At 39.2% G+C, this 116,179-nt stretch overlaps 8 protein-coding genes across 11 annotated transcripts in view; 4 read left to right on the top strand and 4 right to left on the bottom strand.

Annotated features, from left to right (window-relative positions):
- Positions 1–7,466: 7,466 nt before the first annotated feature.
- rnf208 (ring finger protein 208) lies at positions 7,467–15,208 on the top strand. Its single transcript, XM_026296662.2, has 2 exons — positions 7,467–8,125; positions 13,040–15,208. Exon 2 carries the CDS (start codon positions 14,072–14,074, stop codon positions 14,843–14,845), a length of 774 nt encoding a protein of 257 aa, XP_026152447.1. The 5' UTR covers positions 7,467–8,125; positions 13,040–14,071; the 3' UTR covers positions 14,846–15,208.
- A 569-nt stretch (positions 15,209–15,777) lies between these two features.
- LOC113124797 (uncharacterized) lies at positions 15,778–23,001 on the bottom strand. The gene is made up of 8 exons (XM_026297907.1): positions 22,845–23,001; positions 19,794–19,922; positions 18,554–19,461; positions 17,157–17,297; positions 16,790–16,964; positions 16,612–16,694; positions 16,378–16,460; positions 15,778–16,077 (listed from the first exon to the last, which is right to left on the bottom strand). The coding sequence occupies exons 3-8, from the start codon at positions 19,190–19,192 to the stop codon at positions 15,990–15,992; spliced, it is 1,209 nt and encodes a 402-aa protein (XP_026153692.1). The 5' UTR covers positions 19,193–19,461; positions 19,794–19,922; positions 22,845–23,001; the 3' UTR covers positions 15,778–15,989.
- cimip2b (ciliary microtubule inner protein 2B) lies at positions 20,755–24,260 on the top strand. 3 transcript variants are annotated; one of them, XM_026297909.1, is made up of 6 exons: positions 20,755–20,853; positions 21,319–21,527; positions 22,021–22,175; positions 22,602–22,725; positions 23,377–23,589; positions 23,704–24,260. In XM_026297909.1, the coding sequence occupies exons 1-6, from the start codon at positions 20,789–20,791 to the stop codon at positions 23,796–23,798; spliced, it is 861 nt and encodes a 286-aa protein (XP_026153694.1). In that variant the 5' UTR covers positions 20,755–20,788; the 3' UTR covers positions 23,799–24,260. The 3 variants fall into 3 exon arrangements, with proteins under 3 accessions (XP_026153694.1, XP_026153695.1, XP_026153693.1); XM_026297910.1 differs by having other exon boundaries at positions 20,759–20,883; positions 23,377–23,556; XM_026297908.1 differs by having other exon boundaries at positions 20,759–20,883.
- Positions 24,261–24,981: 721 nt separating this feature from the next.
- Positions 24,982–30,855, bottom strand: LOC113124726 (iporin). Its single transcript, XM_026297800.1, has 9 exons — positions 29,506–30,855; positions 29,098–29,377; positions 27,988–28,953; positions 26,943–27,019; positions 26,622–26,796; positions 26,363–26,468; positions 26,190–26,236; positions 25,233–25,875; positions 24,982–25,093 (listed from the first exon to the last, which is right to left on the bottom strand). The coding sequence occupies exons 1-9, from the start codon at positions 30,853–30,855 to the stop codon at positions 24,982–24,984; spliced, it is 3,756 nt and encodes a 1,251-aa protein (XP_026153585.1).
- Positions 30,856–34,922: 4,067 nt separating this feature from the next.
- On the bottom strand, positions 34,923–36,622 carry LOC113124935 (liver-expressed antimicrobial peptide 2). Its single transcript, XM_026298120.1, has 3 exons — positions 35,892–36,622; positions 35,628–35,767; positions 34,923–35,308 (listed from the first exon to the last, which is right to left on the bottom strand). The coding sequence occupies exons 1-3, from the start codon at positions 35,955–35,957 to the stop codon at positions 35,275–35,277; spliced, it is 240 nt and encodes a 79-aa protein (XP_026153905.1). The 5' UTR covers positions 35,958–36,622; the 3' UTR covers positions 34,923–35,274.
- Positions 36,623–36,813: 191 nt separating this feature from the next.
- scarb2c (scavenger receptor class B, member 2c) lies at positions 36,814–45,950 on the bottom strand. Its single transcript, XM_026298119.1, has 12 exons — positions 45,738–45,950; positions 44,281–44,438; positions 43,096–43,240; positions 42,748–42,939; positions 42,507–42,598; positions 41,279–41,398; positions 40,770–40,948; positions 40,455–40,573; positions 39,212–39,285; positions 38,679–38,730; positions 38,351–38,503; positions 36,814–38,186 (listed from the first exon to the last, which is right to left on the bottom strand). The coding sequence occupies exons 1-12, from the start codon at positions 45,858–45,860 to the stop codon at positions 38,148–38,150; spliced, it is 1,446 nt and encodes a 481-aa protein (XP_026153904.1). The 5' UTR covers positions 45,861–45,950; the 3' UTR covers positions 36,814–38,147.
- Positions 45,951–47,937: 1,987 nt separating this feature from the next.
- rai14 (retinoic acid induced 14) lies at positions 47,938–81,125 on the top strand. Of its 2 annotated transcripts, XM_026297466.1 has the most exons (21): positions 47,941–48,508; positions 50,002–50,083; positions 64,136–64,266; positions 65,895–65,983; positions 66,277–66,341; positions 67,571–67,628; positions 67,903–67,973; positions 70,757–70,863; positions 70,999–71,183; positions 71,472–71,497; positions 71,848–71,934; positions 72,166–72,249; positions 72,964–73,101; positions 73,676–73,777; positions 74,524–75,249; positions 75,438–75,910; positions 77,280–77,448; positions 78,195–78,362; positions 78,565–78,723; positions 78,882–78,947; positions 79,309–81,125. In XM_026297466.1, exons 2-21 carry the CDS (start codon positions 50,048–50,050, stop codon positions 79,393–79,395), a joined length of 3,027 nt encoding a protein of 1,008 aa, XP_026153251.1. In that variant the 5' UTR covers positions 47,941–48,508; positions 50,002–50,047; the 3' UTR covers positions 79,396–81,125. The 2 variants fall into 2 exon arrangements, with proteins under 2 accessions (XP_026153252.1, XP_026153251.1); XM_026297467.1 differs by lacking the exon at positions 71,848–71,934 and having other exon boundaries at positions 47,938–48,508.
- Positions 81,126–107,380: 26,255 nt separating this feature from the next.
- Positions 107,381–116,179, top strand: part of fgf10a (fibroblast growth factor 10a) — a 16,291-nt gene continuing 7,492 nt past the window's right edge. The window contains exon 1 of the mRNA XM_026297766.1: positions 107,381–109,006. Within this exon, the coding sequence (XP_026153551.1) occupies positions 108,553–109,006 (454 nt within the window). The 5' untranslated portion in view covers positions 107,381–108,552. The remainder of the gene's footprint in view (positions 109,007–116,179) is intronic.

Raw genomic sequence — 116,179 nt, 5'->3', positions numbered from 1 at the left:
TCATTCAGCCAAAGCCTTTGTTGTTATGTGTGCTCAAAGTGTGTGCTGTCACTTCTCAAATCTATGTACCTGCTGTATGTTGCTTTAGGTGTTAATGAATAAAAAGATCTCAGGGAAGTAGAACTGAGACTCTTTACTTCCCTCTAGTGGTGAACCACTGTTTTTGCTGAAAATGTATGAACACATACTGCAGCTGTAAAATGTAATGTCTGCTTTCACAACACATTAAATTTTTGGTAAAATCTTATGGAAGTAATTCAAAGCCAAATCTTTTGAATGAGCACAAATCCAATTTTGAGAACTACTCATATATATGAGCCATATATATGAGCCATATCAGGCTCATTAGATATCTGAAAGTAGCATTACACTAAATAGTGACCATGAATTTCATAATGTTTGGAATAATTTTCATTGTAATTTGTAAAACTAATAAGATTTTTTTTTTTTTTTTCCTGACAAACCTAATGTGGTTATGATAACTTAGTATCAAAACGTTTCAGTTTCCAGGATAATACGAAGAAATCTATCTCCATCTGGTGACTTTTTAAAAAAACAGCACTGTCTCAGCTTTTCATGTAAAAGTAGAAGGAGGTGTTTTAACATGATGACCCTTTATTTCCATATCAAATCGAACATGTGATGTTCTGCTCTCACTTCGACTTTACAGTCTGAGGCGTCTGATGGACAAAAGTAACCACGAGCAGCTTTGAATTTTGCGAGCATGTTGCTCGCTCAGATCATCTCACGATTACGTTCTCCCTCGCACTCAAATGTGACTCTGCTCACTCAAATCTGTGCTCGCTCTCAAATGCTGATGCAAGCTGAGTATCTCTCGAAATTGGGTTTGTGCTCTCTCAAAAGATTTGGCTTTGAATTACTTCCATAAAATCTGCTCTGACTGGCGTGAATTGGACTTTGTTTTAAGTATGTGGCTAATAAATGCTGAGTACACATGATGACTTCTTAATTTACCACAATACTTGTGAGAAAGTGCCATTATGGCATTTGTTATCTCTTATCACTAATTCTGGGCTTACTGATCACAGTGAACAGTTCTATTAACCTTGGAAAATGTGCCGCCTTTTATGATTTCTGCCTTGAAACTGTATGTGTTGATCTCTGAAATCTTATCACCTTTACTGCTGCCTAATTGTGCACTAGTATACAACATGATATCTGCCTGAATTGTCCATCTGGCAGTGATTCTGCTGACGTACGTGCTGTCTAACAAACCACACTCAAAGGTCAGCACTGACTGGCATTGTGTTGGACATTTTTGTTTTAGCACTGTGTGCCAGTCATCTTAGTGTGATGAGTCATGAAGCGACCAGACAACACTCAAGTCCACAAAGCTAAGCCTCACACTCTGCAGCCTCAGGTTCCAAAACCCTGTTCACAGCCCCCTTGACCTCTGTTTGGCCCAATGAATTTCTTATTATCTCTGTCTCAAATAGGCAAAATAGGCATTTCCAGTGCTAAGATAATAAAGTGTTTATGACCCGGATGATCAAGTCTGCAGAAAACACAGAGGTGATAGGATCAGATTGGCATTCTGCCCTCCCTGAGGTGCCAGAGGAGTTGCCCTGCAGCTGCTGTATTTTATCTGTATCTGTATCTTTCTAATGATAATTAAAATTTGGCTGATGCTCTTTCAACTGTAAGAAGTGTGTGTGTATTTTTGCTGTACTAAAAAGGCCTGCACTCATTTGAGTAGACTTGGTAACTAGCTCATCTGTGTTTTGTCAAGCCAATGAAAAGACAGGTCAGTGTGTGATATAATCTGTAGCTGACATATGTTGTCTGTTGGTTTTGACTGGATATGAGGGTCATTTCTAATTGTGTGGTTTGAGAAATTCAGTAGTCCAGTTTCAAGAGGGCAAATAAATACTAAAATATCAAGATTAGGACCTAAATCACTAAACACTAGTGTTTGCCTTCGTTTTCAGCTGAAAAAAAAAATGGTATTGGGGTTTATTTACTCTTTAACAATCTTGGTTGCTGCACCTGCATGCTGATATTTTGCCTGTAAATAGATTCAATTGACCTAAATCCACCATGAGTCTGTTAATGAGTTTGATTTTTGAGTGTAGTCTTTGTGCTCAGTTACAAAAAATGACAAAGGGAGATGACAATTTTGAAAGTACAGTTTGATTCTGGATGTCTTCATGTAAATGTCTGTGTAGGTAAATGTCTTTACACTGGGCAGACGTCCTGTACTTTATCAGTGATTTATGCTTGTGAGCAAGGAGTTAAAGTTGAATTCCTGAGTTGTCAGGGTAAACAGTTTTTTGTTTTATTTTGTTTTGTTTTGTTTTTTAGAACGGAACTGATCAGTAGAACTAGAACACATTTCCACACTAGCCTTTGCAAAGGTAAGATGCCTGTACAGCTGGGGAAAAAAACAGTTCCTTAAAATTAATTTTCTCAGTTTAGCAGAACTGTAATGTGATGGGGAAGAAGGAAATGTTGCTCTCTCAAGTAATTACTTTTTTAAATTCCAGATAACGTTGCAGTAAGCTGTGTATCTTTTGCTATAAAGGAAAAGAAAACACACATTTTATCTCTGCACAACAGTTTTAATTAAAAAATGCTGCTTTATTTGCTGCTTTTGTACAAAATCAGCTGCTTTTGTAGTTTATTTCTGCATTGACTTAAAGCGTCTTTGAACTCCAACTTACTTTTACACTTGCCATTAAATGTGATATCTCAGTTCTTCTATCATGCTGCAGAAAAATCTAACTATGACTGTTACTGCTGTAAATAAAAGGAGAACGCTGGAGAGATATCAGCCACCTGAGGAAAACATCTCTTCTGCATCAGGCGTCATAGAATGTCACATTTTCATTCGTGACAAACCACAGGACAGAGAAACAGAGGAGGGTAAAAAGAGCAAGAGAAGCCATGATGGACCACAGTGATGTCTGTGAGTTGGTCCAGGAGGACCAGAATGAACAGCACCAACAGGAAGAACTGATGGAGAAGGAAGAGAAGAAGAGAGCAATCCAATTACTTCTCAGACAGTGGGAGAGGAGAATGCAGAAGGAGCAAAGGAGGAAGAACAAAAACCTGAAAATAATGACAAAAATATTTGTCAGTGAGTGGTTCATGAGACTACAGCAGAGAGAGAGAGAAGAAATAAATAGAAAAGAGGAGGAGAAAAGAAGAAAGGAGAGGAAAAGAGAAGGCAAACTCAGGAACTGGCTGATACATGCATGGGGGAATGAGATGAAAAGTGAAAACCAGAAAAGCCAGAAGGAGGTGAAGGAAAGAGAGGAGCTGGTGGAGAAGGAAAAGAAAAAGAAGCGACAGAAAGAAAGACAGACGAAAAGGGAGAAAGAATTACAAATGTTTGAAAAAAAGATGAATGAGAACCAGGAGGAGGTGGATGATGGAGCAGAAAAGGAAGAAACAGAAAGAGAGAAACGAGAGAAAAGAACAGAAGGCGAAAAAACAACAAAAGAAAGGCGAGGAAAGAAAGGAAAGCGAGAAAAAGGAGAAAGAAAGACAGAAGGAGGTGTAGAAGAGGGAAAGAGCAAAAACGGAAAAGGAGAAGTAGAAGAGGAAAAAGGATCAGAAATAAATGAAGAAGGAAGAGAGGAAGAGAAAGCAGGGATGACACATGAGAAGGCAAAAAAACAAAAGGAAAGAACAAAAGTTGAACAGAAAGGAAAGGAAATAAGGGATAAGGAAAGAGAAGAAAGAAGAAAACAGAGAAGAGAGGCATGTGAGAGAAAAAAACAGAAAGAGGAGGAGAAAAAACGTCAGGAGAAGGATAAACAGCAAATGCTGAAGATGAATGAAGAACTAAGAAATAAACTGGAGCCAAAGCTTGGTCTGGTCACAAATAAATAAATATAAAATACATAATAAAAAATAAATAATAAATACACAAATTTGGTGGCTTGAGAGAAAGAAGCAGAAACTTGACGACGCCTTCGATGAGACCTTTCAGTTAGAGATCTTGGCTGACTATTGTAAGAAAATCAACTTACAGTTTCATGCATCCTAGATACACAGTCACTTTAAATGTGTATTATAATGTCTGAGAGATTAGACTCTGTGCTCTTCGGTTTTAATGTAAAAAATTAATTCATATAATTTACATGTGTGGCTTTGCTCAGTACGTCTGTGTACGGTAATACTGAGGTCAAGGGTCAGCCAGACAATAAAAGGGTCAGCCAGACAATAAAAAGTAAATAAATAGTAGAATAACATTGTGCAGGATACATGAAAATTAAAGATGACTCGCTAGGAAACTGCTTTTTGTGGATCAAGTCCAGCCCTGTTGGACAATCTGCATGTCACTCACAGTTTAGTTCATTCATTCTCTTTAGCTGTCCAGGCCTGAAACTAATATACAGTCCAACCCTGTTTAGGAGCAGCTGTGGTTCCCAGAACCCAATGAAATATTATCATTTAGCATGGCTTATAAGAAACTAATTGACCAAATAGCATGACATTCAAAGAGTACACACCTCATTCTGAAATATACTTAATGGGGCTATGGGGAAGAACCCTCAATCCCATATGTACTGATTCTGCACTGATCAGAACATCTATTTAAAAATCCCAATTTAGTTCGTATGTCCTGTCTAAAAACACATGGAAAACTCCAGCCCAGCAATGAGATGTAGTGACCAACAGCTAATTAGTTAACTTTAGTTAGTTTAATATAGAAATAAAAAAATATAAAACTTGCTCTAGGGACCCCTGTAGGATTATCAGTTTTTCCTCCTCCCTGGCTGAGCTTCGAACCAGAAATGGTGAAGCTGGTCCTCAAAACCACTGTGTGTGAGAAGACTGACTCATATCTCAGTGAGTCTGTCCTTACTGTATTCAATAAATCCCTGATTGTCCATCCCTGGCTGATCATTATTACTGTTATTACGCTTTTTTCACACCCAACAAACTCTTTCTTCTCTCTCAGTATTTAAAAAAAACAAAAACCTCTCTCCAACTATGTGAAACTCCCACTCAAGACCAACTGGGGGCCATGCTGACTGCAGCTTTCTATCCAATAAAGAGAAGTGTATATGTGAAGGTGAATCAGACTTCAATATCTGTGTTCTGAAGCAGTGTTTATTTTTTGTGGAGTTAGTTGGAAGGAAATCAGGGAGCTGTTTGGGTGGGACACCTGTGCAGAGAAATATCGGGGGGAAATATGGTGGAAGTTAGTACACCATACTTCCTCCTCAGTGAAACTCCTCTCTGCCATGACAAAAATGCTGTAGCACAGACAGCCATGTGCCAACCAACCATCTCACTGATTTCCCTGATACTAACCACACAAAAAAAGACAATTAGGCAATTTGTTTGTATCACCTGTTACCAAATATTTGTCTGAGTCACCTGGGTGGCACATTGGAACAGTGGTTAGCACTGTTGCCACACAGAGGGAGGCTCTAGTTCTTTCTCTGTGTAAATATTGCATGATCTCTACGTGTCGTCGTGGGTTTACTCCAGGTGCTCCGGGTTCTAAATTCAAATAATAAAAACCTTGTACCAAATATATGTGCTTCTTGTGGTTTTGTCATAAATCTAATGTTTATGCATATGCTTTACGTTTGAGTAAATAATACAAGGATGCTACAAACAAGCTTAATAAATAAATAATTAAACATGAATGTTTTAAATAAAAATGTATTAAGTTAAGACTTTTGACTTTAAAATTTCACTGCTTTGATGGCACTAAATACGACTGCAGGGCTTGTCTCCATGTTGTGTTGCACTTTAAAATATTGTTTGAGCTCCTAAAGGTAGTAATAACATGAGTGTTAAATTGTTCATTGTTCTCTTTGAATAAAAGCACTGCTGAATTTTTTTTTACAACAAAGGTTATAACCCAAACAACATTTCACACTTGAAAAACATGAGAAAACATAAGGACACAAAGAGCTGGACACATTGGCCCCCTAGTGGCAAAGCAGACTCATTACACAGTACGAGACATCATACTATACATTAAAATGGCTTCAGGCTTTCTACTACAACAGCTGGTTGGGCTATGGTTAGATAACTGGTTAGAATTTAACCTGAAACATTTCACAGAAAACTCAGGTCCACCAGTCCAAAAATCACTGACATTACTGCGATGATAGGGAGTTGGACTTGCAGTAGCATCTTTTATATTGAGCTTGATGAAAGTGTCTATTCTGTGCATCTATTGTGTTTCTTCACACACCCACTAACTGAGCAAAACCACGTGGCTCATGTCTAAACAATGCAGCGTCACTGGGATGAGAACTTCAATTTACAACCCCCAGAAATACGTTACTTCCTCTATTTAGCAACCACTTAGCACAAATTCATAATGCACATATGTATAGCATGATAGAAAAAAAATGCATTCCAAATAACCTGAGTTTGAGGAAGTTGCATTGCACAAGAGATGTGTTGAGCACATACTGTAGCTCTTTCCCAAACCTTTAAAGCCTGAGAAGTCAGAAAAGAATAAATCTCCTTCAAACAGGGCCTTTTTGGTGTTTAGATTCCCAGTTATACCCTGTGACTCATTGCCTTACTGCCTGTCATTACATTATGCATTCAATACTCATATTATGTAAGAATAACCCTCTTACATTGACTGAAAAAAAATCACATCATGCCTTTTTTCTGCTTTGATCTGAGGGTTATTTATTGGATAACATGAAGGCTTGAGCAGATACAAAACTTATTAAAATCCTCATTATGCAACATCACTGCATGTGCAGCTCTGCGGTGGGAGCTTAGGATGCAGCTTGTGAGTGAATTTAACGAAACTCAGCAACGTCAAATTTAGCAGTCAGGTCTTCAGATGATAAAAAGTCTAAAAGAGTGATGAGTACATCTGACACCTCTCTGCTTTGTTCTGACTGCTTTTGACTGGTATGCTTTGATGCTCTGCTCAATTTCTGCAAACATCATTTACATATTATGCACCTGTGTCTCCTAAGCATCCAGTGAGCAGCTTAATACAAACTGAATTCTGCAAGTGAACTCTGTAAATTAGATCTTTTTGCACCTGTATTTCCTGTGTCCCTGGCTAGTGCACTTATACTCGTATGTGTGTGTGAATTAACATTCCATATACTGTATTATGAATCATTTCTCATTGTGCGACGCCTCCATAATTCAGATGGTTATGTGTAAAAATGTGTGTTTATATGTGTGTATGCCTGCGAATATTTGTGTTTATACGCGAGCTCCTCATTGGCTGAAATATTTTCTCTGGCAACTAGAAAACGTGATCCTGCCTGCAGAGGCACTGCAGTGTGTGATGCAGCTTGAGAGAACGATTGAGAGAGAAACAGAGAGAGAGAGAGAGAAACAGTGAGAGAGAGAGAGAAACAGAGAGAGAGAGAGAGAGAGAGAGGAGGGGGTAGGCAGGCTAAACAAACCACATGCATAAGGAGGGAGAGAGAAGAACAGAGAGAGAGTGTGTGTGTGTGTGTGTGTGCATGTATGTGTGTAAACACTGCGCATGTGTGACTGTGAGACGCACTCACTGAGGCAGACGGAGGAGGAGAAAGAGGAGCAATGAACGGCAGCTGATTCAAGAGGAGAGGTGACAGTAGAGGAGAGGGGAAGAAGGAGAAGATAAGGTTTGCCTGAAGACCAGAAGGAAGAAGGCAGAGAAGGGGAAGTGCGTGCAGAAAAAAACCACAGCACAGGAGCTCAGGTGACTGCACAGAATAAGCTGAATAGTTTCAGAGGCTCGAGAGTGAGAGAAATAGTGGGATGGAGAAAAAGATACCAGAGGGACACGCTCAGCCACAGCTCATCAGTGAAGAAGGAAGGGTGAGAGAGTGAAGAACAAAAAGTACCAGAGAGGAGAGGAGAAGAGGAATGAGGGATGCGGAGCTTGATGAAAAAGCAGCCCAAGACATGACGCATCCACCTTGCAATAGCTTCCTCCATCTCACATCTCCTCCATATGTTCATGCCTTCCCTGCTGCTTGTTATTCATCCTTCTAGAAACAAATGGACAAGAGAGAACACCCTCCCTCTGGTGAGACGTCCCCCAAACAAAGAGACTGAGCGGCTTGGTTTATCTCCACAGAGCAGCATCAGCAACGTCGACGGCAAAAACTGTAACAGGAGAGAGGAGGCCCGGGAGAATGGGAACAAATGCGTAGGCAGACAGGTGAGAATGGAAAAGGCTTTATATTCACTCTGTGGAGAAGATGCCAAGGCTTTGTTTTCTGTGTGTTAGTCTTCATATTCCACATCTGTGTTATTGGCATGTTCCAGATGTGTGAGATCAGTGAGGTGTGGCTCCTCTCATTTATTAATGTTCTTCTCTATGTGTGTGTGAGAATATAACAGACAGAGCTGGTCTTTGCTCCTTGTTTTGTTACACTGAGTGGAGATTTACATGGCTGTTGCATCATGGACATCCATTTTGCAGACACACGCACACCCAGATACATGAATGGAGCATATATGCCCACACACCCCTACACACCTACTTATTTACACAGACCACAAACAAGGATTGGAATGTGTGAATAAACTGTAATGATGTGTGAGATCGGGCGTAGGTGGCATCTTGTGGGTGTCATGTCTCCAGCATTTATGACATTTGACAGACTTCAGCACAGACAGACAGCGGGGGCAGGAGGAGAAAGGGGGGAGGGTGTAGGTTATAGGGACAGTGTTGGAACGGTCTGTTCTGTAGTTGTCAGCACCACTAAGGCATTTCCATATTGGCCATACATTGGTGCTGCAGTGAGACTGCTGGGCACACCATGCTGCGATTGCATAACTGCTGCTCCTGAACGCACCCCTCCCACATGTGAAACAGCACACTAAAGCTGCTCCATCTGACATGGTCCGAATATTTTGGCCACCTCACTGATGAGTCCCTCATGCGTTCACACGACATCAACAATGCTGAGACAGCCTCCTTAAGAGAGAAATCAATCACCTTAATCAATCAAGCCGCTGTTGTTGCTGAAGAGCTGGGCATTCACTGAACCTTTACCTCATAAATCTTCCATGAGGTCTGTGTCCGGCAGAGCGATGCTGGTTATTGCGTTTGTGTTTCTGCCTGTGTGCAGCTCTGCCATGTTGCTGTGGGAGCTACATAGAGAAGAACAAAGAGCACTTGGCTGTAACGAACTGTGAGGCAAAATGGCTGATGTCTGCCATGAATGACAGCGGGCTGAATTATTAAAAACACCTCCCCAGATACTCACTAAGCACTTTCTGCCCAGGCGAAAATACAAACACCAGACTGCAATTATACAGTAGCCCATGGAAAAATCGCACGTAATAACAGCTTGATAGATTGATTGTATATTTAAGAACCAGCCCTCAGAGCCAAACATCTCATCTGAATCTGAATTGTGGGCAAAATATCTAGATGGATTTAGATCTCTTAATTACATTAGCCTGACAACATGTGAATGAAATGCATTCCTTTATTCAGAAACTGTTTGTATACAAAACATAACAACTAAAAACACTGCCACTGTAAGCTGTATGTACTGTTTCTGTAACATACTCATATGAATATGCATCTGTCCACCACGCATTTATACAACAATACACTTAAAAATCCTAAAATATGAGTAAATCCTCCCACACTGAAATGATTCACAATATTTAACTGGATCCCTGGTTTCCAGTGAGGAGCTACAATGTTCAACATAGTATTTCTGAGGATTTGTCCACAGATCACACTAAGATCATAACCTGTTACGTAATCACAAAACAACACAACATCCCACTCAGGTCCACATAGAGATGCTGTGACGCCTTTTACCAGCCAAGGCATGAATGTGGATATGCATCTCTAAATAGCTGACATACCTGACATACCACGTGTATGTGGCATAGGGCCACAAAGAACCGGACCCTCTGACCTGTCCAGGCTGACAGACTGCTCAAATAGATGGATGGATGTACAGCTAGGGGGAGAGACAGACAGATTTTCATTGAGAGAAAAGAAAGAGAGAGACAGGCAGGGACACAGACTGGTCCGCTGTGACTCATTCAGAACATGGTGCCCTTCTCTCCGATCTGCACAGGTGGGATCTATTCAGTGTGATCACGAGGACTTTGACAGAGCGGTGTGTGTGTGTCTGTGTGTGTGAAAGAGATGCAGGAACATAGTGGGAGTATGTGAAGACAGGAATGTTCCATGCATGTGGTGTTTTCCTATCTCTTCAGGTGTAGGTTCGGTCAAACACATTTTAAAATATTCCAACTGTATCTGCTTGTTATCTGTTTGTTTGTGTGTCCGCTGGAATGTAAAGGGTGGTGCCGTGTACATGATGGGGAGTCATCTGAGGGTGAGACTGTTCTAGGATATGTGTGTGCGTGTGTGTGTGTGTGTGTGTGTGTGTGTGTGTGTGTGTGAGAGAGAGAGAGAGAGAGAGACTTTCTACTGAGAGCAGCACTGTGTGTTTAATGGTATGAGGAATTTACTGCTGAGGCAGAGTCCTCTGACATGTCTGTGGTCAGCTCTCCTCTTCCTCCTCTTGCTTGTGATGATGAGGTCAAATGCCTGCCATGATTTCATTAGTGTAATAATTCCTCTGCAGGGAAACGATCCAGAGATATGTACACACAAAGCACACAGGCGCACACAAGCCCTCAATGTCAAGACTGTGGGTGAGCTGCAGCAGTTTGCTCAGCATTACTATAGTGCCTGGGTCGGAGATGAGCCCCTTACATAACCGGGGGGGGGGGGGGGCTCTGTCGATTAGGAGGAGGCTGCGCCAAAGCTGTCCCATCGACAGGCAGCCTGCATCAGTTATCAGTCCTTTTCATAGCACTGTCACCAAATTAGAGGGTAATTTTAGCTGCTTCATCTCCCCCAGGCTCAAAGGCTCCTCAGGCAGTCTGGTTGCATTATCAACTTGACCCTTATCAGACAGAAGTATTTTCACAAGCTGTTTATAGCCACAAAACACGTCTGGGCATAAAATATCTGGGAGAGGTAGAGCTAAGATGCAAACAATAGTCCAATGATGCTGATTGGGATATTTAAGGCTAAGAAAAGAAAAGAAAATATTGTTCTTTGACATTTTTATGTATTTTTTCACATAATTCTTTAAATTTGATTGTCCAAAACAACAAATCTTGTTGTTTTGTTTGAATAGAGATCAAATATAATATAAGCATAAGTTATTTTTATTAGCACAAATGTTTTTCTATAAAAATGCCACAGACACACTGTACTTGAGTAAAATGAATGATTTAAATGTATTTTGTTCTTAAACACTAACAAAATAAGTTACTAAACATTTAGTTCTACATTGTTTCGTCTCACACAGCGTCACACATCGTATTGTATATACTTCTGCATTTATGTCATGATTTTTAAAGATTTTTACATTTTGCTTTGGTGGTTAAAGTGATAATGTGATCATGTACATGAGTTTCTCAGAAATATCTTGCATTAAGCATCACCCTCTAAAGATCTCACCTCAAGGTAATTAGATGACCATAACATGATATTTTGGTGCTAGCATCCCCATGTGTGAATGCATTCTGTGTGCAGGGCGATGAGTAAGGAACAGAGTATTTATTTTGGGAAAGGTGTTGGAGGGATACTTTTGGTGAGATTGGGAGTGATGCTGGGTAGCAGCTCCGTTAGTGTGACTGTACAAATATGTCAACAGAGTCACTGACACAAGATGAAGGGGAGAAAGAAATGTCTGCCTGCTTGCCCAATATGGCTCACTGTATCATGTGACCGTAATGGGCTAAAGCGCTTCCGCTTGTTAGGTGCAGTACATCGCTCTGGTTTGGTGTGAATCTTCAGCAGAGGTTGGGGGCAGGAAACCACTGAGAGGCACAGAGATAAACAAACCATAAATAGAAATGAGGACCAGTGCTGTGCTCCCTCTCTCTCTCTCTCTCACTCTTTCTCTCTCTCTCTCTCTTCCTCACCATGTAGGTCACCTCCTCTGCACACTGTTTTTTTTTTTTCCTCTAATGACTCATCACCATTGACAGCTGTGCAGAGAATGAGCGATGTGTCATCCTGCTTTCTCTGCTGTTTGGCAGCTACAGTTCTGGTCAAGCTAAAAACTCTTTTTCATAAACCCACACAGAAAATGACACAAACCCTCCATGCGGGCTGGAACCTGTTCCTACCCATGTTAGACTCTGACGCAACTCACAAGATGGTGACTGTTGACAGGAAGCAGGAAGGATGACAAAAATGTCTCAATGCTCTGAAAAGACAGTTTAACAAGATAAGGTCAACTATAAACTTATTACATGGACAAGACTATCATGACTTCAGTGCTAAAACATAACAGATACTCATCACTTGCTTAAATTTTGACAGTAGTAGTGCTGAAACCAATACATGAATAATCGATATGATAATGACTTTTGGTAATTAATCAAATTTTAAAAAGCCTTTTCTTACCCCACGTTATTAACTGCATACCTTTGGCTTATTTTACTGCTAAAAAAAAGACTTCATTACAAGACATAGCCTCTGGAAGCTGGAATTTGTCCTTATTTCCTGTAATTTTCCAGACAAGATAATCCCTCAGTTAACGTAAATGTCCTAAGAGGAATATTTAAGTGTTCTGAGTTGGTCCACTCATCACAGACCGGCAGTGGGTGTGCTTTGTAATTCTTAAATACACCATCAATCGACATAATCTTCTGGCTAAGTGGCACGCTGATTATGTTTAGCCAAAATAAAGGCGGACTCTTTATATGCTGCATCCCAGATCAAGTGGCAACATGATAATTACCCCACACTTTAAAGAAACACTTGGGCTGAGGCCAGGATGTAAAAGCAAATGGGACAAAATGGTTTTTGATGGCATCTTCCTTGACATGAAATGTCAAATATTCAAAAATTATACATAGAAATATAACATTTCTTGTAGGCATGTGAACTTCCTATTTATTGCTATCTCACACACATTTTCACGTGCATGTAAAAAACCAAAATAAAACTGCACTTACTACATTATTCATTTCTAAAAATAAAAATCATGCTCCAATAAAAAGAAACTGATCATATAAAAGGCCATTAACATGAAATTCATGTATTTTTTGTCTCCCTTTTTGTTCCTAACAGATGGCCCAAAGGAATCACATCATAATTCTGAGTCAGTGAAAAAGAGAGACAAGCACAGAGGCATTCTTCAGACTGATACCACTCCTGCTCATTTGGGAAAACTGTCTGGAAGTAAAGAAAAACTTTCACTCCCATCTCTGAGGAATTCAGGAGCCTTGGAGCTTGAAGGAGTCATTCCAAGCAGCTTTCTGGATCTGCATTTAACGACACCTCCCAAAAGAGACCTCCTCCCTCCTCCTTATCAACAAGCTACAGAACCAAGAGGGTCACACAGGGTCACCTGACCACACTGGACCAAGAGTGGACTGGAGGTTATTCTTTCCTTCTCACGCACTCCAGTCGGTGTGTAACACGCCCACAGCCAAAAACAGGAAGTCAGGCGAGGAACACATGTTTAAGGCTAGTTTGAGAAGGCAAGAGTTTCTCTTGGCAGACCACAGGATTTATTTTTAAGACAATACCTCTTGGACCTTTTCTAAACTGCGTGTACTCAGTGCCCCCACTCCATGAATGCAGAAATCCCCTTAACCTAATCTGTACGTATATCTGTGAGCATCTGTGTGTATAGATTATTTATTGGTGTTATCACTGGGCGAGAACATATCTTTGTGCTGAAGTACTAACTGTCCTTGTGTGTGAATATACATTTCTGAAAATAGCCATCAAAGACAGCACAGAAACATCAGCATAAGTACAACAAAAAACTACCTTTAAGTAGTCAACACTGGTCAGATACTGTAAGCTGGACTGTTTTATCATCTGTACATATCAGCTGTGACAGAATAAGAGCTGCAGATTGTGGTGCTACGGCTGAGCTCCTCCATCTGTCTTCGCCTTAAGACTCAGGCTGACGGTAGCGCACATCAGGGGGGGATCTCTGAGGGAAACATGGATGCAACCATCCGTCCCCATGTCCCCTCAAATGGCTGACTTCAGAGAAAAAGCTCAATCTTTTTCCCACTGAATCAGGCAGGGGTATCCAGCGCTGATTAGTCACAGTCCCTCTCTATAAGACCTCCAAAAAACGTGCGAATGTCCTGCCTCAGGCGTCAGCCCGTCACTATCCCCATGGACACCGTCAAGATCATCCAGTCGGAGAAGTTCCCCAGAGAGTGCCCTGTGCCCGTCACCCAGCCACGCTATGCCCCACCACCCAGAGTGGCGTGGGACGGTGGAGGTGAAGGTGAAATCATTGTCAACCAGGCCTGCAGTGACTTGACTTTGGACATTGCAGGGTCTCCCCGGCCGATGGTGTCCCCCCCGCCCCCCGTGATGCGCAGGGAGCAGAGCTTCCTGGCGCAGCGCAAAACCAGTGCCAACGAAATCTGCTACCACCAGTTCCACTACAACATGGAAGACGTCATAGTCAACCAGTACGTGCTGCGCTCCTCCTCCACCTCCTCCTCCACTTCTTCTTCCTCCTCGGGACCCGTCATGCCCTGTGAGCCCCTGGACTGTCCCACCTGTGGTCACACCTACAACTTTGCTGGCAAGCGTCCACGTATCCTCTCCTGCCTGCACTCAGTGTGTGAGGAGTGCCTGCAGATCCTCTACGAGTCCTGTCCCAAGTACAAGTTCATCTCCTGCCCTACGTGCCGGCGTGAGACGGTGCTGTTCACTGACTATGGCCTGGCTGCTCTGGCCATCAACACCAGCATCCTGAGCCGTTTGCCCTCTGACCCCAACGGGCCCGTGCAGTGGGGCGGAGACGCCGACCGCAGCTGCTACCAGACTGTGCGCCAGTACTGCCAGTCAGCCTGCACCTGCCAGATCACCAACCCCTTGTCCTCCTGTGGCATCATGTAGACAAGCGGGGACACTGCAGGCGTGACTCAGTGCTGCCCCCCACCCCCATCACCGCCACTCTCTTCGTCTATAAGCTAAACCCTTTCTGCCAATCGCCCTTCTCAGAGACATACAGTGAATAAATCCCTCCACAGATGTTATCTCTATATATTTAATAGCACAGATGGATGCTGTGTGGGACTGATGAACGCTGGTGGTTCAGTAAATAGTAAATAAATGTATTTTATGTATGGACTGAAATCCTATTCACCCTCTCTCGTTTGGTTGGACGTGTTTGTCATTGACATCTCTTTACATGGGAATGCCAGGGGAGGTCTGTCCCCCCAACCTAGGTGAATAAAGATTAAAGAAATGATAAAAGTACCTCTGTGTGGCCTACACTTATCTGCCAACACTAGATTACCATTTCTTATTTCTTAGTTTTATTATTAAACTAAATCCCTTAAATTGTTTGCCTAAAGTATTTCTGCAGAATTGATAATTGGGTAATTGATGGTTTTGTGATTTGTTTTCTATATAGTATAAGGAGGTTTAAATTATCTCTTATTTACAGCTTATTTTTTCAATTAAGAGGAAAATTCAGAAATTTGTACTTTCATGTACAGGGGATGCTTTTTACTGTATTTTGTTAAATCTGAAGAGGGTTAAACCCAGAACAGCTATTTTATAAACCAATATTTGCTTTCATAACAGAATGAATTGATTTTTTGGGGGGGGGGGGTTGAATTATTAATCAGACAAAAACAAGCTATTTAAAGTTTCCTTTAGGTTTCCAATATTTTCCAACATTTTTAGAGTCATTGGATGCAGCCACCGTTTGAGACAGATCTGACTGTCAGGGTTAAAATATATTTTCATATTCAAATTAACACGTTTTTTCTATCAAGCTTTGCATTGGTCTGGATTATAAATACCATGTTGGGAAAAATAAATTATACATTTATTTTGTTTACTGTCACCGTAAAATTTCACAATATATTATTAGAAATAATGAAGTGTACAGTGGGAAATGTAGATATTTGGCAGATTGGTACATCATAAGTGCTGAATAGGGAGTCAGTTTGAAAGCAGTGAAAGAAAGGTGTAGTCTTTCTCAGAACTGAAATTAAAATGTGCAAACATCATGACAAATACTGCAGTCCATTTATTCTGGCACGGCATTCTTTCTCCTCCTGAACAGCTGGTTCAGCCGTTGTTGGCCTGAGGTTTTCTCAGATGACTGCATCTGTTGGCTGTGCAGATAAAACATTTATCAGACAGAGCTGAAGCGAGACACTGGATAACTGGAGGCGGTTTGTAAGCTAAGTTTCATGAAAAAGTACAAAATGTCTAAGAGGAACAGATGCACAGACTGAAAATGAACTCTCCCAAAGCCTCTGCATCGACTGTGCATTAAGTCTGGACCACTGCGTCAGTGTGGCTGGCTGCCATTTTGAAGCAGCACGCATATTTCCTCACATTTACTCAGTGCAGCATGCATTAATATGAGTAATAATGACCTTTCAGAGGTGGTTTTAAACGCAATAATTTACCTCATTGCAGACTCTTTTCTCAAAGACCAAAATCTTAACTTCCAGTACTTGTAAGGTCTATTTCTTTTTTCCTTTTTAGACTCCTGAGGAAGAGAAAAGAAAAGAAATGTCTTATTTTTAAAAAGCTCAGTGTTGTACAATATAATGACGTATGGAATGTGTTCTTGATCTGGTATTATGATTGTTTTACAATATGAAGATGCAAATTATGTGTTGTATTTGTATGTAAAGTACCTGCTTCTCTTGGTTTTCGTTTGCCTTGTCTAGCAGGCCATCTGTAATCAGGTGCTGCCCTCTGCAGTGCACATTCAGCTTTCCTACACCAAACACACACATATTACTTTATGAACAAAATACCACAAACATGACTAAGGTGAGATTGAAATCAATAGAAAACAGACAGATAACTCACTTAGATGCTGTGTTGCAATACTTGTGTCTGACAGTGATCTCTGACGACAATTTCTTTGAGAGTTGTCCTTCTCACACTGAGGTTTAGTGATACTGAACTCTGCATTTTCAAGCTTTTGACAAGAAGACCGGTCCCCCTGAGACCCCGTAGAGTCACTGTGAAAGGTGTGGGGAGCCTGAAAGAAAAGCAAGTCGTGAGGACAATGTGGTCATGGCTTAATTCTGATGTGCCCTCAGGCTTCAAGAAGACTTGTCATCACCTGGTCGACAAGGCCGTGTGATGTTTATAAACCTGACACAGCGTGAAAACTGTGACAACCTTTTAATTGCTTTGCAAATACAGGATACATGAATGTCTTCTGGCTCACCTGCATGTCCTCATGTCCCCACAGGCCATTCCTCTCCATCTGTAACGCTCGGTTGTCCATCTGTTGTCTGGCAATTTCTTCTAACATCTGGCACACCTGTTCCAGGTAGCGGAGCCCAGGACTCAGGTCTTTCCTCTCTTCCTGCACAGAGCAAAGAAAAAAACAATGCATGGTTAATGTTTGAGAAATCAGAAATTACATTGTAATTTTTATGATGCCCTGACTCATCCTATAGTGGCTTAATATCATGTTTACCTTTCAACAATCATTAGATGAATAAGCATAAAACTGGACACACATATACAGTCTCATCAGTTTGTCCATCAAAAAATTAAAATTCAAATCAAAATGTTTTTTTCAATGAATCATTGTGACTGTGTACTAAATACTCTTATTCTATGCACTGGAATATCCTAATATAGATTTCTTTAAAATATTAGTGTTGAAAGAGTAACTTCATTCAACTCTAAAGAGAACAAAACAGAATTACAGCTGGGCTAAGTAATTCATCTAAGACCACATATTTATTAAGCAGAGATAGTGTATATGAGCTTAGCATTTGTACTATCAGGGTTAGTTACAATAGTGTTAATATTAATGGTTACATCAAGTTACACGATATGAAGCTATTTTTTTTTCATGAACCTTGAAATGACCTATGAAAAGAACAATGAAATATATGAGGCCTTTCATACAAAGACAATAAACAATGTGCACACACCCAAGAACTAAAAAAAAAAAAGCCCTGAAGAAACTTACTCTATTAAATACAAACAGTACAATTAATCCAGGTGTTTCAACACTACTTGCTGTGCATGAACTGTTTTTCAGAGCACACCCACTTGTGTGCAAATGCGAAGAGGAATGTCTCCAATGTTGTTTTCGTTGGTCAAAATCAAATTTGAAATCTAGGCAAATGTTTTCCTGTGTGGTTAAAAACACATCTGTCACATTTCTGAAAAACAGAGTCCTCAACTTCCTCCCTGTCTGCATCCAATTCCTCTCATGTTTATGGTCGCAGGCACCCGGGCAGACTGGTTTATAATCCCTCGTACCGCAGGCAGGCTCGTGAGAGGTTACACGCATGAAAAAGATCCTCTTTGAGTAATGAGACGCCTGTCCTACTTTAAGTTACAGAGCAAATTTGTCGAATGCGAGTTGTAACCTTTAAACTACAGTATGAGGAGACTTCTACACTTCAGAGAATTTCTTTCAAGCTTTCAATTTGCATTTACAAAGCAGTGCTGTGCAAGATGACACACCTTACTGTGGCTAACTTAGGCAAAGGTAAAACTGAGAGGACAAATCTAACTAACAGAAATAAGACACGTTTGTATCTCTACACATGATTAAACATTTGAACACAGTTTTTTTTTGCGCCATAAACACCACCTCACCTCTGATCTCTGCTTGTCAAAGCTCACTGATGTCGACTGTCTACGCATTTCTGACATCTGCCTGGCGGGCACAGATGATTTGACTGTCCTATGTGCACCCAAACTTGGTGACCTTTGAACTCTCACTATTTCCGATATGTGCCGTCTGGGTTGCAAAGATGCTCGAGATTGTCGCCTGAGCGCATCCTCCAGGGGCCCTGAGTTGCCCTTTACACATTTAGAGCCAGTCCTCTTTAGTGCTTGCTCTACTTTGAGATGCAACATGTTGGCGTCCTCCTGAGCACTGCTGGGACAGTGGAGTGGGGATGAAGAGGAGGAAGAGGAAGGCATGGGAGAGGGGAGAACAGGTGACTGTGATGTTGAGGCTGGAGTGAGTCGGTCTCCTTCTCTTTGTGGTATAAATGCATCTGTTTCTGCATTATCTGCTGAAACCAAGCAGGAAGTCGCAGGGGAGGATGTGTCCGAGCCAGCTGTCTCCACTCCAGAGTCCACTGAGTCAAAGTACAAGTTTGGCCTTGTGTCGGAGGAAAATACAGGAGAGTCTTCATCGTTATTTCCAATCACGTCTAAGTCAGAACTCTGGCTTCCTTCAGTTACCCAGGCCTCCATAAAGTTTCCGAAGCTCCTGTAGAGATTCATCTCCAAAGGTTTTTCCCTCCACTACGGAACTGCCAGAAAATATGCACCAGTTTAGAAACGCACCCAGTGATTAACTGAGGTGAGCCGGTGATGTAAAATTGAAAACAGCTCCTGTGATCTGCCTCGGTTCCTTCACCACGCCTCTTCCCATTATTTGGCCTGTCACCATGTAGAGCTGCATGTTAATACCTGCTCCTTCCTGTCACTACATACTAGGAAAACAGTGACTCATTTGCAAAGCTATTGAAATGTTAGATTTGCCTTCATGCCTGTAAGAAATTCAAAACAAAACCAAAATAGGTCAGGACATAGTCATGCAGATTCAAAGAACATCAGTTATACAGTAATTTAAGAAACAGATATGCTGTAAAAAGAGTAAACACAAAAAAATGCGGATAGATATTCAAGATAAAACAACAAATCCAAGACCTGCCATTCACTCCTCAAATGTTTTTACATTAAAGTATCCTATGACTATGAGAGCACATGAAATTGGTAATATGATATGTGAAAACAATCCTCAGTATTATGATATGTGTGTGAAAAGGAGAAGTGAAAAGAAGAGGCTGAAACGGTAAACGTGTCCATCGTTTCTACATACCAAGATCTATCTGAGACTGGAGGAATGTGTAGAATGGGCGCTCCTGTGTGCTGATACCATCTACATTCCCCAGGTGAGAACAGAGACAGCAAAGGTCATCTGATCGAACACACAGGCTCATTCACTGTCCTGGAAACATGAAAGAAAAGCAAGTCATGCAGACCCAGAGCAGAGTCTGCCCATGTTTACACCTGCTGTTGAGTTCATTTAACATAGTACCTCACATCAAGAACATACAGTAGCTACTGTACTATCATCATACGTGGTCATTTAGGGGTGAATGAAGGTTTTTTCAAAATTTATGTGAGTTACTACTACTTATGAGCCAAAAATGGATTCTGCCAGTGTGAAGAGAGCACTGTATTTATGCCTCTGTACACAAAAGTGTGAACAAAAATATGCATTTAAGGTATATGAGCAAGTTTTGGTAAATAATGTTTTTAAGTTCAGATGTTTTTAAGTTAAGATGTTTACTAGTTTGCTTATTTGTATTCATTCCTTATGCTTTTTGTATGTGTTTTTAATTAGTATTATACTTTAACTTGACCTCTGTATTTCTAAAATCCTGCAACTTTAATACATATTTCACTTCTTGTGAATAATGGTTTAAGAAATAACAATAGAAGGTCCCCAGGGGTCGTCGCTGAGCACTGTCTATTTGTGTGAGGACAACGTCATGATCATCTTATTCTTTTATGGATTTTAGAAAAAAATGACCTGAGATCTGATAAGTGTGATTTTTACGAAGGAAATGTCTGCTTTAAAAAAAAAAAAATAGTGTGATTGTTGTGTAATTTAACAGACTCCCACAAACTGTCAATTGCCTTACTAGGTTATAAAGTTTTGTACAAAGTAGCAGCATGTGCGTCCTTGGAGAAAAAAAAAAAAACCTTTGGTGCACTTGTCGTGAGCTCCATCGGTGTGTTTGTGTTTGACTCTCTGTGGCAACCAGCAGCAAACACCGGGGGAAGGAGGCCTGCTGCAGCAGCCACAGTATGGAGGAATATGCCCCTACATTTAGCAAACTTCTGCTGACACCTGATCCACATTATATACCGGGGTACGTACCTACTTCAACAGATGAGAATTGGTAAGAAATGCTGTAATTTCATATAAACAAAAATATCTAACTATAATTGATTGATTACTGCAATATTGCTGCAGTTCACATTAGGAGATGCAAAATGGACATTGTGTCAGACCTGTAAAAACACTGTTGCTGTTATTTATTAACTTAAAGTTGTGTCAAAGTGATGTTAATAATATTTTATTTTCTTTTAAGCAGTATTTGCTGTTGTTTCTGCTGCACAGCATTATAATCTGTACAAAGGTGTTTCTGTAAGTAACTTGTACTTAACGAGTATGGACAAGTTTGGTTCATATAAATTAGTCACAAAAAGTAACAAAATATAATTACCACACTAACTGTGCCCTCAAAAGTTAGCATCTAGCCTCTAAATTAGAGGCTGTGTGTTATTCTCTGTTAAAATATATGTATATTTATATATGACTGTGTTTTTTACAGGTATGCAGGGTACTGCCCACAGTTGAAGTTCAATGTGGGGAAGTCCTACGGCCGGCTCACAGCCGAGCTGCTGACCAGTCCTGATGTGAAACACTCCGATCATCTGGTCCTCCACGCAGGTCGCACCTACTCCACAGAGTCTGACCCTGGTCTGACACTGAGAGGCATCCCTGACAGTAACTTGAAGATAATGATACCAGGATACACAGGTAGGTATCACACACTAACACATGGGGTCAACAAGGTAACTGAACACCTTGCAGAAAATTATTTATATAGGGCACAAACAAATGCTGTACACTTCAGTAGCAAATACAAATACAATACAAAACGAAATGCCACTTAAGATGGTGTATCAATTATAAATGCAGCCTGTCAATAAACACTTAAATATGAGAGTAAATCTATGTCTAACTGTTAAAGTGTTAAGTACAGATAATCAGTGACTACATACATCGAACAGCTGAATAGAAGGACTCATGCTGAAGATAGCAGAGATATGATAAACATAATACACAGACATCAAATCTGCTCATTGATATACAGTACAATGCAGTAATATAATCACATTTGTAGTTAAGTGTGCTAAGTGTTCTTCAAACCCTGTGGAAATATAAACAAACAAAACTAAACCTATTTTTATGTCAAGGCAGCACTACACATTCACATGAAACGGCCCATTAGTGTTTGTTTCTGTTTCAGGCTTCGTTCCAAAAAGTCAGAACTACTTTGCCTGCAGCTACTCTGAAACATGTCGCAAAGCACTGACTGAGTTTTACCAGGAAAGGCGTGCGAAGCTCCAGCAGCAGTCAGCAGACCTGCCAGTCATTGTCAACCACACCAACCAACAGTTTGAAGTAACCGCGTCTCTTTCTCTCTCTCTCTTTTTCCACACACATGCTCTGGCTCTACCCCTCTTTCTCTCACTCTATCTCTCCACCCCCCCACACACACAGAGATATTAGTGAGCATGGCACCTCTGAAAGGTTTACCTGTTTAATTATCCATGGTGAAGCTCTAGTGTCAGTGCACTGTAATGTATTCCAACTAACAACAACCGATGGGTGGAACTGGACAAATGTCTCATGTATCCAAACACAGATTCACCAGCTGTGTCTCACTGCAGTTCACAGTAATTCACCAATAACCTGGAACAATTTTACATCCACTCGCAGAAAGTTCCTGATGTTACATGGTTGGCATCTGACCATTGTGTAGGGATTAGTAAGTTTATATCATATGAGTCACACGTTTTTATGGTTTTCTGTTATTTTGTGGCCCAGAGACCAAAACCCCCTGTGACAACAATCTCCAACAAAGTGATCTACAAGCCTTTGAAGTCCTTCACCCCTGCTGGAAATCCATATTTCATGGAAGATGATAATCCACACAAGTACTTTATCTCAGGTACAACAAGGGAACAGTTGCTACCTGCAGTAAGCTTGCAATGAGCTTTTAGCTCTGGTTTTGGTCTCTACCAATGCTTGAAGGAGATATTTCACAATCTTTACAAGATAGTTACTTACTGCGTCTCGGTGGCGTTTGGTGCCACGAAGGTGGTGCAAAGTAGATCTTTTTTTGAAGCTTCGCACTGTAATCAGCTGCCTACAGTCAAAAGGACACTAGAGAGAGCAGTGACAATTAAAAGTAAAATTGCAGGTTGTGAAACTGAAACAATGAGCTCCTAAAACATGTAGTATTGCTAAGAGGAACTGCAGAGTTGTGTCTCTTCTCTTGTCATATGAGTAACATACAAGCAATCATGTGCTCCACTGTTCATGTAAAAATACTTAATATAATTGCTTTAAATCTGTAAATCTGTGTTAATTAACTTTGGGGCAATTGAAATGTTGTTGCCTTTTTATGGTTAACATTTTAATAGACTATTAGTAGTAAACACATTCATCAAACACAGCGCAACATGATGCCAGTGGCATCATGTGTCTGGTAACTTGTAAATGTAAAGAGAAAAATATCAGGGTCTTTTATTTTAGATGTTTGAATTTATCAAACCATGCATACCAAAAAAACAGCTCACTGAGTGATGACTTTTTGCAGGATTTACAGGGCATGTGCCAAAGTCTCGCTTCCTAATTGGCAAAGGTTACCCCATCACCACAAACCAGGCACTGATCCAGTTTCAAAAGCAGCAGCAGAAGGATGCCATGTTCCATGACATCGCAGGGAGGAGGGACAGTACAACATGTCCCATGCCCACTATCTACCCATCAAACAGAGGTGTGGTGCCATCGTTTACAGGACACATCCCAGGTCTGTGCCAGTGTTACCAGCACATTTCCCAACACAAAACCCTGGGATCAGATAAATGATTAATGTTCATTAAAATTGATCACTTGATCAGACATACTCTACACCATCCCACAGGATACCGGTTCATGTATGGACATACCTTTGGTCAACTTTCCCAGAATGCACTGGAAAAAAGTGGCATCAAGAGGACCCTTCAGGAAACATCATAGAACCATCATATTCCACAAAGACCATTACTAAAATGATGATTCAAATCCAATAACTTATTAGGAACAACCATTTCTGCCGGATTGAAAAAATATAAATTAAAATAGAATGAAATTAATTAAAAATAGAAAACAGGCCAAGATGTTCAGTCTTTATTGACAGTTCGATTGTCATGGGGCATTAGCATTCAGGTTGAGAAAATGAGGCTGGGAGGAATCATTTCACAGACTTCACATTATTGCAGTACTTTTTAAAAAAATCTCTATTTAACAAATATGGGGTACATTTTTTAAAATGATTTTCCCATTATCTAACTACCTCTATCAAAATATACCTGACGCACATGTAATACCTGGAACAGCCACAAGATGGCTTAATATTTGTGCGACTTCACTGGAAGACATACCATCGTATACCAAACAAGTCCACTTTTCTTTTTTTTTATTCTTTCAAACTGTTTCCAAAACCTAACACTACAGCTGTAAAAATGTTAACAGGAAATAAAGAGATTTAGTAGAGACTGGAGCACCTATGTCTGTCAACTCATGCACCTACATTAATTCCATGCTGGAGATCTGACTCTAAAAAAAAAATGTTACTGAAAATAGACATCACTGGTAATGTACTACAACAGGCTGGTGTGGGATATTTGGCACTAAGTGTGTATTGCTTGATTTTTTTTCATCTTTCAATGGTGGATCTATGGAGAGACTGACAGTGACATATGAGAAATGGATCATTTTGCACATCATAAATACCCAACAGTCTACAACAGCTCAAGATTCACATTTTATGACTGATGTTTGCCTATGGAAAATGCAAAGGAGAGTAACAGGTAACAGAAACACCTATGTAATGTTTATTCCAGAGTGCAAATGCAAAAAAAAATTGGCCCTAATTTATAAAGATATTTAAGATCAGAATCTGCTGTGGAAGTAATCCAGCCTGTTCTGATTGTTTTACCCTACAGTGTTTTCCTGCTACAAATGTTTCCTGGACACTCAAATTCAGTAACTCATTCATAGCTGGTGCAACACGTAGCTTGATCAATAGGGGCCGTTCCCAACACTGTTATTGATCATTTCATGTGTTTTCTGACCAGATTCTGTATGTATTCTCATGCAGTTAAGACTTTGTGTTATTATAGTAAGTAGCTTCTACTCTGTTCTCCACAGTAGTAGTCATTCAGTAGTCACTGTTTTTGTCAGTCTGACCTCCTGCTAGCTTCATTGACCTGATGGACTGAGCCAACAATCCAAGCTGGGATCTGTCCAAATGAAGCCACTCTGATGGTCGCCTGAAAGCAATAACAAAGAGTTAGTGTCACTCTTTTGTCAATCAAAAAAAAAAAGTAATAAAAAGCAGCCCAAAGCAGATTGAAGTACTATGAAAATCAAACTCTTTACTTTTTCTCATTGCTCACAGCTGGTTCTTACCTTCTGGTTTGTGCTCCAGCGTGACTCTGAGAAACTGTCTCTGCTCTGGTGACATTAGCAGCTGCTCCGAACAGTTTGGCCCAGCGCAGACCACCCTGACAAGGCTTCTTTGCCTGGACATAAGTTGACTCATTTGAGGTCTCATTTTCTTTCTCTCTGCTCTTCTCCTCTTGCCTGCTGTCCATACTAATATGAGACCAAGTATTTGCATAATTGTGGCTACAGTCCTCCCCTTCAGGCATACCTGCCGTAAGGTGGATAGGAGCTAACAGTGGACTCCTGGTGGGCTGCATGCCCCCACATTGCTGTTTGATGTGACTTGAATTCAGAGGACTGAGTGACTCGTCATGATACAGACCTGTCTGGTGCGAAATCTTAGTTTGCTGACCACTCTTGCTGCTGACCGTATTTCCTTCGGCTTGCAGTTGTGGCCAGCTGGTCACTAGGAGGGATGAGCATGGTAGAGGTGGAGAAATACCCTGCTGCTCAGGGCGTAACAGTCTGGGCTCCAGGAGTAAGTTGAGATTAAAGGGCAGCACAGAGAGCGGCTGCAGCAAAAGCAACAGCTCCTGAAACAAGGGCTGACACCGACCCAGTGACATGGACAGGAAGCCCCAAGAATGGTAATAAGTTGTAACCACATCTGTGGGTGTGAACACACAAGATCTAAAGATACACAATTTGATGCTTTTTTGTCAGACTAACACAAACTCATTTTTCTGACACCAAACATCAATAACATAAACCAAGGCACAGTACTAGACTAATTGCATTGGATAAATTAAAAATTAGATTGATATATGTGCCAAATGGACTTTCTGGAGATAAACCTATTCAAAAAGAGTTAGTATTATCAATGTAGTTGTTATGACAGCCTGAAAAACAGCCTACAGTGCCATCCCAAGAGCCATACTGCTAGTGTGGCAAAGAAGTACAGCAAATTGACAGTGAACTCACCTTTTTGGCTGTGGAGGTGACTGAGCCAGAATTCCAAAGCTCTCAAGCTAAACAAAAATAAACAACCAACAAACAGTAAATGTGTTTCTGAGCAGTAATATCATTTGCTGCTTTTTTTTTTATTATTATTTTAAATAATCGCTGGTATTATCTAAGGTCTTTTTAGTACTTACTTGAGCAAACCCATAATGAAGGCTCTCAGTCTCATGCAGTGGCTAGTGAGCTGCGGACACTGTCTTATTTTGGAAACCAGGCTGTGGAGGACCCTGGTGGATGGACCTGTACCAGTGTTAGACAAAGCAAGAGTTCAACAAGGACTCTGAAACAAACAATGCTGCTCCACCTTTACACCAAGCCAAAACCAATCAATTTGTTTGACAAATTGATCCAGAGAGACTCACAGTCACTAAGTAACGCTATAGTTACTTATACCCATCCTAGTAGAGACTTCCACCACGCTCCAGGAGTGGTTACGCCGCTGCCCAACGATAAGATCCAGTTTGTGATCCCTAAGACCGTCCTCTAAAATATTCTGGATAGTTGGGCACAAATGTTCCAGGACCAGACCACCGATTGTGGGACTCCAAGAACTGTTACCCAGACGTACCTGTGCCAAAAGGAATAAATATAATACTGTAATAATTTCTGCTGACACAAGTTATCTGACCCAGAACAGAGAATGTAAGTAATATCAGCCTGGTACCTCTCCACTGTGACACATTGCTTAAGGTGTTTAGCTTTTCTAATTCATACCTTTTCTTCAGGGTCTCTGCTGCTGCCAAAATGAGCCATGATCAAATCCACTGCCCTGCTCACAGACCTCAGCAAACCTAGAAACAACATAATTAAACATGATCAAAAACCTCCATCTTGTGTCATCGTTGTGTGTTACAGAGAGCTGAAAGTCTTATTTTCCTTTGATAACTATTAATGCAGCAATATAATTTCTACAACATTCTTAACACTAGTTTATCCATTTTGGAAACAGGCTGAAATTATGTTACAGGACCAGCAGGTTTTTGTTTTTACTTGTTTTAAATAAGCAAGACCTGAAAGGTTCCATAATACATGAAAATCACTTCCCTAAATTTTCACCTAACTGGGTCAATGCATAGGAATGTGAGAGAATGCTTTCAGGATTCATTATCATATTGTGGAAATGCAAATTTGAATGAGATGAAAGATAAAAGTCAGATTTCCATTTCAGCTGTCATCCCCACTGACTTTGCTTTTCTCCCTGTCTCTATTTCCTTATCTCAACCCTCTCCAAAATGTCACAGTAAATTCTTTATGCATGTTGATGCTGCCTGCAGTGCCGCACCACACTGGCTCTTCACGTCTGCTCCAAATGTCTCCATCTTTGATTATCCATTGCAAAAGGTTCATATTTATATAATTACATTTGCCACAAACACCCCACATGGTACAGTACCACTGAAACCAAATGATTAAGTACATTAAAGGTATATCATCACATCCTTTCCCTTCTGTTGAAGCTTGCAGTCAGACACACACACAAACTACTAGGCTACAGAGGAAAAGGCTCAGCCAATCCTGCGCAGGGAGAGTTAAAAATAGGTCATGTTTGAGAGGAAGCCCCTTCAGGGTATTGAAGGCACTGCTGCAGCACAGTTTTTATTGCTGCTCTCAAAGGCTCCTCATCACAGACCAGTCCAATGAAGGAGGAATCCAGTCATTCCTGTTTACTGAGTCACTTTTTCCTCCATTCAGATTCCAGCATGTGTCACACACTGTGTTTTATACAAACAGATGTAGTAAACGAATCACTGGACCTTACCTCTCCTCTGAAGATGGCTGATAGACATCGATTCATACAATGTATCGGGCGAGAGGCAGAACTCTGTGGGCGGCCTGTCACTCAGGATCAGAGATTCACTGTGCTGACTCTGGCTCTGCTTCCCACTGAGCCCAGTAGAGTCCTGCATTTTCTGTGGATGCAGCCCAGAAGCAGCCAGGGACAGGAGAGAACTCAAAGAGGAGAGAGGAGCTGCTGAGGAGAGGGCAGCTGTAAAACTAGCATGAAAAAAGCCAGATTCAGCTGCAGGTGCAGCTTGGTATAGTGAGGACTTATTTTCTGGTTGTAATGAGGCATTTGGGTGATGGGTGTCAGTGGTTACAGGTAAAGTGGGTGGTGAATGAGAGAATATTGGATGGTAGGATGTGTAGGTCTGGGATTGATGGGGACTTTTGGGCTCTGTTTTGGCATAACTCTGCTCAGGGGTGAGGTTAATAAGGTCATGGTAAGTAGGAATTTTAACAAGGTTGGATTGATTTGTGGATGAGATCAGATTTAAAAAAGTTTTGTCTTGAACCAGTCCATGCTTTGGGCTGGTGTGAAATGGTTCCAGACTGCTTTTTGATGTACATGGAGTTTGGCAACCTTGGCTTCTGCTGGACTGGCTCCATGTGTGTCTGCGGCTGAAGCACTCAGGGCTCGGAGTGCAGGTGGAACAGGTATCAGAGCTCGAAGGAGCTTCCAGAAAAATGGGGCATTGGCTGCCCCTTGGTGATGGCTCAAGATGAAAAAAGCACTGACTCCTCTTGCCCTTAAACTTGAAGCCTGGTTGGGAGCTATGACACTTACTGCTCTTTTGATTTACATATTGCTCCAGCAGACAGCTAAGTTCCTGAGCCTGGGACTGGGCTTTGCCTGTGGGAATTAGAATGAAGGGCTGAATGGGCAGTGAAGTTGGCCTCTGGGCTTTACTGTAGCGCACGGTTGAATTTTCCAATGAACATGCACCTAGGAAGAGAGAAAGGATTATATAGGAAGAAAAGACAGAATTGATGTTAGATTCACTTTACACTAAACAAAAACTGTTCCATTTTTTTCTTGTGTTGTACCTTCGCAACATTAAAAAGAAAAACCTCTCCACCTTTGGCTTACCCTCCTCAGTAGAGTTGGTATCGCTCTGCTCCTGTTCCAGGGTCACAGATGGCTGTGTGGATGCAGTCCTTGTGTCTTGGCTTTTACTGCTATGTGGGCTACACTGGCTGGGACACAGCAAGAGGTTCTGGATGCTGTCTGTATGTTTCTTCCTGCAGAAGGGTTTGTCAGCGGAGGTGGTGGCAACCTGGTAATCATAGGACTGATACTGGGAGCAGTCAAACCTAGTGTTGCACTGTTGTGAGCAGAAGCTGCTTTCTGTCTGCTGATCATTTTTCTCCTGATGGTGACACAAGAAAAAGTGGTAAAAAGAGGTCTTCAATAAACAGAAGAAACAAAAAAATATGCAGACTTCATGTTTTAAAGTCAAATTCTTCTAAGAGAAGAGTTATTTTGTTTCTACATTACCTTCTTGACCTCTTTGTGTTCTCCTTCTTTCTTATGATGAATGAAGAGGTGCTCAGGGGGAGGGAAGGGGCTGCTCCTGCTCTGACCCTCTGGACAGCTGGTCAGACTGGACCAGGCTGGGCTGGGTGACTGGGAGGAGAGGTCACAAGTCACAAGCTTGTAGTACTTTTGGTTGGTCCCCATGGTGAGTGGGGCCTGGCTTTGGAGACAGGCAGTAAGGTCGGACATCTCCAGAGAGGAGGAGAGACCCGGGGGAAGCGGCTCCAGCGAGTAAAGATTGCGGTTAGAGTCAAGGCCCTGAGGAGACCAGGGAGAAGAAGCAGGAGCCATGTCAGCCTCCTCTTTTGGTAGAGTGGAAACTGCCATGTTGTCATGTTGGAGGTCCTCGGTCAGAGTGTGGGGAAAAGGTTGGAGGTTGAGAAACACAGATCCCTCTGATGACTGAGAGGGAGGAACTGCTGGACTGCTGAGGTCAAGAGGTGTGGCAGGGTTATTGCTTTTGTTGTAGATAGTGCAGAAGTTAACCAGCACGCCATCAGAGCTGTTACAGGAGGAGTCACTGACATTCTCTGCGTGACTGTTGGACAGTGGCTCTGGGGAACATTTGTGTTGGCTGTGGATGCAGCAGGACATGTTATCCTTCAGTCTGTCTGAGTCCTGCTCTCCACAAGCCATCACTGTAATGCCGGATCTGTTCACATGAAAGCACTGGCAGTCAGTGTGCAGTGAGTCCAGCTGGTTATCCTGGTTAGAGAGCCACTCTTGGTCACTCTCACTGAGCAACATGGTCATTTGGTTTCCCCACTCACGGTCCATGTCCCCATGGGACAGTGTAAAATTTCTGGTACCATTACTTAATGACCAACTGGAATTTCCATGCAATACAAAAGATGAATCCTCATGATATCTGTGCAGATTATCTCCGTCACTATCTTCATCTTCGTCATCCTCATCTAGCTGTGTGTTAGGAAGGAATGAGTTGTGTGACCGCAGATTGCCTCTCACTCCAGAGGTTTCCTTCTTCAGATGGGAGCTTGTCTCCTCTGGTGACGAGGTGGAGTCGCATCTCCCACTGCTGTCGCTGGCCCCCTCCTCTTCTGCTCGGTCCTCATTGAGACTACTGTAGCTACTGAAAAACTGTCTTCTGCCGCCAGTGAAGGCATGCTCTCGACTGAGCGAGTCTTGCTCTGGAAGGGACACGGCTCGGGTCAGGCCTACTGGACACAAACGGCCAGGCCTCTTGGCTGAGCTGCACAAGGCCTGGACAGGAAGTTGCCATGTGGGAAGCTGAACGACAGGGAAGTGGCACGCTATCAAGGTGTCCCCTGAGAGACTGGATGCTTCAATCATACTGTTAGATGTGCCTGGCCCATGGAAACTGTCTCCATGATCCTAAAATGAAGTTCTGAAAGAGTAGGTCAGAATTAGTGCGATGACTGATTTTAACATGGTGCTAATGAGGATATCTTTGTAATTCAGGTCTCATCACATACACAGATTAATAAGAAAACCTTGCCTTTGAGGTGTCAAAATGGTCCAGCAGCTTTTCTAGCTATAGAGCTACGACGGCTCATTGCCTCAGGGACCCACTACCAGATTTTAGTGGTTAGTAAAAAAAGTTATCTTTAATTCTGGAGTAAAAGCATCCCATTAAAAGAGAAAAAGATAAAACATAAAGCACAGCTGCAGGTTATTGCTGTCAGAGTCTGGTCCCCCATGTCACACCACTCGTCTTCCAGCCAAACTCCTACTGTGTTGTCTGCTTCTGGCCCTCAGCACAGCCAATTCTCCATAATTCAACCATTAACAAACTCCTCCTCTCTCTGCCTGGTGTCCAACCGCAGTCTCTTTCAGTTACTCAGCTGCTCTGTAACTAGGGCAGCTGCACTGCAGAGATGCTCCGCTGGCACTGCTAAGAGTAAATACATTTTCACGTGAGTTTAGTTAACCCATGGTCACACGCATCGCTCCTGATTGTATGGACATCACACTATACTTTCAAGAAAAAAGTATAACCATGACGATTATTACCAAGTAAAAAAGAAACTACAAAGCTTCTGCAAAGACGCTACGTGAAATATTTAGATACTGGTGAGCACTGATATTAATCATAGAGAAGAAGGAACCAAAGTGAATAAGGAATAAAATGTCCATTTACACTACCACTAATAGTAAATGTTACCGTGAAACAACCCAACACAATTTACTGAAATCTGCATACGACAGCGTTGCAGCTCCAGTGGGCATGTAACTCTGGGCATAATGTACAAACAATGTCAGCGACATCTGTTGCAGACACTGATGAAAAGATAATTGTCTTTATCATCACATCTCTGCAATAAACAGTATCATTGCAACAAAAACAAAGAGTAAACACTAACATGCTCATGGACCAGCAATAACCTTTATAGTAGCCTCTAGTCATAAATACCATCCCTAATAGCCTGAGCTAATCTCTGATTATGGTACAGTGTTTACAGAAAAACAACCAGGAGGAAAATTCTAATTTTCTGTTGCATCCAAGTTAAATCTGTAGAAAGAAGGTTTATGAGGGAGAGGTTTACTCTATGTGAGAATGTTTTATAAACTACTGAGCAAGTTGAACAATATCAATTTATGAGGCTCTGATTGTTGGAACATTGCTACTAACCTAAATACTTGGAACCATATGCACTGTCTTCTCTTCATCTTGCTTAAACCAGGTGTGGAGATTATTAAAAAACTGTTTAAGATATTCTGAGCCTAACATGAACAGACCATTATATAACATTTAATTTCATACGTTCACAGTAAGGGGTCATTTTTTTTATGTCTGTAGTTCATGTATAGCTAGAGTGACTGGGATCTTAGTCATAAGGAAACATGTAAGTGACATTAGATTAAACCATCTGCCAAACGCAACGACAATGATCCTTATTTATAAAGATGCACAACTATACAGGCAGTCCTGGTGTTTTCATAGAAGCTGGGAAGTTATTTTAGCTCACCATTCACTTATTCTAAAGTAATATGCTGAATCTTGATTTATCCTGTGCCTGCTAATTTTCAAAAGTTCTTCAGTACCAGAGGAAAGTAGGTCAGTGTGACTGACTAGTTGTCTGCAGTGGGCTAACAATTTCACTGCAGAGATGACAGGACTCCTGCGCCTTAGTGCTGCTGAGATGACTGTGATTAACTGAAATATTTCACTGGAAAAGTCTGTCAGGTCAAGTCAGCCATCTCACATGAGGAATGGGATTGAGCTCCTGCTGTTGATGTACTTGGAGACTGACTGGCATCACGCTGTTGCTTGTTATCAATGATGTCTCAGACATCTTTACAGCTCATACTGGTCAATATTTATGACCTGAGAAAAAGTTTAGTAAAAAAAAGGACAGGTACAGTAAGATAACTCAGGTAAACATGGCACACCTGAACAGACAGGTAAAGAATGACTGTATGTTTGTGCTGTTGGGATTTATAAATGAAATATATTCAAAGTGGAACGATATTGTGTAATACTGTGTAAACCAAAGGAGCCATAAATGGGATATAGCAAAACCACACACACATACACACACATACAAACACACTAATTTTCATGCAGGCACAAATGGACAAAAACCCCTAAGTAAACCAAGACAAAATATCAAGATAGACCTGAATAATAGATTTTAAGGGAACACAACCAGATAAAAAACAAGCGCTCAGTCATCTGCAGCATCTCCACCACATCTCCTAAATGCTCTACACATTAACACCTACTTGAAAACAGCCGCGGTCAAAGAAGATATGTGTCCGCTCCTTTCAGGTGACTTTGATTTAGGTCCCAAATCACGCAGCCAAACATTGTTAAATAAATGCGAGAGCTCGACACAAAAAAATCATTAGAAATCAAACACTTAGCGCACTGATACCTGCTATTTGAGAATAAAATTTTGAACTATCATAAAGGGTGATATGAACCCGGTCCGACAATCAGGTCCGGACAGACTGAGCCGCTTCAGGACCGCTCAGGCTGCCTGAGATATTACGTCACAGCGGCTTCAGCCAATAAAAAAAGAGAAGCCCCTGCCAGGTCACCTGGTAGGAAAAGAGTTAAAGCCTATAAATACATACAGAATATATTTTTTAAGGAATGATTAAAAATAAATATATTACTTCTACCCTGGTTATATATACGGTTTACGACATACTGAATTATAATTCATATTTTAAAATGTATTCTAAGAAAGAAAAAAGCTTATGATAATTATAGTACTGTAAGATTATGATCGCATTCTTGCTTATGATGTGACTTTTTTTTAATGTGAGCATCATTTAATATTCACAATTCAATAAATAAAAACAAATATTTATGACTAATAAATATGTAATAAATTAATAAATTCTTCACACTAACAAGTAATTAGTGTATTAGTGAAAATGCCTAAACAATGGAGACACAATGTGCAAATCTGAACCAAACAATTTCTGATCTGTAAATGCTGCAGCGATAATTAGTTCATAAAGTACAACAGTCAGTAGTACACAGCACAGTGGTCACATCACTGATGTCTGGTTCCATATTCATCTCATTAATCCTGGTTAAAGTCGCCCTCCGCTGGTGACAATGAGCAGTGAGGTTTCAGCTGGTTGTCCAATATGTGTCATGTGAATGCTCCCAGGTATATTCACTTCTAAAACCACAGTCCACATTAATGCTGTTCTCTTATGTGGGAATCAATAAAGCGATTCTCACTAACCAGACAACAGAAAGAGTAAGCCTCACCATAAACCACCATAGTGTTAAACTGGTTCAGTAAGGGACTAAGCCACAGACGTTATTATTGCAGTGGACAGACATCAGAGGTCAGTCACCTTTTTACCGACCAGCTCACATCATCAAAACATCAGTTGTCAGTTGTTGCCTCCAAACCACACACTAAGAATTTGATATTTTAACATGATCAAAAATATCCTCACAATTTCCATCCATGCTACTCATTTTAAAGGTTAAAGTGACTATGGCCAGTTTCATGTCATAAGTCACACAGGTATGAAATATTTACCCATATTTATTTGAATTTTAACATTTTTGGAACGCTTTGGTTGGAAAAGCAGAAATACAGAAATGATACAAAAACATGCAAAAGCTGTGAGACATGGCTTTTCTCATGATCACTGAGGACTTAAATATCATGAATAAAAACAGAATGCCTGAAATTTATAAACTCCTAAAAAAAACCCAGTTTGAAGTATCCAAAAGCTATAAATACACTGTTGAATGTTTAGACTGGACTGTGAGGAATTTTTAAATTGGTTTTGATCTTGTTTTACATTGAAAGACAAACAGAATTTGGGCAATACAACCTCTAAAAAATGTAAAATATACTTACACTATGTACATATAAATACATATTGACATGAGCCAATAAACTCAGAGCACCTCGCAAAACTTGGCATGAATATTTGTATTTTCCAATTAAAAAATACATTTTGATTTATACAACCTGCCAGATGTTTAAATAAATTAAAAGGTAAAAATCACTGTAGATGGAGATATTTGACTGGTTATAAGAAGGCAGCATTTATACCTTTAATTGCAGTACAATACCATATCAGACTACTTTAACTGAGTGCAGGGAGTCTGCTATGTCTTGCATGTCTTCTGTTCTGGCCAGAGTAACAAGGCAATGATTTCATACAGGATTAATTTTGGTTGTTTAGGTCCATATGGCAGATATGATATGATATGATATGGTTGATTTTGTAATCAACCTGATGGAGTCATGTTCGTGCATCTCTTCTTTAGGTGGAGGTCCAAAAGGAACAAATATTTTTCCTGGAAAGATAAGGCGCAACTTTATTATAGTGTCATTACTATCTGACCTTGTCCCCACGATGCAAAAATGACACACAGTAGACACACTATATGAACATAGTAGAGAGATATTATTACATACAGTATGTGAAAACTACAAAGATAAACATTATGTATATTTATTATCACAGAAGGTTATTTGGGGTGACAAAACACTGGATATAGATTTAAGGGTATTTAATGTTAAAAGCCCCTCAAGTAATAAATTAATCACGCAATCTTCTGTTGTGAATGTTTGAGTTTCATATATGTGTCAAATGTCTGTCAAGCTTCACTGTACCTGCAGTATTTTGTGCCGCACTCTGAGTGATCCCTGCAGCTGGCACCAACCGCCTTCATGCTGTTCCAACGCCACAAAAGTGATCGTTTGGTTCGCTGGATTAGTCCATTCCAGTCTTCAGCCAGAGGCAGGGATCTGACCTGTACAGGCAAAGAGAAGATCCTTTAACGGCTTGTGCCGACTTTAATAATATGCTGTGATTTGACAGAAATTGAAAAACTACAGCTGTAATCTTTACAGAATCATAAGGGCCTATTAACTTACCTGAATGGCAAAGATCAGAGACAGAAAAACAGAAAGGATAATGATTTTTTCCTGGAGAGTCCTCATTGTTTGTAGATCTGGTTCAAGACAGATGATGTTCTGTGGCACAACAGGTGTGTTGTCCCATTCCAGGTGTATTAGAGGTTTTAATTGGGTTGGGGAGGAGTTACCCTCTGACAGATGTCAAAGAATAATTAGCTACTTCTTTAATGACTAAGGCTGAGGCTTGTTAGAGGAGCTGTTGAAGCCAGTGATGTGAGCCTCTTTGCATAGGGGTACTTATCATTAGATCAATTTTATAGCATTAACTACGTTCAAGTTTATCTGTAGGGAGCCAAACTATACTTTAACCTGATAATTGAGTACAATTCCACGTCGGAGGTGTCTAAGTGAAACCGTAAAATGTCCTGGACGATAGAAGTGTTACCATCTATCCATCTATTTCCGTCTGGGTTGAAAAGAAACTCCTATAAACACAAGGAGAATATGATAAGTCCACACAGAATGAACCGGGTCCACGTTCTGACCCCCATTGCTAGTATGGATCCTGACAAGGTCTGGAAAAATAACAAGCACTGAAGAAATGGACACAGAAACATCTCCAAAATACCATCTTTTGTTCTTAACAGATGGTGTATTGGATGGTATATATTCCCTCCTAGTTGTAGATTTAGTTGCATTGTGGGTAACATAGGCACCAGGTTTTCAAATGACAGAAGAGCACTTAGAATTAGAATAATACTGTACACTGTACACCTATCAGTTTTATTAGATGATTTTTCCATTGAGATCAATAACTGTGGGTGTGTGTAAGTGTAAATTTGACGAGAGAAATTCAGACAATCATTTCCAACATCTGCAAATGAGTTAGTCAAACCAACATCAGAACTTCAAATGCAGGAAATATGAACGTACCATCAGAGAACATGAACCACACCAAATTTATTGATGTATAATGACAAGACAATGTGCAAGATGTGGCCTATTAAGAGTATGTAAATAGTGATTATATGTGATTTATTGATTTTACTTTAAAGGAGTAAAAGTGTAAACATTATCTGCTGCATATAAAACAAATTCCACAAAAGCATTAATAAAATGTTTTCAACTGTCAGTGAAATGGTGGTTAATGAAATGACAAAAACCTTATAATATAGTGTGATGGTTTAGCAGTGCTGGACAGAAAATCATTGTGTTTTTTTTCCTGCGTGGGACCAAATAATCCAAAAATGAATAACCTTATGAAGACTTTTTCAACACGTCACAACAATGTGATAAAATTCTGTTCAGAAGTGCAAACTTCAAGCATATAATCATAGACTATGGTTAAAATGAAAAAAAAAACAACAAAAAAAAAAAAAACATTTGAGAATATTTACGAGTAGTGTCACTAGCATTGAGGCTGCTCATACACTTAGTTTAGCATAATATCAGCAAAGATCACATGCCAAAACAGCAAAATTAGGGAAAATAAAATGTTCCTTGTGACCAGACATCCACACCTGGCAAAAAAAAAAACAAAAACAAACTTTCCTTGCTTGTTTTACTCTGCAATGTCTGAAGTAATACTGGTATTCCACGTTATACTACTTCAACGTATTACTTAGGTGTGTTTCCACTGGAAGCTACAAAGGATGCATGGTTGTAAAACAAAGCTGATCTTGTTCACTATAAAGTTAAAACTCCAGACACCTCAAAAGACTGAGATAACTCTAATCAGAAAGCATCAACATCAAATGAAATAGTCACAATAAGAATAAAACATTCTGCAGTGTTTGACTATCTACTTTGCTTTATACCTAGACAATACAAAATGTTACTATAGTACATTCCTCTTCCACTTTCTGTTGCCGTGCACACTTGCATGACTTTTCTTGGATTAGTTCTGAACTGCCTCTCCAAATAATCAAACAATCCACTTAGATGTGTTAGGAGAGTTAGATTATTCTTAGTTTGTCTAAATCTCAGATCCTGCATTTAGATTTAACAGATATACTATACTCAGTGTATGGCTGGTTTTTTTAAAATGCATAATTATTATGATGGACTTGAAAGAAAGACCAGGAATAAACAGCAGAGGACAAGGTCTGCTTCACTATGTTTCCTAAAACCATCAGATTAAAAAAAAGAATCAGATAAGAGAACTATAACTCATTAGAAACTGTTAAAAAAAAATTAGGATAAAAATTGCACAGCCATTGAACTTGTGAAATGTTGAGTTACACTGCAAACACGAGACTCGCCTTCTGTTTAGTGCTATGATGAGAGCAGGGGCTGTCGTTCAGCAGCAGTGCTCTAAAAAATAAAACAGAAACACACATTACTTTAAAGTTATTGCTGAAAATGTATCTATTAACAGACATGTATACATAAAAATATCTGCTATTTATTTACACATGTTTAGAGATAATACAGATATATTGATTATGAAAACAGCTTTAATAGCCTCACAAACTTACATCAGGGACCTTTTGCCGCCATATCAGGAACATGAAGACTGCTCCCAAAATGATGGCTAGGCCAATCAGCATGAACGGAACGTTCACCACGACATTCTGCTTGATGACAATTGCCCGCAGCTTCGTGACTGAGGCGTCGTCAATGACAACACTCTGACAGGGAGGTACGAGAAAACGTAACATGAAAAACACTGCTTTGAATTATAACGGACTATAATTTCTACAGTAAGAACTCAGTTTTTATAGTTCACATTTTGACATTCAGTTTTTTTTCTTGCTAATGAAGGTTTATGAGACAATCCTGCCATATGTATGTTTTTTTTTTTACCTCATTTATGTAAACCACAGGAAAGATGACTGTCCTGATGTTTCCTGTTTGACTGAAAAAAAATAAATAAAATAAAATAAAATTATTCACAGTGTTTGACCTACTGTCATGATAGTTTTCTTTTTACCAATTTGAACATTCGCCTGTGACTAAACATCAAAAAGACATTCAGAGCAGTTATGTCCTCTAACAAATAAACCTCTTAGTGTAGTGTACATCATTTGATATAAATACAGTATAGTTTTTCAAAATGCACTGCACATCTGTCAGACCTGGACTAAAGATTGTGGCTGTTTGTTCCTTCAGATGCCGTTTACATGAATAACAAGTCTGTCCAAAAGTCCACTCATCGTGATGATGGTGGCATAATCACTTTACTACTTTACAATTGCCTGTAATGGTAAATCTACCCACACCTACAGCAATTATGGTGCATTTAAAGTCAGTGCAGCTGCGGTTGTTTATAAAAAAGGAGCAGTAACTCTGCTACTTGGCTGTAACCTAGACAGTGATGAAAGCATTCAGCAGGTTACCTGAAGGTGGGAATTTTCTCGACATAGACGTTGACCTGGAGCCGCTTTTCTGCTTGCAGAATGATTCCTGTGAGCTGCAAAGCAGAATTAAACTTCGTTGTTGTTTGCTCTGCCCATGAAATTGTATAAGGCATCACAACCCAACATAAACCAAAGAACTTTAATCAGTCTCACTAATCTAATGCAGTGGCACAGTTATGCTTACAGTAGAAGATTACAGTATAGCAAGGAGAGTAAACAGACACTACGGTACATGAATTACTGCAGTACTGTACATTAATTATCATGCAATGGAACTGTGCTACAGCAGCAGGCTAACTTAGAAAAATAGATAATCTGTCCTTTTAAATATTCTATAGTATCCCTTCCCTGAAATATTTTACCATCTTTAATATTCATGACTCTCAATCCAGTGATTCATTCAATCAAGGTTAAATTTACTCCAACAGATATGACATTAAAGTTATCAGTGCAGACCTCTAAAAATAAACTGAAATGAAAATTTTAGGTGCTAAATACAGTAGAAGATTAATAAAATCTTCATAGAAAGTGAGCATGGCAGCCAAAGAAAGATAATCTAATAAAAGACTACTATTATTAGCCCTGATCTCATTTATATCATTGCACAAACATTTATGTCTTTATGGTCAATCTGCTTCAATGCTACAGTCAATGTAGTGTCATGTTTAGAACAGGAGAAACTAAATCTAAGTTGCATTATGAGCAATTTGTTACCTCCCATTTTTACAAATTATAAATAAAATTCTTATCAGATTATCACTACAGAATTATTTTTTTACTTAGGGGGGTTATCTGTTAACAAATTCGCTAGAACAGTTTATATACTGTGAGAGGTGTTCTTCAAATAAAGCCTTACCTCTCCTGGATCAAATCCCACTAAGTCCACAGAGGTGAACACATTTATTTATCACAGGCTCACTAAGTTATTATTACATACAATAAAAGCTGTTAGAGCTTATCTGTGGTGACAGCTCCGTACCAAGTACCCCTGCTTTAATCATTACCCACTATTTAATGTTGATAACCAGTTGCAAAACTGAGATAGTTTGCCATCTGCTGGCAAAAAGGAACACTGCTGCCTTTGTGCTATATTATAACGTTTTCCAAAACAACTTTTTTATTCATTAAAAGACAAACTGACAAAATGAGTCTATTAGTTAAAGAAAATGTGTATAAGGTAAGAACAACTTACATCAATAGGGATTTAAGTAATAATTCCTACCGGATTGATGTCAATGCTAGTCTCATGTTGCTCCTTCTTAGGCCTCATGCCAGACACATCCTGAACAAATTTCTCATCTGCCTGGTAGAAGTGTGGTGAAGACATAATGATAGGAGCTCCTAAACATACACAAAAAAACTGTCAGAATAACATTTTGGAAAGTACTTATCAGTCAGTTCAGAAAAACTGTAGTACTGATGAAGACTCAAGACTGTATTTCACCCATGACACATTTCTGCAAAACTCATGCCTATGTGACATGATGATACACCGTTCTGTTTTTTCCATAAAGCAGTTGCTTAATGTGCTTCCTACCTTGTTTACATGTACTGACATTCAGCACCCCAGAGCCCAGACAGTTTCCAGTAGGGACACAGAAGCCCGCATTGTCTGGGTTCACAGTCTTATTGGCAAACACCTTGCTGGGAATAACGAAGCGATACCCAGGGATGCCCTTCACAGTTACATCCTGCTCATACTCAGCGTACAGAGACCTTGGGAACAGAGTCAGACGCTGGTTAATATTTGTAAGCACAGACCAATTCTGACCTCATTCAAGAGGCTAACACCAACCAGCTAGGCTTAATTGTCATCCATAATCCAATCCAAAGAGTAAGGCTTAAAGAGACAGTCTTTGAATAACTGAGGGGCAACCATTCTAGTGAAGCAAGTGAGCAGATGAATAATGACCAGCAAAAGAGGAAGCAAGAAAACACAGTCATGTTAAATCACTTTCAAATGAATCACTGTAAAGCTGTGGATCTGTGACCATTTAATGGTGAGTAGTTTTCAATAGAGAACAAAAAAATAAATAAATAACTCACCTGCACAGGTCAGTGGAGAACATGTACAACGTCTCATTCTTAGTGATGACTGGATGAAAAGATGCTCCATTGGTTCCATTAATCATATTGCACTCGTCAGATGTCCAGAAATCCAGCAAGCTGCATGCGCACAGAGGGAAAACAATATTATCAGTATGCTTGTTTACATCTGTTTGGTATTTAGGCATTAACAAAAAAACAGAGGTTTCAGTAAAGACAAGCATTAAACTTTATTGAAGGATTGCTAATTTTTTTGGTAAGAAAGATGTTTTACATTGTATGAGTTTACTGTGAACTAAAAATGTTTGTACATCAAATCTAAAATAACAGGTGTAGAGCTGTAATATTGTGTGTTTAGTTACACATTTGAGTGCTCAATTATCAGAGATGAAATATAGTACCAGTATTCATAAATATGTGGTCATTAGTGTGTGATCACCAGAAATTACCAACCATTTCATTTTCTTAATCTCAGTATGAGACTACATAAGAATGCAGGTCTCCTTTCACAGATGCAACCATGTTGTGCTGCCATGTTTCTACAGTAGCCCAGAAGGGACAAACCAAACACTGGCTCTAGACAGGGAATCATGTTTTGTTTCAAATGTGATGGCCACCGTACCCTCCCTCATACCTGGAAACAGGATGTGGGGTGTGAGTGATGCTCAGGTGGTTGCATTCTGCAATCTGACCTCTAGATGCTGCTAAAACCTTCGAATTTACATGTTGCACCTTTAAAGGAATAAATCAACCACTGTATATTTGAGGTAAGCTGAGTTAACTATCTCCTTGCTATGATTTTACAGTTAATTGACAGATACTGTATGAGAGTGGTGTTTCATCATGTCATTTTTCTAAAGTGCCATGTTAAATGGCTACCATCATCACGTCTTACTTAGACACAAAAGAGAAGTCTTGATATTATTAGGCTTTAAAAACAGGATACACAAAAGAAAGCCTGCAGAGGAGAACCAAAAGGAGGATTAATACTGGTTGGCTTAGCTCTGAACACAAACAAGGTCTAGGAGTGGCTTTGCTTATTGTCTGTTGCACCCAAAACATTGAATGAATTGCTCTGTCCAACTTGTTCACCTAAAAGGGACAGTGTCATATCATATCTGAATCACTTGTCTGCCCATTTACATTGCACAATTCTCATTATTTGGATTTACAGAACAAGAGATATTTCTATCATTTTATAACAGAAATGAGTTGAAAAAAAAAATACCTTTTACTGTTCCATGTATCCACTCTAGCAAAGTCCTTGTAGTTTTGCTGACCAGTGAAGAAAACATATTCGCCATCATTGGAAGCATTATTCTGTAAGAATGACCAGAATAGTTAAAACAGTCATCTCTCACACAAAAAGGCCAATTATCTCACATAGTTTTTTTAAAATCATTTTATCACTATAATAATTCCAGTCTGAACAGCATATAAAACTGTGCATTTAAATGCTTAAATGAGACCTTAGAGAAAAGTCCAAAGACATCATCTATCTCAGGTTGGAGAGCTTTTATAGCTTTGAGCAGGCCATCTTCATATCCCCACAGCAGCTCTCCCACTGTGCGGGTGGTGAACAGGCCTTCCCTTGTGCCCCTCATGTAGGAAGATATCAAATTGGCAATGAAAGAATGGTCCTTGAATATCTCCATCACTGTCTACCAGGAGAGAGGAAGAAAAGGGTTATAGTTTAAGCTCTAAATTGTTAAGCTCAAAATCATATATGTTACATAAAAAACAGACGGAAATAACAGATAAACCTAGAAAATAATGTGACTCAATCAAACAGTGCTAGGATTTGACGAATAGCTCACAATAGCAGGGATGTTGACTGTCCTGATGAGGTCACTCTCTGGACCAAATGACATGTTACGCTGGAATATGTAGGTTTTAGTGTTGACAGCTGTTACTTTTGTGCCATTATCACTGAAGTCCACTTGCTCCATAGGCCGATACTCCCTAGAGAAAAACACCAAGTGGGTTAAAGCAGACTGAGGTTGCAGAGAGAAAACTTAAATTATTATGAACATCTGTATTGAAAAGAAGAAACCCATCAATTCTGGGTTTACAGGAAAATATAAACTATAGGAATGTGCTAGTATTGGACTGTTTGAGTAAATGAAACAGGGTTACTGTAAGGCACAATAATGCTGATTTGATGCTATGAACAGCTTTTTTTTTAAAATCAGGAAATGAAAGTATATAAATACATATAATATATAAATATCTCATTGCTGCATTTCTTATTTCCAGATAAGACAAACTACTGTGCTACTGTGTCTGTCAGGGCTGAGGGTGGGGAGGCAAACAGGATACCTCAAGCTAGCCAGAGACAAGGCCATAACAATAACCCTCTGCATCAACGTCTAAAAAATATCACTGTCATTTCTTAAGGCAATATTTAAGTTATGGCCTTTCTGTGTGGAGTTTGTGTGGGTTTTCTCCAGGTACTCCGGTTTCCTCCCACAGTCCAAAAACATGTATGTCAGGTTGATTGGTGACTCTAAATTGCCCATAGGAGTGAGTGTGAGTGTGTGAGGTTGTTTGTCTCTATGTGGCCCTGTGATGGACTGGTGACTGGATAGGTGTCCAGGGTGTACCCCTGCTTTTCACCCAAAGAGAGCTGGGATAGGCTCCAGGAGATCCCTGGGACCCTGGTTAAGGAATTAGTGGGTATAGATAATGGATGGATGGATGGATGGAAGTGAATGTCAGTTTTGTAGGTTTACACTCCTTGCTTGTACCAAAACACTGCATGTGGAGTTGCTTGGGCATGTTCTGCTTTTATGTGCAACACTGGCCTGTGTATTTTTGGTTCCCTTTCTTTATCTTTATGTTTCAGTTAATCGAACCATTAATTTTTTGGCGCCATATGAAAATGGCTTTTCAACTTCAAAATGTTTTACTAACTTTACAATGTGGCTTCTTTCTTAATTTTGTTAACAGTTTAGGGCATACATGGAAAAAAAGGATGAGTATTTCTCCTGTTCCTCTTTCACCTGTATGTATATGGTCCAATCTCCACCACAGCAGGTCTCTCCCCATACAGCACTTCTTCAGGATTTGTCAAATTGAAGAAGTAAAACTGCATGTATATAGGTGCTGGTGGATTCTCCCAGGCCTCAAATGCCTCTGTTCCATTCTTCAAAACTACTTCCTAAGGGGAACAAAGGGAAAGGAGTTAGCTACTTGCCCTGCACAGTTGAGAAATGTGTGACCAAAGACAGACTAACTTCCACTGACTAAGCTGACTAAGCTGTATGTTGCAAGTGGTGAAAATATATGGGCAAAGTGTCACAATAGGCCATTTCTTTCAGATTAAAATAGGTCATGGGAAGGATGCCACAAATGGGAAATATCCAGCTGATACTGATTTGAATATGTAAAAGAGTGTACAGAGTTAATCATGTGAATGCTGCATAGTGACACACAAAATATAGTGAAATGTCCTTTACTTTACACCCACCTAGATTGCTTTTAGAAACTATGAATAAGGATTTTAAATTGTTTTTCTTTTTAAACAGACGACTGTTCAGGTGTAGGTAGATATGAATGTTCATCTATGTATTTCTCAATAACAACCATAAATATATACTTAGATCCAGCATGAGCCACTGCCCGTGGCCACAATATTGGATGGGCAATGCTGTGCCTACTAATGCATGAATGTATATGAAGACAGGAGGTCTGTCAACAATTAAAATAATCATAACAGCAGTTTGGTTTGGTTTGGTTTGGTATACTTGGTAAACTGAAGAAAATATAACCTTTGGTTCTTATTCCACTGTAAAATGGCTGCCTAAATAAAATATTATATTTCTTATATATAATTTTGCAAATAAAAAATGAATAAAAATACATAATTACAATTAAGTACCTCAATCCCAATTGTGATTAATGCGTTTTAGATTTAGTCTTTCAACAAAAATATATGTAGGTTTTATTATAATTTTTGTAATTTAATTTTTGCTTAAAACAAATACTAAATAAAAAACAACTTTAATATACCCCGAAGTGTATATATCTAACTTTAACAAAAAAATGAATGAAAATATAACGTTAGTAAACTCTAAAATACAACTAACATTGACAAATAATTCACATTAACAAACACTTCACGTCTTTGTAAAAGTAGGCTACGTTAGCGTCCTGACACATTTGACAATTGAAAGCATAGCTGCCATATTACTTAATGATTAATGAGAAGCGATCGATAAGGAGTTAATTCCTAAATGTGATTCATTTCATGGACACATATAAGCTTGATAAACTGCAGAGCTGTTCGGTTGCATTTTACACGAAATGGAAACAAACGTGTCTTTGTCAACGCACAATTAATAGACAAGCTAACCTTAGCTATCACCAAAACATCTCCCATTAGCTAACTAGCTAAACTAGTAGCCTAATAAAAGCTAGTCATAAAACGTCGGCCTCTGTGAGGTATGTTTCATTTTACCTTTTCAGCCGTGGACTCTACAACGTGATGAAACACGTTAGACAGGGCCAAAGCGATACCCACGATCAGGAGCAGTACAGAACAAGCTCCAGTGGTATAAACACAACAGGATTTCAGTGGCATGATGACAACACCTAGTTTTCTCTCAGGACAGCTTTATGTGCGTGCTGTATTTGTTTTGATGGCCCAGTAACTTGCTCCACAGAGCAAAGACTCCCACATCCGGAATGAAATACTTCGCTATCCCCACTTCCGTTTTCCTCGCCATCATAAAGCAGTGACCCGTAAAATACAGCGATGTGCTAAAAATAGCCCGTCTAAGTCCTATAAATAAAATATGTTGAAATCTGATAGTGACCTAACGTCCAATAAGTGATAAACAGAAAAACATTTTTCACATTAGCTGCTTGTTGAAGCCACAACGCTTGGCAAGTGTCTATCTTGAAGATGAACACTCTTTGTTTTGATCACATGACAGTAAACAACGTTTGCAGGACGACAAAAAAAGGCAAAGACGCTGGTAGACATATTCTGCTAAAATTACATTACATTATATCAAGTGCCAGCACTAAATCAACTGCTTGAATGTTTACATAACCATATCAAAGCTCAGATTGTGCTTTGAACAGGAAATTTTATTTCTGTCTTGGTTTCAATGTGAAGTAATGTCAGAAATGTGAAGAGCTAGTCCTGAATTTTTGTGTAGGCTGCAAATGTTAGGACTAGATTTAGAGCTGTCTCAGGGCCCCAAGTTTACCTGTCTTTCCTGTCTTGTCTACATGTCTTGCATAATGGCTCACAGCGACTGTTTAACTAAATTATCCCAGACAGAGTATTATTTTTGCTTTGGTTTCAGTGATAGACTAGCACTTGATTGCCTTTAATAAATAATTGGCCAGAAATATCATTTTTTCAGTTAAAATTGGCTGAAATATTTTTGTGTAGTCATTTATATTATAGACTACTAAATAATAAAGTGTGTGCAGACTATGCATTCATTCTCAATATGTGTCAGTAAGAACATACCCAATACTTATCCAAACGTATATAATGTCTCATCATTTTTCACCTTCACTTCATATGTTTTATTGTGTAAATATCTTAAACTATACTTTTTGTCAATCACATTATTCATATTTCAGAACAATGTAGTAAATCAATATGCCACTAGATGTCGCTGTCTTGATATTTATACTACTGCCCGCATTAATTGTTGCCCTACAAACTGTTATCATGATACATGCTTACTCAAAATTTAATATAAAAGGTGCCACACCTTAGCAAAACAGACTCACTTATGAACACTCAGCTGTGCCTCTGGGCCTGTCTCCTTTTCTCTTTGTTTTCTTTTCCCTGATATGTAAACAGAAATTCCAAAATTACATAATTTCAAAGATACTGTCACTGTTCATTAAGAAAATATTTTAAGATCTTGGAGCAGGCCACCATATAAATGACATACTGAACTGAGTTAAAAGTAGCAAATGTATTCAAAAGACTCAGGCTACAAATCAAAAATGAGGATATTTTAATGACTAGTTTTAGTTTATGACTCAGAGACCAGTCTTGGTCGCATTATCTCATCTTACGAAATGTATCAACATTACAACTTTATGATTCAGACATGTTCTTGCCTGCATTAAACAAGGTTCATTGCAGTGCTGTTGCGACACAAGGCCCGTAACATAACTTGTTGCCTATTTCTCAACTTCAGAGAAGATACACACTGATTTTATAAATGAGGACCAAGGAACACATTATTAAAGGTAGAGTCTGTTTCTTCTGTGGCTGTGGAGGAGCTTTGGCAAGGCTGAGATGTGTTGTGGGAAATAGGATTCAGCTTTTTATCACTTGACCCAATTTAGGGACAAAGAGTTAGCACATCAACCCTATGGCACTAGTTTTTTCTCACTTTTTAGAAAATATTTTTCTGGGAAGTCCATTAACTTTATGGGATTACGGAAATGTTTCAGGTTGCCTTTATGCAATTTTACACTCTCTTATACAGTCTGTGGCTACTTTATTACATACAAGTACAAAATCATCGACTCATGTTTTAGCTTGACAAAGCATGTGGGTTCTTGTTAAACGTTTCACACAGGTTTTAGATTTATTACTTGGAGAAAAACATGCACTGCACAGCATGTTTTTAACACTCTTCCTCCCTCATCCCTAAAAGACTGATTGGAAAACAAGCAAAAAACTCAACTATATCGAACTTCTCTTGTGACGTTTGGGGAAAAAAAATACTACGTGTTCAATAGAGGTTTTCTCAAGAATTACCAACAAAGGAGGTGCTGTAAAGGAAATAACCTGACCATGCTGCATGAAAAGAGACGTGTTTAAGGGGTCATGGGAATCGGACACTCAGGTCTAGCATGCACTGTGGGGATTTAACATAAGTGTTAAATAGTGAGAAGGTATTGTAAGTGATTCTGTCGGGGGCGTGTTGGTGGCGGGGCCGTCAATGGGCCCGGTGCAGGACAGAAGAGGGCTCCCTTCCCGCGGTCACGAGAGCGCTGGCATAGTGACGTCACTTTCCTAAGCCGGGCAGCGGCCGTTGAGGCAGGAGTCAGAGCAGCTCAACTTTTAATGGGAGCCGGACTGTAGCTCCGTCTACTTGTCCTCTACCAACCCTTCTCCTCGACTTAGCTCAACAACGACTCGCTGTTTTCTCTCCGGTTAGGTAGCTGTTCTGTTTCTTGGCAGAAAAAAGCGGCTGTGTGTCCTTCTCTTTTATGTGTTCAGCCGTCCTGCGACTCCGCAACAGGGTGAGTGTGTCCAGTAATTTCATATCATGTAAGCCGCTGTTTCTTCGAAATGATGGCTAGACATTTTTACAAAGAAAAAAACCCCAAAAAAACAAAAACACTAACTAACTGTTTTTGAGTCCCGGGAGTAAATTAAACAAGTAACTCCTGTAGTCCCTCGGCGCTTGTTACAAAGCAGTTAATCTGATATTCAAGTGTTTTGTATACAGTGATGCACGCCACGCTTTGATACTTTCGTGTGCTGCAGGAGTTGCAGTTACACTCAGGGTTGTTGTTAGTTGAATTAATCCGTGCACAGTTTAGCTCGCTGCAGGAGCTGTATGTTTACAGGTAGCTAACTACTTCATAAACTCTTTGTTGGAGCAGGATATCTGGCGTATGTTGAGTTTCATAGAAAGCTTGATGGCGGATATAGAAAAGTTTGTTCACCTACAGTCGCATTTGGGACAGCACACTTTCACTTGTTCATTTTGGTATGAATTCAGTTAGGTTTTGTAAACTACAGAGATGATCCCACGCTGCTCCCACTTCTTCATTTTGGTTTGATTCCCATGCATAAAGCTTTGCCCTTGATAAACTGATATTTCTTAGTAAATTTCATCAGTAGTCTTAGAAAAATTTATATTTTCCTCATGAATGTAGTAGGCCAATAGATGTTAATCTGAATGACCTGAATGCCAGAGGAGCCCAGACATAGCTGTCCTTGATGCACCCACTGACTGTATTATACGCCTTTTCTAATACCTTAGTGTCTTCCCACTAATAAACTGAAATCTGAATAACTAACTTATGCTGTGTTATGCAAAGAGTTCAACAAAATATTTCCTTACGACCTAACTGCCAGTAATATTTGCAAAGATGCTCAAATTGCTTACATGGTGCTCTTGGTTGAAATACAAGGAGACACAGAGGACCCTGGAAACAATAATAATCAAGTAAGTATGTAAGTAGCCTAATTTTGGCTGGAACGCTCACCAGGATATTTTGGGGGGTAAATCATTGACAAAGTAATTTCAGCCTTGAAAAACTGGCAATTGCTTGAGGGAGTAAAGGTGCAAAAATACAGTCTCCAGACATCCCCAAGGGGTTTGTGGTGATTTAAAACATCCCTATAGGAAACAATACAAAGCCGGATACTATTTCCAGCAACAGGTTTAAATTAGAATTGCATGTGTTATGCTAAGTCCATATCCAAAACCACTGTTAACTTGGAGAGGATTATTTAAATGTTTAATAAACAACATATTTCAGTTTTTTTTTTCTATGGAGAACATTGATTTACCAATGCTGCATATTATTGCCACCTGAAACCCTTGCTCCTGTAATCCACATTTACATCTCTCTTAGACTGTTATTTAAGTGGATATAGTGTCACAAATTACTTAACAAGCCAGGTAGTCTTTTCAGAGATGTTAATTCACATTTGAAATGTGAGCAGACACTACTGAGGCTGAAGTTAAACATGTGTTTTTTGTTTTTTTTTTGCTCCACAGCTTTAACTGAGTGATTGAGTGAGTGACTGCATGGACTGGACTGAACATGAAGAGCCTTAAAGCCAAGTTTAGAAAAACTGATGTAAGTACTGTAACACGTGTTCATGAGTATGTAAAGTGTGTGTACATGCAAACGTGTCTGCATGTGTATGTTGGCATGGCTGAGTCAGTGTCTGTGTATGTATGGCTTCAGCAGCTGCTGATGATTTATGACAGATTGTCTCAACCTTGCAGTCAGTAGCAGCTCATAGCTTGTTGGTATTTTGCTGTTTAAGAAAAGCAAATAGCTTTGAAAAGTAAACAAATTGATTTTAATGATAATGTCTGTATAATCAATTTAAAGCTTCCTCTACGATAAGATAAGCCATGCCATTCACATGACAACTTGTCAGCTGTAATTCTGTATGGCATGAGAATTTTAAGACCTAAAAACACGGTTATGAGGTTGGGAAACTAGGAATTTGGGCGTTAGTGATATAACACAGAAACAGTTCTCATATTGAGTCACTTTGGAAGGTGATGGTGATAAGAATTTAGTTGAACAGTCCTCCAAGGACCACAAATATTTTCGGATAGTGTGACTCTGCATCGCCCCCAGATGAAGACCTGATTCTGCTGACAGTGAATCACTCTTTAGGGAGGAATTTCTTGATATTAGTTCAGTCATTCATTTTGGTCACAGTCTAAGATACTCTAAATTCACAGGAAGTGAGGCGTCTTCACAGCGTCTGACTCATGTGTTGTCATGGTGACCTTAATGACACAGAGAAATGGTAGACAGGAAAAGTCTGGAGGGTTGTGGGATGAATAGGATATGTTTTAGGGGAAGAAGGGAGTGTCACAAGTAGACAAGTTGGCGATTGAAGAACAGTAACTAAATAACACTTGGTGTATGTAGAAATTTTCCATGAGATCAAGAGTGTGTGGTAGGGACAGATGGTAAGGTCTGGTTAAATGGCATGCTCAGCTGAGAGAGTGATGATCCCAATGTGGGAGAACTACATACTGCACAACATACTGCAAGTGCAAAGATTGTGTAGAGACCAGGATGTCTGTTAGTGAAGATCACCCACAGACTCATCTGTGCAGTAGAACATCTTGAAGAACAGTCAGTGGACAATCAGAAAGGTAGCTGTTATCTTGTTTATCATTTAATATTTAACATCTTGCATATTTGCATGGGCCTACAGCCTAATATTAGTAAATAATTGTAAATTCAGCCTTGTGGGGGAGTACAATAGCATCCATTGTTCTAGAAAATGTTCAGGCCAGATTGGGCTGCAAGGTCACAACAGTTCCTTACTAGTGAATAAAATGGGGGATGTCTGTATTACTATGCAGCGTTTTCCACTCAAAACGTGTATTGTTACAGTAAGAGTTGTAAATTGTCTGAGATTAAGGCTTTTGGAATGAATTGCAGACCCTCGCTAAAATAGTCAGTCGTAGGCGGCATGAGGAAAGAAAGGGAAGAGCAGTGGATGTGAATGTTGCTTAGAAACACGGCTGAAGCCATTTGCAGTCATGCATGCCTTAGCAGACCTCACACCCACATACATTGTCACATGCTGGTCGCTTGGATGTCTGATAGTGTTTAGGTTAATAAATTCCTGTTTTCATATCTGTGCATTTCTTATGTTAGTGTTTGAAAAGGGAAACTGCTTACATGTTGTGCTGTAGTAGTTGTTTTAGTATGTATAAATGATGTATGATGTTTATTTCTGTGTATTTCATGCCTCATCTCCCTCTTTATGTCCAAGTCAATGTTACAGGAGACACATTACATTACAGCAGAAAAAAAAAAAAAAAAAAAAAAAAATATATATAGCCTGTCCTGTTGCATTCTGGAAAAGTGTGAATAACCACTTATATTCTGATATTAGATATCAAATTCTATCAGTTCTATCATTATCAAAATATACTTTACTTAGAGTGAAATCTAGTACTGTTATACCTTCTTTAAGAAAAGGTTCATGCTGAGGAAACCTAGGTTAAACAGTGCTAGTACTGTTTTGATTAAAATTAATGGTCATGATTAAGATATACAAAAAAATGTTTCACAGGCCAGCATGTTTATCCTCTAACCCAATAGTCATTCCATTGCTTTTTATAGAAACCCTGAACAACTGTAATAGAAAGAAAATATCTCCTTGGTTCTATTTTAGGCTAAGTGTGTCAGTGACAGATTACTTAGGAATGTTCCCCCCCAAAAACCAGCCCTTCAGTTTAACAAAGTAACAGAAACCTAATGCCTTTGTAAATATTTTCTTATGAAGTCAAGGCATTTCTACGTATTGTGCAATGGAATTTGTGTTTTAGTGTCAAATCTTCACTAAATGATTCACTTCAAGCATCCTCCTCCAGGAGAGTGGGCTAAATGCATCAGCCAACCAGTGCTTAACCGAAACATCTGTCCAGCATGAGGCCTAAATAAGGTAGAAATGGTATAAATTGTATCCGAGACGAGACTAGGACAAGTTTTTATTGTGGTATGATACAGGCAGGATATGGAATACTACAGTGTTGGACAGTATTGTCTTGTTATAAATCTTTGATTGTAGTTCTCAGTTTTATAGATTGTCCATAATTTAAATGTACATAAGCTAGAAAGTCCACAGCATATAAACAAATATCAACAATAGGTGATATATTCCTTATCAGGAAGGCCTACTGTGTTATAAAAGGTGTGACTAATAACATCAAGGTTCTCTTTAAAATGTCCCAAGTCATTAATACCAAAGGCCTGGAACGGGAAAAACTAGATAGAATACAGCCATGAATGTGATTTTACTATTGTGACACATCTAAATGTTTTTTAACAAGACCCTTGCCATCAGTAGAGTCAAAACTATCAGTGATGTCATGTAGACATTACAAACTAATAATCACTCATGATTCATTTTTTGTCTAACTCCACTGGGCCTACATCAGGGACACTGTATTAAGTTTGCAGGCCAACAAATCTTAATTTAAAATTCCATTCCACATCAAGAAATATTTAATGGCACTCCACTCTGATTATGTAACTTTATTCCATAAATATGCAGGAGACATCTAGAACTTTTCATTTGCTGTAGTAGTGTAGCCATAAACTAAACTCAATAAACAGATGATGGTTTATACGAACGATATGTGATATACAACACCTGATTGCCTTTTGTAACATTATACCATGATGTCACATGGTACTTTATGAAAAACAAGTTTTATGTTAATAGGTGCTTAAGCAATTAGACTGTCCCACAGCTAGATACCATTTGAGGTTAATTATTAAGGTCTGGTTATGTTTCATTAAGTTAACTGTTCCGTTATTGCTTTACTAACTGGAAAATATGTTTGGCCATGCAAATGATCCTAAACTGTATATTCATTCAGACTCGCCAGGTTATGTAGATCATCTTTCTCCAAGGTTGTCATATTGTCAGTAACAGTAGAACACACACAGGATAATGATGACCCTATTTGCTTACAGCGTATTCAAATGCTGCACTGTAAGCCTATATAGTGTGCCAGTCACATTAAAGGTGTTCATGCATTGCCAAAACTTAATATTAAACAACACATTAATGCTGCACAAATGAACCAAGAACACAACTGAACGTGTGATTTATTTATTTTTTCCCCTCACAGATTATGTAGCAGTGGCAAAATTTTTTTCTGTGGTGGTATCATCATGGTTGTTTTATGATCTAACTTCAACATTAAATGTGTCCAACAAAATTCTGTGCATGCCAATGGCTAAAAGTGAGTAACAAAAGTGTTGTTTTATCAGACTGAAAGCAGGTGTTTAGTTATGCGAGCTCAAATTGAATCAGTGTTTGCTAGACTCTGTCTGAATTCAAGCATTGTTTCTGTTTGTCTGTGTCTGCCTGAATATGTCTGTGAAATACATCATTGACATTTTTGGATTGTGGATCATTCTGTGTAAGCCTATTTGGCCAAATAGTCAGTATAATGAGGGTGTGTGTGTGTGTGTGCGTGCGTGTGCGTGTGTGTGAGTGAGAGAGAGAATGAGTGTGTGTGAGAGCAGTGTTTAAGGCAAGCAGACGGTGTAATCTCGTTTCTGGGAATGGGTTTGGCGAACAGCCACAGAGAGTCTTGCAGGCAGACATTCTGCTTCAGCCATGACTGAACAGTGATCTGTCAGAAATGATTTAGCTGTACTGCTATTGCCAATAAGAAAAGTTATCTTTTCTGTGATTGAATTTAAATTCAGTAGGTACTGTAATATATCTATCAATTAGTTAGTTGGGTATTGTTTTACATTATTCAAAACTATTGCAAGAACAACATAGGCTTGTGGAAAAAGGTATTGTTTTCACAACCAACCCTAAATGGTACTGTAATATTATATATACAGTACACTAACTGAAAGATCATACTACAAGCATGGTTGAAACAACGTTAAGCTTAAAAAACAGTAATCACTTTGAGAAATGTTGATTCAATTTTTTATTGTACACTGACCCTTTGAGTCCATATTAACAACTCAGTCCCTGCTGTTTTAGCAGAGCTGCCCTAAATTTGTTAATTTACTTAGACTGTTATCTTATCCATTATTATCTTAGACTATTACTACCATTCCCCAAGCACAGTACTTTATGATTGTGCTGTTGTGCACACATATACTTAGTGTTTACATATTATTGTTATTCTATTGTAGACAATGATTGTAGACAGCCCTTCAAACTGTCACAGTTCAACTGTTACTTAAACCTGCGCCCCCAGCTGCTATACTAAGCAGGATTACTCAGGGCTTACACACACACACACACACGCACACACACACACGCACGCACACACACACACACACACACACACACACACACACACACAATTACACTTTCACACGCATGTACATAGACCAGTGTCCAGCATATGTGCAGACAAACACACGCACACCCCCACCTTATCATCCAGTCTGTGTCTAATTGATGTGTGGATTATCCTGTCTCCTCTCACTCTAAGCAGCTGTTTCATTGCTTCTATTCATACAAGCTACATAATGTTCAAAGCTACTGTGCACTTACTATTTGCTGTATTTTTGACATCTTCAAAATGTATAGAATGAATTTAGCTGTGTAAATATTAGAGGAATTAAGTAAGTCCTCCTTATCAGGAGTTATGAAATGAGTTTGAATGCTTTGTTTACTGGAGCACCATTGTGAAGAAAATCACATGCGGATCATCTGAAAACATTTTTAAAATGTCATGTGTACTGTGTGGTTGAAAATATTAAACCATATTTCACTGGCTGCTTCTTCTCACAGCAAGGAAAAAGCCATTAGAGAAAAATGTTACTCTACTTTTTCCAAAAAAGTTGAAACCCAGTGCAGTTTCAAAATAAAAATGATTATATAGTAAGGTAATAATGCACCAGTCCTTCAGTTGAAGGTTTCTTTTTATCTAAAAGCCAACCTGAAATATTTCCACTCAGTTCTCCTCCATGCCAAACTGTTCTGGCTCAGTTTGGCATGGAATGGTTTGTTCTGCCTGGGTGTAGTGAAAGGGTATTAGCGGGAGTGACAGCTAAACCTCAGGGACTCCTAAGCATTAATCTGGGAGAGGGGAGATGGAGGAAGGGTGCATATCTGTCTCTGTGTTAATTGTCAGCAACAGTAGAACACACACAGGATAATGACGACCCTGTTTGCTTACTGTTTACAATATATTCAGATTGTAGCTAGAGCTGACAGAGAAATTGCAACTAAGTGCGGAGTATTAAAATAAACTTAGGTTCATATCAGTTATTAGTTTCATTTACTCATAATGTCTGGAGGATGAGCCTCCCACTGGCTAGTCAACTGCATGTTAGTCAACTGCATGGCTCAGGTTCCCATAATTTGGGAGATACTCTTCATTTCATTTTATTCAATATGTTAGAGCAGGCCTAGTCATAGAGGTTGCTCTAGGTTTGAAATATGTAAATATCATCTAGCCAATTGTTTTTCTTATGTCTCCTACATGCAACTGGCTAGTCTCAAGATAAATGGTCTTTTCTCAGCACTTGTTCTACTTTACTTGTTGACAGTAACTCATGCATTGTGCAGATGTCCATTCCACCTATGCTGCTGCCTCAGTTCCCATGATTAGTTAGTTTTCAACAGCACTGACATGAACTAGTTTAATACAAGAAAGAACAGAGGAAAATGGCTTAGGGGCTAGTTAAACATAGATCCAAATCAATTAGGAACTGCCTATGGGATGTCTTTATTTCTTACAGCCTTTGTACGTGAACTACACGTGAGCCAGGAAACCTGCTCATCAGCAAATACTGTACTTCAATTACTGAGCATAGTAAAGGGAGGAGGGTGCGATCTTGGTGTCTGCATGTATTTGCAAGCTCATTTATGTGTGTGTTGGTGCATGGGCATGTTTGTAATCTGATGTGGGTGTGAGAGCATCAGGAGTGATGCAAAGTGCTTGTCTGCTCCCTTCTTTGTTTGTTGATGAGATTTTGTTTGTAGAAGTTAATTAACTAGTGAGTTTAAAGTCCTAACATGGTTCAGAATTACAGCGTAGATGAAGTAGTGGTATAAGACACAGTGATAAAGATGGAGCCAGCAGGAACATAAAAAAGCAGGTATGGCGAGTGAGGAGGGTTCAGTAAAAGGTCATGGAAAAGGATTAGTTGTGAACTATATTTAATTTAAAACAAGAATTGCAAGGAAGGAAAGAAGGAAGATATGATTAAAAGACTAAGGAGGAGAGATTGAGGGTGACAGGAAAGAGAGTGTGCAGGAGAGAAACAGTTTGAACATGAAGGGCTGTTGGGCCCCTCCACCCCCAGTACAGTTCAGCCAAGTTGTTTAGTTTGGCCTGCTCTGAACAACTGGAACAATATTAATGCTTGAAAATGGATGGAGGAGGGTTAGACTCAGTTCACCTGAAAAACTAAGAACTTTCCTTCATGAGAGACTTGTGGCATTTGATTTATTGCTTACATCCAAGAAGTCTGTAAACATCTGTGAGATGTGTTTTTTGTTCTATCTAATGATTATGCCATAGAATTGACTGACAGTTTTATGGACACAACTTTAAACTAGTCTTGACATACAGTCTTTCCTGTTTTGGGCTTTGTCCCTAGAGTTCAACACAATGGTTGTTCACACTATGTAAATTATGGTTTTAATCTACTTTTTGTCTCTGGACACTGACTGATGTCTGTGTGCATGTGTGTGTTTGCGTGAGTGTGTTTGTTCAGCCTAGTCCTGACTGAAATGTGTGATACAGTGTATTTTTGCCCTACTCCACTGACTTTATGAGCAGCACTGGAGCATAATGAGGCTGGTTGCTTTCCAAGTCCAGCAATGTTTATTTATAGGGCAGGAAAGGCTATTTGTGTTAGGAGGAAGTGTTGCATGAGGGCTATTTTTTTTTCTGGGGGTCTTCTTTCACTAATAAATGTCCCATGTGGGACTACACCAATGGTCCAGCTTTAAAATGAACAATAACTACTTTTCAGTGGCGAGAACAATATCATAAATTGAATTTATTTCCACCAGTATGTCTGAAAACACATTGCATATTCACCTGATTCACTGATATTCACAGCATTTGTGAATGAGTGGCCTCATAGTATTTCTCGCTCAAATTGTTATGAGAAGTGTACAAGAAAAGCACTAAAATAAAAGGAAGTTAGAGGTCTGAACACTGGTCAACTATTGTGAGTTTTTTAAGGGTTGATGCTGAAGTAAAGGGAAAAGAGAGGCAAGAGAGGCTGATGAATGACATAACTTTTTTTCCCCCCTAAATCTGTGAAGTCTTAGCATTACAGGTACTCCACTGCAGTTTAAAATTTTTAGGAGAGAGTGGAGGACTGCTAGATCAACACTACATTAACCGCTAACAAAATATCGCTAGCCAAAATATTTGGCAGTTGCGTTGCAGCATGAGTAATGCTGACAAGGAAATAAAGAGTGTGAAATGAAAAAGACGTAAATTCTGGCATTAACTTTGAGACTGTCTGCTGTGACTGATATTGTTATAGAGCGCAATAATAGATCAATATTCTTTACTACACCATTGGCTGATGTTCATATAATATACAATATACTGACCATACCCATGTTCACTAGTTTCTAGTGAAATACATTGGAGTGGACAACCCAGAGGAGAGTGGGTTGTACCGGGAAAATTGCAGTGGATTGAAAACAGTTGCCAAATAAGAAAAATGTTCTCATGATGTAAATTTGTTTCATTATCTAAACATGCAGTCCAGATTGGGCAGTGTTGTGAAATACGTAAGAGCGTCTTTCATTATGACAGCAACCATCTGGTCTTTGTTTAACAGTTCTGTCTCCTAACTCTCTTATTCTGGGTTTTAGTTTCAGAGTCTAGTAAACTATTATTGTGTGTGTGTGTGTGTGTGTGTGTTTGTATTACAAAGGGCAGTAAGCGGTTTCAGCTGTGGTCTGAGAGAAAGGATGTATTGTTTGAGGACATTTGAGCATCTGCTTTGTTGCAGATAAGGGGTTTGAAGTTAACAGCAACTACTGATCAAAGGGCAGAGATATTGTAGATGTGTCAGTCTGTCTTTCTTTCACTGTTTCTTTTTGTTCAGTATACTGTTCACTCTTCCATCTTCTCCTCTACTTCCTGGAAGGAAAGACTTGATTGAGTTTGTTTTTACATTTCATTCCTGTAATTTCTTGCTGTTTTGCTTGTTTTTTTTTTTTCTCTTGACATAATCAGACTTAGTCTATTTCTCTTCCATGTTTTAGCCTTTAGGTTAGTTGGTCTCACTCTTCAGACAGACCACCTTCTCACTCAGTCTGCTGTGAGTTCACCATCCATTTCCTTTTTGTTTCTCCTCATGTCAAAGTTTTTGTTTTTCTTGTCCAACCAAAAATGGGTTGACATTTCCATGAAATTTGCCGCAGATATGTAAACTTAAGTTTTCTAATCTTTAGACCTCCTGTTCACAAAGTGCACAAATCTGGCAAACAAGCGCCATGAAGGCCTCCTGGCCTCTGTATTCAACATGTCAAGCTTAATTTTAAATCGCGTTATAAATTGAACTGCTGTAAAGCATCGGGATCAAAATAAACAGAGTCTCTGCCTTCATCTCTGTTTTTGTAGTGATTCTGTATAGTGAGACTTGTAAAGGCAATCAAAGAAGCGTTTTATTGGTAGATCAACAAAACTGTTATTTTGTCTTTGGAAGGAAATACTAAAGGTTTTCTAATGTAAATTCTCTAAAGTCAATCTGCACTTAGCAGCTTCACTCTTCAAACATACAGAACATGATGTGGAATTACTGTCTCACCATCTTAGTTTGTTTTTCTGTCAGAAAACAGGAAAAACAGAAAAAAAATCCTTTGAGCAGATATACTTGAAGTTGTGATTCAGTAATTGGTCTTAAAGACTTCATAGACAGAGGAATTAATGCCTGTGAGACATGAGGAGAGGGCTAAAAGGAAAGAGGGAGGTAAGAAAATAAGTCAAATTACTGGTAAAAATTTAAGACACTCCAGTTTTACTTTGTTTCTCAGTGTCTCTCCCAACTCACCTCATTTCCTTTCTCTTTTTCTTATGTCTACTTATCTTACACATAGGCCCCTTGCTCTCCTGTCCTTGTCCTTGCAGCCAGCCTCAGGCCTGGACAAACAGGAAACACTTAGCGTTATCAGTGACCTTTCTGTGTGTCTTAATGAGTGTAAGGCTAAAGACAGAGAGGGAACAAACACTACTGTCCACACCCTGATTCCAGTGTATGAGCACTTACTGCAGCACAAAAAAAGAGATGGAGAACCTGAGGGGAACCAGGTGAAAACAGGCAGACAGGGCAGGCGCAGTCGAAGAAGCAGAACTGAAAGCAAGAGAGTTAAATCCATTTCCTGACATAACACACAGGACAGTGGTCTTTAGGATAATATAATGTATGTAACCATAGGTTGGTGCAACACAGTATAGGCCAAGCCTGCAGTATTCAGTACATGGAGATATTGTCCAATGTAATTTAGAGATAATGTGTTGTACCTTGGCTGATCTGTTTTGTATTGTGTTTCACATGTTTTCTGGACAGAGAGCAAACATGACATGTAGCCATGCAACTAATGATTATTTTGGTCAACAATTCATCTATCAATGACTCTAACTTGATGAATTATTTGGTGTGTAATATATAAAAACATTTTCTAAAGCTCCAATTATTTGTTTGTGTCCAATTTCCCTAAAACACCCAAAGATATTCATTTGTATCACATAATACGAAGAAAAACAAGTCCTCACAACTGAGAAGATGGTTTGTAAAATCACTTTAGATCTGGTTGTCGTAACAACCCTATTACCTATTTGTCTCCACATCTGTTTTCTCATCACAAAAAGAACCTTTTAACTCAGAACCCACATATTACATTTTTCTGTAACTGGTATAGCTGACCTTCCTGCTAGTCTGTAAAGACCATAAACTACATGCAGCTGTTTTAGATGGCATAGAATCAGGAATGCTTTTAAACTATGACAGAGACATGTGTTAAATAATAATCTTTTTCTTTCTTACAGAGCAGGCAACATTTTTCAGTATTATGTTCTTACTTTCATGTAGAAAACTCCTAAACATGCTTTGTTCCATTACTGTTTGTTGAAGCAGAGGCCCATGCTGATTTTGCAGCACCGCTGCCAGCACATGATTATTTCATCAGCCTCACTGAGATGACACACGTTGTGTATGTGGCTGAAACTGGAGCAGTGCATTCCGCTCCACTTAAACCTGTCCATTACAATGTAGTCTAATGCTATCTGTGCCACAATGCTCTATCTGCTCTGCAGTGGCCCTTCATTTTTGTTCAGCCTATTAAAATCACAGAGACCATTAGGCGGGATCATGCTACACAGTACATCAGTGTTTCCCCTGTAATTTTTTTCTATTGGTGCCTAGTAGGAGGTATTTGTGTTAGTAGGAGTTCAAAGTCCAATACAGTTTTTCTCCCATGTGCAGTTCTTGTTAATAAGACCATGATGGTAGCATTCAGTGTAAATGTCAACTGCATAGTGGTCAGGTTTGGGATGAAGATGTTTCATTTCTGTTAATATAGTGTTTAAGAATCAAGTCTGCAAGAATTCTGATTCGTTTTGCTGTTTGCTTCTTTCCTAAACAAACTCTACTCTAACTCTCATAGCCATCTACAGTATGAAAAAATACTTACTGAAGCAAGTTACACAGAAAACTGGTAGCCTTGTGTTTCTGTCAATGTTTTTTTAATGACCCTAAACATCTACTCATATCCCTGGACCTTAGCTTTCTTCACTAGGCCATATCTCCACTGTAAAAGTATGTAACCTTATTTTCCAGATTAGTCCTCCTTACTCAAGGTCAAACATGTTTGTGGGAATTGAGCACTACCATTTCGTACCAGGAGTTTAGGATTTGCTGTTTACTTCCATTGTACGATACTAGGAATGAGAAGATTCTGAATAGTCTATTAGCATAAAAATGAATGCAAACAGTAACAGCAGTGTTCATTTCCAGTAAAGAATCGCATGTAACGTAAGGTTCAGGTAGCAGCCTGATTAAGTCATATTAAGTGTCATTTCACCATCTGCAAGATCTGACTGTCCCTGTTATTCATCTGTCATGTGCAGAAGTAAGTTTGTTTTGCTGCTGTTTCCAGATTACAAAGGCACTCAATTAAAGCAGTAAGTTCCACCCTTCCTCGTGTCCAGATAACAAGATTAGGAAAGCACTGGGTACTAATAAACAAGCACAATTAAATGTGTTGAGCAATGTAAACAAACCACCCAAAGTTGCTTTTACATTGTCTTTGATGATTTTAGTAGATTTTTCTTCCTTTATGTCTTATGATCTAGCACTTTTCAGTTCTTCTACTATCTTGTAAGTGTACCTGTGTCTAGTATTGGATTGCCTAAATCATGAGACTTTTTATACCGACAGCTTGGTTTTCAAATCTAGCCCACCTGTGAATACCATATGGGATATGTCCTTTATAGCTTCAGCTATGTGTCATGTACTGATACTGCATCACAATTTGCTGCACGCCAGAAGCACATTCTCTGACTTCTCTGTTCTGTTTTCCCTTACCCCCAACCACACAATACCTTTAAGAGTGTTGTGTTCCAGACCACAGGGTTTCCCCAGAGAGATTGTTTAACAGAGGCAATAAGCCACCTAGGCCCCACAAAATTTACTTAGTAATTTAGAAAAACAAACTTAAGTATGGCTGTTGTTTGAAATAGCACCATGACTCTTTATTTTAAATAACATAGAAGTGCTTGCATAGGTGATGAGCACCTCACTGCTGGAGTAAAATGTAAAACCTACTCCTATGACAGAAATCAGAGGAGAATTGTCCACTGGTGCTAGTGTAAGTCTCTAAAGCAAGCTGCCTCATGTAAGTTGTCACAAAGTCAGGGGACTTTGGCCTTCCCTAACTGGTTTGAAGGATGAACCTTACTTAAAAACATGAGTATCTCTGGACTGTTGTTAGGCTGCTCAATAACTGTGGGTCACAAAAGCACTTGTTAACACCACCTCACATTACCCAAGCAAATTAAGAGACAAATTTATCAAAGTATAATCTGTGTGTTCTTTTGCTTTTTATTTACACATGATAAATTTGTTAAAATTCAGATTCTGCATTGATTTTGTATTAACGCTGATCTGGTCTTTCTTCAGTTCTGAATATACATGCTGACCTTTGTCAAAGATTAGGTAGGACACCTGGCAGATTTCTATATCTTTTTCACCTCCGTCCATGCTCAGCCAAGGGTCTTTATATCCAATCTGTTATTTCAGTCTGTCAGAGAACCTTCTCCTCTTACACCACCTCCCAAATAGTATATCACCTATCACCTTAGTGCCTTGAAGCATGTATCACAAGAATCAATTTTCCAGAACTCTTTGCAGGTCATGAAAAAAATGTCTACACTTTGCGGAATCTGAGAGTTCTTTTGTTTTCAAAACAGCGACAATTAAGTATTTTTCATTTCCTCACTTGTCTGCATTACAAAATCTCTGTACTTGGGCTAAAGAGTTTAGTTGTCAACCTAGCTGTTTCAGGGACAGAAGGGATTTTTATAGCACTGGGTTTTTCCACCAGCTGTGCAAAATGTATTGCAGTGATTGCATTTGGGTGTTTGCCACAGAGGCTATTTATACAGTGTATCACTGTGTTGGTGTATTGCTCTCCTAAGACAGGGTACAGTTTGCCACCACAGGAATTTGTGGAGTCAAGAGATTCAGCCACTTATCACGTGTAGGTCAGTAGGCTATCAGGTGAAATCTAATACTGTTCTTCATCCTAATAAGCACAGCTGATTGTAGGGAGAGCTGACTAGTGAAGTCATGCTGCCAACATGTTTTGGGTCCATGAGTTCAGTTCTTCTCCACACTTTGCTCAGATTAGGGAAACAAATTTAGTTACAACCTGCTCCAGCAATTTCTTTATATCCATTTTCCTTTTTGATATGTTAAATTCATCTCTAAATGATCAGACACTTTACACTTTGTGTTAATGGTCATGCTTTTTTTTTTCTAGCTAGATATTCCTAATTTTAGTTTGAGTCCAAAGTCTTTTTTAAACTTGATGCTTGATCGTGGTAAATGCTAAGGTTAGGGTTAGACAGCTCATAAAGCTTGCTGTGCTGTACAATCTCTGTATGAGATCATGCTTGAAGTTTTCCAAAAGCTGACTTGGCACTGTCTGAATAACCTGTCAGTAATACAAATGTGGGGCCATTTGGTTTGTGTGTGTCAGTGTACATGTCCACACCGAATGTGCTTATGAGTGTGTGTATGTGCGTTTAATGTAGAACATAGTAGAGCCAAGAAAACATTTTCTCCCAGTGAGAAACCTCAGTCAGATTTAGAGCATCTCATCAATTTAGAGTTCAAAATATGATTTGGTAATGTCAGTCTGACAACAGCACATAATTGTTAGGAATACATACAGTTAGAAAGAAAGTGCATGGTTGACTCAAATGTCTTATTGTCTGTAAAACATCGGTTTAAAGACTGCTTACATCATTCTGTGTTTGTTATAATGAGTGTGATGGTTAAGTTTAGTGAAATACATAAATACATAGTACAATATTTACAATATATTGTCTACCACCTCCTGGTTTCCCATTATCCACTGATTACATCTTTTTGTCTCACCTTCTCACCTTGCTATAGGTCAATGAATGGAACAAGAACGATGAACGTCTACTTGCAGCGGTGGAGCATGGCGAGGTGGAGAAGGTAGCATCCCTCCTTGCCAAGAAAGGTGCCAGCACTGTCAAGCTGGACAGCGAGGGCAAATCAGCGTAAGTATTCTGACTTTCATCTGCAAAAGAATAAATTAAAAGTGGATTTTGTTACAAATGTACCAGTCAATGAATTTGTCTCTATAGCAGATTTGTGCTCTTTATTGATTTATATGTCTTTGTAATCAGTGCATGAATCCTAGTGGACAAGAGAGTAACATAAATCTATTGTAAGAAAGTAGTGTATGTCTCTAGTGTAGTAGTATAGTTTCTCTGACTGAGACAGTAGTTTTTGATTTATTTTGTATGATAAAAGATATGAGAAACAGCTTTAATAAAAAAAACAAAACACTTGGATTAAGATCTACTATAATGACAAGGATGGAAAACCCACAACCTGAAAAGAATAAATGTGCAAATCACCAGTTGCTGCATGGTCTAGTGATATCTAACAAGTAAACAAGGCACTATGTGAGAATAATCTTACATTTCAACAAAAAAACCTGACAAAGAATGGTGTGATTGTAGTAAAATAAAAATCACTGTATTAAATTTCAGGAACACATTATCAAGTATTGGTGATTGTTTTCCTTTGAATTTAAGGACCTATACCTCTGCAGGATGTTGGGCTTGTGAAACTACTTTCACTCTCCCCATCACAAAAATGAATGCCCAGTCTAAAAATACAGCTGTTTTTTCTTAGTTCCTGAAAGGTTGACATTTTGCAACCATTCATTCAGCCTCCTGGAGAGCCAGGCACAGCGAAGCTCATTGCACACAGGTTGAGATTCTTGATAACACAGAGGCTCTGTGTTAATATTTGACCCTTTTCTTTTTCTGAAACACAACACCCGCTGACCTCAATGTGTTGAACAGCTCATAGAGAGCTAGGAACATCAAAACATGGGAACGAATGTGGTGAGAAATGATTGTGCAGATTTTTACATGCTGACAAAAACACAGGCTTTTTACTCCAATGTGGTTTGCATCCTTGACCCTTTTTTGTGTGTATGATATGAACACAGACGCATGCAGATGCATACTCACAGCCTTTGTAAATCATGATGAATGCAGTGGTTTGGGATCGTAATGCTCCAGGCTTTTCAAAACACACAAAGGAGGAGTCTACAGTATCTCTATGGTGATAAAACCTGATTGAAAGGCATGTGGGCATAGTTGCGTGCATTTGTAAGAGTATGTGTGTGTATCCTACGCCCTCACCAAGAGGAGGTTTTTTTTCATTCTGCTCACTGAGCTGGAAAGCAGTTGCATTGATTGCCTACTCCACACATACACACAGGCAGACATGTACAATTCAGAGGGCGCTTTTTGCATACAGGCTGATATCGAATTATGGCATTCTTACATGCAAGGCAGTGCTTTACCTCTTATACAGGGGAGACAAAAAATAATCAGTGGACTGTCTGCATTCTGAAACCGTAGGTACACTCTAAATTGTGAGGATACTGTTCTTATTTGGTCAGGGGATCTGCTCAGCACTACCCACCACTATTATAGTCTTAATAGTCTAATTAATTAAGGAGATTTTCAATATTTCTCTGAAAACTAGCAAAAGAAAGCAGTTGTATAACACAAGCGTCAGTATTGTTGTGATATAACTACTGAGAGTCAAGTTACTGCTTTTCTGATTTGTTATTGTTTGGTCTTTGCTCTGGGTTTGTGTACAGTCTTCATGTTGCAGCCTCACGTGGTCAGACAGACTGCCTTTCTGTCATCCTGGCTCATGGAGCTGACCTGTCAGTCACCGATGCTGCAGGTACGTACTGTACTGTACTGTAGGTAAATATGGTGATGCTACATGGACTGCAAATATATTATATGAAATTTCTGCATAAAAATAGTTTCTCAGTAGAAAATACAATAGAAAACATAGTTGCAATGTTTATGAGGATCTGGTTCTGCAACTTCCATGATTTTACTGTTTCTATTGCCACTTTAACTTCTAAGATGTTGTTGTGGATACTTTCTTTTCAGTTTTATGCAATTCGTCACTAGTGTTTTCAGCCAAATAATGCACTTTAACAAATATCTTTTTTGATTGTTTTTCAGGTTTTAATCCTTTACACCTGGCTGCCAAAAACAATCACACTGAATGCTGTAAGAAGCTCATTCAGGTAAGATGGATAAGTAATTGAGGGATTCAAAAATAACAAATTGCTATTTGTTTCTGTAAAATCTGTTTTTATACCTGGATTATTAATGCACTGAAATGACCAAAAATACAACTTTTACCATATACCAAGCTATGTACATACATTACAGTATGTTGCCACAAAAAAACAATATGGGCCCAGTGTTATAAAGAGTATGTCATTTAATAATAGTTATACAGTATTGCAGTTTAATTTAAATGCTTTCCAAAAGTGGTATACAACAAATAGTTCAAGAAATCTAAAATAAAGAATTATTCAACAGTGGCACTTCTGGCCCCAAAGAAGGCCTGACATTACTCAGTGCAGCAAAGTGTGAAAGCTGCACCGAGCATGAACCGTTTGAAACCTGCAGTCTGAATAGTCTCACTATTCTGTTAAGATGTCTGCAACTAAACAGTTCGACTGCTTCATTTCATCTGCTCATTTTATGTGTGTTAGCAGACAAACACACACACACAAACACACTGCACTGACTGCTGACTGAACTATCTCATGACAGTCTGCAGGATCTCAGCACTGTGCACCTGCTTGGTCAGATGTCCATGCAATTCTACTGGTAGACAGAGAAAGATTTGTAAAGCTCTATGTAGCTTTATGCTTCTGTGCCTCCAACTGTATTGTAAGGTTATATGTTCAACGTTATACTAGACATAATGTAGTAATAATGACATTGTAGTGAATAATTCTGGTTTGTTGCCAGAATTTTGCTCGTGGCTAACTAGTAGCTCACTTTTTTTTTTTTACCAGTATAATGGCATTTTGGTAAAAAAATTTAACAAACTTGCTAATAGCAAACTATAGGAAGGAAATAAATATGTAAATGCAGTAATATCTACATCTACATAAAAAAACAGAAGTAAACAGATTTTGTTGTAAGAAAATAAAGTTTACTAATATTATCGTGGATACAAACATAAAAAGCAAGACATTTTGAAAATTGTCTGGATACATTTTGGAGAAGGTCAGGCATATCCTCTAAGAAGTTTCGAAAGTTATTTAGGGAACTGTAAAAAGTTATTAAATGAGTCTTAAGCAAAGCAGCTAGATAGATCACAGCAGTTCATCCCAAAACCAGAAGTGAAAAATAATACATTTCTGTAGAGTTGGCGTTTAATTTTATGTTCTTAATGGTTCATTACCCATGTGTAAGATTAATTTGAACATCTAGTATTTTTCTATTTCCCCTCCAGAGTAAATGTCCTGTCGATGCTGTAGACAGCTCAGGAAAGACTGCACTGCATCATGCTGGTAAGTATTTCAGTATCTTAAGAGGTACCTAAAAAAAAAAGAAAAAAGTAGAAGTGGAAGTAATAGCTTATTGGTATCATGTGTTTTTCAGTAAAAAGGGAAAGTACGTTGTCCTGTATGGTTTTGTTTTCAATTCAATTAATTTGTCTTCTGAGAATCAGAGGAGGAGACAAAGCAGATAAAGTGTGTGCATAATTTAATCCTAGAACTAACCAGCCAAGCTGCAATTATTGGATGCCTGTGTGCTTCTTTTTTTGTTTTGTTTTATCATCAGCTGCCAGTGGGAACATCCAGACCGTCCAACTGCTGTGTGAACTCAAAAGTGCAGTCAGCCTCAAAGATGCAGTATGTACTTTTATTACTTCTATTCTTTGTTCCTCAGACTTATTTTTCTTGGCAGTTTAGTAATAGACTCTATTCAGACTCATTCATATCAGTTCTTACTGTGTTTTTTCTAGACTAAATTGTTTTATCTTCAATCACCTTTTGCACACTTTAGATTTTCTTTGGGATTTATGTCTATATTTTTTGTCGAATCTCAAAAGTTACACATTTTGAGTTTATTAGAAAAGTAGAAAAGCAAAGCATTGTTTTAAAATTGGTTAATTGCAGTTGTCTCTCACAGACATAAATCTACAATATGAATGATCCTGGTTTAAGATGAATATTCTTCAGTCTTGTGTGGATTAAAGGGTGATTGTGCTGTGGGAAGTACTCTCAGGCCACAGACATATGGTCTCCGTTGCAGTAATGCTCCATGCCTCTGGTTTTTACCCAACTTGGGTTTGTGTTAACATGGTATTTTGTGTGTGCGTGCGTAAGTGTGTGTGTAAAAGAACAAAGATGCTCTCTTTGTTATAAGAGGAAAAAAATAGAGAAGAGAATGTGTTTTTATGTCTTCATTATTTCTTTTATCACACCACAGTTAAACTCACTCAGTAGTCTTTCAGCTAACATGTAAAGTTATTTTAGTTATACTTGAAATTTGTTGCAGCCTCAGCGCCGTTAAAGTCAGTGACAACTTATATGTTGTGGTGTTTAAAGCTGATTCATGCTTCTACTTGGTAGCATTGACTGTAAGCACTTTAAAGCTGAAATATACGGTTGTTAAAATCCTTGTGCAGTTGAATCAGGTTCAACTAGATATGGTACCTTTCTGTGTATGTATACGTCGTTTTCAAGAATTTCTAATCCATCCAACAATTGATCAGAAAAATCATGCAGCCTTCTCAAAAAACTGAACATCACAAATAACATTGTCAACAATCTTGATTGTGTTGTCCAGATTTAATTTTAGATTTTACAAACAAATCATAGTGTCATGGCTGAAAAATTATGCATTAGCTGTTTTTCTGTTGACATAAAGACAATGCATGATACAACTTCCATTCAGCAGCATTTATTTTTCCATCATCTGCAAAATATGTATGTGCTTGTTTGGGTGAGTAAGATATTTCTGCTGTTCCTGTATAGAGAACCACAAAGTCATTTGGGACACATTTATATATCTGTACTGAGCAGACCATGCCAACTTGTTGGCCTGAGGTATACATCTTGGCAGTAATATACATCTATACTTAATCTGTATTGGACTTTGAGAAACACTGAGGAAGATGCTGAAAGGAACAGAACACCATCTGCTAGGTCTTAAAGTACATACAGTACTGTATATCAGAAAATGTTTATAGATAATTAAGTAAATGTAAACTTAATGTCTGCTCAGACACTGGTAATATGTAGTTTAAAAGCTATTGGAAAGAAATAAACTCAGTTTTACTATAATGTTTAGATGTGGCCTCTTTATTCATGGGTTTGGTTTGAGTGGATTCTTGAAAGACCAGAAAAGGGCAGTGGTGTAATATACAGTTGTACTGTACTTCAGTACAAATTTGTTTTACTGAAGTATTTCCAATGTATGCTACTATTTACTGTACATAGGAGGTAACATATAATATGGGCTAATATAATATGATACCTTGTTGTAGCAGTATGTGAAATAGTTACAGTTAGCATGTTTGTGTGCATTTTCTTTGACTGACAGAGCTATCACAATTAGATATGTTTGAAAGCATAATACCCCTGTATGTCCAAATTTATACACACACACACACACACACACACACACACACACACACACGACTCTTTCCTTGAGAAGAAAACACAATTGTCTCTAAGATTCCAGAGAAGAAACAGTAGACTGAGTACAAACACAGACTGAGCACAGCACCCACAGGGCTGTTAAAGTCTTTAGCAGAGCTCAGAGGAACCCACAACATAGTTTTGTTCTGTGTGGTGTGTGTGGAAGCAGCAGCCTTGTAATATAAAACACACAACTATTCTGACACACTTTACTGTTTCATGACATTCTTTTGCTTTTTCCAGTTGGATGGGACTCTAAATTATTTTTTAAATTTTTGTTCCACTGTTAACAGTTTAATGGCCTGTGAAAATGTCTGTTCATACATTTTAATTTTTTTTTGTTTTTGTTTGTATTGTGCTGATTTAGTGTGTTTAGAAACTATGCATTCATAGCTCACACTTAAGGTACAATTCTCTGAGATGGATTTTATTTCCTATCTTAATCTTAGCTAAGTCAAAATTCTCCAGGCAGCTCATCCCACATTGTATACCACCCTTAGTAGTCCCAGCCAATAAACTGTTTAGGAGGGACTTAAATAATAGACAGTTAAGGTTAGGTTCAGGGTCATGTTTGGGGTGAGGATTTTGTGAAAAATGTGGGCTGTGTACATTGCATGAAGTACTGCAAGAGTCAGCCAACTGAGGGCTTTAAACTTCTCTGAAACCATTCATTTAGAACTTTAAATATATCATTTCAGGGATTTCCCTTATTCCTCTCATCATAAAACACATGTCATTCTGAAAAATTGGAACAACTTTACCTTTTCAGTTTATCTGCTGGGAAATATATATACAGAGATAGACATTCAGCCCTCTTTCACATGGATATACTACTTTTCACACCAAATAGACATTTACCATACTCCATGTCTTGGCTCACATCCTGTGTCAGCCAAGATAAGTTAAGTATGTGTGTGTATGATCTGTGTTATGTATGGTCCCTCTCAGGCATATCTAATGTTTATCATGTTTTTCTCTTTGTCTCAAAGGATGGACTCACCCCCTTGCTGTTCGCAGCCAAACATGCTCACGTTGAAGTATGTAGCCTTTTGCTGGACTGCGGTGCTGAAATCAATGCTTCTGACAGCAGTGGCAGGTATGAACACAGTCTAGACAAACACAAAAAAATGCAAAAATGATTTAAGTAAGAGTACTGATACCTGACATTTCTGTTCTTGCATGCTGGGTAGATGTTACTTTTGTCATTAAAACTTGTACTTTTGTGTTGTAGGACAGCCTTGATGCTGGCAGCTGAGTCCAATGCAGTAGATGTTGTTGAAGTCTTGGTTCAGCGAGGAGCAGATCTGACAGCTGTGGATTCACAAGGCCATGATGCTGTACACTATGCCAAGCTGTCGGGCAAATCAGAGGTCAAAACGACCCTCACAGCTGCCTTGTGCAGGCATCAGGTTTCAGGTGAATATCATGCTAAGATACACATGAGACAGCATCAGGACATGCCTGAAATCCTACTTCTTCACACCATAATAGAAGTTTATAATAAATGCATCTCCTTTGTGGTAGAGATTCATTCTGCTCTGACAGTCAATACTGCCATCTGGAGGCAGTACATGACTTTTTACATGTATCGTGTATGTCTACTAATAACATGTTAAATGTAGTAGAAAAATGTTAAATGTTTATAGAGAATGGTGCTTTTTGCATGCAGCCTATTTTTAATGTTCTTTCTGTCTCATTTGACAGATACAAAGTCACCTAGAAGTCCTCAGGTATGGCATTTTTCATACTTTTCTTTATATGATCCCACAAACAGGCAAATAAAAAACAGCAGATTTTCTAAATACTTAATAATTAAAGGTTTCAATGTCCTTTAGTACTACTGTGATTCAGTGAAGAAAAGCTGAATATAATGAACAAAAAACTAATTTCTGTTGTGTACACTATTTTATCATCAGCTTTTCTAATTTGTCAATATAAAATTTCACAATCTTTTATGAAAACTTTAGTCCTAGTGTAGCACTCATTGATCAACTCTTTCATTACTAACCAGCACTGAATCCCACCTTTACTCATTTCTCTCTTCAATGCCTCCCTTCTTGGTCTCTTGCTGGCTCTTCAGCATGATCAAGTAGCTAAGCTAAGTGATGAACGGATTACAACTCCCAAAAAACGAAAAGCACCTCCACCTCCTATTAGCCCACTGCAGGTAAACGCACGTGTGTGTCTCCTTGTATCAGTGTGAAACTCTTTATATTAATGCATGCCTACAGTATGTTCTTAAAATCAATAGTCGGACTTGTGAGCACCTGTTAATATAGTGGTATGTTTGCTCTGTCAGTCTTCTCTCACCAGATTTTTCAACCAGAACATGACAAGGATTTATGAATAAATTGAATCTAAAATTAGGTTAAAACTAATAAACCTTAACCTTCTTCAGAGCTCTGGACCCTCCTCTCCTTCAGTTGTTACCGGGACCCCTACATCAGGCAAAAGTGACACTCCCAAGACATTCAACTACAAGGTAATAAAAACGGCAATCAAAATTACTGTTCCTGCTTCCTATTTTAATTAGTATTTTTTAATAATGACAAACTTGCAGCAAATGATTTTTTTCTGGGTCATTAAGCTGTATATCATTATTTAGCTGCAAACCGTTAATGAGTGTCTTCAACCATGTACCTAACATTAAATTAGTAGGTGTAAGGAGACAGTGTCCATAGAAAAAAATAGTACAAACTATGTGACGAATTTAGTTTTAATTCTTATCTGTTAATCTATTTTTAGTATTGAATGTAAAGGACATTGGTCAGCTATTGTTAAATTCGGTATTTAAATAATTGATTGCTTGATTGCAACTGCAACATATAAATATATATAAAAAAGGTCCACAAGAGCCATAAAATGGTGTAGATACGAAGATGAAGTACAGTACATTTATTAGTAAGATAAAGCTCAATAAGAATGACAATCAGAAAAAATATGACTATAAAAATACTTTTTATTAAATTAATTTAAGAGAAACACAACACAATTAACTTGGATTGATCAGACAATGGCTCTTGTAGCAGTTGGCTAACGTCTTGAATTCATCCCCCAAACCTTGCTCCTGCTATTGTCCATTTTTCTTTTTTTCTCCTTCTTCCCTCACCTTAACTTTCTTCTCCATCTTTTATTCTTCTTCCCTCCTCTTCCTCTTTCCCACCACCTTTTACTCCACCCCATTCTAATTTTCAAGGAAGAAGAAGTTAGAGGAACGGTGCTGAGAGAGGAGGTTGAGAAGCTCCATGAGGAGAGAAACATGTTACTAGAGACAATTGAAGACTTGAAGCAGACTGTGGAACAGACAGTGACTAGTCCTGAACTGGATTCAAAGGTGATTAACAACTAAGCAATGTTATAGTGATGTGCTTACTATAGTGTATATTTGTGCTGATTTTAAAACAAATGTATTGACTAGAAAAGAAGACGTGGTCTAAATGATGTTGGACTTTTAGCTTTAAAAATATAACATTAAAACTCATTAACATTAAAACTGTATAGTACAGCACCGACACTATGTATTGTGTAGATTAGAAATGGGTCATCACCCAATCAAACTAAAATGTGTTTTTCTAATGAGTTCAAAAGCCTCAGGCCTACATATAGCTAGAGATTTTACATGGTGGCTATTTTTAACTATTTATTTCCCCCCCCCCTATATAATCAAAAATGCTGAAAGTGTTAAAATCTAAACACTGTGTTTCCTAAGTTACTATAAACCTACTACTATACTACTATATACTGACAACAGACATCTGGGTACTAAACTTTTTCACTCTGGCATTCTTAAGCTTTAGACATGTCACAACTCGTTTTGTTTTTCAGTAGAAAGCTAGTGGTCTTTAACATTGCTTTTGTGCCCTGTGTGTCTTTGTATGTGAATGTGTGTATTCTGTATGTGTTGACAGGTTGAGTGTGGCTTTACAGCATCTGCAGCTCTGGTTTCTGCACTGCAAGCCAAGATTACTGCTCTTAATTTGGAGAACCAGCAACTCGTAAGCAAACTTAAGGTATGTAACCCATTTATTCACAATTTAGTTTACCCATGAAGAAATGAATGGGCATACTATAATATATTGTATATAAGCTTAATTGCTATATAGTCTTTATGTGAGAAGACAAGAGCAAAGTACACAAAAACAGTATTTTCAAAATTCACATTCATACCCACAGGGAATGTAGAATTGCCAATTAACCTATCCTGCATGCTTGTGGACTGTGGGAGGAAGCCACAGTAGCTGGAGGAAACCCATGCTGCGAGAATATGCAAACTCCACACAGAAATGCCCCAGTTGGCTGGCTGGTTCAAAGCTTGATCCCTCTTGCCAACCACTTAGCCAAAGTTAAAAGAGTTTACTGCAACATTTGTTTGTGATATTGCACTTTCCCAGCAGCTCAGCAGGGAAATACAGCCCAGGGAAAATGACTAAATATACTGCAATTTACACTGCAAAATCAAGTGCAGTTTAACTTCAGAGAATATTTTTTACACAGAATGAGGACTGTGGATTTTGCCCCACTTAATTTGAAATTACCTTAAAATGGAGTATGTCCTTTTAAAAAATTGGAGTTTATTTTTAGAAAGCTCCATACAATGTTATAATTCAAATTTGCAACATGAGACTCTACAATAAACTTTAATAAATCTTAATGCTTATCTTTTGTTTTTCAGTGTAATAACAAACTACAAAATTGTACTATGTTACATGCTTTATCAGTGAGATTTTTTATTTCCATCTTACTCTTAACCTTACAGAAACAACCGTCCGTCCAAGGAAACGAGGACCTGAAGGACACTAGTCGTCCAAACAGCATGGCCTCCAACTCCTCCTTCCACTCCACCCAGGATGAGTTGGAATCACTGCCACCAGTCCTCTCTGCCATCCAAGTAGAAGGGGAAGATGGTTCAGGAGGTATTTCTGAAAAACAGAATGAAGCAGAAAAAGAGGGAGGGAGCAAAGAGGAGGTCAGACTCCTCAGACAGGCTCTAGAGAGTGTTCAGATGAAGCTGCTTGAAACCAGGAAGGAAAACCGCTCTCTTCAGGCTCAGCTGAAACCTGAGAGAAGCAGAGAGAGAGAAGAGGATGACGGCATGAAGGAGAAAGGAAGAGAGGAAGAGCTGATGGAGAGTCTAGGAGAATTGCAGGCAAAGCTGACAGACACCCAGGAGAGATACCACCAAGCTCTGGAGGAAGTGGAGGAGCTGAGAGCTAAGATGAGAAGAGAAGAAGGTGAGCGGATTGAGAAAGAAGAGGCCCAGAGATGTCCATCATCTGCACTTGAACATGAAGTAAAACAGCTAACGGCTCAGCTCATTCAATCAGAATCTGAGCAAGAGAAAGCAGCTCAACGAATTGAACAGCTGGGGGAAGCTCTAAGAAGGTCAGAGGAGGACAGACAGAGCGCAAAGGAGAAAGAACAGAGGGCTATTCAGATTGAGGAGCTGTACAAGGAGGCACAGGAAGAGATTAGGATACTTCAGGTTAATATGGCTTTTTTTCCTATGAATTTCTCTTACTGAAGGTATAGCAAAGCACAGATGAAATATTTTTTTTTTCCATTCATTAAACATTGTCTAATCAGTCTTTCTTTCTTTTTACTCTAGTCACATTTTTCAATGACATCTTTCCTTTTATTGATTCATATTTCAATTTATTTCTTCTTGTTCAGGAGGCCCTGAGGGGCACAGTGTGTGTTGAAGCTGCAGCCAAAGACTTCGAAGAAATGAAGGCTGATTTGAATGAGGTAATTGCTGGGCTACAGTGCCGCTTGCTCGAACTCTCACACTCCTACAGTGAAACCAAGAGTCAGCTGAGTGCCTCCCAGAAGCAGCTTGCTGAGAGCAGTGCAACATCGCCTCCCATATCAGAACAACAGCAGCAAGTCCAGGTGCTAAATAGCAGGGTGGAGGAGCTGCAGGTGTTGCTAACTGACATGGAGAAGAAGTACTCAGCTGCTCAGGAGGAGATTTCAGTACTGAAGCAGGAGGCAGACGCTCAAGCACAGAGTTCTGTGGCTCTCGCTGACCACACACAGGTGATGTCATCTCTGGGAAATGCCATCAAAGAGTTGGAAAGTCAGTCAGAAGCTCTGAAAGAGCAGCTACACCAGAAGACATTGCAGGTAGAGGCTCTTCAAAACAGGTGAGAAGGTTAAACAACAAAACCATGAATTATTAGGTTTACTGTGTTGTTGAAGTATCTTTTTCTGCTGGAGCTACAACTAGAGCAGACAGGTGGATGATGGGGTGGAGGTTAGATTTCTAATAGATATGTGTATATCATCCCACCACCTACAGGAACAGGAATTGGGGATGATGCTATTCTCACTCCCTGGCATTGTAGCCTGGCTCTAGGTATAAGGAATATTACCCATCTGGTAGTCCCTTAAAGAAAGCTTTTGCAGGGCATTGTGGGAGAATGGGGTACCGTGGCAATTGGTCGTCTGGTCCTTATATAAGCGGAGTTGATAGGTGACGGGTAAAAGGTCTTATACATATTTGGTGCTTGTCTAAACTCAAATTCATATTATACTATATTTTCTAATCACCCATTTATACACACAATAACACACCAGTACAGAACTTGTAATGCAAGGCATTGTCCTGGCCATTGGCCAGTCGCACAGATGTGTTCACATGCTTATACATTGATGGAAAGGCCATCAGGAGCAATTTGGGCTTCAGTGTCTTGCCCAAGGACACTTTGATTGAGGTATGTGCTGTGAAGGCTTCTACCTCGCAGCTGTTAACCATATATCTAAATCTTTAACTGGTTGTAATCCCTACAAAAAAAACTAAAAAAAAAAAACAACTCAGGGTTTCGCTCTCTGCTCCTTCCATGTATAGGCTTGGAACAGTTGGTCAACTGGCCAATTCATGGTACAGCCATGCTTCAGTTTGTAAAATCCCTTGTATTTAAAACAGGTGGTTAGCCACTGGTTCAAAGACATGTGTGACACCAGGGTCAGAATCAGAACAAAGGAGATGGAAGCCTTTGCAGAATACATCAGTGTGGCAGACAGCAACATCAAATTTGCACAGGAGGATGTCAGAAAGTCTGTCTTTCCTGGATTGAAGATAATATCAGTCAGAATATCGAAGTACATCTCTGCACACAGACCAGTGTTTAACATCACCACCCACTGGAGCACAAACTGGAAATTATCAGGACCATAAACCACCACATTCAGAATTGCTTACAAAGGAACAGGGGAAGGAAAAGGAGCACAAACGAAGGAGATAACGTGTGGTTATCAGTGTATATATCATTGGCAGTTTTCTACATAGGCTCAACTAACAGTCTAATACAACAGGGCTGCCAAAATCCTCATTTCATAAAGATGTTAATATTTTAAAATTGATTCAATTGTTTAAGTTAGAGGTTGTAATTAATATCATTGTAAGGTTGACATATTGTCACTACATTCCATTGTTTCCTTGCCTGCTTGAAAAATGTACTTCATTAAGCTTTTGTGTCAACTTGTGGTTTTTGTGCCTATTTTACTAAAAAGTCTGACAGCAGAGAAAGATGTCATCCCAGATGATTCAGTCTCCCACCTGGAGTATGAGACCATGCGAGAGCAACTGGAGGGAGAAGTGAACCGCTTGACACAGCTCCTTCAGGGGGCCCTCAGGAAACAGGATGAGATGGCACTGGAGGCAGCTGATGCGTGGCAGAAGGTGAGGGGAGAGAGGAACGTGGGCATGAAAACAAAAACTGTTCAGTAACAAGGAGTTATAATTTGTATGTTGTTAAACAGATCCAAGATCATATGAGTTATGCTGGATGTTGTACAGGCGAAAGTTATGTGGCTATTTTGATTCTTCAACCTGTAAGAGAGTTGTTGATTCATCTGAGATTAGTGATTTTCTCTTTTGGTTATGAAGTAAAAATGAAAACGTAAATAAATGGAAACATGATTCACATAACAAATTTTCACATGTGCCCAGAAATGAAACCACATATAGAAAAGCTATAGATGGGCAAATGATATGGAACCATATGGGCATTTACTGTATATATGGAAACAGATTGAATCATACAGTATATCCATAATACCATCTGGTGTCTTATGATACTCTGATGTCCATGGGTCACTGATATAAGAACAGCCCATCCATATGGACTTCCCGTTCTTCCTGGTTACTTTCAGCAGGTTTTCTTGTTTACACTGAATAAACATGAGAAAAAAAATCCCACTCTGTGTATGCTTGAGATTATAGACATGTTGCCATGACAACAAGGCCTACAAGCCTTTCGAGGAAACAAAATCATGTCAAATTGTCAACAGAATTATGTAATATGTAGAATAAGATTATTCCACATATGAAGAACACCCACAGGGGGATAATATTAATACCCTAATGTATTCTGAAGCCATTCATTCATTAAAACTCACCATAACTCTCTTCTATCCGCCTGTTAGGCACGGGAAAATCGTGCAGAGCGGGAAGCTCTGCAGGAGCTGGTAATGTCAAGGGAGAAGGAAAACCAAATGCTGACCTCCAGGCTGGCTGAGTCTCAGGATGCTGTGTGTCAGCTCAAACAGCTGGTGGAGGATCACGTTGCTTCAGAAAGAGAAAAGAACAAGAGGGTCAGTAATAATCTGGTATCCACAACAGTAGTACTGTCACTGTTGCAGTGCTTCTCACTCTCATAGTATCCATCTGACAGTGCACATACTGTACATGATAAACAATATAGGCATCTGTTAAGATTCGAGAGCGCCATATTTTGTCTGGTCATGACTCTTGAAAAATTAAATGTAACCAGATGTTTGATGTTTTCTTTCTCAGATAGATGACCTGTCACGGGAGGTGGGGAAGCTAAAGGATGCCTTAAACAGCCTATCACAACTCTCCTACAGCTCCGGTTCACCCTCCAAGAGACAGCAACAGAACCAACAGCTGGAGACATTGCAGCAACAAATCAAACAACTACAGTACCAGCTAGCTGTGAGAGCTGTCCACTTCATAGAATACACAATAATTGTCATTTTGCAATATTAGAGTGTACTTTGTAGACTTAAATATACTTTTGTGATTCCTGAATACTACATTTATTCATTTAGTAGGTGATTAAATCTGTATTTACCTGTATTTTTTTTTTGTAGGAGTCTAAGAAGCAGCATAATGAGGTAGTGTCAGTATACAGGATGCATCTCCTCTATGCTGTCCAGGTAAATTAATTTAGTACTATGCCTAAATCTTGTATGTTGTTAAAGGAATGGTTCCACCAAGAGATGAAAAAATAAAAATTTTGGTATCTATGCAAATAGTTTTGAAATGTCTATCTCTGAAAAATCTATCCTAATGCAACTATAATGAACTGAATTGTATTTGGGACACTAACATGATTTTTAACATATTCTACAGCATATAGAATTGTTTATTTTGGTAGAAAGTATTTCCAATGAAACCTGTTTGCAGTAAGGTCTGTTATTTGGGGGATCACATAATGATTTGGGTTTTACTTACTGTCATGAGAAATCAGTGGATTTGTTTATTTTAGCTAACTGAACCTGTGCTATGTGTCTTAAGGGTCAAATGGATGAGGATGTCCAGAAAGCCTTGAAGCAGATCCTAATGATGTGCAAGATGCCAAGCCAAACCAAGGAGGCCTGCTGAGACTCTCTGGGCCTGGTTTCCCAAAATACATTTCACTTTGTGAAAAAAAGTGAGGTGAACCGCTGCTATCAGCTGCTGTCACCACATGCCCTCATGTGCCCACGTTGCTTGTGCTGATTATAAGCAAAGCCAGCACATGGTGCCTCTGGATAAACCTTGACTATTTGTAACTGAGCAATAGGTTTACAATCATATGTTCACTACCTTTGCTAATGTCGTTTTGAAACTTTTAAATCTTAAGGTCGGCAGTCTTAAGATGGTCAGCGCTTTTGGGCCCAGCATGCAGATACTGTACATCAGCCAACTGACCAATCAAATGAATGGCAGGGCCAGGTGGCTATCATCTGTGTACCAGCCAAAATTACATTGCATGTTAACACTACAACAAATGTGCAGTAACTTTAAATCCAATACAGTTTTGCACAAGTGTGATAATGTAAACATGTGTGTACCCAGTCCAATGAAAACAATGACACTGATTTGTGTCAGTTGTAACATGCTTAGAGAAAGAAATGACTCAGTTGGTGCTGCTGTTAATAGTATCTATCTTATGATAGTGTTAGTTTTATTTTACTTGTCAACATGTTTCATGGTTGTCCACATTTTCCTGCCATCTAAATTATTTGTGCCCTGATAACGTGACTTTTCTCAATGCCATCCCAAAAAAAAAAAAAAAAAAAAAAAGTTTTTTGTCTGCACTTCTATGAAGAAAAAGCATGATACTAGTTGTATTGCTATTTTCCTGTTAGCACAAATATGTTACGGAATTGTATTAAGTCATGTTTTTCTAGTTACTGTATTTTAATGAAAAAGTTTGATAACTGTATTTTTGATGGCCTTGTTTTGTGTCTTTGTGTTTTGTCTCCTCTATTGTAACACTATAACACTATTTGGTCTAGACACCTGAATTACACATTGTTAAATGTGATTAAACAACCGAACGTTTAAGTTGTAACAAATGCCCAAAAATATGGGCTTAATATTTTTCTTTTATTTTGGTCTAAAGTCTTTTCTTTCTTGAGCAGTGTGGCCAATGTGATGACTGAAAGCAAAATATTCAGTTTTGCTTAAATTGCTTGTTCTGTCTCGTGTTCTGTGCCTGCACTTATGAATCAGTATTTTTCCAGCTCTGCAGAGCTTTGACAATTACACTCAATGTCAACAATTTTCAATTACTGCAGACTAACTTCACCTTGTAACATTGTATTTGTTTGCAGCCTCTTTTGATGTCACTTTGTAGGTAGAGATACATTATACAATGTCTGAGAACGCATTTCAAACGCATGTGTTTAAATGTGTCTTCTAGAGGCTCCTGAACTGTTTTTACATCACAATTCTTTGCCTTAGTACCGTACTTAGAGCCACATGCCCTTTAGATATTAATCTAAGGGGCAACACAATTTAACTGGAGTCAGATTAAATGTGTTTGGATCTGACTCTCCTACCTTGGTTTCTCACTCAGGATTTTTTTTTTTTTTTGCCTGATTTATACCTGACATTTGGTAGACCCTGAGTAGAGCCTTTGCCTGTCATTTCATGTCAAGTTGTAGGGTATCAAACATCTCTTTCTCTTTGTCTAGGTCTTGACTGAAATGTTTTGTACCATGAAAGGGAAATTTAAGAAACTACTTTCCTGTTGGTTGTTTCAATTTCAACAGTTTTGTAGTGACATAAAAAAATTAATCGTTTGCCAAATGCATATTTGCCTACATAAATCGATTTTCAAGTTATTGCATCGTGTATTTATGTTGTTTTCCATCACATCTCAAGACATGTCTCAGATAAACTGATTGTTAAAAAAAACAAAAAAAACAAAACTCAGCAACCATCTCACTTACATGCCAAAGTAATTGGATTGACACTTTCAAAATACTTTCCACTTCTACCAAATCCCACAGCTAACAAAGTCTGTTTTCCACCTAAATATATTTTATTTACCAAGTTGAAAGATCAGAAAAAGAATACCACGTCTAAACCTTGCAACTAATCATCCTGGTTTCTAGATAAACAAGGTGTAACCCGTGGGATGTCAGATGGGAATAGGTATAGGACCAAACCTTTTGTTTCATTAAACTTTTCCCAGTAAAGCCAGAAAAGGCTCATCACGTTTTCTTAAAAGACTGAAAGGCAATAAATAACCACTAGATGGCAGCCTCTGCCAAATTTAGATCTCTGCAATAAGACAGAGATCTAAATTTGGATGGATGGTGGATGACAAATTAGAGGAAAAAAAAGCCCAAATAACCTACAGGAGAAATGTTTTGAGCAATATTAAACTTATCAGAGCCATTTGCTGCTGCCCTCACAAAAACTCAACTACACTAGTGACAAATGTTGGATGGTTACATTAGCCAGACTCAATACTGCCATCATTAAAAAAAAAAACAAAAAAACAAACCTGAAGTATATTTATAGGGAAAATGGTCTTTCATTCACCATTTGTCAGTCAGTAGGGTTACAGCCACATAAATGATTTACTCCAAGTACTGAAGCTGTTTGAAACACATCTAAAGAATTTGAAATACAGTGCAAATAATAAAATCAGATGCATAGCTCGTTCTCCTGTGAGGTTAGGCACACCATCGTCCATGTCAGCACTCTGTCCTCCCTCAATGTCCACTCAGCCCTGGCCTTCAGATGTCCTGCCAGCCCAACTCTGAGCAATTTTTCTGTCATTCTGTTTCCTCTAACCGATGGCACAACCACTGTGTTTCCTGGCCTGACCCTGTGTTCTGCCCACTGGGCAAACACACACATATGTATATGCACGCAAGAAAGCACACGCACGCAGACACACACACACACACACACACACACCTCTGCCTTAACACGACAGCTTCCTGTCAATCTTGCTTTCCCACACAGTCTGCCCTCAGGCTTCATGGGTTTAGTGGAGAGAGATCTAGTGCTGTGATCCTAATCCAGCTAGGCCCCATGTTTGTGAAGCATACCGGGCTGCAGTAAAGTCTCAAAGTCTGGAATCTGTGAGTGGCAGGACGAGCTGTACTTCTCTAAGCCAAAAGTTTCAATTTGAAGTTATATGACAAGAATATTCAAACATGGGACTTTACTTTTTTTAGTGTTCCAAGGACTCTGGCTAATTACTGTAATTATACTTCAGTTGATAAAGTGACTAAATCTAGTGCATAATCTAGTATATTATTTCTCAGGTTTGGACATCTAATAACCTGGACTAAAATTTTAAATGGATCCTTTGTATGAGTGACCCATCACTGACACAGTAAAGGTTATAGACCAAGTGTGGCACATAAAAGGCCAAAGGACAGCAAATGATGCCTGAACCCTAAGGAAACCACAAAAACATGCATATCAAAGATTTTCTCTCTGAAAAGGACAAAAATATTATATTTTATATATTATATTTATATTTATATATATATATATATACACACACACACACACACACACACACACAGAGAGAGAGAGGGAGCTGTCAGAGGATATTGGGTTATTCTGTCTATAGTAAAAGAGGTCAGAGGTTGATGCGAGGGAGTCGTAACAGCAGGTCACAGCTCAGAAGAGGAAGACTGTGGCAAAAGGAGCCTGTTTGTGGAGGAAATGAGAGGCGATTGTGGCCAAAAGGGGGGGAAAAAAAAAAAAAAGAAAATGAGAAGGAAGTGAAGCATATCAGGAGATGGGGACACTTATTGACTGGAAGGATGACTGATCTGCCATTAAAGAGACTCTTCAGAATTAGTATACAAATCAGTATTAGATGCCAAAAGTATGAGGGGAACAGGCTGAAGATGGGAAGAAGACGAGGGAGAGGAAGCTGCTGATGACGAGGTCAGTCTTCTAGTCTGGGTTTCTACTGATGTCGGCAATAAATCAGTTTCATCTGCCAACTCTCTGCTTTTAGAACGTTTTTAACCATTTTTGCTGATGGCTTAGCTAGCCGACTGTTTATGTTGTCATTTCCTACTAATCAAGGTTTGTGTGCTTAGTAAATATTGTTAAATGGCTTTTCACTAATGTGCGTCATGGAACAAGGCTGCGTTATCTGCTGCTGGTACTTCTAACTGCCGGTAATGTTTACATCTTGGTGTCACTTCTGTTTTATTGAAAGATTTTTGAATAGTTCATCTAGTAATAAAGCCACATCTTGACTGGGAATCTTCTGCCTAGCTACAGCTCATTTACCAGAGCTGTTTTTTTGTTTTTTTTTTTAAACATTGTTGTGTCTGTTACAAAATGTGAGTGAGAGCTGACTTGAATCCAACTGCCCCTACACAAAGCTGAGAGGTTCTCCTGAAACTCTGCCCTGCTTCCCCCCTGATTCTCCAGCTGAGCCGGACCAATAGTGCTACCAATTGCTATGACTTCTATCACCTAGTACTAACTTTGGCATGCTTGAATAAGTGCACTGTTTTCATCATCAAACAACTTCCTCATAAGGAACCAACTATCATCTATTCATGACAAATGTCATAGCACCACCAAGAAAACATGTCTGCTGTTGTCTATGAGCCAGGCTTTATTGCTTAACATCCTTGCCCAACCTGAATGCTGCTGTGGTTGAATTAGGGCAAAGCAAATATGAGATGTAATGTGTCCACATACTTTGGCCATGTAACATAGCTTGGGGTGCAAACGGCCACATTGTCAAGGGAGTATCTCTCACTGATTTGCAGTTCTCTCCTTGGCATAAACTGAGACCACAGGGTGTTTACATATGTATTTTGATGCGAGGCCTGATATTAATGAACACTGTGGAGGACTGAAATAAAACATCTTTGACATATTTCCAAATTCAGTTTTTCTTCATCTTTTCTGATCCCTATATTTGAGCAACCGTCACATCAGCTCCGTGTTTTCGCCTCGCCCTCCTTCAACCATCTCTGCTCCCTCCTTTTTTCATCTCGCCTCATCTCTATGGTTTGTCAACATTGTTAGCATGCTTACGTTCTATCCAACACAACCATATTTTATTGTCAAGTAATTAACTGATGTGTGCAACATGTTGTTTCTGTGTTCTCCCATCTTGCCTCAGCCAAACATGCTCAGTTTGTCTAATGCAGGCCGGCCTTGAAACCAGACCCTGGAGGAGACGAATGGAGGGGCGTAAGAGACGCATGCAGCTTAATTGCTGCAAGATGTAACCTCGCCTGCAGCCTACCGTGGCACACAAACACACTTACACACATTCATGCACATGATTGCATATGCATATACACATTAAAAAAACATGCAAACACAGAAACGTACAGTTTCTGCAGAAAAGAAAACAAACTCAGTGTGTTACTAAATTACAACACGACTCTGCATCACGGCACTGGCCCAAACATCACAGACACATTTTTTGTTGTTTGCTGGTGAAAAACAAGGTTTTAATTCTACTACAAGGCTGTCCTTTGAAGGAGAACATTCAAAAGTTCTCTCTGAAGCAAACCAAATGGAATCAAACCAAATCGAAATGGTTCAAAATCTTCGGGATGTGTTTCCTTGAGGCATCCTGAAATAGTCTTTGAACCAAGTTGTAATGGATAAAAGATGATATTAATGCAAAGATGCTTTTGAGTAATCTACATTTGGCTCTTGGTAGAAGCCCATGCAGCATCACTAACAGAACTGATGAGAAGAATCAGAGAGGGGAAAGGCAAGAGTGGGGCTCCGGCCCGATTTGATCATAGATATGAGGAACATTCCTCTAGCTCTCAGAGGGAACTCCTCTGAATTACACCATTACGATATAATATTTCTAGGTTGGTTGAACCTATATATTATATGTGAACATTTAACAGTGTCCTTTTAGTCTGAAATAATAAAGAATCTGTGACCAGCGCACAGGTCCATGAAGAATCAATTGGAAAAGTTGGAAAAAGTGACTGTAACAGTATGCTGGAACATTTCCTTCTGGGGAAACAACATTTTATGACTAAAATCTAACATCACAAAAGATCCCATAAAATTTCACAAATTTCTGTCCCACCTTGATTGTTGCTCTGGGCGGTGAACTAGGATGACATCACAGATTATAGCCTGGGCTCTCTGGTTTCTCGCTTAAGGGAAAAAACCCCAAAAAACTAAAGATCTGACAGTACTACGGTCCTACGCTATGATGATAGCAGATGGGATTTATTTATTTATTTATTTATTTATTTGGTATTCCCCTGCACCATCTCTGGGCACACTAATACGTTCCCTGACATCAGCCCGGGTCACTGAGATACAGTTACACCGAGACCACAACACAGCAGACCACAAAAAGGTTCAGCACTGAAACACTGCAAGTGGTGTATCGTCAATGGCTGTAAAAGCTGTGGTTATGGTAATATAACTTCAAAAAGGTACATTAGTAATGTGTCTGCTTGTGTTGATTCAGGAAAGATAGGAACTAAGAAATAACTATAATAAACTGAACCTACAATACATTATCGAAACATAATATAAGAAAGCCAGCACTTTAATGATCCAGTCCACTGCATGTACAGATTTCCAATATTTGAATGTAATACTTGGAATCTATAATGTAGTATAATTTGCTGCATTTCAGTTCAGAGGTGCCATTTTCCTCTATATGAGATGGGGGAAAGTTGGATGAGATCTGAGAGAGTTTTGGCTACAGATCCAAACCCTGGAGATGTTTATTTCTGCATCTGATTTAGCACAGAATGATTGCAGCAATAGTGTCTGGAGGTGGGGTAACAGCAGTGGGCAGAACAACGTCTTTAATCAGGCTATTTTCTTGTTTGTGTTTTACATCATGGAATGTTACAAATATGTTAACAGTGATGTCAACTTTCTCATGTCCCAGGGCTCCTATACTTTACTTTGTAAACCAATGACCAATGACAAAACATAATCACATGACCACTAGTATAGAGTGGAAATGATGTGCATGTAAACATGTGGCAGGGAGCCATGAGGAGCATGGAAGGGTAAAAAGATTTACAGAATGTGCTATAAATGTTAAATCATGTGAAAGAGGTCAGAAAAACAACTTTGAATATTTACTGCAGAGTGCGAGCTGGGGAATCGCTTCTTGCAGCTCTCTCTTTTCCATTAGCCCTTTCTAATTCCAAACAATATTTTCATATATCATTGCAGTGTGTACCTGTGCAATGAAATGGTGGAAACCCTGTGATTTAATAACCCTGCAGTTCCCACCCTAGGCCAGACTGTGCAGTTTCAGTCCCTCTCGTTCGCTCCGGCCTCCCCACATCAGGTTCTGATGAACTTAACTGGAAACACGTGCTCCATGCTGGCTCCCCCGACAGATGGGACAATATCAGATTATTAATGACAGAGAGAGAGAGAGATGGAGGGAAGGAGGGCGGGAGGGGTGAGAGAGACGTGGGGAAGGAAAATCCTCCCTCCTCAAAGGCTTGCTGGTCTTAAATAGCTCAACACTGAGCTGCTGCTGCTGCTGCTTCTGAGGAAGTTATTATAGGAAGGCAGCACGTCTGTGTTTGCATATGGAATATCCTCTCAATCTAACTCAGTATCAGCAGGCTTAGTCCCACGTCACACCTCGTGCTGAGAGCTTCTCACTGCCCAAAAATATGTGTTTGTCTACACTTGCTTCTGAACTGTATTTTTTAAACTTGTGTTTATTTCTAAATAAGAAAAACCTAATATTACTGTTTCCACTTATGTTTCAGACAGATGATAGTCCAGCAAAGCTGCTGTGCACACACCGATGACCTTATAAAAATAGTTTTTTCTGAGTTTGACAAACTGGAACTATGACTACCAGCCAGGCCTTACTGCCCAACACCAATGCCCAAACTCACTACATGGGAATGGGATCAAAGGATTTGCCTTAGTTTAATCAGACACTCTGCAACATCCACCCAATTACAATTTCTGACTTTTTAATATCCCATTCAACACAATTTATCCCACTTTAAATCAGCCAAAGAATGAGGGAAAATCAGTAGGGACAAGAAAACCTACTATTATTTAATAAGTACATGAATTTACTGACATTACAGGTTTTGTCAGTACAGTACAGAAGACCAGCTCCAGTAATATAATTATTTAACAGGCCTTTGACCCCCAAAAGCTGCAGGAAAGAAAAAAGTGGATTAACAAATTCAAAAATAATGTATTCAGTTCAGTTAGGTTACTAAATCTGTGTGGATGAACTTCTACTGTTTTCGAACAGCCAAACTGTATAACATGAAATAAAGTACTGTTGTACTGACACCTACAGAGTTTTATCTCCTACTCCTGGACAAACAGGTGACCCAAGTACAAAGACAAACACAAGACCAAGTGGAGAAGCAATTTCATCATTATTTCATTATTTTTACTGCTAACAGGCGACATTCATCACAGTGCTCTGATCCTGGATTGTGGAGAAAACGTCCTTTTGCTACAGGCTGAGTCACAAAGGCCAAATTAACTGGTACTAATTTACTCCAGCAGCCTGAGGCTATGTGCAGGAGACTCCGAGCATGTCCAGATCACACAGGTATGGGGGCAAATGGATGAGACCACATTCAAATGGGAGAAAATGACTACGACACGGTCACAACGTGTTATAGCAGCAGATTAATGATCGTGATTTCGGGTTAGTCGCATACTTTTGCACATGTAGGTGCAAAAACCTTGACCTGAACTACACAGACACCGCACACACACAAGAGCGCATGCTGAGCGACAATTAGCTGGTCCACTGCCTAAACGCTTTTTCAGCCACAGTCGCCACTGATTCACTTTGCATCAAAGAACCGGAAGCTAAATTAACACTGACTTAAACCCCCAGAAACCACCTCTGTCTCCATCTTTCATTTGCCCTCTGTCTCTCACAAACATACAGATGTGTACAGTACCACAGCGTATACACAGGAAGAGCACTCTCAGTTTGCAGCCAAGTGACAAAGATTTTACAGGCATGTTGAAAGGACCTGCTGATCTAAGTGTGTGTGTGTGTGTGTGTGTGTGTGTGAGAGAGAGAAAGAAAGAGAAAAAGGTCAGACACTTCTATGCTCTGAGTGGCTTATTAAAAAGGTGAGAAGTGAGTGCAGTGTCTGGAGGAGGGGGTTAATTGTGCTCTTAAAAGAGAACTTCAAAGTGAGACTGGTGTCAGGGCTGAGGGGCATGGGAGTGAAAAAGGATGAAGAGGAAAAGGAGGAGGAGGAGGAGGAGGAAAAACAGATACTGTAAGTGATGGTGTATATGCAGAAGAATGGCCTGGAGAGGCCAGATAGTTTTGCTGTCCCTAGAGATTTTTATTTATTTATTTTTTTGCCAAAGAACAGAAGAAAGAACAATAAGGCAAAAATCAACAAAAAGCTGACTTGTTACAACTTCGATATGTTTAACTTTTAAAAGTACTTTTAAAAGTAAGTTCCAGCATTATTACTTTAAAATCCTATTTATTTGTGAAACTAGGAAAAATACTGTTTGCACTGACAGAACATGTTATATTTTCAGCATTTAGCCACAGTGCTGCTGTAGCTCTAGGGATGGCAAAGTTGGCCGGTCGTCCCACCACTTTGGTCCAGACTGAAATATCTGAACTAAAGCATGGATTACCAGGACACTTTGTACAAACATTCGAGATGATGAGGCACGCTGGCTTTGGAGATCATTTACCTTACCTCAAGCATTGTCATGAGGTCGGCATTTTTGTTTTTTAGTGAAATGCCCAGACAAATATTTGAGTTATATCTGACCATGAAGGTCTGTGGAGACAATCGTGGTACTGGGAGAATAAATCTGAACAACTTTGGTGTGTTATTTACTTTTCATCCAACACCATCCAATGTTACTGTGTTGACTTCAGCCCTTAGTTGTGCTTATGTGCTAGTCAACATATAGATTTATTATACCACATCCCACACTATACAAATGAAATACTGTATCCTCTGCAAAGACAGGCATTTTTTTTAGCACACTGTGTACTGTCCTGTAATTACAAAAACCCTTTTATAAGGCAAAAGATAGAGACATTGTTTTAAACCCTAACCTCTCTGACAGTAGCAGCTTGTCTCATGAGCTTTTCGTCCTAATGTTCTCTGGTTTCCTGACTGTCTGTGTTAGATGTTAGCTTAACGTAGCATAGATGATTGGACATTATCATTGTTCTAATTGGACCCTCTCACCAGCAGCTGTAAAGCAGACGGTGGAGTCGAGCTCTCACACCAAACATTCTCTGATAGCGCTGCTGTCGAGTGAAAACCTTGGATGTCCAAAGTGACACAAAGACTAAGGTGCATGTTTGGCTTTCAGCTTAAAGTCCCAAATCTGTTTGATCTCTCTGTTCTATTTTATTACCACGACTTGTCATAAATAAAATAAGCAGATACACACACGCTGTCAATAAAAAAAAGGCTTTCTGAAGACTAGTGATTATTCTGATGTATCCTTTTTAATAAATTAATTCTACTAATAAATGGATAGTTGTATGCTTGTAAACCATTTGAATTTTGGAAAGGAACTGGTTCTATTTGCTAACCAGGAATAACTCTGCATACTTGGGGGGCCCCAAATAATCAACGAGACACAGCACTAACATATTATGCATTATCAAAGCTGGTATGGCAAACTTGTTAGTCATCATTTGTTTATGTAAATATCCAGTGAATGCAGATCAATGTTAGTAATTGTTATTTAGTCCTATTTCTGGTCTGAGGCAAATATCTGCCATAAAATCAACACTATTGTCTTTGTAGAGGCTCCAAACTGCAGAGGTACAGTAGGTGACAATTCTGTCAGCTCATCATTACAATTAACACCTTTAAAAACACGAGCAGCAGAGATGTTCAGTGAAATGGCAGCATTCACCAAAAATACTACCAGTCTACAGTTACCACACAAGCATAAAAAATAAAATGCTTACACTCCACAGAAATTTATGGTTAGAAAAGAACTAAAATTTATGTCCATGAAGAAAATAAGAGTCATACATTGGTCATATCAGCAATTGGATTAGTATCCTATTAAAAATCCTGAAAACACACATGCAAAGAACACACCCACCGCTCACAAAAACTGTCCAAGCACTGCTTAATATTTCCAAAACTGATTTTTAATCATTAGAATTCCTCCAGTGATTCATGGTCCATCCATGTTATTTCACCTGACACTGATTACTTAGACGAATGGTTTCGCAGAACTTATGTTGAGGGATTCAACCAACTGCAGCACCAAAAAATGAAAGTGAAAATATCATTTGAAGCTGAATCAACTTGGCTCACAGGTATGCCATTAAATATTCAGAGACTTTCTTGGAGCACAGTCCATTTTATGAGAAGAATTACTGGTCAGATCACTTCAGTGTTTGCCATTTGCTCGACACCTGCATCCAGACCTCGCTGCATTAGTAGGTAGGTTTTCTTTCTCCTGCAAAGATACTCTCACTCAACTAAACCGATGCCCGAGCTTACATGACACTAAGATGCTGACTTCTGAGTCTTTCCCTCCCAGCACCCGTCTGACAATAATTACAATGATTCATTTAGTTTTATTATAGAACAGACATCTCTCTTTGTGTCTGCCTCGTCCTGGGGGGGATGTAAGTGTCTCTAAGTGAAGGGTCCTTAATTACAAGCACAAACGACACCATGTACATATGTTCTGGTTTACTGTAATGAGGGAGACACCAGCATGAAAATAATGCTGTCATCACACAAAGGATTACTAAGAAAGAGATATCAAATTCTCTTTTAGGTCTTCCTCTGCCTCTTTTACTTTGTCTCACTGTAAAAAGTAATCATCATTACTGTTAGTCCGGTAACCCAACCTACTGATACCGCTTTGATCCACTGATGTTGCCGAGGCAATTTATCTACATTTACTTACAGTAATGAATTAGATCTCCAGTATCTGGCCCTTAGATTCAGTTCTCATCAAGGTCTTACAGCAGCTTAACCATGTGTTTCTGATCAGTGAAATTAATCACTGTTTATCTGGCTACGTTTAATTTCTCACTGGGGAAAGAGAAAAATACTCCACCAGGCAGTTTTTCCTCCACGTCTTGCTCTCAGTCTCTGTCACCTGCCGGAGCTTTGCTTATCGAGCGTTTGGAGGAGAGAAGGGGTTGAATTACAAAGCAAACTCGGCCTGTGAGTTGCAGTCAGGTAACAGCCTAAAAGAGCCTGAAATCAGCATTTACAAGCTCCAAGTGGTGTTTTCTGTGCATGTGGGTATGCATGTTTATTTTTTTGTGTGCGCGTGTGAATGAGTGTGTTCCTGCTGCATGTATATGTCTGTGTGTGTCAGCGTGTGTGACCAGAAACACCAGGTCATGCGAGTAACACCTTAGGCCTTTGTCTGTTTCCTCTGGGAGACAACGTCAGAGCCTGTTAGTAAATGATTCATCAGCGACATTATTTGGGTTAATGCTGTCTGATAGCATTTTTCCTGGAAGCTCTGGAATTCGTCTTCACAGCTGGAATTTTACAAGATCTCTCTGCAAGGGAGTGACAAAGGAAGAAATCCAAGAGCACTATGGTGTTGCAAGAGTCAAGAAACATCTTGGACAGCAGAAATAAGCTGATAGATAATATATCAAAAACTAAAGACAATATTTATTTTCAGCTCACAAACTTTGCAGACCATGGGATGGCAGATGCCATTAATAATACTAATTACAAAAGTGTATCAATGAGAGCAACAAACTAAGAACAATCAAACACTAGTTGGTACAAATAAAGTATTTCTGTCTCCAGCTTTCTTAGAAAACAACTTCACTACTTGTTTTTATCTCCCTGACAAACTGAACAAGTCGCAGGCCACCAACTCTTCTCAATACTCCCCCTCACATCCCACATCCCTAAAAGCTTTAGCTCATCATTTAAATGTTTCAGTAGCTAATTCTTTGTTGTTTTTATTAAACCATTTTTTGGGATGGTTCATATTTTTATAAAACTATTGAAATCAACTGAAAATATAACTACACAATCTTGTACTTATATTTCCAGCTAATTCAGGATGATTTCATATAAATTGGTGCAGTAAAAGAATGAATTCCAGTCAGGGGATTTCAAGGTAATACTGGGACCAAACATTTTTCCTTCCGTTACCCTGAACATCAAGAAGACTCCTCTTGATTTCATGGTAGAGTCTGGATATGCTAGAAGGGGTGGACAGACATATATAATGTCAGACATATTGACAGATTTATCACTGCAAAATCACTGCATCTGCTGCGTTAGCAAAGGAACAGATTATCATGCTGGGAACTGGAGTTTTGGATTGATTTAGAGTCATCATTTGACAGCAAACAACTTTGCAAATGAAAATTGTAACTTTTCCAGAAAAAAAAATTACTTATGTAGTGTGTTTTAATGCATATAAGAGATGATAAAAAAAAAAAAAAAAAAAGACTGGAACGAAGGCTGACAGATATACTGCAGGCAAAAAAACAAAACAAAACAAAAAAAAGACATGAAGGCAACGAGAAAGACAGACAATGTGGGTCACCATTTCCTACTGAGCTAACCGGTATGACTGGAGTTCCCTACATGCTTAACTGACACTGACTGTTTTATGGTTTTAATTGGCTCCACTCAGGCCAAACAAAACTGCTGTTATTAACCTCAAAATTTAACACCTCTTTTTCCACATTAGCTTTTGTAGTGAATTTGAAATATATTTCTGACACACTGCTTAAACACATGATGAACTGCTGCATTACATGGCTCAAAATGTGTGTATTTTGACAGAATGTTAAGAAAGACGTGCTGTCTAACATTGGCACCAACTGAGGGACTGGAAAGCTACTATAGCTGCTCAAAAATGTGGAGAAAAAAAAGGCACTGTTCTTCTTTTATTGAACTTCAATGTCAAACTATAATGAGCCTCCTCTGTTACTCAAACAGCTTTAGGCAGACCAAATGCCTAAATCCCAGCAACCGAGACCTGCAACATTCATCACGCCCTAAACCGCAAAATGCATCATGGTGCATACTCTACAAAACAAATAGAAACCTAATCTGACAGACATGTCAGCAGGTAGATGTCATTTGTCAGCACCTTTCAAAACCATCAGAAATCACAGGTGAATGATGAAATCCATTGTGTGATGTAACAGCTAGCCTAAATGGTTGTTGGTTGCAAAATGCCTTGATGGTCATTAGAGAAAGATCAGCCTCGAGTTAAAGTAAATACACTAATATTACTGGACTTTAGCCATGATGGTTACAAATAAAACCATGTGATTAAAACCAGCGATCGTAGTTAAAAGAATCCAACACTGATTGTCAGATAGGAAGTGAACAGTTGACTCCCATGTCCAAGTCCAACATTTTCTTGACCCGTCCGACCTGGCCTCCTCTCTGTGGGGACCTGGTTACCTTGTTGTAACTTGACTAGACTTCCTCCTTTGCTCCTGACAGACGAGTCATAATTACTATGGCTGCTAGAAGACTTTTTCTCTTGCTTTTAGGCATTTTCTGTAACAGCTGGTGCTGTCATTTTTGTCATGCTCAGTGGCTAAGACTGACAGCTGTCAGTATTGAAGCTTTCAGCCTCTACTGTTAGAGTACCATTCCCTAAATACTCTAGCCACCAAGGCAGAAACTATGGTTGGATTCTGCGATATACAGTATGTAGCGTGTATCAAGATAAAGTTAGATAAAGTTATACAATCATGTGTGCAAGTAAAAATCTTGTCTGTCTGGGCTATAAAGGCACACAACTGGCAACCACGCTTACTGTAAAGTTTGTCTGCCTTTTGTGCAGGGTGATGGTGGAGGAAGACCACTGCCTCTGCTTTAACTTCCCTCCATGAATGCTTCATTTACCAATGTTACACTTGGTTTCACTGCACACCCACCAGGCATCTGTCTTAGGGCTACATTTGTAAACACTCAGTGTTTGTTCAAATTGTGGTAAAACATTACGATCATATAAGTGAATTTCACCTGATCTTCCTCAAATGTGTCAGGCTGGTTAATTTAATCGGTAGCACAGGTGTTGAGCATTTTGAGGTAACACATGAATCTCAAAACTGTTCAATACAAAGCTTCAGCGAGCTGTTATCCAGGACCCTCCCGTTGAGTGAGCGGATATCTTGTCTTGGTCCATTGGACCAGTGAATGTCAAGTTCTGGATTAAATCTATAATCAGACAAGATATAACGAAGTTTTCAAACCAGCAACCCACTGGGACTGTTACTGTAATCCCCATCAGTGAAAGGCTGAGCAGTCACTGAATAACGTGTTTGTTTTTGGCTCAGTGGGACGCGGCTGATAAAAATGTTTTTTCTCAAATAAATTTGTCTCCAAAAATGCAAATGTTATATGTTAAGGTTCGTTATTTATCTGTCAAATATCGGAAAGACTCACGGTTAATATTCATATCTGTCTTCTAGAAGTAAACACGGCATGCATGTCTGGAGAAAAATAAATCCTTATCCATGAGGTGCATGTGTGTGGTATGTGGACTTTGTACAACAGTCCATCCAGACAGTCACAGTCTCTGATTTCCATGGTGAATTGTGTTCTTGGAGTTGTTTCTTCTTGAGAACTAGTTTGTTTGACTTCATATGATAATTTATATAAAATGTTCTTTTTCTTCTCGCTTCATCACCTCAATTCAAGACGTCAGCCTCATGGGGGATCCATCAATTTGTTGGCCTGAAAGTTCAAATGTTCTGTGGATTTAATACTCCAATTGCATTTACTGTGTCTGCCCAATATTATCGCCAAGAGTTTTTTTTTTTACTGCATATTTCTTTCTACAGGTCAGCAAGTTGAAACCAAAGTATTGTTGAGATGAGGCAACTTACAGCCCTTGGCTTAGAGCGGCGGTAAAAAAATGTGGTAATGGTTAAATTATAAATATATCACCTTTCAAGTAAGAGAGGGGTTGCAAAGTGGGGCTGCTGCAGTGGTGCTAAAAGTTTCCACTGCAATGAAAACCGCTAATGCAGAATAGTTATATGAATGTAAATGAGATGGATGGAGACGGGGAACATTAATTATACAGACCTGCTATGTCAGGACTCGCTGAATGAAGACAAATGTCTGCTATTAAAAGGATTCCACTATGGATCTTATACTACAAGTTACAGAAACATATCCAATAAAATATATTAGTGCGATAAAAATTCAAAATATTTTAAAAATAAAACACAAATGCACTCTCCATTCTGATTTCTGTGATTATGGCGTCGCTGGAAAACTATAGGACTAACAGAATATGGAAAGAAGGAAACCAGTTCTGCACAATTCATTGTTGATGAAAAGATCAGTCCAGGACAGCAGCAGGTGGTTAATGTCCCTCTGATGACACAGTTTTAATTTTATAGCCTGCTCAGCTGTCTCAGTCTGTCAGTCCACATGGCTGAAAAAGATGCTAAGCTAATGCAGGGTTGTTGGTCTCACTAACACCACATGCTTGACAGATCACAGATACAGATCAAAGATACACCGACTGTGTTTTATTGTTATCCTGCCACATCTTAAAGTGTGTTGAGCTGATGTCGACTATGGCGCTTCTCCATTATCTGTTTAAGACGCTGCTTTTATGAGATGCAGAAAATACAATTAGTATCTTTTTCTGTTTTGTACAAACCCATAATGGACTCACTAGAAGTCATAGAACTAATTAAAGAAGCCAAGTGACACAGAATCTTAGAATAACAAGTAAAAACAAACAATCTGATTTTCTCCTTGTCCAGTTAGCTACAAGTCTATATATTAGATCAGTTGTCTTATTGAGATGTTAATGCAGACATGTCGGTTGAACTAGCCTGAAAACAAAATGTCAAAGGACTGACGCTGAAAAGGTATCCCTGCATAAATGTAAGGGCGAAAACTTCTGCTGGTGAAATAATATGAGATGAAATCTGGACTACTTGTAATAGAATATAAAAAATTCTAAATTAGACTTCACTGTGAACAGCACAGAGTTAATACAGTGGAAGAGGCTGCGCTAGTGGGGTTAGCTACTGGTGAGACAATGAAATATGATCCATCCATCCATTTAAAGTCTAATCAGGTGCAACAGACTTCATGGTGTTTTGTAAGTTATCGTTTTAACTAATTTATCGTTTGTAAGATTATTGCGAGATAGGCAATGTAGAACTGGTTAACCGTTTTTCTCTGCTGACTTTTGGTTAGGGGAACTAAACTACAGCTTTATCTTTGTCTAATTGTTTTTTTATATTCTAATACTTTTCTTATCACAAGTAAAGTATTTTGAATCAACTTTAACTCCTTTTGAAATGTGCTGGAACATTGAAATGGCTTTGATTTGTTTAGAAATACACCAGTTGCATGTATTTCCTTAATATTACTGCAGTGTCACGGTGGATAAGAACACAGAGTTAAAAGTGACAGAATGCAAAAGGTGCAAATGCAAAATGTTCTATTTCTCAGTTCAGGTAATGCTTGCCTGCAACTGCATTGCTGTTTCTTTGTGAGCAGTGCAGTTTGAAAGAAGAAATGCAAAAAAAAAAAAACAAACTGAACAATCTCAGACTTTCCAGAAACTGGAAAGTCTGTGAGCACTCAGCTGGCAATTGACAGTATCAGTCACACCTAAATCTGATGCAGCCTAATGCAATAAATCCTCTCTTTATAGAACAGCAACACAAACTACATGACAAAATGATCATACAATTGAATCAACACCTCTCTAACACAGACGTCACTGTCACTTCCATCAAGGTAGGATTTTTTGCAGGACGGTTGTACTGTAGTAGTTTAAACTAGATGTGCAGAATAAACCATAAACACAATGTAAATACATTGTAACATAAATATATAAGGTTATATAATAATTAATGTGGCCTATTAGTCCTATCAATGATTACTATGTGGACATTTGCTGCTTTAAACTTTATTACATGACCTAAGTAATGTATTATTGAATGAGTAGGTCCACGTTCCTGGTGAGAGATGACATAAGTTACCTAACGCTGCTGACGTAAGACACAAACTCTGCTGTACCAGCATTATGTTTTCTTCTGGAAGCTCCCATGTTGCTTCATCAACAACTCAGACGAGACTAACAATCAAAACTACTACACAAATGTGACATGACATGTTTGTTTGTTGTGTATAAAGTTCATGACCTGTATAGTGGTGATTCCTATTATTCCTTTGTTTTGTTCTATTAGCCATTAATCATTTGTTTGGGAAACATGTGGACTCAGTTGGGACTATGTCCAAAACATCAAAGATCTTGGTGTGGTTTTGCTTCCATATGAGGGAGTTGGCCTCAGCAGACGCTTTCTTACTTGCATAAGGATACTGCGAAGTGTGTGTTTGTGTGTGTGTGTGTGTGTGTGCAGCAAATCCAGAAAGAGAATAATGCCGTTTGTTTTGTTGCCTCCATATGAGTGACTTGGCCAAAGTTGACACGGACTGATGGGGACGACAGTGGAGTCACCAGTTGCACTGGCCACCATATGACAGAAGTCTTTGAAATTCACAACGATATGTCACAGATCCAAATACTGTATGTCACTGTCATATCTGGGGGGGGGGGGGGGGGGGAGTGCAGATCTGTAACAGTTTACTGTCCTTAAAGCGCTCAGATAATTTAGCCTGTATTATTAAAAGACTTTTTTTTCCAAATTAATTTTTCCTGTTGTGACTTGAGCTACACCAACTAAAACAGTATAGATTTTTTTTTTTTTTTTTTTTTTTTAAACCCATACTGGGTATGTACTCAAAAGAAAGATTATCCTTTAAGTGTTTCTTTGAAGGATGAAAGTGGTAATAAACTCAAAAAGAAAAACAACAAAGCACTGATCCATAATTCAAAGCCTCAGCGTCAAACCCATCTGAGTCCCAGCTAACATATAGGCTACATAAAATAAATGTCTTTTAAAAGCTAAGTAATCTCCTAAAACACCTGGGCACCGCTTTATGAACAAATGATTATGTAGAGCAACATTTAAGAGCCTTGAATAAAATTAACCTCAGCAATGCATCTAAAAGATCAGTGGAACGCAACTTTTTTAGCTCTTACGCCATAAAATGAAGCAATGTCTAACAGTTGCCAACAGAAACTCAGTATGCCAAGTTGGACAAGTTCAACCAACAGTGATATACACAGTATATATATGTATATATACACACACGCACACACAACACAGCTAAGCTTATCCAAGAAATCTCAGCACAAATGGAAAAGGAGGCCTGAAAATATTAATTTGTGTCACAGCAGTATGCTTTTCCCGCTGTGCTAATTTGTTAATCATCTCCAGACACCTTCGATATACCTTGCTGCTGCTTGTGTGTGTGTGTGTGGGGGGGGGGGGGGGGGGGGGGTCAACAACAGAGTACAGCACGATTTACCTTCAGATGGAGCATGCAAGGGACAATCCATGAGTCAAGACATCTGCAGCTAGATGAGGGAAAGCCCGGCCTCACTGGGCACCCGACTGTTGTTATGATGAAGAGTGAGGACTTGGTTTATGTGCAACCAAGTCTCATGCCTAATGGCCCTATGATTAACTGGGGAGCGTAAACACGAGAAAACACTACATACAGACATGGCATTAATCCCGTGTCCAAGATGTTTGTTGTGGTTTCAAAAACCGCAGGTTCATGTGTGTGTTTAATGTGCGTCTGTGCAAGCGGTAGCAGTGCTTGTTCTAACACTGTAAATGTGTATATTGGTGTGAGGCCCTGCGTGAAATCAAAGCGGGTTTGAGCACACGATCGCAGGTGTTCATGCAAGCTTTGTAAAAACATGCGACACAGTTATTACACACAAATGACAGGTTACATCATCAGGCAACTATCATAAACAACTTTAGACTGAAGGGCAACTGGAGTACAGATGTTTACATAAATGCCAAACAACATCTCTTGCTCCCGGTGGAAACAAAAGTTATTTTGATTGTAGATTTACTCACAGCTCACACACTGCTACATCAGCACAGTGCAGCTTACAACTGATGCTTTCTAAGGAGGGAGGACCGATTTACAAAGTTCTGTGAAGGCAAAGTTTATACTAGTTATGCAGAGGAATTTGAGAAAGTGTAAACGGAGGATTTTGGTATGATGCCATATTTTGATTTATAATTGCAATCAAGACACACTCTACTAAAATTCTCTCTTAACGTTCAAATACTAACTTGTACTACTAACACTTGTAGCTTTGAAAGGTGGCTTTGAAAAGTCTGTAGCTTGCTCTTTCAAGGACGGATGAAGCCCCAGTCAGCGGGAAGCAATAAATATCCCAGTGTATTTATTATAAGTTATGATACAATCGAGGGTGACTATCAGTCTACCTGAATAGGAGTACTGTTTGTGGTGGGAGGTAGCAGGTATGGCTCAGGTAATATGTATGGACATGTCAAGTGAGTGAGTGTTCATCTTTGGGGAGAAAAAAGGACGTTTTAAAAGTGTGCTCTAAACATACAGACATTTGAAGAACAATCTTTCTTGATTGATCTTGTCTCACCAAAGTGCCCTTTACTGAGACAAGTGCTTAACAGCTTAATTCAAGTGCATTTTCAAGTGCTTCAAAGTCATTTCAAAGCAGTTTCAGCTGAACTTTTTTTTTTTTTTTCTTTTTTTTTTTGCTCATCCCTCTTCCTAACAAATGTCTTCATCTTTTCTGTACGGGCTCTTTTTGCTTTGGTTTGTTCGCATGTCTAGACAGAATGCATTTCACAGAGCTTTGACTCGGCTGCCTATTGTCTACCTGTGTACCTGGGGATGGTTGGATGGCTTCACCACATCACAGGCCTTTGTTTGTCTGAGTTCTCATCAGAGAGCAGACATAATTACCTTTCAACTCCTGTTGCCCTCTGTTTTCATCACTAAAGTGTGTGTATGTGTGTCTGTGTGTGGAGGGGGTTACTTTAACATTGCGTTAGGTACGTTGGTCACATGCTAATGGAGTGTGTGCAGAGAGGAAAGGAAAGGACAGAAAGGAGAGTTGCTGGCCCACATAAACCTGACGCCTGAAATCCAACCTCAGTACATGAAACAGGACAGGTGTCTGGTTCCAGCTATGGTCAAAGTCATAGATAAGAGCAGTGGAGGGGGTGGGTTAGTGTGTTTTTGTGGTAGGGCCAGTTGTGGGAGATTAGAAAATCCTCTGTAACCTTAGGAAGGTGCTGATAGAGCTTCCCAGCTATCACTCTTTCCTCTGACCTTTCACCCTTACCTGACCTTTATACAAAGATGTGTGTGCATGTGACCGTGTCTGTGTTTTTGCATTATTGAGTGCATCAGGTTGGAGGTGTGCCCATTCATGGTAGCATCAAGGTCAAGGGAACACAGAAGCAACGTCTTTAAAGGGGGAAAGAGTGCTGCTGTTTCTGAGCCAGGGCAGTATTCATGTTTGAAAGGTCTGGGAGCATTTTGGCCAAATAACACTTACAGCTACGCTCCTCCACACACACCTGGGCTCCATTTTACTTCCAGACTGACGCAATCTTGCACGTCATGGTTATCACTCCTTAGACATGTTTCCAACACAGGATTTCTCTTGCGCCCTTTCCTGCGGAGCATGGTGGCTTGGATCAAGCCTGCACTGGACATGTCGAGAAGTGTAAAAGTGCAGAAAAACTGCTGATGTCAAGCACAAATAGGATGCATGTCTGTTTATCAATTAAAAAAAGACCTACTATATTCTGTGTAGTAATTAATTCCAGTAATGAACATTAACTAATTAAGTTAGGATACTATAATGAATGCTTACTACAGACATTAGCAGTGAGACAAGTTGTTCAACTATGACAAGTCATGCCAACAATAAAAGTCTGTTTTCCTGCCTTCAGACAACATGAAGGCCTCATGCCTGTCCAGCCTTCTAATGTAACAGAGTTTGATTGGTTCTGGCACTCATCCCACCTTTTGATGATGACCACTGATTGGTCACAGGCCTACTCTGCTTTCAACTTCCCGCCTGGTGAAACAAACAAGAAAACCATGAGAACCATCAGTCGTCAGAAACAATTACCTCCATTTCCTTCTTGGTTTCTGTCCGTCTCTCTCTTTCCCAGCGCGCCCCAAAATCAAGCTATCACTTCTCACTTAGCATGTCTACAAGTACCTCTTTCTTTTTGTCTCTCTTTAACTACATACATGTCTGGGCTGCGACAGATGTAAAACTTCATTATGGTCAGGTAGACAGTGTTCGGTTCATGCTGTTAAACATGATGTATTAAATTACTGCTAGGCCCTTAAAGCAGCAGACTACAAATGGTCTAAATGTAAAGTGTCAAGAACGAATTATGTTAATTACATATGCAACAAAGACATGTGACCCACAAATCTATCACATTAAGCTTTTTAAGGTTTACATAATAAAAGCTGTCTGCTTACATTAAAGAAATACACATTTTTTTGGTATGTTCTTGTCTTTTCCAGCATTTGTCTTCTCTCAAAATACTGGATGGAAGCAGCTATAATCATTAACTTATCCATCTGCTTGCTTTCACTGAAACCAGAACTAATCCACCTGTTGCATTATTCACCCAGAACCAACACTCCCAGTTCCCTACATCAATATTTCAGCAAAGACCATGCACCATGTAAGATACTGTTTAAGGTGAACACAACTTAAGCCTTATTTTCTCTGCCAATAACTCATAACACTTTACAATGATTTAATACCTGCTGTTACACTATTTCAAATGTTTATTTGTCAAAAATCCTAATGTCTCCTATGAAGACATATTTGATATGATTACAAATGTGTTTTACTATTGTCAGTCATTATCATTTGTAAACTATAAATAAAACCTTAGAAATAAACTGCAACTCATCTGTCCTGTTGAATGGGTTTAAAGTTATTAGCTAAAGACGACTTTTTCTGTAGAAAAATTCTACAATAGAAAAGAAAACAAATGGACAAAGTGAGTATCATTCACTGATGTTACAAAGTTCATTTCGCCAACACCAAGCTGGCTCCCAGCGAGTTAACAGGCAGCTATTTAATGGGAACGAGCATCGCTTTGGTGAAAACGTAATTTGTTATCATGCCAAACGTATCATGAGAATTACCATTCCAGTTCCAGATGTGTTTAACATTCTTGCTCTTTACTTTTCAGTATAGGCTGCACAGTAATTACTTCCATGTAGTTTGCATTAAAATACAGCAGCTATCTCAATTTGTAGAAGCTGTTCGTGGTGAAGTGGGTGACCTTTCAAAACACACGGCAAAAAGTAAACTCCACTGTAGACCCAATTTAAGGTAGACAAATTGAATATGAAACTGGGTGCAGATGAATCTGATAAGATTTCATCATTAAGTCAGACTTGAAACTTGAGCCTGTTGCAATATCGACTACCCTCTAAAACTGCTTCTCCACTGGTACCATAAAGGTTTTGCCATAAAAATCATTTCATCAATTTGTCTATTAATCTAAGTCTCACTGGCCTGTTGGCTGAGTAATTCTTCATCCTATCCCCCACATCAAACAATGATGGTAGTAGCACTGACCTTACCAAGCCAACACAAAAGAAAAAACAAACAAAAAAAAAAAAAACCAAAAACAAACAAAAAAACAACTTCTGAATGAGAAGGTCCGCAGCTATTAATAAAATCAACGCCTGCTCTGCATGCTTCCTATGTGCTCCGTGAAGTTTAAGTTTTTGAATGTTGTTTGTTTGATTGTATGGCCCATTATGGCATCTGTGCTGTTGGTGCATGGCTATATCTGTGACACAGATGTCTTGTGGTTCATGTCTGCTTCACAGATGCGTGGTTTGGTGTCTAAAAACCAAAATATGGCAGCACTTTCCATCAAATGTATAATTAGCTTCGTTATGACTTCATATTGAGTCATATTTTTCTCCATGGCCCTAAGAAATAAACTATTCCTTCTCACTGTCGACTTTAGAGGACAGTTGTGGATGAAGAAGAACAGCAGCCCTACGTCAAACAGCTCTCTGTGTTGTTTGTTTCCATTGGTAATGACCTTTTAGTTACCTGACCTTCAGAGGTGCGTTTATTCTGAGTCTATTTAAAGGATTCCCTTAAGAAAGATTGGGTGTGATATAGTTACCTCTTAATCATCTGAGATCAACCTTTAAAGATCCTACAATATGGGTTGCCATCATATGAAGTTGCATAATTTAGTCCCTAAACAATGAAACATTCCTGTAAATGACAGAAACCAGATCATCAGAACTTCCTAATATGTGACAATCTTGACGTTAACTGAAAGAAGCGAATATAGTGGTGCATTTTTTAAATTTTTTTTTTTTTTTTAAATGTGGTTTGTAGCTTTAGAAGAGGCTTGTTCGTGATTAAAAATCTGCATGTTTCGGAAAATCCACATAAGGAGACCATTGGACATACTGCAGTGTTTGATTCATGAAACATCCTTAAAGCAAAGCACCACTCTTATTGCTTTGCCTTTGTTTATGCGATGTAAAGGTCGTGTCTCGTCGCTCAGGAGTCTGGCATATGTTCTGAGCCTGCCTGAGAAAGAGGTGTTTACTGATGTTTCTCTTATTGCTGCAGTTAACACACGCGTGTGTGTGTGTTTGTTTATATTTCAAGTGCATGTAGTACATTCCAAGTGAATGACAAAATGATGCACTGAGAGGGAAGGGCAATTAAACAGTGCTTTTAAAATGAGTCATTGATGATTAATTTGAATTCAGATCGTAATTGAAGTGCTCTGTATTATCGCTAATGCTTTGCAGTCACAGATTTATCTATCTATCTATCTATCTATCTATCTATCTATCTAGCAGCTTGACCTTAACTGGAGAATCTCTAATTGAGCTTATCGTAAATGGCCTCCTGTTTGTGCTTTAAGATGCCTGTAATTAAAGTAGACTGCCAGAGATATTTCTGAGAGTTGGTTTGAAGAGCATAACGTGTTCAAAGGCAACCGGCTCAACCGCAATGAAACAATTAGAATCACTGAGCCAAGCTGATGGATCCTAATGGCCTTCTCCTCCCAGGCATGAACAATCAAGACTTATCCAAGACGTGACCAGTGGAGCCAGAGGGGACCTGAGTCAGTTTATCTAGGATGGAATCCGCAAAGACGCTCACAATTAAGGATTGAACTTTTTGTGTAGCTCTTTAAAAAATAAAAGCATAGCCATTGGTTTTGGGTGCTGATTCTAGAGCAGCACTTCCACATTGCAATACTTTAAAACTCAGCGTCATATTCCAATAGCAGCTTAACCCAAAATGGCCACATTCAAAAAAATTATATATTCATAATTCAGTAATACAACATACATGTACAAAATGCTTTACAATGTTACTAGTACAACAGTAGTGAGGTAATTGCAATAAGTAGCATTTTTTGTTAAAATGTGGAATCACAATCTCCGTGTAATACTTTCAAAATATTTTTTCAGATGCTATAAAATTAATTAACAGTGAATCAAACCAATTTTTAAAAATCATAATGTAAAGCAAACAGCACTTGAATGACAATACAATCCAGAGAGGGAAGCCCCTACAGTCTTCCTAAGAAGATGCCCAATATGCGGTGCTTCAGTGCATCCAACAAATTGTTTTCTGGTGTGACGAAACATTTTTTCCCTCACGGACGACTGACTTCCAACATCTGAGTCTTGTTAGGACTGTTGCACAGAACAACAAGACTGCAGGGCGAGGCAATGAACAGATCAGTGAGTAATTTATCAGCAACTGATAATTCGTTCAATAGTGACTTGTACTTTCTAATAGTCCCAACAACGATTAAACAGTTTCATTTTCAGCGTAATAAATAAGGGTCAAATACCTACGCTGTGGATTGTTTGTGTGCGTGTGTGTGTGTGTGTGTGTGTGTGTGTTGTCATTCTAGACTCCAAATTCAAGCCACAGAGCCACTGACCAGATGTTTTTTTCTCTCTCTCACTCCTGCCCCCCCCTCCCCGTTTCTTCTTCTTACAGCTTTAATATTTTCCTTTAAACTGATTCACAATTTCCTGTCCATCTATTTATTTCACCAGTGTTCTGCCTTCACTGCAGCAGTCAGCATATGATGTACTACACATGTCAACAAGGTTACAAATAAGTTTTTTTCCACTGCTCTATCTGCTTATTCATCCATTTATTCAATTAGAAATTAGAAAAAAGTAAATTAGAGAAAAAAGTCCAATTATAATTTTCTTCAACTCAAGGTGATACGTTCAAATATCTTGTTTTATCTCAAACTGAGTTTGGTGCATTTATTACATGACGAATAAAAGCACAGAATCCTCAAATTGGAGAAGTTAAACCAGTATGGCTATATAAGGTATGAGATTTTAAGTTGAAAAATTACATTAACTATTATTCAGTTATGCAGGTATTTGGTGATCCTTCTTGTGTTGGTCAATTCATTAACTGACTGTTTTAACGCTACAAGACTTTCAATGAAAGAAAGACTGCTTTTTTTTATTGCAAGAGTTAAATCATCTGGCACGAATTAGCATGTAAATACATGAGAAATCTCCAAAACACGTAATAAAAGCCACAATGCTTTGGTTTGTCGACCTGCGTGTGTCACTGTGACAACACTTTGCAGGTTTCTTCTTCAGAAGGGATCATGTCTGTACATGTCTGCCTTACAGAGTCCAGTCAATCTGGACTCAACACCTAAACTTGTCAAACTCAGAAACACCTATGATATCCAAGTTGAGCATTTTCAATTACATGCGACATGTTGAAAACCAAATCGTACAGTGCTGTCCATGGTGCTGAACTTTGTCAGCAGGTGTTGTCATGGAAATGATCTTGCGGCACCTGAACATATAAACACACTTCGCAAAAACTGGAAACATGCAACTACTGCGGTCCTTGATTCATGGTTTTAAGTCCAAGCAGAAAGAACAACAGCAATGAAGAACAGCAGCTCTGGGTTCTGACTGTTGGTTGGACAGAAACACAAAAACAAAAAAAGCTATTTGAAGACAATGTCTCATGTTTTAAAACTGAGCCTGACATTTCTTTTTTTTTTTTTTTTGCTATTTAATAACCTAACCAAAGTTACTGATTCCTTACAAACTAATGAAGAGAGGGTTCTAGAGATGTTTAGAGCAGATAAACAGAAAGTGTTTTAACTTCCTGCCATTGCCTTTCACATTTCTGTGCTGTTGGCACATCCCTAAAAGGAATTGTTTAAAAACCTAAATCTAAAATTCATCATGGATGCAGTGAGGAACTAAATATAGGAAAAAAACCCAGGACAGCATAACTCAAATCTGTCTGCTGCATACCTTGGACAGGAGTCAGTAGCTGATAACTGAGACTGAGGACAGGAGAGGAGCAGTGGCGGAAATATGGCTGCTGTCTGACAGTATGAAAAGGAAATTAAACAACGCTGAGATCAGACAGTAGACCCAGATTCTTGAAAGGTAAAATGCAGGAACTCAACATTAGGTCAACTCCTCCAAAACACAAGGGATGTCTAACTAAGAATCTAGCCCCAGATAATGAATGTAATGAGAAAAAAATCTATTTTTTCCACTGAGCCAGTGAATGTAAAACATGAATTAAACAGGTCATGCTAATTAGCTAATACAAGTGAAACTTCAGTCCTCTGCCTGAACTAATGCAATGCTTCATTTTTTATATACAGAATTTACCTGTAGATGAAATTTATTTCAGCAATGTCCCAAAGTTTGTATAAAAAGTGAAAAAGTATTAGAAAATGAAGTAAACCACTTATTCCTGACTTAAATGGAAATTTAGTAAGTTTAGATTATATTTAATTTTTCATTTATTGTTCTTGGGCTGATAACCCTCTAATCCAAATCAACATTTAGCATTTCAGACTAGCCTTCTTTTGTCAAATTAAAAAAAAAGTACTATGTTAATGTAGTCCATCAAGAGGATAATACTTATTTTTAGTATTTTATTGTATCCTATTCAAAAGGACAGAATGATGGAGCCAACAGCACTGAAAAATGAGATTGATTTGAGGTAAAGGTTTTCTTTCCTTCTTTTGGACCTGCTCTGCTCAAATGGTGGGGTTTGGCCTGGGAAGGGGAGGAGACAGAAATCAAACAGGGGAGAGGGAGAGGGAGGGGAAGAGAAAATGGGGTGGGACAGAGCCCCCTGCACACCCCCACACATACACATAAATGTGCAGACACACAAATGCATACACACACACACACAACTTTTCAGAGCCAAATGTGTTTCATGGACATTCAATTACACTAAGAGATGACATCTAGAGAACTGCAACAGATAAATAGGGTGAAAGGAAAGACCAGCTTCAGTCACCTCAGAGCAACTCCAGATTCAGACAGGAGAGAGGGAGAGGCAAAGAAAAGAGGGAGGGGGCCAAACGAGAGGGAGCCACACACAGGAGGAAAGAAGAGAGGCAACGCACTGCTCCAGCGCTCAGACTCCGAGAGGCAAGGACAGAGGAGAGATAGGGAGCTCAGCTCACTGACAGACGCACAACAAGAGAGGGCAGAAAGACGAGAGCTCCCGGGCTCAGTTACGCACTCAAGTAACTTCAGACCAGCTCAGATAAAACAAGAGAAACAAAGAGAAAAGAAGAGAAGGGAAGAAACTCTGGATTCTGACTCCTTCTGTGGCTCACCATATGTGGATTTCTCTGGACATTTTACGAGAAGCAGCATTATTCTATTTTTGACTTTATTTATTTTTTACTCAACATTTTGGCATCTTTCACCCAGACCTCCTCTGCCTTCCTGACACCCACTTTCCTGAACCAGAGTAGATAAATTGTTTGGGGACATGTGTGGATAAAAATTTAGTAGCAAATATGAATGACATGATACTTCCCTGTGTGTGTCTTTGGATGTGAGAGTGTAGGTGCACATTTTGAGCGTAAAAAAAAAAAAAAAAAAAAAGAGATATTGAGTGTGTGTGTATGTGTGAGCACCCGGCAGCAAAAAAGAGGCAGTCTAGGGAAGAGAGAAAGAGGTGAGAGGTCTTTGAGGCAAGCACCCAGTTGTTCCCACTGTGAGGTGATCTGAGTTATGGATGTTGACACATTCCTGCAGCGCTTCTGAGGAAGAAACAGCACCAGAGACTACAGCAGAGGCTTCACCACCAGCACCAGCTGCTCCATCACCATTATTATTACTGATAACGCCACATCTGCTACCAAGAACCTCTGATCATATCTACTGCGTTCTTGACGGTCTGTGATCCAGCTGTTCTACAGGTTTTCACACCACAGTGAGGTTGGTGAGATTGTGGTTTCCCCACACAGAGGTGGTGTAGCTGGTCGGTCGGGGGAGTTTCTCCCACTCTCGTTCCCTCTCCCTGCACCCAGCTCAGCATGCCCCAGTCCCTGAGCACCTCCACAGCTCTCCCAGCTCCACTACCATGTGTAGATGGACAGTGACACAAGGTGCACCGGTCGCCTGGTTCTCCTCCTGCCCCTGCTGCAGACCTCCTTCACTCTTTCTCACCCTAACCTTTCTTCTCCCGCTTCTCCTGTTCGGACCCTCCTCATCTACACCCCTGTCTGCTTTATCGTCACCATCAGACTCTGAAAACAACCATAATGCACCAGGAGGGAGTCCCCTGCACTTCTTCAGCTCACACCCGCCACCTTTCTCATCACCCGCACCGCTGCACGCATCCTCTGCGAGGTTGCCGCGGGAGATCAATGTGTCATCGTCTTCAGCGACAGTCGTCGGCCGCCACGTGCGGAGCAGCTACAACCATCTACAAGGAGATGTCCGCCGGAGAAAACTGTTTTCCTACCAAAAATTCTTTCTTCGCATTGACAAGAAAGGAAAAGTTAACGGCACCAAAAGCGAGGATGATCCATACAGTAAGTCACAGTTTGTTTCTGAATGTGTTTCTCAGGAAGACTTTCAGCAGGTAAATAGCAACTAGAATTACAAAGTAAGCTTTACAGGATAGAGGTGTTTTGTTTCTTCTTAGATTTTTTCATTTGCAATAAATTAGCAGAACATCTTAACACAGAAGGAATCCACTACACAAAGTTTCCTTTTAAATGTTACTATGTGTCCATGTCAGTGGGCAGACTATTGAAAAACACGTCTTGTGACTGTTTTTCTGAGCAACACATTTAAGACAGGTGACTGGGCTAAAGGACAAATAGCAGAGCTGCGTGCTCTTCAGCCTTTTCTCCATGTGTAGAGGCAGGCATTTCTGCCAGACTAAAGAGTTTGGGAACAGAGAGCACGACAGTAGGAAAGTGGGAGAGGAAAGGAGAAAACAGAATGAGTAAGCTAGGCAGATAAAAAAGAGATGATCCACTGGAACCAATTAGAAATCGCCCAGAGAAAGTTCTTCCTCTTTGAGGAAATATCTGAAACACAGCTATTACCAAACCACTGGGGAGAATGACAAGTACACTTATTTCTGGCTGTGAATGAGTTGTAGCTATAATAGTGTTTGGTATATGCTAAGTATGAGGCTATGCAGACTCTTAGCAGGCTGTGAGATACGATTTTAACCTTTATTTATCTCGAAAAGGGTCACTGAGCGCACATGCATCTTTTGTCAGCACCACTCAGCTTCACATTCACATTCTTTCACACCGTAGATTGTCAGGTCTTCCACCGATAAGCGCAGAGAGACTTCATTTGTACTTTTAAGGTACCTTAAGCTTCCCTAACTCTAGTATTGAATGGAGCAATGATGATAATTGGAAATGCACAAAACCTCTAGTGAAGATGCATGTTAAGGATATGCATTAACATGAATCACAGTAAAAGCACCGTTTTCAGTTGCATAAATTCCCCCCCCAATATTGCAATAACTGCATATTAGCATGCAAACACCAGCAAAAAATTCAATATGCACACTAGCAAATATGAATACTTTTAAGGACTTGTAAAGGTCAACGTAATTATTTACGACTGATCCAGAACAGAAAGTCAGCTGTTATCATTCTGTAGTCTGTAGTTATCTTCTAGTTAAACACATCTGGAAGTTCTCTGGGACTGCCACAGTCTTCTGGCCTCTGAATAGCGGCATCGCCTAAAGGCACATTGACAGTAGATGTTGAGGGAGAACAGAACATTACTCCCACATTTACCTGCCCAGAATTTTTCTGCCAGTTCCCTGAATTAGATGGGTGACGTCCAAAACACGAGCTAATTTCTTTAAGATTATTCAACAGGCTCCCTGCTGCATTATGTCCACTGCATGTGTTTGAATCTGTCAGAGCATGTCAAGCACGTGTGTCTGGGAAGGTAATCTTCATAAATGGATCTTTATCACTCGCACACCTTCATACACATGGCAGAAGTTTGTATGCATCCGTCTGTGGGTCTGTGGTGCTGTACAAGCCTCTCCTGCTGAGAGCACATGCACACACATGCCTGAGCACAGAGAGGCCAGTCTTGCGCATGGCCTCCATATGGCAAAGCCCACTTTTATTAGGGCCAGGGCCAGTGTGAATATGAGTGTGATTGTGTATGTGTGTGTGTGCCACTCAGACACCAGGTCTCTGCCAGACATGGCTGAAGGAATTTCAATTAGCGTCTTGTCCTCCCTCCCCTTTCCTGCAGATACACACATGCACACACTTTTAGACACATGCACATAAAGAGCTTAACCATTAGGGTGCAACGTGTCACTAACTATAATGGCATCAGGTCATGGCATTAGAGGCACTATCCATCAATTTCAACAGCTTTTGCAAATTGATTGTAGTGGGAAATAGGTAGGAACGTTTTGGAGAAAAAAAAATCTTAAATATGAGGACTTTGCCATAGAGGCAAAACCTTTGAGGCCACAGTTTGCCTTGGCAGCATACTTGGTATCTAGCAGATAGGAATCACAGATGAAAATGTGCTTACAATTAAAAGACAATGGCTGGAAATTTGGTGATAAACTAGAGAGATTTGGCTGCGATAAAACAACGTTTACATTTATGCCTGTCTTGCACACCGTCATACTATAGTGCACAGTTTGCATGTCTGCAGTTTGTATGGTTATGTTAATGCCCACCACCTGCATATTTTGCATGTGCTCTAAAAATCGGTAGAGAACAAATTGTACCCTTCGAACTAAACCAAACAGAACATAATTCAATTCTCCTCCTGTAACTGAGAACATGGATGTCATACTGGACATACTAAACATCGTGTTTTGGTTTTTTCCCCACATGCCCATAGCTTCTCAGATCCTGATGTGTTTGTCTGTCTGTGTGGTTTTCAGTGACATTCTTGCTTATTTTCATATGCTACAGATTATAACACTGTTCATTTATATTGTATAGGTTTACAACAGACACAATCAAAATAACTGCTTCAAACCTGCACAGAGACTTTTGGGCTAATTCGTTCTTTGATGCAAGTTTCTGGCCTTTATGAGCTCATTAGAAACACATGGCTCATTTGAAGCAGTGCAAAGCAAGTTTGCAAACGCACTGCATATAAACATACTACGACATTTACTCGGCCATGATAAGGTGGTGCATTAAATTTGATCTGTCTCAAATTCAGGTGTTTCATATCTGAAACTATCTGACAGCTTCATATCAAGTTGTCAAAATTGGACCACTCCTCTGTGAAAGCAACAAACTGAAAGCTAGTGAGAAAGCAGTTGTTAGTGTGGTTAACATGAACTGGTGTCTGGTAAAGTTCAGAAGGTCAAGATTGTAAATGAGTGTCATTAGATGGTGTCAGAGGTGATGAAGTTTTAGGTCCAGTTCTGGGGTCGAGGTTCTCCTGCACAGACAAGCCTTCTCCTAATCATCATTTCAAACCTGAGGGCAGTGCTCAAATGTTTAGGGCCTGTATTGTGAATGAGGGCTCACTAGTGCACGTAAGCTTTTACCTGTACTCATGTAAACGACACCAGTCTGTCCATCTTGCCTTATAGGGCCTTCACTCTCTCAGAACAAGGGAAATCATGCAGGGCTCTTGTGTTTAGCACCGATTCGACCACTGACCAACATAACTGTCCTTGTTTTCTTCTCACCATGTTGCCTTCACACTGTTGCATCTTGTTTACAAAGAAATCAATAAAGCAATTAAACAAATGGACAACAAATGTGTTCGCAGTTTGACCACAGGGTTGAGGTTTTGTGTAGCTCAATTAGCACTGAATGGTGCCAACTCGACTAGAGCTGGAGCTTTGATTCTCAGTGTGGCTGGATTGTAAAAGCTCCCACAAAAAACAAGTTACAAATTTCACATTCTTTAGAGCAGTAAAGACTAATTTGACATTAATAATTTTGAAATGCAAGACTATAATACATTTCTTTTGCAAATAAAACACTGATGTCCAAATGTCCTGCAAATTCTAATCCAAAGTACTTTTGTCTATAATTTGAGTTCTAAAAGTCTTTTCCCCCCTTTAAATCTGTTCCTTTCAAACTTTTACTAATACAAATGGGCTTGATAAAAAAAAAGTTGCTACAGGTTAGTGTCCATATCTTGACAAAATAAATCAGATCACTGCACTAAATTACAGAAAAATTGCCTTTGATTTGACAGAATTTGCCTGAAAACATGAAGACTATGGCAGGAAATACCATAATCAGTAGAACAAATATGTTTCAGAAACATTTGTATAAAATCTACAAAACCACAACCACTTCATGCCCTTTCTGATTTTTTACTTGAAATTAGTCCCAGTCTTCTCCGTTTCTAACAGTCTCCATTTTGCTAGCGTACCCCCTGTCTCTCTGTTTGATGAGCGTGTTTAGGGTTCTTGTGGGAAAAGGTAACAGTGTGGCCAATAAAAGAGAGTTATGAGGAGGTGCTGGATGCTGCAGACGTTAGTGTCAGCGTCGCTTTTCATTCAAAGTTACTTTGACATCTTCATGGACTCTCCCCTCTAACAGTCATAAATAACAGCGTAGAGCAAACGTCACCACACAAGCTTGTTCAGGAAATACTCAACCTATCATCGAGTACTCCTAAAGCTGCCAGAACCAAGTTTAACATCAGCAATTACATTCAGCTGTACCATAAACACACACTACCTACACACCCATTCATGTATTTAGCCTCTGTGATCTTGCCTCTGACAACACTAAATTCTTTTACTGAAATTAACACAAGCCGCTACTGAAAGGGTGTTTTAAAAAAAAAAAAAAAGAAATAGACAACACTTTGTGGAAATTAGTGAAAATAAGTTGGCTGTCTAACCTACTCAACTTATAACATCCCATACAATAAAAAAAAAGAAATACAGTTGGTTCTACATACACACTTGCCATGATGATATTCTCTTAATACCTAAACTGCAGTGGGAGTCTGGATCAAATCATGTCAAGTCTGATTTATGACTTCTGTTACTGCAGAAACATTACATAATATTGATTATCTTGCAAAAGAGCAATGTCATTTTACCCTGACAGACAGCTTTGCCTCATACATTCAGAAATTACTTAATGGATAATAAAAACCAAGCCAAAGTATCAATATCATGTTGCAAGCTTTCAACAAAGATGGATTAATGAGCCCTTCACTGGTGTTTACTGGAAGTTTAAAGTCACTTAACATAAGTTATTACATAATTTGTGATCTCTAGAATCTTTAAATGCTCAGACTGTGACAGATGTTATTCCCAGAAATAAGGCCATCAAAGTCAAGAAAACAACCTCTCTGCACTGAGAAAACATACGTGCCGTAAAACAGATGATGCAAGGGAGTGAGCATTCCTTAGTTTGCCTGCTTTACAAATTTACAACTTGTTGTCTTAATAAATATTCAGCATAGTCTGAACCTTTTGAAACATTTAAAGCTTCCAATATGACTTGTTACGCAATACATTCTCCATCCAGTATTATGGAAAGCTCTCCTGAGTGTAGCAATGAAAAAGTAATAGTCACGTTTAATATTTTACAAATTTGTGTTTTATTATCAGTTGCCATTTTTATTACTGAATGATAAAATATAACAGATATGATCACAAAAATAGTATCGTGTACGCATATTAAAAACCTGTCTATTGCACAACTTCATGGCCTTCCTGCCCTTTTCAGCAGCACTGTTTTCCCTCTCACACACAGGGCTGAGTGTGAAGGACTAGAGGTCCAGATGTATGAGTGCCCTTTGACCCCATTACGACTAGTACAGGTCATTTACAGAGCATGCATGGGCTCATGCTTTGGATGTGTTAGGAAGACACGTGCAGCGCTGAAAATGATCAGAACAACCATCCACAGTTTCCCCATCAAGATACAAGATGTTTAGTCCTTGTAAAGTGTGTGTTTCATACTAGCTGTGTTTTTACAAAGAGTATGTGACAGGATACGTCCCATTTTTCTATCATGGTTTACATTTTTCCTGTCAACGCGGTTCGATATTTTCCCGTCGGTTCCCTGCTCTGTCCATTAATGTGTCAGCTATAACAAGACTGAAATGACTGCCAGATTTCTGTAGGCAAACTGAGGCACAAATCGTCGGGCAGCATCTTAAACAAAACTCTTTCAGCAGCAAATCATGATTCTGTAAGATCTTCCTCTGCTTTCCAGAAACCTGGCTCTCTGAAGAGAAAAGGGCTCCAAACATCAAGAGTTGATTATCTGCAAAGACTCTTGTGTTGGACAGTTTGGTTTTGATGGACGGCCTCATTCATTTTTTGTTCTGAGGAGGATTCTTGCTGGGTTCAATCAGGGAAAGATAAAACCTGTGGAGATGCTCTTGACTTTAAACTTGCTTCTCAGTAATTAACCTGATTTCTAAACAACGATCGTGCTTCAGTGTGAGTCACTATAACCGACATGTAAAACACAAATCTGCTGAATGAATAATTGTGTAGTTTACAGATATACCTATCTGAAGTTTGCGTGGAGGTTTTGACGCATCTGGGAGTGCAAAGTAATCTTACTGAGGTTTTACAGAGTTTACATCATCAATATGGAGACCTATTTACTGCATGAATGCAAACATATGGCTCATTAAGCACAGCCCACTGCTCATTTCAGGCAAGTAGAGTAAAGTGGAGTAAACAGTGATGGGAAATCATCATGTACAATTAAGAACTGGAAATTGCCCTGTCAGCAACACACTCATCTCCATGGCTGAGTGTTGTAATGTTTTGTAATCCCAGCAATGTCATGGAGGTGGTCATTGGCAAAGTTGGAGCCAGGACTACTTGGTTCTAGAAATGATTCACTGAGAAGGAAAACAAAACTAATGGAAAAAGCTAAATGTGAAACAGTGTAATCATTCTGTAGTTCAAGTGCTAGTTTTGGAGAACAATCACAAGCTCGAGTCCCTCATCATGTGCTATAAAATCCCCTTTATACTGGAAACAGAGCCAGAGATTTGTAATGTATGTAAATGAAAGATCCAGATGAAAATCAGTGGTCAGACCTGAAACCATTAGCCAAGTGATGAGTTGATCATTTTTTTGACAAATGGTTGTCAAGCTGAAAGCCCAATGTTTAATTTTAGCTCATGGATAATCTTTGGGTTTTGGACAGTTGGTCAGATACTAGACCATTCACAGAAAGAACGAACAAGGAAAAGAAGAAAAAAAAAACAAAAAAAAACACTCAGCTGCAGCCCCTTTGGTCTTGTAGAAATACACTGGAAGCCTCATGATGACCGTGTCATTTTTGGTGTTGGGCTGGTGCATGTGAACAGGCACTATTACCGGCCAGTAAAGCAGTAGGAGGTGAAGAATAGCATCTGTGACAGATAACATCCAGGGCTGCTGCAATATAGACACCATGTGCTTCAGGAAAAGCCCCTCCATCAAATACACATACATACACACACACTGCATGAAAGTGAGGCTCTTAATGGAGTCATCAAAGGTAAGAGAGCTCAGAGTTGAGTCCAGAAAGGCATCTGGACAAGCTGGCTGTTTGAACAGAGCACCCAGGAATGCCAGTTAATTACTCTGCGTGTGCGTGTGTGTGTGTGTGTGTATATATATGAACATAGGTGCATGTGGAAAAAGAGATGGAAAAGAAAGAACCATACAGAGAGAGAAAGCTGCATGTGACAAACTGAATAATATTTGTCCATGTCTATGCATAACATTTGTGGTGTAAAATAACAAG

The sequence above is a fragment of the Mastacembelus armatus genome, chromosome 12, assembly GCF_900324485.2.
Source record: "Mastacembelus armatus chromosome 12, fMasArm1.2, whole genome shotgun sequence".
NCBI lineage: Eukaryota > Metazoa > Chordata > Actinopteri > Synbranchiformes > Mastacembelidae > Mastacembelus > Mastacembelus armatus.
The sequence above is the reverse complement of the archived record's forward strand: the minus strand, read 5'-3'. Positions and strand labels throughout refer to the sequence as shown.

Bases quoted from the DNA above. Each gene is read 5' to 3' on its own strand.
- rnf208 (XM_026296662.2), top strand. From the start codon at position 14,072: ATGTCCTGCCTCAGGCGTCAGCCCGTCACTATCCCCATGGACACCGTC.
- LOC113124797 (XM_026297907.1), bottom strand. From the start codon at position 19,192: ATGAATCTCTACAGGAGCTTCGGAAACTTTATGGAGGCCTGGGTAACT. The intron at 17,298-18,553 runs GTGAGGTGGTGT...TGCTCTGTGCAG, and splicing joins TTGACAAGCAGAGATCAGAG to GAAGAGAGGAAAGACCTGAG. The intron at 16,461-16,611 runs GTACTTTACATA...TCTCTTCCTCAG, and splicing joins ACGAAAACCAAGAGAAGCAG to GAGTCTAAAAAGGAAAAAAG.
- cimip2b (XM_026297908.1), top strand. From the start codon at position 20,789: ATGGAGGAATATGCCCCTACATTTAGCAAACTTCTGCTGACACCTGAT. The intron at 20,884-21,318 runs GTAAGAAATGCT...TGTTTTTTACAG, and splicing joins ACTTCAACAGATGAGAATTG to GTATGCAGGGTACTGCCCAC. The intron at 21,528-22,020 runs GTAGGTATCACA...TTTCTGTTTCAG, and splicing joins AATGATACCAGGATACACAG to GCTTCGTTCCAAAAAGTCAG.
- LOC113124726 (XM_026297800.1), bottom strand. From the start codon at position 30,855: ATGATTGAAGCATCCAGTCTCTCAGGGGACACCTTGATAGCGTGCCAC. The intron at 27,020-27,987 runs GTAAGGTCCAGT...TGTTGTTTCTAG, and splicing joins CAGCCATCTTCAGAGGAGAG to GTTTGCTGAGGTCTGTGAGC. The intron at 25,876-26,189 runs GTGAGTTCACTG...TCACACCCACAG, and splicing joins TCACCTCCACAGCCAAAAAG to ATGTGGTTACAACTTATTAC.
- LOC113124935 (XM_026298120.1), bottom strand. From the start codon at position 35,957: ATGAGGACTCTCCAGGAAAAAATCATTATCCTTTCTGTTTTTCTGTCT. The intron at 35,768-35,891 runs GTAAGTTAATAG...TTGCCTGTACAG, and splicing joins CTCTGATCTTTGCCATTCAG to GTCAGATCCCTGCCTCTGGC. The intron at 35,309-35,627 runs GTACAGTGAAGC...TTATCTTTCCAG, and splicing joins TGCGGCACAAAATACTGCAG to GAAAAATATTTGTTCCTTTT.
- scarb2c (XM_026298119.1), bottom strand. From the start codon at position 45,860: ATGCCACTGAAATCCTGTTGTGTTTATACCACTGGAGCTTGTTCTGTA. The intron at 42,940-43,095 runs GTGAGCTATTCG...CTCTCCTGGTAG, and splicing joins CAGTCAACATCCCTGCTATT to ACAGTGATGGAGATATTCAA. The intron at 39,286-40,454 runs GTAGGAATTATT...TCTGCTTTGCAG, and splicing joins CTAGCATTGACATCAATCCG to CTCACAGGAATCATTCTGCA.
- rai14 (XM_026297466.1), top strand. From the start codon at position 50,048: ATGAAGAGCCTTAAAGCCAAGTTTAGAAAAACTGAT. The intron at 65,984-66,276 runs GTACGTACTGTA...ATTGTTTTTCAG, and splicing joins GTCAGTCACCGATGCTGCAG to GTTTTAATCCTTTACACCTG. The intron at 75,911-77,279 runs GTGAGAAGGTTA...TTTACTAAAAAG, and splicing joins GTAGAGGCTCTTCAAAACAG to TCTGACAGCAGAGAAAGATG.